The sequence below is a fragment of the Orcinus orca genome, chromosome 3, assembly GCF_937001465.1.
Source record: "Orcinus orca chromosome 3, mOrcOrc1.1, whole genome shotgun sequence".
Classification (NCBI taxonomy): domain Eukaryota; kingdom Metazoa; phylum Chordata; class Mammalia; order Artiodactyla; family Delphinidae; genus Orcinus; species Orcinus orca.
Window position 1 is genome coordinate 28,586,198 of NC_064561.1, and position 107,135 is coordinate 28,693,332.

Below are 107,135 nucleotides of genomic sequence, written 5' to 3' on the forward strand. Positions count from 1 at the left end.
TGGGAAGATCCCACATGCCGCGGAGCGGCTGGCCCCGTGAGCTATGGCCGCTGAGCCTGCGCGTCCGGAGCCTGTGCTCCGCAACGGGAGAGGCCACAACAGTGAGAGGCCCGCGTACCGCAAAAAAACCAAAAACAAATAAAAACATCATTTCTGGGTATGTCTGTGAGGGCGTTCCCAGAGGAGCTTGGACTGGGTATTTCACAAGTGTGAGTGGGTTTCATCCAACCCCTTAAGTACATGCATAGAACAAACAGGCGGAAGCAGGGTGAATTCGCTCTCTCTGCTTGAGCTGGGATATCTAACTTTTCCTGCCTTTGGACATTAGTGCACCTGGTTCTTGGACTTCCAGACTCAGACTGGAGCTAACACCATTAGCCCCTCAATTCCATCTAGGGCCTTAGAACTCAGGTTGAACCACACCACCAAGCTTTCCTGGTTCTCCAGCTTAAGTCATGGGACTTTTTGGCCTCCATAATCACGTGAGCCAATTCCTATAATAAATTTCCTCTTATATATGTCACTCTTTATATCCCATTTGTTCTTTTTCTCTGGAGAATCCTGACCAACGCAGTGGGAGGGCCTGGCTCCCTGTGCATCAGGTCTGGGGAGCCCAGTTTCAGCAGAGACTTGGTGCCCTGTGCACCCCAAATACCAGAGCCTTGGACTTTCAGGGCCCCTGGGGGTTTGGACAGTGTGATCTCAGCTGTGGATTGGAGCTCTTTTCCTGCTTTTCTAGCACCATCTAAAGTCTCCCAGACTCTTATGTAATGCCAGAGAAGGGGGAGCACAAATAACGAGAGAGGAGGTTTTGCACCTGCCCAGAGGCTGGGTCTTTCAAGAAAAAATAATAAGCAAATGAACGAATGGATGACAAGCAGATGGGTGGTCATTTCTCCCACTGTGGACTGCAGAGACTATGATTTGTCCACACTCCTCACTCCCTCCGCAAACAGCCGTGGAGTAAAAAATGGAGAAGCAGCAATGAGCAGCGAGGTCGGCTGGTTTCTGTCGAGCTTGTAAACTTTAATGCCCGCTTCGATTCACAACCCAATTGTCTGTAAAGTGAGGCCACTTTCAGCAGGTCCCTTAATTGGAATACGTTTCTCTAACTCAGGGGCTGAAACTACTTGGCCAGCATCTATTGATGGAGTGAGACTACGGGGAAATCTGTCCTGCAGGAGGGGAGGGTGGGACGCTCTTCCTCCCCTCTACCGGGGGGACAGGATCCTGCCTGGATGTTCTCAGTCATGGGAGGAAGAAGGTCAGTGAGCAAATTCTGGGAACCAGGAGGCAGCTGGCCGGTTAAAGGTCAGTTAAAGGAAGGGCTGTGATCCAATAGTAACACAACAACAGCAATAGTAACAATATCAGCTACAGCTACTATTTCTGGGCCACTTCTCACTAACCAGGAAACTGCACATCATGTCACAAATTCCCTACAACAACTCTTTTCAAGCTCCATCCTTGACAGGGTGCTGGGGCTCCCAAGGTGAGCCTTTGCTTTAGGCAAGCTTTTACTGAGTGCTTGATTTAGGTACAAGGCTACAAAGGCGCTTGCCTTATAGGATCTTCTGGTCCTCGGGTGAATATTTTTTGGAAAGCCATGAAGCACCAAATAATGCTAAGTGCTGTATTAACTGCACCAGGTATGATAGAAACCAAGGATGCAACTATGTAATCTTCAGGAGTAATAGTGCCAGGGAGGGGCCAAATGAACTGGGCTTTGAGGGGTGTGGAGGAGTTTGCCAACTGCAGAAGAGGGAAGAGAATACTGGGTAAATAGAACAACTTGAACAAAATCATAGATGCACTGGGGGAATAACAATCACTTCCATGTGTTCTTACCTAAGGTATAAGAACATATGTGTTGGACGGAGAAGAATAAGGAAGAGAGACCTGGCTGGAGTTGGACTGTGTTGAGCCTCTGATGCTATGCCATGAAGTTGGACTTTATCCTATAGTCCTCGGGGACTCTCTGAAGGGTTTTAGCCAGGAGAGTGACATATCCAATCCAGCCCTGTGTTTTAAAATGTTCCCTCTGGTGGCTAGTGTGGAATACGGCTGTTGAAGGAAGTTGTGGGTGGCAGGACCAGAACGAGGCGGAAGTTACCACGAAATCACCTTGGGCTCAATGGAAGGAAATTCCTAACACTTCAAGCTAACACAGGATAGGAAACAGTGGTGTCCAGAAGTAACAAACTCCCCGTCAGTGGAGGGATCCAGGCAGAGGGGAGCCCTCTTTCATCTCCTTCTCATCCTGAGACACCATAACTGAGTGGATGTGAGAAGGACCTTTGTGGCTTAAGTGCAGTAGAGAAGGGCCCTCCATGTCCCCTCCGAAACCACCCCTGCCCAGTCACCGGAGGATGCCTGACCCCCTCAGGCTGCCCTGCTGCCGGTTGCTCACGCAAAGGCCATCCCCTGCCCCCTTGCTGGCGGAATCTAGTTTCCACGATAGAGCTGGCAACCACCGGCCCACTGCCCCAAATCACTTTCCCACACTCCCAGCAGGGACATAGGACGAAAGTCTGATGAAAGGGTAACTAAGAAGAGGAAATATTTTCCTCCCCATATACAGGGGGGAAGTTGAGGGAGATACACACCTTTCTCCCTGTCTGGCTTTGGATGGAGTGGGTTGCGTGGGATGGGATGCCTGCAGCACACTCATCTGTCCTGTGACTGTTGGCAGCACAGCAGAGAGTGTCAGAGAAGCCACTCCAGAGCCTTGACATGATGGAGCTGCCCTAAAATTGTCTGCACCCAGACCTCTTCTCCACAGGACAGTAAATATCACGGCCTACGCCATTGTTAAGTCAGATATTATGTTCCTTGTTGCTAAATCTCAGTTGGGCGGGAACATTATTTTTATAAAAAACAGCAAGACGAAATTAAACACAGGTTCAGCTCCAAAAGCATTGGTGAGAAATATAGACTTTGATCTACGACATTATCACGGGGAGACTGAGGAGGGCATTACAACCTACATTTTGCACTTTGGAAAAAACCCTCAACTATTTCTGCCCTTTCTCTTGAGTTCAGGTGACTGCCACATCATCTTTCCCAGCCTGCTTCTATTTCTGGATTTCCTTTTCATTAAAAAATTTTTTTCTATACGAGCATTTCAGACTTCTCCACTGAGGAAAATTAAGGTTCTCCCCGGGACACACCCACATTAGAAGGTGGGTATGGGAGGAAATTGGTGGGAAGGGAACATCTGAGCATGGCTTTGAAGCATGAACAGGAGTTCATTAGGTGGAAGAGGGAGAAAGGCATTCTGGAAAGAGGGGACTGCCCTTGTAGATATAACAAAACTATCTCCTTTCTATCATGCACTGAAAATGCTAAATTTGAAGTCAACCCATAGACTGGAGAGGCTCTTGACAGTTTGCTAACTCCAGGGATGGGGATTGGGTCCAGATGCCGCCAGGAGATGCCACCGGGAAGGGAAGAGTTGTCCCTGGCCATCTGACCCCAGCAGCCTGGCAGCATGCTTTCCCCAGAAAGGAAGTGAGGGGTGGGAGTTGCTTCTCAGGAGGAAGACGGGGCGTGGGGTGAGGGGATGGCAGACCCCTTGGGCGCAGCCTAAGCAGCCTGGCGAGGTGGAAACGGAGGACCTGGCACAGAGGGAGTCACTTGCATCCCTGTCTGCACTGGCTGGGAACTTGGGGGCTTGGGTCAAGGGTCCTGAGCTGGGGAGGATTCCCTTCCAGACCCTACACGGTAGGCTGTGCTGAATAGGGGCCAGATCTTACCAGTTAGAGGCTGTGTGAGCCTGAGAAATCATTTCACCTTTGTGTCTTTCTTAAAACTGGGAAAATAGGAACGCCCAGCTCATAGGGCCAGTGGTGAGGATTCAGGGAGGAGGTTGTGGCGAAAGCACTCATGTTTGGGCTCAAGAAGAGGGTGACCATGAGCCACTAGCACCTGGCCTGGGGACTTAACCTGACGTCTTTCTTTCCCAGCCTTTGGAGTCTGCAGAAGTAGCTGAGAGTGGTGGGGCCCTGGCTGGCAGTCCTAATGCCCCAGAAGTACGTGCCTTGGATGTGTCCCCCAGGTGACTCTCAGCACCTCATTAAGGACATGGCCTTGGGGAGAAAGGTGTTTTGCCTCCATTTTGCAGGTGACCCCACGGAAATTCTAGGAGGCCCCTGCCTGTGTCCACCACCCTCACTGCAACAGGAGGCACGGAACGTGCTGTCCTGATTCAGCTCTCATCCTCTTCCTCTCACTGTGGAGATGGTCCCGCAGTCAGTACAAGGGCTGCAGATAGGATGGCTTCTTGCCAGCTTCCTCGTCCTGAGGCCAAATCATTGCTTTCTTTTATGCAAGGCTGGCTTGTGGGAGAGACGGGCTCTTGGCTCAGCCCTCTGCCAAGTCTCCCGGGAGCCTGAGAGACGATGCCTCCCCAGGAGCTCTCTCTTGGCTCCTGCAGTGGAAATTCAGGCCAAGTGTGAAATATTTCTTTGGGTAAATCAGGCGGTGCTGACCCGAACTGCCATTTACTGAGGGTGTGCGTGCGCGGGTGCTGTGTTAAAGACCGTGTGTGCACACTTCCCTCCGTGCTCACCAGGCTCCCTGTGCTGGATGCAGTTCATAGCTCCATTTCACAGATTAGTAAACTGAGCCTCAGAGCGGTAATTGACTTGACTTTGTGACTTAAGTCCATGCCCTTTGCTGTGTCCCAGTATCAGCTGCCAGCAAGAGGCAAAACAAGAGAAGATGGGACTTTCACCCTGAGCTGGAAAATCAAACGAATAGGACACGTGCGTTATTAACAGGGTTTGTCAGGGACACAGCAGCTGCCTCATTGGGCTGGTGTGTGTGTGTGTGTGTGTGTGTGTGTGTGTGTGTGTGTGGTGGTGGCTTTTCAATCACAAAGCATTAACAATCTCCTTATCAAGCACGCTAGGCCCTTTGAGGATACAAAGACCAGAAATGAATAAGAATAGTTCCTAGCACAGAAGAGCTCTGTGTCAGACTCAGTGCAAGAAAGAGCAACCACCTGGATGTTTTACGGAGGAAGCGACTTACTGAAAGGAATCAAGTGTCTATGAAATTACTAGAAGGGCTGGAGAAGTAGCCTCCAGGGATGACCTTCAGAACGCTGCAGAACTGACCTGCCAGGGGGCACCCTGAGACTGCCACTGATATCAGGAGCACGCTGCTGGAGCCGCAGTTCAGGAACAAGGAAGCTGCCACCACTGCTGCCAGCATAGCAACTTCCTCTGGTCACCTAGAAGCTCTAGGACAGACAGTGGCAGCAGCACAGGGCCGCAGCACACCTGTGTCTCCAGGACCTTACCTGCTGGCAGAAGGCTAACAAAAAAGAGTGGGAAGATGGCTTCTGCCTTCTAAATCTTGCTTGAGGATATCTGATTGACATCAAGAGCCCCAGCTCCAAGAGGTCTGGGCTTAGCTGTCCAGCCTCCATTGCAGAGGAAAGGACACTTGCAGCAGGGAGGGTAGAGTTTGAGCCAATTTGGGGGCCGTGGCCGAGTTTCTCTCCAGCCAAAATGGGGTGTCTGGGGCCTGGACAGTACCGGCAAGTCCTCATGTTCAATTTCCTATTTAGATTCAGCCTGCAGACCTGGGAAAGCAGGGATTTAGGGGACACTGTTTGTCCCTCCTCCCTGTGAATACAGGGAATCTCAAAAGATCTCCTGGATTTTCTTTACCAGCTCTCTGCCTCGCCCCATGTCTGACATCCCCTGCATGGCTGGGATACCTGCTGGGAGCCTGGGTCTGGAGGCGGCAAGTGGTTTTCAGAAACAAAGTCTCACTTTCTAGGGGCTAGGTTAAGGGTAGCCTAGTCTGGATGCAGGGGAAATGGATGTGCAAGTTAATTTATTTATTCAATTCATATTTATTGGATACCTGCTCTGTTCTAAACACTATTCTAGGACTGGGGAAACAGTGGTGAATAGCCCAGAGATTTTTTCATGGAGCTTACATTCTAGTGAAGCAGAAAATAATAAGCAAGTCAAGAAATTGAGAAAGGGATATGTATTTCAAAGTAAATGAAAGAGAGCTATGTGACAGAGAGTGTCTAGGGGAGAGCAGCTTTCATTGGAGGGCACAGTGAGGGCCTTTCTGGGGAGGTGACTTTGAGCTGAGGTCTGGATGATAGGCTGGAGTCAGCCATGGGAAGATGCCAGCATGTGCAAAGGTCCTGAGGCAGGCATGTGCTTAGATTGTCTGAGGATCAGACAGAAGCCAGGATGTCTGGACAAAGGAGAGTGGTAGAGAAGAACAAGCAAATGTCAGCAGGTGTCATTTCATTCAGGACCTTGAGGGACATGGGGGGAGGTTAGGCTTTATGCCAAGAGTGGTGGGACGCCATTGGAGGCTTTTAAACGGGAGAATGGCATGACCTGATTTACACTTATAAACGATGACTCAGGCTACTGGGTGAATGACGGATTGAGGTGGGCAAGAATGAGGGCAGGGAGGCCTGAAGGAGGCTGTTATAGTGAACAGGTGAAAGATGATGGAGATGTGGACTAAGGTGCGGGCCCAGGAAATGGAGTTCAGATCAGACTCTTTCCTTTCCCGCCCCCCAGCCCCAGCCCAAAGGATTCCCTGGGTCTCTGAGACCTGCTCTGGCCTTCTTTGGTCTCATCATTGCCCAAAGGCATGAGGTGTGTGGAGTTGAGGGGAGGAGTTGGAGTCCTTTGTTCTTAGACAGCCTGGTATGATGCGCCAAGGCTGAGACAGACCTGGGTTCAAAGACGGGCTCTATTACTTACCATGGGACCTCAGGTGAGTTATTTCCATTGGCCTCAGTATTCACATCTACAAAATGGGAACAATAATGCCTTCTTGTGAAAATGCCAGCCCAACAGTATACATGCAATGCAGGCCCTTCATTAATGCCTGCCTCTCATTGCATATCCTGTTACTGATGCTCCTCCTACCCTGCACGTGAGTACAGGGGGGAACCCAAACGGCTTGTCTGAAAAGTACCACTGTAATGGAAATGTCAGCAGCAGAAGAAAAGGACCCTGTGCTGCTCTGACGGCAGTGATGGCCATGAATGATTTATGTCCAGGGTAACGGTTACATAAGCAGCTGTTACATTTTAAAAGTGTCATGCAAACAATATGAAACATTTATTTAAGTGGTTCTACACTATGGGGAATTTGATTTAATCAGCTTTTATTTCTGTTCTCATTAGAATGAAGTCTGGCAACTCTAGTAGACATCCCTACCTCCGTTCGGTAGCTTCCAGCTACTGAAGGCAAATATTTTTACTGTGCCACAATTAAACATTTATACAACACCCGGCTCCCCATCTGGCCTGCAGGTAGGAGGGGAGGTGCCGTGAATTCACGTCATGAAAGTCTCGCATGGAATGAAGCAAGAAGCACCCCTATATCTAACAGAATTAATAAGCCATATGAAAAGCCGATTTGAGAATTAAAAAATACATTTCTCTGATACGGTGGGAGCTGTAGGTAGGTAATCCGAGGATTCTTGAGGCGCATTTTTAATCTTTGCTGTTCCAGGCTGAGGGGGATATTTCATTTTTGTTTTTAATTCTAAGACCATAAAAACTCACAAACCATGAAAGATGTAAGAGGATTCTCTGAATATGATGTGATTTATTTGAAATTCGACCACGATTTCCAAGAATGATGTCACCAAATTTAGGATAGGAGCTCTCCTGGGAGAGATTTGGGAAGCGTACATAAGGGGTTTTTACTGCATTGGCAATGTTTTATTTCTTAGGGTGGTGGCACGTGAATATCTTGTATAATTCTGTAGATCTTTTTGCATGTCTTAAACAGTGTATAATACAAATGGAAAAAGAAAAAAGAAAAAGAGATTCACTGGGTATTGGAGTCAAAAAACCAAAATCTCACTCTTGGCTCTACCATTATCTTCGTGAACCTTGAACTTGCCTCCTGTTTTTTCTGGGCCTCAGTTTTCCTATCTGTAAAAAAGCAGAGCTGGACTAGAGCAGTGTTTCTCAAAGTGTGCTCCCTGAAACACCTCCCAAGTTATGTCCCTTCAAAATAAACTGTTCCATAGTTAAATAAGTCTGGGAAATGCTCTCTGCCCTCTGGGAAAATCATAGAATGTTAAAGGTTCTGAAAAGTCCTGTGGCAAAGAAATCTGTTTCGTTAAATATCTATTAACATCACAAGGTACTAGCATTCTGTAAACTAGTCTTTGGGACCTGTTACTCTGGTAACAGGTCTCAAAGATCCCTTTCAATTCTAGATTCTATAAGTCAAAAATTTAGGCCAGTTTTCTGCCTCTGAACAGGAAAATCTGTAACCATTCCTGAAAACAGAGAAACTAGACATCCCAGCCCTTCACTTTCCTCTAGGTTTTCCAGGTAAGCATCCTTCCTTCCTGCTCCAAGTTCCCCTCTTTCTGTATCTTGGCTCATGCCTTCCCACAGCTTAGAAAGTCTTCCTGAGACAATCATTGGAATTCTTGGATGTCTGTCTTTCTTTTCTTTTTGGCTCCCCACCCTAGAAGTATAAATTGTCCAAACTGTCCATAGCTTAGTATGAAATGATAAAGCTGAGGACCAGAGAGGCTGTGTGACTGAGACATGGTCACACAGCCAGGGTTGTGGGGGTGGGGTGGAGGGCTGTGACTAGAACCTACTTCCCTTCTCATTCTTTTCACTCTCTCTCCTTTGCTTTACATCCAATTTGCACTCGGCCCCATGCTGCAATTTAAGCACATCTGTCCTTGTATGTTATCATGATGCTGTTTGTTTTTCTTGTTATTGTCTAAGATGGTTTTCATATCTCTCCTGGGAAGATTGTATCTCCTTAAATGTGGAAGCAACATTTCTGCACAAAATCCAACAGTATCCTGAGGACAGCGCAGTGCTGAAAACACTCAATGCCAAGTCAGAGAATGCCCCACTGGCTTCTTACTCTCCTTGCCAAGGCCATCTCAGCGCCAGACACTCCTCTCCTGAGTGACATAGTTACATCATTCTATTCAAACAGAGCCGTGTTTAAAGCTCCCCTTCAATTGCGGATAAGGCAGGAGTCTAGAATCACATTAGCCCACATCACAGATTCTTGATCAATTATTCATATTGGAAAAAAAGAAAACCCTTGGTTAACTAGAATCCTCAAATAACCACACCCAATTTGAGCAAGAAAGGTAACACTTGGAAGAAACCAAGATTTCACAGGAGATTAAAAGAGAAACTAGGGAGAAGCCCTTGACACAATCACCGTACAGGGAAATTGGGTGCGAAAGAAAGAAACTCTGACTTTTTGAAGGATTATTTTAAACATGCGTTCTGAAAAACCATCGTTCTCTGCTAATCTTTATGTGACTAGAAAGTGAGAATGAGACATGGCCAAGGTTTACTGACAGCATGGTGACTTGAGTTTCCTCCGTGGCTGTGTATCTGCCCTGGGACAAACTCAGCAACAACCCCTACCTCAGTAAATTCCTTCAGGGGAGCTAATCCCGAGGCTGACTCTACGGTTACACTGAATGCGGATTGTTTTGTTCCGGGTGCTTTTCCAGGCGAGAAGCACTTGTCCACTAGATGGCAGTGTGTCTGCAACCTGCTCTTGCCCGGCCTGCCCCTCAGATCCAGCTACTTGTGGTTACGAAGCCCTCCAAATTGAGATAGGCTGTAAGAGTAAGACGCCCCTGATTTCAAAGGCTTAATGGCAAAAAAGTAAGTAATATACGTCATGAATAATTATTTTCTATTGATTACAGTTGAATGATACTATTTGGGATATATTTGGTCAAATAAAACATACCGTTAAAACTGATTTCAACTGTTTCTGTTTATTTTTTAATGTAGCTACTAGAAAATTTAAAATGATGTATGTGGTCTCATTATATTTCTGTTGCCAGAGAAGAGAGAACAAAGTGGAGGGGAGGGTGGCGATAGAGCTGGGTAGAGCCAGCCTGAGATTCTATGCAAAATATGGGGTTTGGAAAAGGACCACTTGGCTTGAATTGGGGCTGCCTTGTTAATTCTGGACTCAAGATTTAATCATTTAAGCTTTGCAAATGGGCATACGAATGTCACCTTCTCATATGAATGTTGAGAGGGTTTGCTGTAGTATAAGCAGAAGTCATGGTTTGCTCAGACCTGAATCACTATGCAGCTATTAATAGCACCCCCTTCTATTTCAGAATTGTCCCAGTTAAAGCAATAAATTTTATGGTCTCTCTAGTTAAAAGAGATCATGCATAATTGGCCCCCGATACACTGTAAGGGCACGATTTTATATACAAAAAGATCACACAACTCAGATATGCAAGATGATCACTTTCTTTTCTGTAATTCCATGTACTTTCTGACTCGGAGCCAAAGTTCTGCTTGAAGAAAAAACTCAGGCTAGTCATTTTCAGGTAAATTCGGTTATTTCAGAATTATGTTCAAATCCAGCTCCTTCCTTCTTCCAAGTGTAGCATTTAAGTTGGGGAGGCCATGAAGGGATATTGGCCATTTACTTGATTTTCCACCCGACTTTATTCCTCTGCCTCTCTGGTTACTGCCTCTACGGCTGATGACATCATATCTACAGCTCCTCACTTACTGTGGAACCTCAATACCTCTCTGGGGCCTCTGCCTCCACACCCTCCTGGGGACTGGCCGTGATTTGCCTTTGCAGAGGTTGCAACCGGGGCGGTCTCTGCCATCCTGTCTCTGTGTTAGCTCCTTTTCTTCCATTTGCTCAGACAATGACTCTACACTGTAGAATGGGAAGATCCATTGTTTCCATAACTACATAGATTTTGTACTGGCTCTGACCCAGGCATTTGGCTGAGTTCATGGGATACAAAGACAAAAAAGAAAGGCCACTGGCCTCAAGGAGAGCACAGCCTCCACCAAGACACTTACCCAAAGGACCAGTGGAAGATGATGTCTTCCAGGAAAGATGTGCACATGAAGGGCTATGGGATGGGGAAGGAGGAACTGGTTCCTTGTGGGAAGGAAAACCAGGGTCGGGGACCGTGTGTGGACAAGCTAGTTTTGAACAGTCTTTGAGGGACACCTGGAAATGTGGAGGGCAGTGACCCAGGGGAGGACCCAGCATGAGCAAAGGCTTTGCCTTTTTGTGCAAAGGCTCAGTGATTGGTCCATCCACACAATGGAATACCGCTCAGAAATAAAAAGGACTGCACTATTTATACATGCAACAACTCGGATAAATCTCAAAGGCATTAGGCCAAGTGAAAAAGCCAGTTTCGAAACATTACTGTATCATTTCCTTTATATGACATTCTTTCTCTTTTTTTTTTGGCTGTGTTGGGTCTTCGCTGCTGCACGCGGGCTTTCTCTGGCTGCGGGGAGCAGGGAGGGGCTACTCTTCATTGCAATGCACAGGCTTCTTATTGCGGTGGCTTCTCTTGCTGTGGAACACGGGCTCTAGGCGCGTGGGCTTCAGTAGTTGCAGCACATGGGCTCAGCAGCTGCGGCACATAGGCCCCAAAGCGTGTGGGCTTCAGTAGCTGTGGCACGTGGGCTCAGGAGTTGAGGCATATGGGCTTAGTTGCTCCGTGGCATGTGGGATCTTCCCGGACCAGGGCTCGAACCCATGTCCCCTGTATTGGCAGACAGATTCTTAACTACTGCGCCGCCAAGGAAGTCCCTATATGACATTCTTGAAAAGACAGAACTATAGAGATGGAGAACAGATAAGTAGTTGTTAGAGGTTTAGGGTGGGGAGAGGGTGTGACAATGAAGCAATAGTGTGAAGGGTGTTATTGGGGTTATGGGATTGTTTTGTATCCTGACTGTGCAGATAGTTATGCAAAATTACACATCTACTAAAATTCACAGAACTGGATGCCAAAAAGTAAATTTTACTGTATAATATAAAATAAATATTGCATAAGATTTAAAAAAAGATTCAGTGGTTTGATCTCAGGAAAGATTGTTAATGAGGGTGTGCATGTGAGAGAGAGAGACATCTGGCTGAAAAGTGTTCTTGAAGGCTCTGGATGGAAGGTTGAGGTGTTTGGGTTTGGTCCCACTGGCACTGTTTTTTGAGTAGGGGAGTGGATAGGATCTGAGCTGTCTTTTAAGGACTCTTTGACAGAAGCCACACATAACACAGACCAAAGACCAAGGCAGGATGTGGAGAGGAGATAGCAGGCAAGGCAGCCCCGTCAGGAGGTCTGGAGGACGGAGGGGGCTGGAGAAATGGTGTGAAGCCTTGTTTGGAAAAGACAGAGCTGAAGTTGATTTCATAAGCTTTGGACACTGAAAGGATGTGAAGGAGTGACAGACAGAGATGCTTTTGAGGTTGGGAGTGGGTCGAGAGGTGCTCATGGAAAGGAAGAGAGAACTTAGTTTGGGAATAGATTAAAAAGTCCTGTTATGCAGGATGAATTTTCTGAGTTCCCACGTTGTCCAAATGAAGATGTCTGGTGGGCAAGACCAGATGACAGGAGACAAGGTCAAGATGAACAGATCAGATTGAGAGGACTAAGGACAGGAAGAAAGAGTGAAATAGGGTAAAAGGATCAGCCAGATTCTCAACAGGAAACATGCTGCACTAAATTTGAGTAATTTGAGGAGGGTTTATTCACAAAAGGACTCATGACAAAGGTGTCAGTGATGTGTAGAGAAAACACAAGGGAGAGTTCAGGACCTGGGCCAGAGCGGCAGAACTTTACCTCCTACACTGGGAAGGGGAGGTCACTGGAACCCAGAAAACAAGAGGGTGTGTGGAGCCAGACACCTTGAAAGCGACCACCTGTCCAGGCGACCTCATGCTCTCTCCTACTCTGATCACCTGCGTCATCTCCCCATTGGCTGAAAACAGACCCTGGGAAACAAATGAAGTTTCCAGAAAAGGAACCGCAGCCCTTATGGTCAGGGAAGATGTTCACTAATTCCTCAGGAGAGAATGCTTTCTGGCTGTTTATTCCTTTATTCAATAACTTTTACTGGGTTTCTTTCTTATTACAAATGTAGTACATGTTCATTGTAGGAAAATTAGAAACTATAGACCAGCAAAAAGAAGAAATTAAAAATCATTAGGAGTCCCACTGCACAGACAAAATCGCTGTTTACAAAAATGCAATTTTTCTGGACTTTCCTGTTAAAATATATAGTGTAGATGTCTTTATAGGTTGGCACATATGCATAGATGTCATTTTGAACCGTTTCGTTTATATAAAGGCACCACAGTTTACCTAAATAACCCCTTTAATAAAGATGTGGTTTGTGTCCTATATTCTAAACAACACTGCATCTCTGTAGCTAAATATTTATACCTCCTTAGGCTCAGTTCCTAGAAGTGGCATTGCTGAGGCAAAAGGTATATTCATTTAAAAAGATGTTGTGACATATTTTGGCATTAATTTAAAAAAGAGAATATAATTTAAGGGTTAGAATGTGGATTTTTGGGCCAAACCTGGTTTAGCCTCCTTAGTGAATCTGGGCAAATTACTTAATCTCTTTGGGCCTCAGTTTCCTCATCTGTAAAATGGGGGTGATGATGATAGTATGATCCTTACATGTTTGCTGTGAGGATTCAGTGAATTATTATGACTATTTTTTAAATTTTGTTTATTTTTGGCTGCGTTGGGTCTTCCTGCGCGCAGTCATCTTCTCTAGTTGTGGCGAGCGGGGGCTACTCTTCGTTCGGGTGCGCGGGCTTCTCATCACGGTGGCTTCTCTTGTCGCAGTGCACGGGGTCTAGGGCACGTGGGCTTCAGTAGTTGTGGCGCACGGGCTCAGGAGTTGTGGCCCACGGGCTCTAGAGCACAGGCTCAGTAGCTGTGGTACATGGGCTTAGGTGTTCTGAGGCATGTGGGATCTTCCCGGACCAGGGCTCGAACCCGTGTCCCCTGCATTGGGAGGCGGATTCTTAACCACTGAGCCACCAGGGAAGTCCTCAGTGATTATTGAGTGATGTATTTAGAATAGAGCCTGAGGCCTGGTAAGTATTCCTAACAAAGTTAGCTGTTATTATTATCGTCAGAAGTCTTCTTATGCAGGAGATATTGAGTGGCCCACTAAATGCAGAAATGCAGCTTTTTTCTTAAAGACCTTCAATACTAGCCCAGACACAGCATTGCAGCACAAAGCTGGGCAGGCAGCTCTGACAGGGCAGAATCAACATGACCCGAGAGCTCCAGGATGGCTTACCTGGGAATAATGAGTCTCTTCAATGCTCTTTCCTACATATCACTTCTTTAAGCTGATATTTGAGGAGCTGGAGCAGAGAATCCCTGGCCTTCCTTGCCAATTCCTGGATTTGTGATTTCTGCATAGCTGACTAAGGACAGGTCCATGCAGGTTCAAAGAGGGACCAGTTTCGGCTGAGAGCAGAGTGGCCCAAACATCTGAGCCTCTCGGACAGAAGGACTCTCTCCCATTGTGAGATATGGCTTGGAGCCCATGTCAGCTCTTACTTCAGTCTCAAGAGTTCAGACCAGATTTATGAATCCTCCCCAACCTGTCCATACTGAGGCTGGAGGACAGGTAGAGAGGAGAAGTTGCTAGTTGTCTGCCAGGGGCTGACTCTCGGGGCTCCCAGGGGGTCTCTGAGGGCTTGCTGTCACTTTAAAATAAAGTCGGCACTTCTCATCCTGGCCTCCCGGGCCCCGTAATCAGGCTGTTTCTTTTCTTTTCTTTTTTTTTTTTGTGGTACGCGGGCCTCTCACAGCTGTGGCCTCTCCCGTTGCAGAGCACAGGCTCCGGTCGCGCAGGCTCAGCGGCCATGGCTCACGGGCCTAGCTGCTCTGCGGCATGTGGGATCTTCCTGGACCGGGGCTCGAACCCGTGTCCCCTGCATCGGCAGGCGGACTCTCAACCACTGCGCCACCAGGGAAGCCCCAGGCTGTTTCTTGGTTCCTGGCCCAACTCCTCCTATCCCCCTCCACCTCTTCTCTCTAGCAACCTTCCACATGCCAAACCCATTCCGGCCTAAGAGCTTTGCAATGGCTGTTCCCTCTGTCTGGAATGCTGTTCCTCAAACTTCCCATGGATGACAACCTCGTGCCATAGAGATGTGACCTCCAAAGTGAGCCTTCCTTGATTACTTCCTCCTTGCCTTTATCCATCCAACACGATTATCAAGAGCCTACTAAGTGTTAGGTACTTCTGGGCCCTGGGATGGAGAGACGGTCAATAGAAAAGCCCCTGATGGAGCTCATATTCCAGTGGGGACAGGCAGACAACATCTATGCCAGGAAATTACAGGGAGACACAAGTGCTCTGCAGAGAAATGAGACCTGGTGGTAGGATGCTGAGCTCTGAGGCTGGGGTTGGACCAAGTGGTCAGAGGCTCTCTGAGAGGGTGACATTAATGCTGAAATTGCTCAAAAAAGAAGAAATTAGTCATGTTCCTGGAGAGGCTAAAACAGTAGTTCTTGATCTGGGAAATTTTGTCCCCCAGGGACCGTTTGGCAATGTCTGGGGACACTTTTGGTTGTCACAAATTGGGATGGTTGCTACTGGTACCTAGTAGGTAGGGGTGAGTGATACTGCTAAACATCACATAGGCACAGGATAGGCCCGCATGACAGAGAATTCTCTCGCCCCAAATGTCGTAGAGTTGAGGTTGAGAATCCTAGGCTATGGGATTAGGGATCCAAGAATGAGGAACCTCTGAGGGGAAATATGAGAAAGAGAGACACACAATGAACAAGCAAATACATAAGTGGAATAATTAACAGTAAAATCCCTCCTCTTTCCAGTCCATCCCCTCACTCAGAAAAACAACAAACCAATGTCCACATGCGTTATCCCAATTAACAACCTTCATGTCTGCTCACAGAGAAAAAATATGACAGTAGATAACATATTACACTGAAATTCAGCTCAAGTGACAACATTTATGAATCATGGAAAAATACACAGAGACTGAGTTCATCCTTCAAAATTCATGCTACAAGTATTTGCTGAGCACCTACTACGTGTCAGACATTAGAGACCTTACCAACACATCGGAGAAACTCCTCCCCACTTCCACCTCTTCCTGTTTTTGCTGCACACAGAAGCAAGAAACAGCCAGAGTGAGAAAGCACGGGTAGATTCAACATATTTATTTATACTCCAAAGAATGCTCATTGAATTTCTGGTTGAAATGCTCAAGCCAATTTTGGTACAGAAGGGATAGCAAATAATAATTTTCTTCTTTCAAACACACACACACATTTTGTGTTTATAAGTTTGAAACCTGGATCCATCCAATAACCAACATCTACACTTAATATTTAATATTGAATATGGACTCTTTTGGGAAAAACTGTCATTAGGTTGATTGCAGGTCTCACAGTAGATTGGGAGATATAAGGAGTGTCTATTATATATGACATATACACCTCAGTTCCCCCACCCATGCCTGGGGCAGACATTGCTAATTGATTGCAGCAGTCTTGACTGGATGTGCAGAATTCCGGACCCAGCCTCACAGTTCTTCCCAGTGCAGAGCTCTAGGCACTTGGAGCCAGCAGATCTTAGTTACCACGAGGATGAAACATCTTTGCCTTCTGGCTCTTCTTCGCCTTAGACCATTTATTCCGCATTCTCAACTTGTGCAACTGTCTTTATAAAACCTCAGCTCAAGAATGGTTGCGGATACATTAGACAAGATCAGGGGAACATTCCGGATGAGTAAATGTTGCAGTTTGTTGGTTTTCCCACAGGAGAGAGAGGTGACTGGCTCTGAATTTGTTGATGGGTTTTGACTCCTTCTTACTGTGAGGGCAGGTCCTAGGGGGAGGCTGGACCAGGGAGCTCAAGGGCACAGCCAGACCATTTTTATATATTTCTGTTTACAAAGTCACATCCAGAGAGCTGGGCAACGCAGGAATGGGAGCCCTGGAGCTGAGGACAGACCAGACATGAGGAATGAGCCAGGCCCTAGGACTAGACACTGAACGATGTGGAGACCCCCTCCCAATTTCCCCACCCCTTTTCAGGACCAGTTCCCAGTTCCTGCACAGGATGGTTCTCAACAGATGGTTCTCTCCCAAAGCCACCCAAGTAGGGCTAGAAACTTCCTTCCGTAGACCACTGCACTGCCTCTTCACCACCCTTTGTCCAGCTCAAACTGTCACCGTCCTTGTGCTTTAAATAAATTATTGCCTTGAAAGGGGCTCAGTCCCTCAGCCCCATCTCCTTCCTTCTATCTCTTTCTCATCGTTTCCCAGGCATAAGTACAAAGCAAAATAAAGGAAAACAAAACATCAAGAGGTTTTACTCCCCCAGGAAACTCTGAAACAGCTCAGATCTCTGCTTGCACTCAGACCCTGAAGACAAAGAAAATGAGGCTACAGAAAGACCACTCGCATTGGTAATTCTGGACTGAGGTTGAGTAGCGAAAGTCCAGGAAGCGTCCACTGTCTGTCCCGTACACCACTCTCGCCTCATCCTCACTGGCCTCAGACACACCCTCACTCATAAATTAATTATGGTCCAACCTGGCCTCATTCATATAATAATCACATAATGTCGGGTTATATTTGTGTGGTGCTTTCCAAATCTATACAAATCCCTCATTTCGGTTAATTCCTTGATCTTCATGACACCCCGCAAAATAGCTCCTATAGTGTTATTCCCCTTTCACAGAGGAGAAGACTGAGGTTCAGAGAAGGGAAGGACCTTGCCCAGGAGAGAGACATGGGCAGGTATTTGGGATATGAGTCCATCTCTTCTGACTTAGGGCCAGGAAGTCTTTTCTAGCACAACACAGCTGCAGTGTAAGTGCTGTCACATTTTCATTGCATGTGGCTATGTTTAGAAAGGTTTCATTATGACAGGAAAGGACCCATTGGGTGCCTGTCAGGCCTGATTAATTTCAAAGTGTCCGTCATAACTCTGCCTTCTGACCCTCCACCAGTAGGGCCCTGAGGTACCCGGGTCAGCCTCCCTCTGCTGTGACCCTGCAGCCCTGAAGTAGCAAGGTGCTGCCCTGGCCCCCTCCCTGGTGCCCAAGCTGAACTCATGTGTAAGCCGCACACTCACATGTCTACCTACCCATCATTCCTTCATTCCTTCAGAAATCTTTATTGAGCACTTACTATGTGCCAGGTGCTGTTCTGCACTGGGGGAGAGCAGTGGGCAAAAGAGATAACAATTCCACTTGGTGCATTTTACATGTTAGTGGGCATGTGAGTAGGGGATGGTGGCGACAGAAAATAAGTGAAATACAGAGTATGTCAGATGGCAATAGGTGATGGGAGGAAAACAAAGCAGGGGGCATGGGGTGGCAGGTATTATGGGTTGGAGGAAAACAGAATAGGTTGGTCAGGGATGGTGTCACTGAGAAGAGGGTGCTTGAGCAGAGATGGGAAGGAGGGAGTTACGTCACTAGATGTGGGAAAAGCATTCCAGGCAGAGGGAACAGCTGGTGCACAGGCCTTGAGGCGAGAGGGGAAGAGAAAAAACAAGGAGCCTGTTGCGGACGCCAGCTCGCCCACTGCACCCCTAGAGGGAGCTACATGCCAGTGTTCTCTGTCCTCCACAGCAAGGATCTCCGGAAATGGCTTTCTTCCATGCTTGTTCAGTGATCTTGGGACAAATGTCCAGAAATCAAATTTCTGGATCAAAGGGTTTGCAGAGTTTAAGTGGTAGCAGTCACTTTCTGAAGCCTTCTCTCACAGCATTTCCCCCTTTCCTTTCCACCACTCAGTGCATTTTGCTTAGAGCCAGATGAATCTTCCCCTGATGTTTTCCCTTCCGCTTCTTGAATGTTCAGAGACCTCGGTGGCTACCCCTTGCTCACAGGAAAGCCCCGGCATTCCAGGCTTCCTCCATCTGCCCCCACAGACTTCTGCCACATTTCCTGCTGCTGCTCCTGGCACAGAGCCTACTCACCTCTTCAGCGCACATTGCCTGAGGGCCTTATGTGTGTCTGGCCCTGGAAAAACTGAAAGATTGAAAACTGAAGGACGTTAATCTGATGGGTAGGGTCACAAGTCAGTTAAACTGCACTTGGTGGACAATTAGAGGCTCAGTGGCCTGCCGTCCCTGATAGAGTCACACCTTACCTGTCAGCCACATACCCTTTATTTTCAGTGGACACAACACTGATTCATTCAACAAGCACTTATCAGCACCTGCTAGAGGCAGACTGTCTCCTAAGCGCCCGGGACCCCAGAATGGGAAAAGCTGGGCCCTGGCTCTGGTGTCATTCCCATCTCTCCCTCTGAATTCCTCTAACCCCGCTGGGATTCCACCTACACGTGAAGGCACCTTAATCGGCCCAGAGCCCAGTCAGCTGCCCCCTCTGACCTCCCTCAGCACTTGATCTCTGTCTGCTGTTTGACACTTGTCATGAGTTTATCAAAACTGTCACTAATCCTTTTTTTTTTTTTTTGTAATATTTCAGTGTTTCATCTCTCCAGCTAGACTGAAGCTAAGAGAGGGCAGGGACTACATCTCATTTTAGATTTCTACAACCCTCTCTGTGTCTAATAGATTATCTGGCACATAGTACTTGCTAATTAAATATCGGTTTGTTGACGATATGATCATGCCTCACCTCTGCTCAAAAAACACTTGTTAAAATCTAAATCCCCTAGCCTGGCACTCAAGACCTTTCCTTTAGGACTCCAGTAGACCTCACCTCCTCCAGGAAGTCTCCCAGGAATGCTTATCTCAGGTAGACTCAGAACCATTGCCATACACACATGCACACGTGTACATAGACACACAGACACAGACAGACAGACAGGCATTCCTCCTCTGCTCTCTTCTATCAGAACAGCTGCCTGCAAGGTGGGTGAGAACTTAGTCTTCAAAGTCACAACACCCCTGGGTTCTAACCCTGGCTCTGCCACAACTGGCTGTGTGGCGGTTCCCTCACCTCTTTGTGCCTCAGCTGCCTCATCTGTAAAATAGGCATCATAATCACCTCGGTGGAGGGCGATGCTGGGAGAAGAAGTGAGTAAATGCTGCCCAGAGCCAGCACCGCTGCCCACGGAGGGCACAGGAAATCAGTCTCATCCTCTCACTGCCCACATGGTGAGTCTGAGTGCTCCCTGAGGGCGGCCCGGAGCTGGCTCTGCTCATCCCTGAGTCACCAGTGCCTATCGAGGTCAGGGACAGAGAAGATGCCTCATTAATATTTGCTGGGTGGGTGACCGTGTACATTGCCTTGAGAGAAAGTCTGATAAATACAACTATCTGTCATCCTTGGACCACAGCACTAAAAGCCCATGGATAGGACATCGGTAAGAAGAATGAGACCAAACTCAACAGTTGACTCTGTTTGGGGCGCTAGTTTACCACCTGCCAGACGTCTTTGTTCAGCAGTGCTGAGCTAACCTCAACATCCTGCCGACAGATTTCCTCAGATTCCTTTAGACTCCATTGGGTTCTTCCTTTCTATCCTCATTCGAATAACGTATATTTTCCCATTTTAATTTAATTTTCTCCCTTCCTCCCAAACCAGAGCACTTTGCCCACAGACATATGGGCCACTGTTGCATTTATAGCATCTTTATTAATCCCTCCCAGACCTCTGGGCTCAGACAGCAGCCTGGGGAAACAACGTCAGTTCCCTTTCCACAGGGCTATTAAAATGCCTTTCTTTTAATTGGTCCAAAACAGAAGATGAGCTTAAAAAAAAAAAAAAAAAAGCCAGCTTTCCGTTTCCATCTCAGGGTGTAGGAAGGACATGTAGGTGCACCTGTGTTGCCGGTGGTGCCCTGTGTGAAGGATTCGGCCGACCTGCGCAGGGCAGGCTGACGAGGCAGGCTGGCTGGTGGGCTCACGGGCCCGCTGATGGTTTCTCTGGGATTCTGATGGTTACCTTGGAGCTTAGAACAAAAAATGTAAAATTGGATAATACTGTGGGTTCAAAGTTGGCCACCAGCAAAACTATCCTTTAAAAATGCTGGTTAGGTACTATGGCTAATCCTTCAGATACTTACCACGCTCTTTGAGCATTTCCTACGCTTTGGACACTGTTCTAAATGCTTTCTGGGCAACCAGCCCTCGACGCCTCACAACAACACGTTTGAGAAATATATTATTTTTTCCGTTTTTCAGGTGAAGATATTGAGGCACAACGAGGGAACACAACTCAGCCAGATAACCTAGCTCCCAGCAGCAGATGGTCATGGCTGGTGCACGTGGGTCTTTTCTGGAACTGATGTAAGACCCCTTGTTCTTTGGGTAGAGGCCCGGGGACCCGGTGACAGGAGCACCGTGTGCCGGCACTCTCTTGGCCGGGAGCCCTTGCTCTGGGCATAACCTACCCAACACTGCATGGTGGCCCTGGTGGCAGAGAGGGGATCTGAACTCACACTGGCTCCGGATTCTGTGTGCACAACTCCTGTACAACCCTGCCTCGGCCGAGCTCGCTCGGGGCTCTTTTGCTCCTGCGTCACTGGAGCCGTGAGCAAACCGGGGGACGGAGACTGACTCATTCTTGTAGGTTTGCTAAGAGCAACGGGGCAGGCAAGTTCATGCACACCTCGAGAACCCAGGTTCTAAATCCTGAGGGCGACTCTTTGGGGTCTCAAGATCCTAAAGGCAGGTCCTCGGAGAGTCTCCACATGGATTTGTGTGGGCTAGGAGCCTGTTCCCTGCCGAGGAGGGCAGTGAATGATGCCGTCCAGGTTGAGATGTCAACTCCAGCAGACGACACGGTGGAAAAGGAAAGGCATGGTCTTAAGCACCAGATGGACCAGAGTTTCCGTCCTGCTTCCCAATGCCTGGGTGAGCTGGGTACGTTAGTAATACCGCTGAGTCTGAAATGAGCAGCTGTGATCGTTGGCTGCCTGGAACAGAGTCTACCCCTGCTCTGTTCCTCTACCTCTTCAGCTATGCGGGCAGCTCACACCTCCAAACCTACCTACCTCACCAGCCACCCCTTGTGCCCCCGCTCCCCAGGCCCGCAGGCCCTCACCTATGCGCCCAGGGCAGTGTGCGCTGTTAGTGAGGCCAGGCTCGCCCGCCTTCCAGAGCCCGGCTGCTCCAGGAGTGAAATGCTTCAGAGCAGTCAGACTCTCCCCCTAATGCCTTCATTTCTATTTAAATTTCTCACACACAGAGACCTACAGGCTGAACGAAGCTTCACTCTGCTTCTCTCTCTCTGTGTTCTCTTTTTTCTTTACAATGGAGACTTTTTGACAAGGGCTGCGGTGACAGCGGTGAATGCTTTCTTCAAGAAGCCATGGGGCATTGAAAATACAATTCTTCCTTTGCCCCAGTAAGAACTACCAAACCAGACCAAATCAAAATGAAACATTTGGAATTTTACCACCTTTTCCTTGACTGGTCCACATTGCAGTTCCTGGGGTCACCACTAGGGACAAATGTAGTTCTGACAGGGCCTCTTCTACTCTCGGAGTTTGGGCGCAGAATAATACTGCTCACACCCTCGCTCCTATTGTGTTACATGACAAAGAGCTCATTCGGTCAGCTTTGGTCAAGAGCAGATTACAGATGAGGGTCTGGCTGAGCCCTGCAGATGCCCTGAGGAATAATGAGTGAGCGCACAGCAAGTGACTCTCTCCCCGCAGTGGCCGCCTATTCAATGGAGGTCCCTCCAGCCGGTGACTCTTCCATAAGCAGCTGTCTGCCGGCCAATAATTCTAATCTCCTTCTGTTATCCAGTGACCCCCTTTCATCTAACAATTTCCTCCTCCAATTAATACCGTCCACCACTGACTACTGGGGGATTTCAAGATGACAATAACAACAAAATGACAGCAACAGCTAGCATCAGAGCTCTTATCTCTTGATAGGAGCTCTTATCTCTTGATAGGAGCTCTTATCTCTTGAGTGGTTCCAAGGGCTCTACCCATATTTATCTCCCCTAATCTACCCTGGAAGCTAGAAACTGTTATTCTTCCAGTTTACAGATGGGAAAACTGAGGCTCAGAATGATTAAGGAACTTGCCTTAAGTCAAGCAGCCAAACAAGATGTGATTCAACAAGGCCCTCACCTTTGAAGGTCTACTTCCTTCCTGGTGAAGGTCACTCTCACTACCCTGCGGAGGACGAGGCCGTATTCTGAGCAGCAGTGTATTTCTGGGGCATCACTTTTCTGATGTATCAGTGATTTCTATGAAGCTTGCCCTGCCCTCAGGAAGCATGTGGTCTAGGCAAGAAGGCAAGATTAGCAAATGTGAAACGATCAGAGAAACAACACAAGGTGGATCCTAAAATAGGCTCCATAGATGATAAATATTGTGGGGAATGCTTTCCAAAGTGCATTTTCTAGAAATGTAGTTCGTTGGAGTGTTATTATGTCTTTTAAAAAATATTCAGGAGTTAGAGTTCATTTGTGAAGCATTGGGCTCAGCACTGTTAATTTTGTTTCTGTGCTGCAGGACTTGTCAGGACCTTTACTCTCCTAACCTGCCTGACACCTTCCATACCGCATTTCCTTCATTACAAAATGCCATTGGTTGTAAGATGCCCCATTTATTTCATAATAACTTTCCCAGGAAATAAACATTTTCACATTTCATATGTATCAAATAAAACAGGTGCTGATTTCCAAAGCATTAATAGGTGGATATCAAAGAAATCAGTTAGGCAGGGTTTCCCAAAACTTTGGACCAAGGAACCATCTTATGCAGGACTGGTGCTCCTCAGAAAAATCTTTGTAAACCATTGGTTGGAGGAGAAAGCTGCTTCAGACCTGGGGAAGCCAAAGGGACATGGTTGGGGCAGGGGCAGCCTGGAATTGGGTCCCAAATTCTGGACAGGAGAGGCTGAGGGGAAGAGAGAAGGCAGAGGAGGATGGGTGCTGGAGACCATTAAAGGGCTGCATCCTGCCCTCAGGACCGGGTCCCACCTAGCACCCCATCATGAAGGGGGAAGAAGAGGACATTCTCAGGACAGGCTTCCCCACAGCATCTGGCTAAATGCTGAAGACAGTCCAGGGGGCAAGACTCCACACCTCACAGTCTGTTATGGAGACAGTGCAGCCAGCAGTTTCAGCCCAGGCCAGGTACTGTGGCAGGGGAAATGCGGCCTCTGTGAGAGCCCAGAGGAGGGTGCCCCTCCTGTCTGGGAAGTGGTCAGAGAAGGCTTCCTGGAAGAGGTAGCTTTTAAGCCACCTGAAGGATGGGGGGAGGTGCACGTTATTAGCAATAGTAGCCTAGATGTTTGGGTAGAGCACAGAGCACTGGGGGAACTGAGAGCAGTTCAGTTTAGTGGGAGAGGAGGGACCTCGTGGGAAGCAGGGAGCAATAAGGGAAAAGGTGAACAAAAGCCAGGTCCTGGAGGACCCCGAAGACCATGAGAGGACATATGGATCTCACCATGCAGGCAGACATGGTGGGCATAGGTTTAAGACCATGGGCTCTGGAGACAGGCCACTCCCTGTCCAAATCCCTGCTACAGATATCCTAACTGTGTGACCTTGGGCAAGTTACTTTCCAGCACTAAGCCTCAGTTTTATCATCTGTAAAATGGGAGTGATGACAGTACCCATTGCACAGTTGTTGTGAGGATTATATAGGAAAGTGAATGCCATGTACCTGGGCTGGAGCAGACTATTATTATTAAAGGGCATTGGCCCCGGCCCTGGAGTTGGACAGGTGAAGTCTGGCTCCTTCACATGTTAGCTGAGGGCCTCGCCGCCTCCCTGGACCTCCCTTTTTCACCTGTTCAAAGGAGAAGATGTTACCTGTCCAACCTCCCACACTGGGTGCAGAAAATCAGAGTGTGGGAAAGAGCTTTGAAAAAGATGCATTACAAGAGAAAAAAGTCCGGGCGGGAGGTGGGAAGCAACCTAGAAGAGAACTCACAAACCTAACGATAGTTGCTCTGATCGAGGAGTGGGATTGTGGATGATTTTTTTTAACCTCTTTCTTTCCATGGTATGTTTTAAAAAGAAATTTTTTTGGGTTACCCTCGTTAATAGGAGAAAAATTAAAGTGTCAGTCAGCACAGTTATTATCTTTATCTTTCTTTCTAAATTCCTGCCCTTCCTTAAATCTATAAATGTTCCTCTCATTTACATCAACTGCTCCCTCTTTAGTTGTGGGGAAACACCTGCAAACCCATCTCTCTCATCACACAATGTGTTAGAGAAAGAGATCCAGCCTGAGGTCCTTAACCACAGGGCCTGCTGGGCCCCGCTTAGCAACATGCCATCACATACAGGCTCTGCCTCTCTTAGCTGGTCTGTGGTGCGACCCTCAGACCACCAGGCGCACCCTCAGAACCCAGCAACTTCCCCCCACGGGAGGTGGGGGCACTTTGAGCCCCGAGACTCCATCTGGATGTGGGACCAACCTCAGTGTTGCTAAGCGTGTGGGGTTTCCATGAGGATCACTTGGAATCGTGGATGAGCAGGGGCCTCATACGCACGTGGGAGGGGTTGGCAGAGCCGGTTGGTATGGGAGGTCATTGGCAGTCCCACCTGCTCTCCCACTCAGGGTGTAAGTGGTTAATATCACGGGTCCAGGAGACACACTATCCTGACAGACAAGAGGTAAGAGATTGCAGGGCCCTGAGTCAGTTTGTGTCCACCACAAGGTTGACCCTCAGCCACCGACCACAGAGCTAACACTGTGGCCCAAGGAAGGGCCTGCCCAGCCGGTGCTTCATTCCAGCTCCCGGCCTGGCCAACCAGAAAGGAAATGGAGCCACGGGAAGCTGGGAGGCCCTGCAGGAAGGCTTGCATCCAGGTGGCTGCTGAAAATCTCACTCATCTTTGCCCTTGGAGGCAAAGCAGCACTCCTTTGCCATGCCTCTTGATGATAAGTACCTAGAATATTAAAAATCATTTATACTTTTTTGGCTCCACTTCTTGGAATCTATTCCAAGGAAACGATCAAAATTACAGAAATGGCTACCTGCATAAAGATGTTCTGTGCAGCCTTATTTATAACTTGGAGAAAGGGAAGTAATCTTTATGTTGAACAATTTGGACATAAAATTGAGATAGTGGAGTAAATTGTACTCTGCCTTCTAACTGTCATGCAGACAGTAAAAATATTGTCATGAAGACTTTGTATAGATAAGGGAAAATGATTATAGTACAATGTTAAACTAAAAATTAGAAGAGTATATGCAGAAATACAGAGGATCATGAGGGATTACTACAAGCAACTATATGCCAATAAAATGGACAACCTGGAAGAAATGGACAAGTTCTTAGAAATGCACAACCTTCCAAGACTGAACCAGGAAGAAATAGAAAATATGAACAGACCAATCATAAGCACTGAAATTGAAACTGTGATTAAAAATCTTCCAATAGGGCTTCCCTGGTGGCGCAGTGGTTGAGAGTCTGCCTGCCGATGCAGGGGACACAGGTTCGTGCCTTGGTCCGGGAAGATCCCACATGCCGTGGAGCGGCTGGGCCCGTGAGCCATGGCCACTGAGCCTGCGCGTCCGGAGCCTGTGCTCCGCAACGGGAGAGGCCACAGAAGTGAGAGGCCTGTGTACCACAAAAAAAAAAAAAAAAAAAAAAACTTCCAACAAACAAAAGCCCAGGACCAGATGGCTTCACAGGCAAATTCTATCAAACATTTAGAGAATAGTTAACACCTATCCTTCTCAAACTCTTCCAAAATATAGCAGAGAGAGGAACACTCCCAAACTCATTCTACGAGGCCACCATCACTCTGATACCAAAATCAGACAAAGATGTCACAGAGAAAGAAAACTACAGGCCAATATCACTGATGAACATAGATGCAAAAATCCTCAACAAAATACTAGCAAACAGAATCCAACAGCACATTAAAAGGATCATACACCATGATCAAGTGGGGTTTATCCCAGGAATGCAAGGATTCTTCAATATACACAAATCAATCAACGTGATACACCATATTAACAAATTGAAGGAGAAAAACCACATGATCATCTCAATAGATGCAGAGAAAGCTTTCGACAAAATTCAACATCCGTTTATGACAAAAACTCTCCAGAAAGTAGGCACAGAGTGAACTTTTCTCAACATAATAAAGGCCATATATGACAAACCCATAGCCAACATCATCCTCAATGGTGAAAAACTGAAAGCATTTCAACTAAGATCAGGAACAAGACAAGGTTGCCCACTCTCACCACTATTATTCAACATAGCTTTGGAAGTTTTAGCCACAGCAATCAGAGAAGAAAAAGAAATAAAAGGAATCCAAATTGGAAAAGAAGAAGTAAAGCTGTCACTGTTTGCAGATGGCATGATACTATACATAGAGAATCCTAAAGATGCTACCAGAAAACTACTAGAGCTAATCAATGAATTTGGTAAAGTAGCAGGATACAAAATTAATGCACAGAAATCTCTGGCATTCCTATACACTAATGATGAAAAATCTGAAAGTGAAATTAAGAAAACACTCCCATTTACTATTGCAACAAAAAGAATAAAATATCTAGGAATAAACCTACCTAAGGAGACAAAAGACCTGCATGCAGAAAATTATAAGACACTGATGAAAGAAATTAAAGATGATACAGATAGATGGAGAGATATACCATGTTCTTGGATTGGAAGAATCAACATTGTGAAAATGACTCTACTACCCAAAGCAATCTACAGATTCAATGCAATCCCTATCAAACTACCACTGGCATTTTTCACAGAACTAGAACAAAAAATTTCACAATTTGTATGGAAACACAAAAGACCCCGAATAGCCAAAGCAATTTTGAGAAAGAAAAACGGAGCTGGAGGAATCAGGCTCCTGGACTTCAGACTATACTACAAAGCTACAGTGATCAAGACAGTATGGTACTGGCACAAAACAGAAATATAGATCAATGGAACAGGATAGATAGCCCAGAGATAAACCCACACACATATGGTCACCTTATCTTTGATAAAGGAGGCAAGAACAAACAGTGGAGAAAAGACAGCCTCTTCAATAAGTGGTGCTGGGAAAACTGGACAGCTACATGTAAAAGAATGAAATTAGAACACTCCCTAACACCATACACAAAATAAACTCAAAATGGATTAAAGACCTAATTGTAAGACCAGACACTATAAAACTCTTAGAGGAAAACATAGGCAGAACACTCTATGACATAAATCACAGCAAGATCCTTTTTGACCCACCTCCTAGAGAAATGGAAATAAAAACAAAAATAAACAAATGGGACCTAATGAAACTTAAAAGCTTTTGCACAGCAAAGGAAACCATAAATAAGATGAAAAGACAACCCTCAGAATGGGAAAAAATATGTGCAAATGAAGCAACTGACAAAGGATTAATCTCCAAAACATACAAGCAACTCATGCAGCTCAATATCAAAAAAACTAACAACCCAATCCAAAAACGGGCAGAAGACCTAAAGAGACATTTCTCCAAAGAAGATATACAGATTGCCAACAAACACATGAAAGAATGCTCAACATCATTCATTATTAGAGAAATGCAAATCAAAACTACAATGAGATATCATCTCACACTGGTCGGAGTGGGCATCATCAAAAAATCTACAAACAATAAATGCTGGAAAGGGTGTGGAGAAAGGGAACCCTCTTGCACTGTTGGTGGGAATGTAAATTGATACAGCCACTATGGAGAACAGTATGGAGGTTTCTTAAAAAACTAAAAATAGAATTACCATATGACCCAGCAATCCCACTACTGGGCATATACCCTGAGAAAACCATAGTTCAAAATGAGTCATGTACCAAAATGTTCATTGCAGCTCTGTTTACTATAGCCAGGACATGGAAGCAACCTAAGTGTCCATCGACAGATGAATGGATAAAGAAGATGTGGCACATATATACAATGGAATATTACTCAGCCATAAAAAGGAACGAAACTGAGTTATTTGTAGTGAGGTGGATGGACCTAGAGACTGTCATACAGAGTGAAGTAAGTCAGAAAGAGAAAAACAAATACCGTATGCTAACACATATATATGGAATCTAAAAAAAAAAAAAGGTCTGAGGAACCTAGGGGTAAGACAGGAATAACGATGCAGACGTAGAGAATGGACTTGAGGACGTGGGGAGGGGGAAGGGTAAGCTGGGACAAAGTGAGAGAGGGGCATGGACATATATACACTACCAAATGTAAAATAGTTAGTAGGAAGCAGCCGCATAGCACAAGGAGATCAGCTTCGGTGCTTTGTGACCACCTAGAGGGCTGGGATAGGGAGGGTGGGAGGGAGGGAGATGCAAGAGGGAAGAGATAAGGGGACATATGTATATGTGTAAATGAGTCACTTTGTTATAAAGGAGAAACTAACACACAATTGTAAAGCAGTTATTCTCCAATAAAGATGTTAAAAAATAAATTAATTAAAATTAGAAGAGGATAAAACTCTATGCCATTGTGTTAGATTGTAAAATGGTCCACCATTTTGTACGAGGACCACAAAGCTAACAGTGTAGCCCAAAGAAGAATATTTTGTAGGTCCCCCAGTAGTCTTTCCTTTCTCCCTTGAATCTGGGCTGGCCTTTGATCTGCTTGGACTAATAGAAAATGGAATAAATGGCACAGCACAGGACATCAATCCTCGGCCCTGAGAATATTTGCAGCTTCTGCTTTTCCTACTGCTCTTGGAACCAGCACCATGAGAACAGGCTCATCTAATCTACTAAGAAACACATGGCATAGTCACCCACTGTCACCCCAGCTGATAGCCAGCCAACCATGCAACATAAGAGAGGCCTTACAGGGTCACTGACTGCAGGTAGCATGAGTGAGCCAGCTGAGATCAGCCAAGCCCAGACCAGACCAGAAGAAACATCGAGCAGAATCATGAGCCACTGCTGTTGCTAAATTTGGGGGTGGTTTGTTACACAGCAATGGATACCTGATACACCAGCCTATGCTTATTCCTATGTACAGAAAAACCATTTAGAAAGGAAAAACAATCCTGGATGGAAAGATTCCAAGGTGCAAAAATAATGGATTTATTAAATGGTAGGATTACAGGTAATTAAAAAAATTATTTGTTTCAAAATTACAAGAGTCTGCTTAAGCTATTTACAGTGAAAAACAAAGGCACATTTTAAAAAGTGAAAATAGGAGCTGAATTTTCCTCTCTGGAGAGTTCTAATTCAAACCTCTCTGGCATATTCCTGTTCAGAATTGGGACCTCATCATCAATTTCCTGCCTTTGGCAGATGTGGGAGGAAACTTGAGCTGCAGGGCCAGGATGGTGGGCTCTGGAGGGCTGCCCCCAGGCCCCCTCAGCCTCTCCCTTGTGGGTTTTGAAGTGAGAAGCTTGGGAACTGTTGTCTGTTTTTGGCAGCCACCTTTAGCTCCCCTCTCTGAATCCCTGTGGCATTCTCGGTCCATACAATGGAAGCAGCCCCAGGCCCCTGGTTACCTTGAATTGTTTCCCTGTGTTTGGAGAGCTCCAGAAGGAGAGCTGGCACAGCAGGATAAGCCTGGCATTTGGAGTATAAAGGCCTGGACCCCAACCCCAGCTCTGCCCTTCTTGGCTCCTGCATTCATTTCTTGGCACCTCTATGCTCCAGGGCCGGGGGTGTAGGCTGGACATTCAGAGATGAACTAGCCACAGCCTGTGCCCTAGGGAAGTACTTGGTCTTGTGGGTGAGACCTACACCCTCAAAAGCCAAAGTTAGGGTGACCACATCATTTATTGTTCAAACAGGGACATTTCGGGGAGTAAAAGGGGCTGACTACAGTCAACAGGGGCTGTCCAGGGCTAACAGGGACCTATGGTCACGCTATCCACAGCCCAGCTCCTTCATATGGAGTTGCAGTCAAGAGATGCTTTCCCCAAACAAAAGGAATTTAAACAAATTAAAAAGAAAATCACTGCTCTCCTTTAAACACGTAAAAGTGGATACCATTCATAATTCAGAGTTACACCTCTGCTTTTCCTTTGCTCCTGAGTTTTTCATAACTGCAGCTGCTCCAAACATCTGACATGTCAAACCAGAGAGAATTTTCTAGGACACCTGGCCCACATGGATTTTCTCTCTTTCTGCCACACCCTCCCTTTCCAGCTCTTAGCTCTGTGTTACCTCTCTGCCTCTCTAAAGCCAGCTCTCTCTCTCTCCCTTCTCCAGAGGGACAGGCAGGAGGAGGGGAGGAGAATCTGAGAGTCAAGGACAAAGGGCTGACTATTTGGGGGGTGGGGAAGGAACGGGAGGTCCGCGTAGATAAATGTTATCAATCTTATTCCTGGCATACACATAGATGCTCATCCAAGACTACATTTCCCAGGCTCCCTTGCAGCTGGGTTGGACCATGTGACTAGTCTCCACAAATGGAATGTAAGGATAAGTCTTGCATGTCACTTCCAGGCCAAGGTGGTTAAGTATCATATATTCAATCATCCACATTCTCTCTCTGTACCCACTCCCTCCCTGCAGTCTACCAGCTGGATAACTCCAAGGTGACCTCAAGGCCACAAGGCAGTGGAGCCACAAGATGTAAGGGGCCTGATTCCCCTGGCAGCCAGCTGTAGAAAAATAAAATAAAAATGGAGTCAGTATTGCTAAGAGAGCTCTCTAAAGTGGACTCAGGAGGCCATTAAGGAAGTGTGATTTATATACATAGCAGCCTGGATGGAATCTGACCTTTTGACCACTTATTGTCCTAATGAAGTCATCCAGAACATCTGCCAGAAACAAGATACTTTCCAAACTCTTACCCTAAAGTAACTTGTGAAAGTCCGTCTGCTTATTGGACTCATACCCTAAACTAACTCGTGATTCCTTAAAGACAAACATTTCCTGACTTGCATCAAAGTCAATCACAATTCTCACCAGGCAACTTTTAGCAACCTTGTGGCTTTTCGTCTTTATAAGCCTTTGACTCTTTCTCTTCCCTGGAACATTCCTTCGGTTTCACCAGAATCTGTGTCTCCCGAATTACAATTCTTTTTTTTTTTTTTAAATTTATTTAATTTTTGGCTGCATTGGGTCTTTGTTGCTGTGCACGGGCTTCCTCTAGTTGCGGCGAGCGGGGGCTACTCTTCGTTGCGGCGTGCGGGTTTCTCATTGCGGTGGCTTCTCTTTCTTTCGGAGCACGGGCTCTAGGCGCGCGGGCTTCAGTCGTTGTGGAGTGTGGCCTTCAGTAGTCGTGGCGTGCGGGCTTCAGTAGTTGTGATGCGCGGGCTCAGTAGTTGTGGCGCATGGGCTTAGTTGCTCCGCGGCATGTGGGATCTTCCCGGACCAGGGCTCGAATCTGTGTCCCCTGCATTGGCAGGCGGATTCTTAACCACTGCGCCGCCAGGGAAGCCCCCCGAATTGCAATTCTTAAGACTCCAAATAAACTCTTTTCTTATTTTCAGCCTCCTGCATTGTTTTTTGGTCGACTTACCTAGAAAAGGAACTATACAACCAGTAGCATACATATTGGGCTTTCCAAAGGTGAGAAATGTTATTGGCGAGAGCCATTAAAATCTTGAGGTTGTTGCAGCAGTTAGTCTATCCTGGCTACTTCACCTCCCTCTCAGGGCTGTTACATAGATTAAATAAAATGAATATAATGGCTTAAATGGTGCTCCCGCCCCACAATGATATATCCATGTCCAAATCCCCGAATCCTGTGAATGTGGCTTTATGAGGTGAAAGGGTCTTTGCCCATGTAAATTAAATTAAGAATCTTGAGGTCATCCTGGTTTACCTGTTACCTGTGTGGGCTCTAAGTCCATTGATGACAGCCTTTATAAAACAGGAGAGTAGAAGACACAGACAGAAGAGGAGAAGGTCATGTGGAGACAGAGGCAGAGATTGGAGTGATGCAGCCACAAGCCAAGGAATGCCTGGAGCCACCAGCAGCTGGAAGAGGCAAGGAATGGATTCTCCCCTAGAGCCTTCCTAGGGAACATGGTCCTGCTGACCCCTTGATTTTGGATTTCTAGCCTCCAGAACTGTGTGACAATAAATTTCTGTTGCTTTAAGCCACGCACCCAGTTTGTGGTCATGTGTTATAACAACCCTAGGAAATGAATACAGTGAGGTATGCACAGGGGCTAGCACAGGGCCCAGCACAAAGTAAATGATGACAGTAAAGGGTGACAAAAAAAAAATCATCCCTTGAATGCCTCCACAGTTCCCTCCTTAGAGACAGGTCTTCTGGGAGATGGTGTCCGCAGAGAGCAGGAACAATTGAAATCTGTATTGTTAATTCCCAGAGAAGTTTCTAACGAAGCTCATAATAGTATTTGCACTGAGAGTAAATGTAGACCTTGAGCTTTGTGGGAGCAATTTAAAGATGACAGACATACATTTTCATTAGTGTGTGACCAAAATGATTAAAGAGCCTCTCTCTGCAGCATCTCTTTTTAAATGCCTGCGGAAGCAGCTACTGGGACCGTCTGCCTGGGGCAGACTAAAAACCAGCCTCAGGCAAAGGGATGTGAGTCCCTGGACCTTCGGGAAGGCCATTCCGAGTCCCTCTCGAGGCTGGGGTCCAGAAGGGGTTGGGAGACGCTTCACAGGACCTTCCTGAAAGCAGATGTGACATAGCAAAGAAAAGGCCATGCAGGGGCAGTGGAGTGGCCAGCTGCTTACGACTCTGGAGATGTTTGTTCAGTAAGGTAGCACCAGTCACATGTGGCTATTTAAATTTAAATTCATTACAATGAAATAAAATTAAAAATTTAGTTCCCCACTCACGTGAGCCACTTTTCAAGGGCACAATAGCCATATGTCACTAGAGGCTACCACATTGTATGGCTCAAATTTATAGAACTTTTCCATCATCACAGAAAGTTCTATTGGACCACCCTGCTTAACCAGGAGGCTCTGTGAGTTACCAGCACTGTGACCTCAGACAAGTAGGTCTCTGCTTATCTCGGACACTGTCTCTGCCTCAGTGTCCCCATCTACAAAATGAGGATAATGACAGTATTTACATCATAGGATCAGGATCAAATGAGATACTAGATTGCAGTGCTCAGCTCAGTGCTTGACACGTGTTAGTGCTCAGTAATTGAGAGTGTTCCTTATGGGTAGAGACATAACCTACAGCAGAGAAGTAAGGCAAGCACATAGCCCGGGAGTCAGGAGTTATGGGCTCCAGGCTAGGTTCTGATATTTACCAGAGGCTGTAGAGAAAGACCTTAGTTCCAATTCCTGCTCCATCAAAGCTGTGTGGCTTTGGGTAAGTCACTTCCCCTCTCTGAGTTCATATGGCTTACCAATAGAAGGGAAGTTCGTATCTTATAGGATCCTACACTTCCAGGAAAAGAGAAGGGCTTTCAAAGCATAATATTCTTTGACCCCGATCCCTGCTTTTAGAAATTTTTTGGAAGAATCAGAGACGTGAGCAAAGATTAAAGTTCAAAGATCATCATTAGAGAATAGCTAATAACAACAAAAACTTGAAAGTAGCCTAGATTTCTCCTAATAAGAAAATCAACACTTTATGGCATATCTGTATGATGAACTATTATAGACATGCCACATCATTTTGTAAAATATTACCTAAAAGGGAAAGTGTTTCTATTTAAAAAAAGAACTTATTTAAAATTATACAGTGTATTCCTAAATTGACTTTTAGAAAGCATTCGCATCTATCTGTAGAATAGAATCCACCAATATTTTGAAAGTATTTTCTTCAAGATGCTGGGCCTTCATTGCTTCTCCTTTTCACCTTTCTGTATTTATCAGATTCTCTAAAACTTGCCTCTATTAATTTGTAAATGGAAAACCTTACACATGCAAATAGCTGATGACCTAGATGGTCTCTGAGGGCCCTTGGAGGGCTGACATTCTATGACTCAGCAAACGGGTGGGAATAATCTGTTTACAGTTCAAAGCCCCCCACCATGCAGGGAGGTGGAAGGCAGTGGGTGAGGGCATGTCATTCAGTCTTTGGACTCCATCCTGACAGGTGTCACTGAAAGCAGCTGATGCAGATTGAGGCCCTGAATCTTGCCAGAAAAAAGGAGAGTCCAGACATCCTGTTCACCCCTGACCACACACGGTAGACAAGTCATGAATGTGACGTCAATGACTGTGGGAAGGAGTGAACTGTAAACCAACAGGGACAGGAGTTCGCTATGTGCTGGTGCTGTGCTAATTGCTTTCATAGGTTCTTTTCTTTTAAATCTTTAAAAAAGGAAATTTGGGACAAATAAAATTATCTTTTCCAATAAAAATATGAAGAACTGTTTAACTTTGCTAGTAATTTAACCAAAGCAAATTAAAACTGGAACTAAAGATTTTTCACCTAGCCAAGAGGCAACTCTTTCTATGTTTTTTTTTTCCGCTGCACCATGTGGCTTGCAGGATCTTAGTTCCCTGACTAGGGACTGAACCCAGGCCACAGCAGTGAAAGCGCTGAGTCCTAACCACGGGACTACCAGGGAATTCTCAAAAGGTGACTATTTCTAAATTTAATAGTGTCAAGTACTGGTGAAGATGTGTGGAATCAACCACTCTCATGTGCTGGCTGTGTACACACATTTATCAATTGGTATGAATGTTCTGGAAAAAAATATACCATAAGTATCAAAATCTTAAAAATGTAGAAATCCATTGCTCTAGAATTGTTGCTTGGAGGCCTGGTCTTTTTTCTAGGGAAATAGTCAGAAATGGGCAAAAATTATATGCAAAGAATATTGAGTGCGGCTCTCATCAGCTGGAGGTTACAAATGAGCCGCATTTATCGTGATTTACTAATGCTTCAGCTCAGAGGTCCCACCTGACTCCCACAGGTATTCTTAGGGGGTTGCAGGGACTCCCCCATGTACTTAGGCACCCTTTGCTCCCACCTGCTTGTTGGTTCTCCCGCCCAAAAGTCACCTAGGGGAGATGGACTCATATCCTCCTGTGTGACCCCCAGACCCACTCCCACTCTTCTCCAGACTGTTCTCTGCCCTGGAGGTTGACCATAGGACTACATCGAATCTACCAACTACATTCAGTCAGTGGGGCTGTGAAGATCAGAAGACAGGTCTCCGGACAGTGAGGTCAGCTCTTCATTACCCAGCTGCCCCCTGAGGGTCTCAGGCTGGAGGTACCCCTCTCAAGGAGACTCTATTTCTGATGCTGACACAGCCCCCTTCCCTCCTCCCCCAGCCCATCGTGACCAGCCCCCAGGGTACTGCACTAGTCCCTGTGCTTCCCTACACCCTGCCCACACTTTTGCAATAGTTCCTAAGACCTCCTTGAATCTCCCAATTTGTGTGCCCTCTGAAGTGGTGTGCTGGAAAACCGGTTCTCCAAAAAACAGACGTCCTGATTTGCAGCGCTTGTAGGTTTCCGTGGTAAAAATACTCGCACCGTGGCTGATGACCAGCTCCCAGTGTTTTAACAACTGGGTGACAACGGCTCAGCACACCAGCGGGCCTGCCTTTTCTGGGGACTCTGACTGGTGCAGTAGTGTCCGGACACTGCCTCTGCTGCAGCTATCGTCAGCAGTGATGCAGATTCTCTTTCTAGGGGGACACTGCCCAGGGCCACAGTGTCACTCTGAGCCCTCTGTTCTTATCACCCTAGAGTCTGAGTCCCACAAACTATGGCATGAAAAGAGCTCCATCTGCCTACATCTACCTACCTCTCTCTCTCTCTCTCTCTCTCTCTCTTTCTCCCCTTCCCCTCCCCCTCAGTCTTAAATCAGGCTGGGGCAGGGCTAGGAAACTGACAACCTGCTGCCATCTTCCACTTCTATGGCTCTCTCGTCTCTATCCCCAGGTTCTGATTCCTAAACTGTGTCCTTATAGATCCAACCTCCTGTGTACCTGTCAACTCAGGGAAAATGACTTCGGTTGCCAGTGAGGGTGAGGGTCGGGGTGGAATAGGTCTGATAACCAGCAGAGGGCAACTCTGAGTTCCAACAAACAAGCACCATTCTTAAATATCGCACAATGGCATGATCAAATATATTATGGTTTACCCATAAAGTGGAATATTATACAACCTTAAAAATATCTTATGAGGGCTTCCCTGGTGGCGCAGTGGTTGAGAGTCCGCCTGCCGATGCAGTGGACGGGTTCGTGCCCCGGTCCGAGAGGATCCCACATGCCGCGGAGCGGCTGGGCCCATGAGCCATGGCCACTGAGCCTGCGCGTCCGGAGCCTGTGCTCCGCAACGGGAGAGGCCACAACAGTGAGAGGTCCGCGTACCGCAAATGTCTTATGGGATGGGAAAATGATTATAATATTGTGTTATAGTAAAAAGCAAGATTTTTTTTTTCCTGGGCAAATGCTCCAGTATGGAAGAAACTTGAGGACATTATGCTAAATGAAATAAGCCAGACACAGAAGGACAATGACCGTATGATTCTATTTATATGAGGTATCTAAAGGAGTCAGACTCACAGAAGCAGAAAGTAGAATGATGTTTGCCAGGGCCTGGGGGGAGCCGAAAGTCGGCAGTTGTTTAATGGGTACCGCGTTTCAACTCTGCAAGATGAAAACTTCTAGAGATCAGTTGCACAACCATGAGAATATAGTTCCTCCACTGAACCGTACACTAAAAACACGGTTAAGAGGGTAAACAAAATTTTTCAAGTAAGAGATTTTTTTTTTTTCCAAGCCAAACAACAACAAAATCCCAAGATTCTCTATTTATTCCTTTGGGTGTTAGAGATGTGGCAGTGAACAGGAACGGCTCTTGCTCCGGATCTCAGGAAGCTTCCATCCCCATGGGTGATCTGTTAATGGAGAATGCACGCGAATAAATGTAAAATTACAGAAGGGAAGCGCCGTGGAGGCGGTGCACGCAGTGCTCTGAGCAGGTTAAATCAGAGCACTGACCCGGCCCAGTAGCTGAGGGGGGTGGCTAAGGGCACAGGAGGTGAGGTGAGGACCCCAGGAGTGAGTCCCGCTGGAAAGGAAGAGCTCACTAGCAGCTGGGGCCAGAGGGGGCATGCTCTCTGGAGAGAGAGCACCTGCACCCTTTTATGAGTGTCTGGAAGGATGCATGCCCCGTCCCCTCACCAGCAATTCCCTCCGAATGGCGTGGCGAGGTTATCACTGAGCCTTCATCTTCCTCCTGTCCTTTTCTGTTGCCCACCTTTTCCACAGTGAGCTTAGATGATTTTGCAGAAAGGAAAAGGCATAAAAAAAAAAAATCTCACCTTACTTCACAGATGGACTGCAGGGCTCTTGACCTATGTTCCTCCTTGTTTCAAAGAGGACTTCAAGCTGCTTACAATTATGTTTACAATACAGCAGGCTAAAATGCCTTGTCGTTAAGTAAGAAAAATGCAGCGAGGGGAAAAAGTGGCTAGAAGAGTCAGGAAAAAGGAGCGAGGTAGCCCTTCGCTCACAGGGAGAGAGCCTGTCCTGCTCCCCGGCGGCAGGGCTCGCCTTGTCATTTGATTCGAATATTGGCATTTCATTGTCTGTTTTTGTATTGATACTTTGTCTTCTCAACTCTATTGAAAAATCTTTTGTTGTGATTTATTCTGCTCCTCATTACTCTCTCTCCCTTAAAACATGTTATTTTATCTTTTCTGTTGTGACTTTTCGCAGTGTTAAAAATCCATCCTCGCTCCTCTGCAAGGAAGGAGACACATCTGACCCACAGGTCAGCACAGTGACAGATTCACAGCCTCTGCACAGCAGGCCCTCAAATGTCTGTGAGCGAATGGCTTATCTAGGGCTGAGAGCTACTCACACCCTCCCCCCGGCAGCACTCAGCCAGTGACACACCCTCAGCAGGGGCTCAGGACACGGGTTGCCAGTTTGATTTATGGGACTTCTCATCCCAAGTGGCCACACAGAATAGATGTTGATTCAAAAGGTTTACATAAGTAAGTGGGTACACAATCCAGAAAGGGCTATAGACCGAGTAGAAGGGGTGTGTGAAGCAGCTGAAGCAGACGTCATAAAGAAATGCTGGTCCTCTTGAAAACAGCATCTGGGGGAGTCATGGAGGGACAAGGATGGGCTGCGGAGCCAGCAAGCACAGGTGCACATCCGGCTCCATCACATCACATGCCAGGGGAGTGACCTTGGGCAAATAACTGAAACAAGAAGACCTCTTGTGAGGACTGCCCAGAGGAACGTATGTGTGCATGTATTTGTGTATGTGTATGCATACATGTGTATATGTGTATGCATATGTACGTGTGAGTGTGTCTATGTCTATCTGCATATGCACGTGTTTGTATATGCATATGTGTGTATGCATGTGTACATATGTATTGCATAGTATATGCACATGTGTATGCGCACACATGCATATATACGTACATGGATATATGTACATGTATATGTGCGTACACACATGGATGCGTTCGCATTATGCGTATGCATACGCGTGTATATGTGCATGCGTGTGAATGCACACATGTAAGTACATGTGTACACACGTACCGGTGTATATGTGCACACACATGTATGTATGCATATGTGTGTTTGTGTGTATATGTATGCACACACATGCATGTATATGTATATTTGCATATGTATATGAACCACGCCCTGGCACAAGTAGATGCTTGATAAATGAAAATGCCCTCCTATATCACTGCCCTTCTATTCCTTTTGTGCAGCAGTGAACAACCTGATAGAAGACTATACAGAGCATTTCTAAAGCTCCCCCATCACATGTCATACAGCAATCTCAGGCTTTTTAATCCTGGTTCTGTACTACCACTGTCACCAGCAACAATAACAGTTCCCCTTCCAAATCACTTACAACATGTTCCCGTTACTATGGCTGCATAATAAATCCCCCCCAGAACATAAGGGCATAAAACAACCACTTAATTTGCTCATATGTTTTGTGGATGGGGAATTCATCGAGGGTGCAGAATGGTGGCTGATGTCTGAGGCCTCAGCTGGGGGACTTGAAGGCTGGGGCCTGGAGTCATCTGCAGGCTCCTTCACTTACATACCCGGGAGGTGCTGTTTGCTGACTGAGAACTGAGCTGGGGCTGTCAGGTGGAACACCTACATGGGGCCTCTTGGCTTCTTCACAATACGGACAGTGTCCGGCGAGAGGGTGCCCAGTGAAAGCTGTACCACGGTTTACGACTTAGCCTTGGGTATCACAGTGTCACTTCCGCCACATTCTATCCGCAAGACACTTACAACGCTCTGCCAGGCTGAGGGGGAGGGGACAAAGATGCCCCCTCTTGATGGAGGAATGTCGATGTCACAATGAAAGAAGAGCACATGGGATGGGATGTGTGTTGGTGTAGCCATCCTGGGAAAATGCAATCTGCCACATTATGTGTCAGGTAGCTCAGATGATCTCTTATTCCTCAAAAAACACTGAGGGGCTGCCTATACGTATCTCCACTCTAGAGATGGACAAACTGAAGCGCAGAGAGGCAAAGTAACCTGCCTTGGGCAGTGTATTTAACGTCTCTGAACCTCAGTGAGCCCCCTCTATAAAATAGGTAGAAAATTCTCTACCTGAATGGATTACTGTGAGCCTGCAGTGCTTATTACCTTATGAGGTTGTTGGAAGGTTGAAGTTGGGGAAGTGATTTTGTGATCTCTTATCCTTTGTGCCAGTGCAAAGTACCAGTCTTCACTGCTGTAGCATCATTATTTCCTTGCCTTCCACGTACAATCATCTGTCCCACACAAACCCCACAGCCAACCAGGGACCAGGGTTTCCACCCACATACCGTGAAGAGCGAGTATGTCAAAGCCTTCTGGCAGGGGTTAGCTTTGATGCAGCAGAAGGATCGCACCCTCCTTCCCTGCCTGTTCCTATCTTCCAGGGGAGAAAGTACCTTGGGAAGAATGCTAGTGTTTGTTTATAGATTCCAAATGTATAACCCTTAATACCTCATTTAGTTGGTTAAATGTAACCCTTTAGTCATATGAAAGGCCATCTGTTGTACTGTGTGTCTCTCCCCCAGGGGAGCAGAAGGAAGGACCGGCATTTTTGCATGAGTTCATGGGCGGGAATCTTCTGGCTCCCGGGGGTGGGGGTGGGGGTGGGGGTGGTGGGCCAAGGACCTTCTTGGAAAATCATTCCTCTGGGGATGCGTTCCAGGCCCTATGTCCTTCGTTGACAATGCAGTATCTGTAAGGTCTGAGGCCTTAAGAGACCGCCTTTGCTATGATGTCTGTTATATAGACGATTTACTCTACTGTTCATAGGATTCCACTAGGAAAGGGGCAGTGGAAGGGAGCTAAGTGCTGGAGAGTATGTAGCGGCCTGAACATCGCTCTCATTTCATGGCCTGCCAGGCTGGCTGCCTCACAGCAGCTGAGGCAGGAGTGAGGGAAGGGCTAGAACACATTCAGCAGGCATGGCTGGGCTGTGCTCACCTTCCCAGGAGCTGGGGGTACTCAGGTGACCGCCAGAACCTCAGGTGGCAGGTGTCTGTATAACCGAGGCGAGCTTTTATATTTTAGAGAAACACCAGTCTCAGCAGAGAGAGCCCCGGCTCTGCAATCTGGAAGGGCCAGCTTTGAATCTGGCTCCTGCCCTGAGAGCAGGGGAACTGTGGACCAGTAACTTAAGGCCTCTGAGCCTCAGATTCAGTTTCTTCGAGTAAAGTGTGGGGCAGAGGCATGCTAACGACCCGCATCATGCCTGATACTTAGGGGAGGCCCAATACGTGGGGTTTGCTTTTGTCGCTGCTTTTTAATCCTTACAGGAAGCGGAGGGAAGCATGGTTTTGCCTGCAGACGCTGCTGCTTGTCTTTCCTATCGATGGGAACACGTCTCTGCCCATGAGCCCAAAATGTACAGTTTGACAGTCTCTGGGAGGCCATAGGGCCAAGAAGGCTATTCCTGGACATGGCTGGCTGGAAGCAGCGGTCCCTCTCTCACTGCTCCCAGCTTCTGCTTGGCTGGTCTTTAAAAGGTGAGTTTCTTTTCCCCTGCCCCAAATCTCCACCATCTCTAACCCTCATCACTACCCTGAACAAAGTAAGATTTAAAAATCCCAAGAGCACAGATGGGAAAATTGAGGTTCAGAGAGGTGCTGTGACCTGCCCAGGGTCACACAGCACACAAACGCCAAAGGCTAAGGGTTTTTGGTTGCTCTAGTGGGGAAATGCCAGCCCCTCAGCGGCTGACAAGCCCAACCCCTCAGAGCTTCAACTCCTCCTCCCTCCCCCATGTCAACAAAAAGAAACTCATTTTCTATTCCTGGCTTCTCTGCCAGCTCAGAGAAGGGACCGAGTGAAGAAGAAATGTCTCCAAATATACCCAGATGGTCTTTCCTGACTTCTCAGTTTTGCTGTCTGTTTTGTGAAATCTGTTTTCCACTAGACTCTGGGAACTGCAGGTGCAGGGGCCTGGGTAACAGCTGCCCTCCTCTGGGCTGGGTACCTGCTCTCCCGAGTTTGTGTCCTGGGGCTGTGTGCTCAGACTTGACCATGTTTGGGCATGGAGGCTCGTCTCAGATGGGAACCAAAGGCCACTTCCCCAGAGACGGACTGGGAGCCCAAACTTCCTGCTGGAGCTCAGGCGGCCTCTTTTGGGGTGGGGGCTGGGGGCCAGGCAGAAAAGTGTCTGCCGAAGACTCACAGGGCACCAGGGAGACTGTGAGTACCAAGTTCAAGGGCACTGGGGAAGTGGTTTCTCCAGAGACTGGGGCTGGAGGGGAGATCTTCGTGGAGGGAGGCTGGCAGTGGGAGCTCCCTCCCTCGACGGGCTGTCCATCAGGATTCTGGGCTCCAGAGGAGTTGATGTTGTGTCACTCGGGACTAGAACTGCTGGACCCATGGTCTGGTGGCCTTCGGGGGGCCAAGGGTAAGGGTGGGTGCTCCATGGCCCAGTCACTGTAGTAACTCAGTGCTCTGGCCCTCAGGTCTCAGCTCCCAGAGCAACCAGAGGGCAGCAGCCTGGAGATCAAGACCAGTCCTGGCACTTGTCACCAGGGGAGGGGGTAGGACAGAAACAGGCCCAGCAGGAGCACTGGGGACTTCTGATCCAAACCTTCAGGGTTTTCTTTGTTAATAGTAAGAGTTAATATTTATCGAGGGCTTGCGTTGGGCCAGGCGCTGTGATAAATATGATGTTCGATACATCCTTTGCTCTTTGTCAGAACTCTCGGAAGCAGGTACTATCATACTCGTTTTACAGTCACAAGGTTGCTAAGTAGCAAAGCCAGGATTTGATTCCATGTCTGATGACCTCAAAACACCCCCTGTCCCTCACTCCACCAGACCCTTAAACACTGTCCTCTATGCCCTGTCCTCTTCAGGAAAAGGAGGTCAACCCAAATACCAGGTCACACAGGACCCTCCAAAATCCTGTCTTGCTTGGCCTTTCTTCATCCTTCCTAAATCCACCCCAGACCTCTAGTGACTTTTCTAAATGGGAAGCTATATCCCCAAAGTCCAGAGATATTTAGCAATTCTCAAAACTGAGATAGTCTTCTTAGAGTCTAACTGAAATCCTTCCTTTTACAGCTGCAACCCATTTCTTCTTGTCCAGACCTCAGGGGATGTCAGCAGCTCCGAACCTTCCTCCTGTCTAAAGGCTCTCACTGTGGTGGTTGTATCCTATGACCATATCCGTATCCATATCATCTCCCCCTTCTTTTATCCTGCGTGGTCTTACGAGGATTTATCGAAACTCTGAAGCCTACTCCTTCAGTGTGGGCCACAGTCTCACCAGAGCATTGCAGACAGGTGGGATCTGAACGAATGGCAGATTCCAGACTGTTCTCTGACAGGAAGCCTCCCATCTCTTTTCCTCCTGAGTTCTCAGACCCGGTAGCACAGGGTCCTGCCTTCCCCAGCCTCGGGAGTGCCCAGGGGCTGGGAGGATATAAGAAGCTGTGCAGCAGAAGGGCCAGTGCCCCTGGGGGCTGATTAGCCAGGAAGGCAGGGCAGGCCTCCCCCATTCAAGGATGCGCCGACTCTCCCAGGAAAAGACTGGTTTTGTTGTGAGCACTCGGCCTAGGTCCTCCCTCCAAGGCAAGATTCCTTCTTGGCCCCAGAGACTTGTGTTCCACAGTCCTGGGGCTGGGACCAGGCACCAGTGACCATAGACAGTCCTGGGGAAGCAGGCCACGTGGGCTTTTAGCCCATCCTCAGGTGGCTGTGTTCCTTTACCTGCAAAAACGTGGACGGGCTTGTTAAACTGGCCCCAGGTAAACGATGATGTGGACTGTCCCACTCCCACAAGATGAAGAGACAGAAGGACAGAGTAATAGGACGGAAGAGAATTGAACAGAACATCTTTCTTTGTCAAGGGAACATTTTTTCCCTTGTGAGTTCGTAATGTCTGTTAGAATGTAGGGAAACCCCACTTCTCAGTGCCCCAAATGTGGAAGGAAAAGTCATCATTGGGTGAGGGAGTCAATCATCTTGGAGGGAGTGACAGGGCTGTAACCTTGGTATCTGACGCTGGAATCCCCTCTTTAGGACACTAGGGGAGGGGGAACAGCTGGAGTGGGGAGGAAAGGGGGTCAAGCATCTCTGATTGGACACTTGAAACAGTCCAATAGTTAGGAGAGAAGCCTGAGTAGAAAATGAAGCACTTTGCTGAAAATTCCTTTGGACTAATAATGCCTATCTCCTGGATACTCACTAATTCATAAAAATATTAGGTTTATTACTTTAGGGACCTGGTGGGGAAAATAAATTCCTTCCTGATATCTGGCTAAAATTTCCCCTACAACAGGGATTACAGAGAAAGGCCCCACGGCCCCTGCATCCTTGGTAGAACTGCTACCTTCAACAACAGACAAAACCCCAGCAAAGGAATTTACCACAGGCTGTGAGGCAATGCACAGAGGGATGGGAAATCCATACAAGGACAGAAGCCAGGCACCTCTGGCTCCAGGCGGCACACGGGTGGCAAGAGTGACACTGCTGGAGGGTGTTCAGTGCGCCCAGCAGGGGAGGGAGGGGCCCCGCTTGCCCTGGGGAGAAGCAGATTCCCAGAAGAAAAACAAGGGGCTTCTGGCCCAAGAAGGGGGAAGGGAGGAAGATGCCTGTCACTCCCGTGCAATCTGCTTTGGCCCAGGGTGGCTCAAGTCCCCGTATAAGAGAGCAGTTGCTGAGGCCACATAATGCCTCCTGCCCTTGCTTGGAGCAAGGAGGAGGCTCTTACAGGATCCCAGTAGTGGAGACACCTCCTGCCACCCCAATGCCTGTGGCTGCCCTCTGGGGGCCCTGCTACCCCTTCTCTGCGTGCTGCCCACGCCCAGCCGGCCCTGCTGTGGGACTGTTTTGGTAGAACTGTGAAATGCTCCAAGCTGTTCTGAGACAAGTATCCTAGGAGAAAGAGCACAGATGGTCCACTTCTGCAGGGAGGATATTAGTTTATCTCCAGTATTAGCTTCCTATCAGTGCTGTAACAAAGTACCACAAACTTGGTGGCCCCAAACAACAGAAATTTACTTACACACAGTTCTGGGAGCCAGAAGTTTAAAATCAGCAAGATGTTGGCCAGGCTAAGTCAAGGTATCAGCAGGGCTGTACTTCCTTCAGAGGCTGTAGGGGACAATACGTAATTCCTTGCCTCTTCCAGCTTCTGGTGGCTGCCCGCACTCCCCGGCACGTGGCCACATCACTCCAATCTCAGCCGCCCTGGTCATAGCGCCCTCTCCTCTTTTGTGTCTAATCTCCCTCCACCTCCTTCCTATAAGGATTCTTGCAATTACATTTAGGTCTACATGGATAGTCTAGGATAATCTCCCCATCTCAAGATCCTTAATTTAAAATCTTTGCCATGTAAAGTAACGGTCACAGATCCTGGGGCTGAGAACATGTGTACCTTGGGGGCCACTACTGAGCCTGTCACATACTATGTGACCTTGGGCCAGTCACTTTACCTCTCTGAGCCACAGGTCCTTCATCTGTAGAATGGGGATGATAGTACTTGCCTCTCAGAGCTGGGGGGAGGCTTACATGGGGTCCAAAGAACTCTCTGAGGTTGCCAAGCTCCATATAAAAGTAAAGATGATGTTGATATTTGAGCACCTTCTTCTCTCACCTGTCCTCCCTTCTGTGGTTTACCTATCACCTGTGCTGATCTCACATCTGTTTGCCTCTGTGGTCCTAGAAATGACTGCTGTCCCTTGCGGACATGGGGAAGAAGCTGGTGATGGCTCAGAAGCGGGGAGAGACCCGAGCCCTTTGCCTGGGTGTGGCCATGGTGCTGTGCGCCGTCATCACCTACTACATCCTTGGCACGACGATGCTGCCCCTCTACCAGAAAAGGTACGGAACCCTCCCTGCCTGGCCCCATCCTCCGGCCTCTCCCCTAAGGGTCTGGTCTGCAAGGAACCCCAGGCTTCTTCTTACCCTTCCCCTTGACCCTCACACCAGGCAGGAAGGTCTGGACAATCCTCATTCTTAGGGTCAAGGGTTCAAGTGCATGGAGGGTAGGCCGGACTGGGCCCTGCACGTCTGGAATTCTGGAACTTGGGTGTAAAAGATGCAGGAGGCCCTTCTCACAAGAAACAGCCAAGGAGGCCAACACCTCTTCCCTGGTGGTCCAATGGTTAAAATCTGCCTTCCAATACAGGGTCGTGAGTTTGATCCCTGGTCGGGGAACTGAGATCCCACATACGGCAGGGCAACTAAGCCCGCGCGCCGCAACTACTGAGCCCACATGCCTCAACTGGTGAGCCTGCGTGCCGCAAACTACAGAGCCCATGCGCCCTGGAGCCTGCATGCCACAACTAGAGAGAGAAAACCCGCACGCCACAACTAGAGAAAAGCCCACGCACCACAACTAGAGGGAATGCCACGTGTCTCAACTAGAGAGAAGCCCGCATGCCACAACTATGACCTGACGCAGCCAAAAATAAAAATAAAAAAATAAAAAGAAAGAAAGAAAGAGCCAAGGATCAGAGCAAACGCCCCAGTGTGAGTCTGATCCCAGGAGGAATCAGAGAGTCACAGAATTTTGTAGCTCATCTGCATTTTGGTTCTCTTTCACAAACCTCTGAGTCAAGTGGGCATCTATCTTCCTGTTGAATATCCAAGTGATGGGGAGCTCACTACCTCAATTGTATACACCATTTCATTTGGGGGCCTTTCTGATAAGTAGGGAGTGTCTACACCGAGCCAAAAACTGTTCCCCTGGAGCTCTGCTCTGGAATCTCAGAGAATGTCCCATGCCTTTGCTGCCTGACATGTCAACCACTTGAGCTTTTAAAGGAAAGGCTGTGAAGTCCCTGATCCATGTTCTAATGGGAACAAATATGCTCCGTTCTCTCAGCCTGATTTTAGGATAAGTCTCAGACCCTTGCCTCTGGCCGCGTTCCAGCGGCCGACAGCCCCCTCGGTCTGGCAATGTGTCTCCTGCCTGGTAAATGGGAAATGAGTCACAATTGATTCACTGGTGTGTTGATGAGCCTGTTATGCTCTTCCGGGCCTGCTCCTGCCCCACTTTTTACAGCCCTGGAGCCATTCCAGGCTGGAATCTTACCGAGTAAGGCACCGCTCAGAGCAGCCATGTGCCTCCAACACGTTTTCTCCGGGTTAAGCATCTTCTCCTCTCGGGAAACAAATCAAGGCCCTCCTTCATCTACTCTTTTTAAAGAAAAGGGCACAGATTCTGAAGCCATCCATACCTGGCTGCATGTCCTGTGTGGCCTTGGAAGAATCACTCGACCTCTCTGAACTTCTCTGCCACCCTCTTCAAGACGAAGATGGATGCGGCTAAGGTGTCTGAGGTCGGGCTGCCCATCAGAATCACGGAGAGGAGTTTTAAAAACACACCAGGGGGCTTCCCTGGTGGCACAGTGGTTGGGAGTCCGCCTGCCGATGCGGGGGACGCGGGTTCGTGCCCCGGTCCGGGAGGATCCCACATGCTGCGGAGCGGCTGGGCCCGTGAGCCACGGCCGCTGAGCCTGCGCCTCCGGAGCCTGTGCTCCGCAACGGGAAGGGCCACAACAGTGAGAGGTCCGCATACCGCAGAAAAACCCAAAACAAACAAACAAACAAACAAAAACACACCAGGGCCTGGAGCCCACCTACCTTAGAAATTCTGATTCACTTGTTCTGGGGTGTGTTTGGCCACGACAGTCTTTACAAGCTCCCCAGGGTATTGGGTGAGCAGCCAGGGCTGGAACCACTTACGCAGATGTTGTCCAAAGGCCCCAAAGCATTGATATTTAGATTCTACGATTCCTCCTCTGGGCCCAGGGACTCTGGGGTCACGCTCCTTTAGTGCCAGATGCTGAGGGTCTCGGCCCTGGGTCTCTCTAAAGGGGTTCACACTGGGCAGTCTGTGTCATCCAGGTTCTGAGATGTGTGTGTGTGTGTGTGTATCGTCTCCCCAGCGTGTGGACCCAGGAATCCATGTGTCACCTGATTGAGACCAACATCAGGGACCAGGAGCAACTGGAGGGCAAGAAAGTGCCCCAGTACCCGTGCCTGTGGGTCAACGTGTCATCCGTGGGCCGGTGGGCCGTGCTGTACCACACGGAGGACACTCGGGACCGGAACCAGCAGGTACTGACGGGGGGAGGGGGGGCGAGGTACGCATCCCCTTACCCCGGCAGGCGTGTGCGCCTGTCCCTAGCTGGTTCCCTATCCCCGCTCTGGAGAGCGGAGGCCGGGAAAGATAAACCCACTTGACCAGGGGCCACAGCTGGTATGAGGTCCAGACAGCCTTAGCTCTTCTGCACTGGAGTCAGACAGACCTGCCACCAACCAGCTGTGTGGTGGGAGCAGCCGGCGCGGCCCCCCTAAGCCTCAGTTTCTACATCTGTTGAAGAGCTGTTATGAAGTCAGGGACTGTATACGATGTACCAAGCTCGATGCTGGGTGGATAGCAGGCACAACAAAGAAGCTGTTAATGGTCTCGCTTCATCCTGTAAAGTGAGTCACATGAGAGGCCGGACCCAGAGCTGACCCCACAGAGAGGAACCCCTGTGACTCCCCCCTGCAACTCTAGGAAACCAGAGGCCCAGGTTTGGAGCAACCTTTGGAGGCCAACGCTTGGGAGATGTACCCATCACTGCCTCTCAACAGCCCCCCACCCCAAATCCACCATTGTAGCCCTTTCTATAGGAAACACAAGTTGGCCCATTTTCATTCACTCGTTCCCTTGCTCTTTCATTCAGCCATCGCTGAGCACTTCCTGTGTTAGGGGCTTTGGGTTCAAGAGGAGAGAGCTCATATGTGACATAACACCTAGTAGAGAGGGATCAGTGCCATAGGGAGAAACCAAAAAAATTATGGGCATTAAAGGAGGAAGTGACATTTCCTAGCACATTGAGGTGAGGGTATCAGAAAGGCATTTGGGTTAAAAATCAGGCAGGTACAGTTTACACAGAAATACGGGGCGGGGGACATAGATATCAAGGGGAGGCAGAGAACAGGCATGAGGAGGGAAGGCCGGGTAAGAGAGAGGTTCCAACACCGGCACAGACAGTGCCACAGGATGGGGTGTAGCGGGAAAATGTTTCAGAGGTAGCCTAGGGTCTGTTCTCAGAAGCCCCCCACACTACCAAAGTGGACAATTAAACTGGGGTGGGTTTTTTTGTAGTTTTTTCTTTGTTTTTTGAGAGAAGAAGAACTTTAATGAAGAATGTTACATGTTATAGAAGGTAATTAGCCCCCATATTAAAAGAATATTACAGAAAACACTTTCCTGAATTTTTTTTTTTTTTTCTAAAAGGACAGTCTTCAAGGGTGTCTGAGAGTGATAGCAAACACAACACAGTAGGAGAGAAGGAGGGGAGGTTGAATTCCAGCATTCCCTGACACAGCACAGTTAGGGAAGCACGTGAAGGAACCATTTTACAGAGAATGGGATTAGGCATTCATATTCAATCAGGATTTTTTTTTTTTTTTTTTTGAGCTTTAACAGTTCAGCATAAGGAAGGAAACTGGGAAGGAAAGATGGAGGAAGGGTTAAGCTTATCCACAATTGCCATTTTACAGAAAAACACACTGGTTCAACCATATGAGATGCGCAGGTTAGTCTTCCCCGTGTAGCCCTGCAAATACGTAGAGCAAATGCCAAGGCAGCCATCTGGGCTCGGGGTTAACGTACTGGGTACACAGTTTGAAAGAGACTCTGATTCCACCAGGGCTGGTCTCTCATCAACCTGGGCTGGGAACACATGAAGTTCCTTTGCATTTGCATCAAAAGGCCAGAGCTTTGCCTGGAAAAACCTCAGACCAAATAATGCTCGTGGTGCTGGCTGTAACAGGGAGTAAAGCCATTTGCAACTCCTAATAGACTCCACCATTTCCTGGGGGAAGGTTCTACTGATTACCAGGGATTTAAATTCAAGCAAACCGTAAAGAAGGGAAAGACTAATGATATTCTGGCGCTGTATAAGCTGTGTGCCTGACTTCCCTGCCAAGGACTACCAAACTGTGGAATTAAAATGTGATCAGGGAAGCTGGGGTTCCTCACCTCTGTCTGTGGGTTAGATCCATCTGGGGGACTTAGAACCAGGGTCCCACACCAGACCCACGGATGCAGAATCTCTGGGCTCTTCAGGTGATTCCAAGATTCCTTGGGAATTACTGCTGTGAGCAGCTGGGAGTCTTTAAAGGATTTGGGGTCCTGGCAGCATGATCAGAGTGATACAGAGGGCTGTGGGGTTCAGGTACTGGAGAGGGAGGTGAGGGCCACAGAGAACACCTGGGACAGCTCGGGCAGGGATGGATGCTGACAGAAGTTGGCAGCTGATGGGATGGGAAGGGGAAGGGTGCCTGGGGGGACAATGGGATCGTTGACAGTGCTAGGGGGTCATGGAGACGTGGGTCCGGGCAGTGCCAGGTGGCCTGACTTGTTCTGTCATCACTAGCATGACTCGGCCATGCCAGATGGAGCTAGAGCCTCCAAACCCACCTGAATCAGCTCCTCCCATGACCCCTGCCTCTTCTTTGGCATCCAGGGGCCCCTGATTTATTCAAGGATCAAGAAGCACATTTTCAAAGACAAGCAGAAGTGATCACTGGTGCAACGGGGGCTGGGAACAGGCTGGTTTGCAGGCTGCCACCCCGGTCCTGAGGCTGCCAGAGGAGCGAAAGGCCAGATCTTCTCCCTAATGGGCTGTCAGCAGCCTCTCAGACATGCCTCTGTCTGGCCTTGGAAGGACAGCACTGGCAGCCGCTGGATATTCTATCTGTTATCCCATAGCATCCAGGCACCACCAGGAGTGTGCCAATGGCAGGTTGCCACTCTGGCGTGACAGCGGAAGTGGCCTTCACGGTTTTGCCAAACAGCTGTGTTGGTGCACCAGCTGTTCCTCCCACCTTTGTTCAGCTCCTTGCCGTGCAAGGAGCCAGTGTTCCAGGCCAGCTGGGTGTCTTCTGGAATCACATGTGAAAGGCCTGGCAAGGCTGTCTCCCCCAACCCCTACTATGAGGAAGGGTGTCGCCAGCCCACTCTTGGATTCTTCCATGAGACTTAGCCTGGGGGGGATTCTAAGCCCCTCCCCACGGTCTATGCTGAGAACAGTGACACTGCAGGGCTTGGGGGGAGAGGCTAGATCATTTAAGATCCTTTAGACAACTCATGGTTAGCTGGACCCAAGGCAGGGGAGAGAGGATGCAAGTGGGCCCCAGGCCTCTGAGGTTGGCTCTGCAGAGTAAACTCCTGTCCAGTGTCTAGAGAACATTAAGGATCTAGAGTAATCCCAAACTGGCAAAGAATACAGTGGGACCCCAGGATGGGCACAAGTTCCCACTTCGGAGCTTGTCCATAGGCCCCTCCTTAAGGGAAAGAAGGAGTATTGTTTCAATTTCATAGTTAAGTCACAATACTATTATTAACAGCATCTTCCATTTATTGAGCACGTAATATGTCCTGGGCTCTGCGCTAAGCGCTTAACATGCATCATCTTGGTTAACCGCCATGACAATTCTGCTAGGCAGGCACCCTCACAAACCCAATCTACAAGGCTCAGCGAGGTTGAGACATTTGCCAAGGTCACACAACTTGGAACTTGTAGTTGAACTCAGGCCCGTCTGGTTCCATCGCCACACCTTTGTTCCGTGAGCTAGGTAACCCAAGGTCACAGTCAGAGACTTTGGGGAGATAGGACTAGGCCCTCTGAGCTCATGATTCTGGATCCACCTGCTACTGGGACCCTATCGTACCCAAGAAATCTGAATGCCAGATTCCTCAGGAGCCGGCTTCTCCCCAGCCTCGGCTGCTCCCTGACTGGCGGGGGACGTGAATCTGCCTCTGGATGCAGCTCTCCCACTTCCCAGGCTGTCAGAGCTGTGATGCAACCATTCTCTGTAGTGCTGGACTGAACGCTGTCAGGGCAGGCAGCTTTGGGGCAGGACCTCATTTAAATACAGGGAGCAACCCAGGCCCGGGGAGAAGCTGGCGCAACACTGTCACTCGTTTTGATCTGGGACGTGATTGGACGAGGACAGTGGTCCTCGAACTTTAGTGCATGGAGGAATCACCCGACGGCTGAGCCCCTCCCTCAGCCGTTCAGAGTGAGGAGGGAGCCTGTGCTTATGACCAGCCTTCCAGGTAGTCTGCTGCGGAGCCCGTGCGGGGGACCACCCTCGCAGAACATCTGCCAGAGGCTCACGTAAGCAACATGCAGACCTCCTAGCGCAGAAGAGGGATAAAACCAGGGTCTCCACTTTGTGCCTTCTCTGCGGAGCTTTCCATCTGGACCTCATCTGCCCAGGCCGGAAGCTTCCTAATCACAAGGATCAGTGTCAGAATTAAACGTGTCCCAGGCTCTGCCTGCACAAATCTCTTTTAAATGCATGCTCTCTTTCCTTTGAATCTCGGTGTCAGATACCAGCTGGCCGACATCTTTTGCTCGGCTCACGCAGGGTTAGACCTCAAAGGGTTTTCAATTCAAATTTTCGCCAATATTTTAAAATTGTGAGAGTCCACATTAAAATCTGGTTTTCTGGCTTCTCTACAGATATTGGAGGTCTGGCTACAGTAGGTCTTCTGGATGGCATGGCATCAGTTGTCCAGATGGAGTGATGCCTGCCAGTCTAGACGCAGCTGGCTCTCTCCATCTCACCAGGACCACCCATCCCCTGACACCGAGTGTCAGCTGGCACCTGTCATCCTATTCCCTCACCTACTTCACCTGTGGACGTTACCTGCCTGCGCTTTGTAGGCAATTGAGCGTATGACTTCTGCCCTGAATCGAAATATAGAGCATACTCAGCCTGTGTCCCCCATTGGTCTCCTTAGACAGATAAGTTTGAAGTTCTTTAATAAACTCCTTTGAAAAAGGTATTGCTATTAACCCATTTAAGTGATGAAGACATCAAGGCTCAGAATGGTAAGCAATTTGCCTAAGGTTCTGAAGCCAATGGGAGCAGAGCCAGGGCTCCAGCTGGGGCCCCTATCTCCAGGTGTGCAGCGTGTACCCTGAGCAGCTCCAAGGCCACCACCCTCCCAGATGACACTGTGTACACACCTTCTAGAAGCACGCAATGTGCAGCCTGCCAAGCTTTGGACAGTCTTAACTCCCACCCAGGGACCTGACTCCAAAGCTGACGCTTTTCTTTATTCCATGCCAGGCCCTAAGAAAGAGGGATTTCCAATCCCATGGGTGCTCTCGCTTCTCCCTACAGTGCTCCTACATCCCAGGCAGCCTGGACAACTACCAGATGGCCCGGGCCGATGTGGAGAAGGTTAGAGCCAAACTCCACGAGCGCCAGGTTTTCGACTGCTTCTCCACGACTCGGGAGAATGAGACGAGTGTCCTGTATCAGCGCCTCTACGGTCCCCAGACCCTCCTCTTCTCCCTCTTCTGGCCCACCTTCCTGCTGACCGGTGGCCTCCTCGTTATCGCCATGGTGAAGATCAACCAGTCCCTCTCCATCCTGGCAGCCCAGAAGTAGCCCCATCCACACCACATCACTGCTCGGGCCACCAGGGGCTGGATGGGTCCCCGGGCTGTTCCTCACTTGTGTCCCCATGCCTCCTCCCCCTGCCTTCCCACTCTCCCCCCTCCAATACATTCTGTCTTCTGCTGCCTGGATGGTCTTTGGGAAATCTCTTTGTTAAGTCATTTCCTGCTCAAGAATGTTACAGTGGCTTCCCCGGACCCAGGAGAATGCAAGGCCAACCAGTGATAGGTCTCCTATCCCTGTCCCCGCTCAACTGACTCAAACTTCTTTCCTGCTGTGCCACTGTCCACTGCACCGAGGACAGTGATTCTGTGCCTGTGTCCTGGCAGTTGGATCAAAGACCTGCTGGTCCCACCCAGGAAGCCATCCCTGGGAAACCTCTGTTCCTTCTTTGAATTCCACTCTGAAAACAACAGCAGCCCTCATGGGCAGAGCACACTTAGAACATCGTTTGTTTTCAGGATTCTCAGAGCTATATACATTTTTATACCAATATTATCAGATATAGGTACAAACTTCTGGTCTTAAAGCCATGGGGATATAACGTACAGCGTGGTGACCATAGTTACTAATACTTTATTGTGTATTTGAAAGTTGCTAAGAGAGTAGATCTTAAAAGCTCTCATCACAGGAGAAAAAATTGTCACTGTGGGGAGATGGATATTAGCTAGGTGTGGTGATGATTTTGCAATACATACTACAGATATCGAATCATTACGTTACACACTTGAAAACGAATATAACCTTATATATCAATTATACCTCAACTTAAAAAAACCAAATATATAAAAAATAACAAGAGGCTACAAGGAAAAAAGTACTAAAATACATCAAAGTAGTAACAGTGGGATGGTGGTTAACTGTAACTTTCTTCCCTCTTTTTTTTTCTTCCCTCTTTTTATTTTTTTTTAATTTTTAATTTTATTTTATTTATTTATTTTTGGGGGGGGGTACACGGACCTCTCACTGTCGTGGCCTCTCCCGTTGCGGAGCACAGGCTCCGGACGCGCAGGCTCAGCGGCCACGGCTCACGGGCCCAGCCGCTCCGCGGCATGTGGGACCTTCCCAGACCGGGGCACGAACCCGTGTCCCCTGCATCGGCAGGCGGACTCTCAACCACTGCGCCACCGGGGAAGCCCTCCTCTTTTTATTTTTGATACTTTTCTAAATTTTCAACACTAAGAAGGTTTGGTTTCATTGTGTTTGTTTTTTATCAGAAAAGTAACAGTAGATGTTACTTTCGAAGGAAGTTTGAAAGGGTGAGCTCCCCATCACCAAGCAGATGCAAGTGGCCTAGGGAAGGGGTTCAGCTCCAATCAGAGACAGGTTCTTGAGAACACACAAGTTTAAGAACCCTGTATGGAGGGAAGGTAACCGCCGAGGTGGGGAATTATGATTTACAATGCAGATAAATACAATACTGGCCCTGCAGGGGAAGTCCATCTCAGTCTCAGAAAGGGGATAATGGGGGGAAGCTGTCATCTCTACCATTACCACTCCAAACACTTGGCCTAGAGCAGTCATTCTCAAAGTGTGGTCCCCGCACCAGCAATATTGGCATTCTATGGAGGCGTGTGAGAAATGCACATTCTCAGGCCCTCAGCCCAGCCCTACTGAACCAGAAACCCCAAGGCGGTGTGGTGGGGAGTGGTTTCGTGGGGTCCCGAGGAGATGGACAGCACTTTGTGTTTTAACAGTGGCTGCAGGGGACCTGTGCTGGAGCATGAGAACCACTGGTGTACAGAACCAGGGTCCTGTCACTGGGCTTTTTGGAATGAATCAATGACTTTTTGTCAGCTCCAGTCCTGAGCTGGACATGAAGTTAGGCTGGTGTCCCTGAAGCTCCTCCCGGAGCTGTGATTCCAGGTGCAGACCCTGGGGGTGAATCCTATCTCCACTTCCGCCAGATTGCACCCCCCTGATTCTCACTTGTTTCATCTATAAAAGAGAGACTCCCCATTTTGGGTAGTTGGGAGGGCTAATGAAGGTTTGACACATAGTAGGTGGTCAAAATGGAAGCTGTTGTTATAACAGTAACAAGTAATGAATACTCAGAAACTTCCAGAAGAAATTATACCGACAATAATGTTAACTAGCATTTATTGGTGCTTATTTATTCCATGCCAGGCACAGTGCTAAGCAGTGTGTCTTGTAAAAATTCAGTGAGGCACTACTGAACCCAGCTCACAGATAAGGAGAAGCAAAATAAGACAGTGGTTTATATATGTGGACTTGTGATGCATACGGCCTGGCTTCAAATACCCAAACCTGTTATTCTCTAGCTGGGTGACTTTGGGCAAATAACCTCTCTGTGCCTCAATTTCCTCACTTGCAAAATAGGAACTAATAATAATATTTCCCTTTTGGGGGCTGTTGGTATTAAATGAGTTATTGTATAATGTTCCTAGAATAACGACTGACACATGGTAAGTGCTATATAAGATATTATGAGAAACTGAGGCTCTAAGAGATCATTGGCCAAGGTCAACCACATAGTAAGTGAGGAACTGGGAATCAAGCCTTGGGCTGGGTGATTCCAGAGCCTGACCTGTCAACCACAGTATTTGAGTTGATTCAGCTGAAGGGCTGAGGGACCCATCCACCCAAAGACCCGGGGGCCAGGTAAGGAAGAGTTTTGCATCCTGGGAACCCCATGGTGTCCTCATGTAAGTCAGAGATCTGAGGGAGCACCTGGGATCTGCACCAACTTCTGTCACTTGCAGCCAGGGATCCCTGATGCAGCTTCACATCCTCCAGGTTCTTACTGAAGACAATCCTTCCAAGGGGAGGTAGCACACTATTCCCTGGAGTTTCTTCCTTCTGAGGTCAGGGACTTCTCAAGGGCCTTGTGAGTCTAGAAAGTCCCAGTTGTGATACTGTCCTCTAGTTCTTTGGGGGAAATTAGGTAAAGGGTACATGGGACCTGTCTGTGTTACTTCTTACAACTGCATGGGAATCTACAAGAAGAAAAAAGTCCCCATCGTGAGTCTCATTTACAGGGCTTCCTTTGCATATGCTTTCCATGCACCTGCATTTGGGGCTGAAATACAGAGAAGCTCAGATTATCCAAACCGCCCCTGCAGGGGAAACGGCCATGACTTTCTAGCAAAAAGTACCTGGGGATGCCCAGCCCCACTGATCCATGCATTATTAACAATGATCTTCATTTGCTTGAGACAATGCCGTCCTCCTGTCAACGAATTTGGCCCACTTCTATCAAATCCCATACCTGCCTGTTGCTCACAGAACTTCATGGTCAAGACAAGAGTGACATAATGGGCATTTAAGCATGATGGAGTTAGACACGGAGGAAAATGGTTTTGGAATAATGGCTGCCTGGGAGCAGAGAGCCCTCAACAGTTCTTAAAAAAATCACTCTGCTAATGAAGTCTAGTGCTTCCATTGGTTTTGCTTTTTCTCTCCTGAGCCAGTGACTCACACCTGAAGAGGTGCACGTGGATCACTCCCTGCAACCCCCCCCAACTCAGATCGCCTGGTGGAGGTCAGCGGCAAGGAGAGGAGGAGGGGCAGAGAGTGCCCGTCTTCAAGGAGCTGATCATCTTCTTGACACTCCGTCTCCCTCCTCCCCTACCATTATCAAGGGCTTCCTTCTCCACAGCGAAGAACGTAATTTATGCAAATTCAAAATAATGCAATGTAAAAATATTAGTAAAATCTCAATTTTTGTGACTTCCTGAAATGATGCCAGCCTCCCCGACCGCCATCAACAATTCATCTAAAATTCCTCCTAATTTCAAAACTCCTCGGGTGTGTGGATTGTAGACTGCATTCGCTCTATTACTAATTGACAGTACAGGCTGGTGCATAAGAATAGCCAATGTCTTTTGCGTTTGGGGGAATTTGAATTATATGTAATATTTGCAAAGATACTGTTTGAACAAAGTGCAGCTGTCTTATACCTCACCAGCCACTGCCCTTTCACATGTAGGGAAAAGAGTAAGACCAAAGGAAAATCAGGAAGACATGAAGAAATTCACTAGAGACTAGGGTAGTGGTTCTCAAAGCAGAGGACTGCAAGGTGAAAACTCTTTTTATAATACTATTTAGATACTATTTGCTTTTTTTGCTCTCATTCTCTCACCAGTGGAATTTTTCAGAGCTTATGCGGCATGTGATATCACAAAAGACTGAATGCAGACATGAGAATCCGGCAGTCTTCTACTGAACCAGACATTAAAGAGATTTGCAAAAAGGGAAAATAGTGCTACTTTTCTTAATAATGTTTTTGAAAATATAATTATTTCTCATAAAAATATGGTCTTTTTGTTAACATGTAATGGGTATATCATTGTTATTTTAAAATAAATTCATTTAAATGAAACATTCTGAGCTTTCATTTCTAAATGGTAAACATTAGTTAATATAACCCATATAAACCAAATCTCTTTGGAGTCCCAACATATTTTAAGATTGGAGAAGGATTCTGAGACCAGATAGTTTCAGAACTGCTGGCCTGGTGAGTCCAGAGACAGACAGGGTCCCCCTGCTCTTCCCAGCCATGCCCTGTGCACATCCAAAACCCTCCTCTAAGTTTCATCAGATTCCCACTGAGGGCCAGGAGGAGAGCGTCCATTTTCCCCATCTCTCCTGGTTCCGGGTTGTCTCTTCTACAGGTGGGTCAGTTTATGGACTATCTTCCTCTCCACAGGTGCTTTCCTGGAACTTCGTCATGTCAATTCAAATACAGAATTCAGCACCTTCCTAGATTTCCACAACTCTCCCTTCCCACTCATATCATGCCTGTGCTCATCAGCCAACTTCCTTAAGTGCTAAGGAGGTCGGGGAAGAGATGTCTATAAATGCAAAGCAATCAACTCCGACTGAATGTTGGACCAAGGTGGTGATTCATCCCAAAGCTTGCACCTTCTGCCTCCATTAGAGAGACTTCAATCTCCCATAATCTCCCGCATCTCACACCAACCTCCCTCGATATACATAAAAGAAAAACAGGGGTTTACTTAGCATCTGCAGCTTTAAGACCCATCTTCTCTCTCCACTCCCAGTGACACTGTTGCCCTGAGCCCTCGTCTGTCAATTCTGCAGCCTCCACTTTTCGACACGCCTTTGATTTCTTATATTCAAATGAAAACTCATCTTCTCTGAGGGTCAGTAGTTCTTTAAAGATCACCTAGTGCTTCTTCACTTTCTGATCTGGTGCTTGAACCCTCCCTATAACATTCCCCTTTAGCAACAACCTACGTCAACATCTCTTTTGACAAATAACTCACTGTACTGGGAGGTAGTTACTTCCATTTGGGGATGTATTTAGCAAATTACATCCGGAACAAGAATCTATCATCTGTAATAATAATAAGACTTAACATCTGTCGAGCACTGTAGGCCAGGATCCGGGCTAAACCCTTACATGTAAGGTCCATTTAACCCTAACAATATCCTTTAGGCTATTATTACTATCTCCACTTCATAGATGAGGCAACGAAGGCACAGAGATTTAACTTGCCGCAGGTCGGAAGTCAGTAAGTAGCAGTTAGCGAATAGCAGAGCTGGGATTCAAACCTGAACAGTACGGCTCCAGGCTCTACTCTCTAACCACTGTGCGTCCTGCCCGTTAATCTCTGCCCCGTATCAAAAGTGGAAAATTCCCAGCAGGGCAAGTTCAGTACTGAGAGCTTTTTAAGGGCCTCTATATACATTCCCATGGAGCCGAGGCTCTCGAACGGTTCCCTGGAGCCACACCTCTGAAGAGTCCACAGCTGTGGAGTGAGGCCCCACCATATGCATCCGAAAAAGCTCTGCGAAGATTCTGATGGCGAAAGTGCCAAGATGGACAGGCAGATGAGGTTGGCTAGAGTCTGCCTGATGCGGTGATCACCCAGCCCATGGCACCAACCAGGCAGGCTATGGCCACAGAAATCCCTGACCTGATGTCTCTACTAAAAAGCAGGATGGAAGAGAGGCTGGGCTGACTTGTCCCTTTCTCAGGGATCCCACACTTTTCTCAGTCAACCCTGCTTTTTTTCCCCAAGTGTTCCCAAATCCCTGGTTCACTAGTCCATTCTAGGATGTGTCCAGGAGCTGACAGCATGCTTATTTATACATAGCTTTAGAATTTTCTTTTGCAATCATTAATAAAAATTGAGCTATGTGACACTTTCTTGGTCTCTAACTAATTTTTCTGTGACTCTGTTGGCCATGCAAGTGGTAGTCTTGGAAACATCTCATATATATATATGTGTGTCTTTAAACACCGTTTTATATGCCCTCCGTTGGTTCTTTCCAACTCCGGGAACTGAAATTTTCTGAGCCCCAAGCCAGAACCTCATTGGTTTGGAGTAGCCTGAGCCCTCTGCGCACCTGTGAGCCTCTTAGCCACACTGGACCATCACGTCCAGTCTTTCACCTTGTGGGGCAGATGGGAAACCCAAGTAGAAATAGGTGTCGTTTGCCCCTCCATCAGATCACGTGCCCCAAGCAAACTCGGTTATTTTTACTGAGTCAGTTGTTTTTACTCTCTGTCTCAGAACACGTTTTCAAAGCCTTTTTCTTATTCTTAAATTTTGCGGGAGGTAAGTTTCAGCTTAGTGTAACCTTATTCTTCTGGTTCTAAACTACATGTTTCATTTGTGTTTGGAGAGGGAGCCTGCAGGGAGGAAAGCTCAGAAAAATGAAAGTTCGAATCTGGCTTTTCTATGACCCTGGGCAGTTTGTTCAATCTCCCTGAGACTCCGTTTCCTCAACTGGAAAATGAGCATAACATCTTTTGTTTTATAGGGTGCTTGTGATGACTCAGTGCAATACTGAATGTGAAGCGCTCAGCACTGTGTCGGGTGTATAAAAGATGCTCTGCAAATGTTCACTCTCCATTTGAGCAAACGTATCTCCTTCCTCTGATTATACAGATTCTTCTCTGTTTGAGCTCAGAGAACTTCCCAGCACCCCTCTTTTCTCATGCACAACTTCTCACTTCTCTTTCTTGTGAGCATCATTGAGGACCATCTTGCATCTCTCTCCCTTTCAATCTGTTTCTAGCTGTGTTCTGTCTTAAGAATTTCTGCCACAGAGAGACTGTCTTTGCTTTGAACTTTCTTGAATCTACTTGTTATAAACTCAGTTCTGGAGGAAAAGCAGAACCTGGTTGAACCATCCAAGGGCCAAAGGACCAGTTTCCACGATAGTCCCCTTCATGGGAGAACCACCAACATTGACAACAATAGGTCTGGCTGGAACGATTCTCTCAGTGTGAGGCAGGCAAATCCCTCGGCCCAGAAATCAGGCTTAATTGGAAATTAAATTGCATTTCCATGCCAACTGCAGGGTGCTTATATCCACAGCTAATTTATCAAGGTGATGCCTCATCTATGGGAATAGAGTGGCTGCATCAGCAAGGTTACAAGCTTGTGTCTGATGAGATGAACTTTCTTTAAAGCGCAACTTGAACCCTTCAAGCTCCTCATTTTGCGGTTTTTGCACTTACTGGCTGCCTCCTCTGTGCCAGGCACTCTGCCAGGGCCTGGAGATGTGGATGCTGGCGGGAAACGGCACTGCATTCTCCCTGCTCTGTGCCAGTGGCAGAAAGAGAATCCCATAAGCAAAAGATTCCCAAACCACAGCACTTTACTTAGTTATCCAGGGTTGAGTTGTTGAGGAAGGTAGAGAGCATTATGGATAACTTCATGGTTAAGAATCTGATCTCTATATTGAACACTGACACTAGTCGTTCACAACGAACAAGGGTGGCCAGACTCTTCACCAAGCCCTTTACACTCATGTATTCCATTCTCCAGGCAATGGTGGGAAATAAATACATGATGATTTTCATTATCCCCATTTCACTGATGAAGAAATTGAGACCTAGGAAGTACGTAACTTGCCTGAGGTCATTGTCACCCAACTAATAGGTGGTAGAGCTGGGATTTAAACTAAGGTCATTTCATAGCAGAGCCAATGCCTTTAAATGCCAGATTATACTGCTCCTTTATTTCCCCCGACTTTAATTCTAAAAATGTCCAACTATAGAAGAGTTGCAAAATTAGTATATAGGAGACGCATACCCTTCACCTTGGTTCACAAATTATTATCAATATTTTGCCATATTTGTACTCCTTCTGTGTGTGTGTGTGTGTGTGTGTGTGTGTGTGCATTTGGTTTTCTGAATCATTTGAGGCTAGGTTCAGGGACATAAAACACAAGTCTGGTTTGGAAACCACATGGGGACGAGTTTGGCTGGAGAATGTGTTTGCAGTTGGGGAGACACGAGCTGGAAGCAGGCTGAGACCATGAGATGCCAGCTATGACAGCCAGGTCTGGAAGTTTCGGGTGTGCTCTAACATGGTGAGGACAGGCAGTGACACAGTGCAGTGAAAGCATAAATTTTATTGAAGGTATTAAAAAATTAAAGATGTGTATTCAGGGAATGGTATTTTTATGGTCTGATTAAATATACATGCTTATTGAAGGTAAGGCAGACAATACAGTTCCTCTATCAAGAAGAACTTTAAAATATAACCATTGATCTTAACTAAAACCCAGGATATTTCACTTTATTTCTTTTCTGTTTTACTTTTTCTACCCACCTATCTATTCACAGATTGGAACCTCATTGTACTTATAGTTTTGTATCCTGATTTTTCACCTAATATTACGTCAGTAGCATTTCTGCTTGCTATTAAGTAGTCCTCAAAATAATTTTTCAAAGGTTTAATATTATTGCATCAGATGGATGAACCAAAATTCAGTTAACCCACTATTTTTTGACTGAAGTTGAGATTGTCTTCAATTTTTCACTATTATAATGTAGTACCATGGTGAACCCTGCTGAATAGAAGTCTTGGTGTACATCTCTGATGATCTGCTTAGAACAGACTTCTAGAAGTAGGGCTCTCTGGTCAAAGGGTTGTATGGACTATCTCTTTGTTTTGCCCTGGTGTGGAAGAGACAAGAGGGGAGAAGTGGAAAGAAATGCAGTCTGCCGGCTGCAGCAAAGCAGTGAGACGTGATGAGAGTTTGGACTTTGGGGACAGCACTGAGAATGGAAAGAGTGACAGACAAGAGAAACACCAGGGAGAAATAATCAATAGAACTCAGCGAGCAAAGATAACAGAAGGTGCAAACTGGGAACACATACAGAGAAACAGTGAAGTCAGGAGAGAGAGGTCTGCTTTGCTTTTACGAGGGTTGAGTAGAGGGCACAGGAAGACATTCAAATCGAAGGACTTATGATCCATCCTCCCTCCCTCCCTTTCTTCCTTTCTCCATTCATCCCTCCATTGAGTCAGGATCATCGACACTTTGCTAAGGGGGTAAGTGTGGTTGGAAAGATGGACTTGGGAAGGCAGAATACAGAACCGGGGCCTTTAATGGGCACGCAGTGCAGAGACTTTCAGGAAGGGAAAGTGGATTCAGAGGCCCAGGTTCAAGGGCCAGCTTTGCCACCCACCAGGTGGTCTCCTCCTGGGCTTCTCGTCTGCCTGGTGGACCTCTCAGCTTCCCCTGAGGACTTACTATGTGCTGGGCCCTGTGCCAGGTGCTGGGGAAGCGGCAACGGCCAGGACAGTCCCTGCCCTTGTGAAGCTGGACTCTCCGGGCACAAGCCAGACCAGAAACAAATGAGTAAATGTGTGATGTAATTGCAGGAGGGTTATGTGGGAAAATGAGGCAGCGTTAGGTGGGAGGAAATGCCACTGTGCACAGCGGGGGCGACTGTAGACAGGAGGGGATCTGAATGAAGTGCGGGAGAGAGCCAGAGGAGAGCTGGCAGAGGGTGTCCAGACGGAGAGACAGTAACCGTCAGGACCCAGAGGCTGGAGGAGCTGGGGTTCCAGCAAAAACAACATGGCCTGCTGGCTGGGGTGCACTCCTGGAGGAGAATGCCACCAGAGCAGGAGGCCAGAAATGCAGGGACAGATCACGCAAAGGCTGCAGACCAGAGACGAAAGTCTACATTTGACTCTGAATGTGGCAAGAAACCACTGGAGACAGAGTTGTGAGCAAGGGGATTATGTCTTTTAAAAATATGGGAGTGGATGAATAGCAACGGTTGAATGGATTAAAAAAAAATGATGGTATATCCCTACTCTGGGGCATTATTCAGCCTTAGAAAGGAATGAAATTCTGACACGTGCTACAACATGGATAAACCTTGAAAACATTATGCTAAGTGAAGTAAGTCAGACACAAAAGAGCAAATACGGTGTGGATCCTACTTACAGGAGGTACCTAGAATAGTCACGTTCATAGAGACAGAAAGTAGAATGCTGGACAGGGACTGGGAGCGTGAGGGTGGAGGGAATGGGGGATTCTTGTTTAATGGGGACAGAGTTTCAGTTTGGGAAGAAGAAAAGTTCTGTAGGTGGACGGTGGTGATGAGGGTTGCACAACAAGGTGAAATGTAATCAATGCCGCTGAATCGTACACCTCAAAATGGTTAAAATGGTAAGCTTTATGCTATGTATATTTATGACAATAGAAAGATATGCGAAAGGATGCTGTGCAAAGAATTGTCTCGGGTGCATTACTTTCCTAGGGCTGCCTTAACAAAATACACAGACTGGGCAACTTAAACAGCAGAAATTTATTTTTTTCGTGGTTCTGGAGGCTGGAAGTCCAAGGTCAAGGTGCTGGCTTCTGGTGAGGCCTCTCTCCTCTGCTTGTAGACGGCCACTCTGTCCTTCTTGCTGTGTCCTCACATGGCCTTTTCTCTCTGTGTGCGTCTCTCTCTCTTCTTATAAGGACATCGGTCCTATTGGATCGGGCCTCCACCCTTAAGACCTTATTGAACCTTAATTTCCTTTTAAAAATCTTACCTCCAAATACAGTTACGTCGAAGTTAGCACTTCAACTTATGAATCTGGGGGGACACAATTCAGTCCATCCCAGGGGTGATGCTGCTGAGGGATTTGACACAGAGTGTTCCTTTGGTACCGTATGGGATCTTCAGAGTCACAGCTCTGGCTTTGTGACCTTGGGCAAGTTATTCAACCTCTCCCAGCTCCAGGATGGGAATAACGAAAGTAGGTAACTCACAGGGCCAGGGCTGGATGGACTGCAGTCCAATATGCCTGGTGTCTTAGGCGTATCCCAGGCTCCAAGGCACAGCGGGTTCCCAGCTGATGTTTACAGAGAGCGAGCTGCGAGCCTGGGCTTGGCTCTGCTTGTCAAGCACAGACGGTTTGAAAAATGACACCCAAACTGGCTCAGGGTTAATCAAAAGATTACAGAAAGAAAATTGGGGTGGGCTAACCCCAGCCTCTCAGACACAAGCCTCAGAATCACATCTCCCTCCCTGATTCCTGCCCGATTACCTGCCTCTGCTTCTAAACCTGCTCATGCCAGCAAAAAGTGAAAATTGGCTGGACTGGAATTACAATAGCAATGCTTGCTGGGTGGTATTTCATTTCTTTCCCCTCTGTGCAGTCTCAGCTGTCAGGCTAGTTCTCCCATATTTTTTTGTGGTTTGACTGGAGAAGGGGTGTATGTGGATGATGGTCTGGGATGTAATCTTGGGGGCACAGGTCTCAGCAGAATCTTCCAAGCTGTGCTGCTTCCGTCAGAATAGAGGCCTTGAAACCTTGATTGCTCAAATAAGAGCATGTGTCGCCTCTTGGTCAAGCTGCGGAAGAACCCGTTTTGTCTTTATTACTTTCCTATGCCGGATCTGAGTTTTAGAAATGAAGGGAGCGTCATATAGGAAGTAGAACTGGAACTTGGAGACAGACAGCCTGACTTCCAATCCTGGCTCTGTCCCGAGCTGGCTGTGTGACCCAGAGCCAGGCCCTTCCCGTCCTGAAGCTCAGAACTTCTTATCTATAAATTGGGTTAACGAGAGCTCTCCACCTTCTAGGGTTCTTGTGTGTATTAAATAAAATTGTGTGTGCGGTGCTTAGAGCAAGGTCGGGCACAGAGCAGGTGCCATGCGTAGTGTTGCAATGATCGCTATAGAGTCTTAAAATTCCAAAACTGGGAGGGACGCTTGAAGCCAGAAACTCCCTCATTTTAGGGATGAAGAAACGGAGGCCCAGAGAAGGGGAGGATCTGGAATCGAAGGCCCAGCTCCCAATCTGCTGCTCTTTGTGGTTCTAAGACCACAAGAATGAACACAATGGCTTCAAGAAGAGAGGACCATGGTTGGCTTTAAGTTCATGGTCCTCCTGCCGTCATCCCAACAGGAGGAAGGCTTCCTTCCGCCTCCAGACTCAGGAGTACAGGGATTGGAATCACTGGCAGTGGTAAACGTTCTCCCTCATGTCTCTTCCTGGGGTCCTGGCTTCCACTGCCTCCAGATGGCCTGGGGTGCCTGTACAAGTTTCTCATCTCTGCTTCTTCTGCACAACTCCCTGCCCTCCTGTGGGGCTCTCAGAGCCTGGGTCCTCCCTCCTGCCCTTCCAGTTGGGGAGCAGATGGACACTGAGGGGGAAGCCGACCTCCCCTCTGTGCATCTGGCCAGCTGTAGTGGACGGGCAGCGAGGGCCATCCCACAGAACACCGGAGAACTGGGGTGGAAGAATGGCCAGGCCCCTGGTCTTGCTTGCACTGATCCCTTATCTCATCAAGGTCACTGTGGCTGGTGGCTTCTGTCAAACTCCTGCACAGAAACTCAGAACAGGGAGATGGGGCGTGGAGGCCTCTGAATCAGCCTGACAAAGCCCAGGCCTCAAAAAGGGACTCCAGTCTCACAGCCTGATGTTGCTGGGCAGGAAAAGTGATTCGTCATCATTTATTCAACATGCATCTCGTGCTCAAGGCATCACCAATAAGCCCCATGCAGTGAGCGCTCATGTTCTCACAGGGGCGAAGGGATGGCCAATGAAAACGAAAACCACTAAATTTCGGCTGTTGACAAGTTCCCGATTACGGAAGATGTAATTGAGAGTGACTGGGCGTGGAGGGGGCAACGTTGGAGGAGCTGTACGTCTAGAGAAGAGCCGGAAGAAGACTTGACTCATAGTCTTGTTTCGTTCGGCTCCGCCTCCTTTCTGTTGGCTATGAGTCCGAGGTTTAATTGCATGAAAAGAAGAGAAGGTGGGAAGCTGACTTTTCCTGGGCTGCCGTTATGTGCTGGGTGCTGGGTATGCCACGTGCACCATCTCCTCGTAGCCCCATAAGGAGGGAATTACTGGCCCCATTTCCCAGGGGAGGACACAGACTCAAGGTGGGACATGGCTTGTCCCTGGCTATCCTGCCAGAAAGTGGCAGGATTTGAACCCAGGACTGTCTGGCTCCAGAGCTGTGCCCTTGCTTGCCCTGCATCTTCCTGCCATCCGTGGCTGCCTCACATGACCACGTCCGCTCTCATGAATCAACAGCTGTCTGGGACTTGGGACTTGTGGTCCGATGAGAAAGGTGGTCTGGGGAAGATTCTGTGGCCTGGAAGATTCTGGAATCCTAAGAAGAATGGGGAAGGTGAGGGTCATACTGGCAGGGCCAGGGACCTCTGGGCCTCCAAAGGCTGATTAAGACCTGATTTGATCCACTCCACCCTGTGTCTTTGTACTTCAGCCCTCCCGCCTGCCAGAGGGGCCCATTTCCAGCTACTTTTAATTTGGAACAAACCAGCCGGTCCCCCGTGGTCCTAGAGTTAATAGGATGTCTGTGCAGCAGGGCTAGGATAAGCAGCTGAACAAATTATTCCTGTCTGGTATTGGTGTCATTTGGAAGAAAGGACCAGTGGTCCCAGAGAGGGACAGCCTTGGCAGGTGACGGAGGTCCCACCTTCCTCTCTCTCCTCTGCTATGGGACTACAGGGACCCCAGAGAGCTCCTGGTCAGCAAAATGAATCAGGGGGTGATGGGTCTGCTACAGAGAGACAAGGACAAGAGACCTGTAGGCTGGGATGAGGGCTACTGGACGTGGGAGAGCCAAAGCAAGCACACTGCCCACCCTGGCAGGTTCTGGCTTGGGACTGGAGAGGCAGGAATGGACCAGAATATTGGAACTTTCTGCCTATGACAAGGCACAAGCACTCAGAGGTTCCCAGTTGCAACCAGGGATGGGGCTGAGCTAACATGAGCCCGGTGCTCGCCTGAGTGGCCAGGAGAGCAAGCCAGCTGGGACCCGGGTTGGTGGGGACTCTAACCTCCCCAGCGAAGGGAAGTGCACACAAGCTGAGCTTCTCAGGAGGCAGGAGGTGCCCTCCTTCTGGCAGAGGGCACTGTCACATCTCACAGGTTCCAAGATCCCCAGAGTCAAGGTCATTGCTTTTTTTAGACAATTCTAGTAATTCCAGACTGCCTGGTGCCCTGAAACTTGTGTATTTCTCCACTGGCAAGACAACTTCTCACACTTGCCCTGTAAGGATGCAGAGCAGTGAGGGAGGGTCCCACATGGGCGAGGAGCTTGAGACAGCAGGTGTCTGGGCCCCAGCGCACCTGTCCCAGAGGTGACAGTGCTGCCAGGAGAGCACGCATGGGTCTGTCTTGCTGACCTTGGCCTGTGGGGTGTTCCCTTTCCCCATCAAGCTTATTCCTTAACCCAGGTCATGCCACATAACGGAATTTGTCCCAACCCCTTGCAAGATAGGTGGCTGCCCTGAAGCACCCCAGCAGGTACAACCATTTCTGACAAACCCACCTACAAAATTAGTGGGGAGCTGGTGGCACTCTGCCGGTGACAAGGTGGGGAGCAAAGCCCGCAGGGGCATCCTCTCCAGCCCCGTGGAGAGGCAAGCACCTGGTCTTGACCTCAGTAGAACTCAGGTTCTTCTCCAGCCCTGCCACTCATTGCCAGCTGGGCGACCTGGCTAAGCTGAAGGTCCGTTTCCTTAAAACAGTTAAAATGGAGATTGCAGTGCCTACTTCCAGGGTCAGGATGGGGCAAGGCAAGAGAGGTGCCTAGGGCATGCCGTTTAAGGAGCTCAGCTCCCTGCAAGTGCGGGGTCCCCTCTCGACGCTTGCTGCCAGCCTGTGACTTGTATTATCCTTGTTAAATTAGAAAACAGCCTTGCGTGGTTGATATTGTTATTATCGCCAATTATCAAGGAAGAACCTTGGTTTTGGGAGGTTGTGCAACTCACCCGAGCTCACACAGCTGGTGGACCACAGGGCTGGGACTCCAGCCCAGTCTGCCTGAGGGCAGAGCCCTCCCCACGTTCAAGGTCATTTTCTTGAGGCTCCTGAACAGCAGTCGGGGGGAGGCAAGAGGAACGGCTTGTCTCCGTTGGGTCTGAAGCTGAGGTCTTGCCTAGCACACAGAGAACCGACCTGGGCCGGGAGGGAGGGAGAGCTGGGGCTCCAGCGCAAGGTTCTTGAGACAAATCTTACACGGTCAGCACCGCCCCCCTGCCGACCCCGCCTTCCGACCCCGCAGCTACGCGGGTGGCCAGGACAACTAGAAGCTCTCCTGGATTGGATTTCTCCCTCCTGCTTTGCGTTGGCTTTGCCATCTGTGCCTGGGGTAATGGATGGGTCCCCAAAATGCAAAAGGAAATGGGCTTAAACCTCACCAGCCAGAGTGGAGCCTGCACAACTTCTGGCTCCCGCCGCCAGCCCCGGGGTCTCTGCCAGGGCTGGGGAGCTAGCTGCGCAGGAAGAGGCACGTTCCTCAGAGCCCGGTGTAACTGGGCATCCAAGGCAGGAGCTGAGCATCTGGTAAGCTCTTCGTTAGAGCAGGGGAGGGCCTGGCTCTGGGAGTCACACTCCTAACTCCTAATCAGGGAATCAGGTGTGGGAAGTGGCTCGTGTGTCAGTCTCTGCACTGGGTGGAGCCGTAGGAAAGCAAGTTCAGCGGAGGGGAAACAGCAAAAGTGCTAGAGACGAGAAGCTGCTCTCAGAGTCTGCGTCAGGGGCTCAAGGAACAAGCAGTGAGTGAGAAGTCTCTGCCTTAAGATGCTCACAGCCCCGAGAGTACCAGCTAATCACTGTAGCAGCCCCATGGAGCATTGCCTCAGGACTTATTATGCGGATATCTTTTTTTTTTTTTAATTTTTATTGGAGTATAGTTGACTTACAATGTTGTGTGACTTTCCGCTGTACAACAAAGTGAATCAGTTGTACAAATACATATATCCACTCTATTTTAGATGCCTTTCCCATATGGGCCATCACAGAGTATGGAGTAGAGTTCCCTGTGCTACACTGTAGGTCCTCATTAGCACAGGAAGCTTTACATGCACAATCTCATGAAGTCCCGTAAGGAGGCCATTTACGATTCCATTTTATAGATTAGGTACCTGAGGCCAGAGAGAGGTAAGGGACCTGGCGCGAGGCTCCCCAGCCAGTATGCAGAGAACCCAAGATGTCCTAGTCTGGCAACCAGTTGCCTTTGCCACTGCATAATTTGTTTGCAAACTTTTTTTAAGCTTTCTTTTTTTTTGTTTTTTAACCTTTTAAAAACTCGTTTGTTAAATTTCAGAGAAGTCCAGTATGTGAAACAAATCAAAGTAGAGCTGAAGGGGCAGGAGTGAGGGTGCTAGGACACTCCCCCATCCCCAAAACACACACAACCTCCCCTCTTCTGACAATTTAAATGCCCTTCCCACGACCCTAAGAAGCTCAGGCACGGTTCTGAATGATTTGTCTGGCTGGAGGCTCACCCTCTGACCATAGACTGAGCACCTCTGGGACAGGTGTGTGCACGGTGCTTCCTAGAAGCTCAGGCTACTACAAGCATCATCTCAGGGTGTCACGTAGCGCTGCTTCATTCATTTAATGCTATTGGTGGAGTACTCACTCTGGGCTGGGCACTGGAGGCGTAGCTCCGGCTACAGTGGTGAGTAAAATGCGCGTGGGCCCTGCCCTCACAGAGCTTAAGTCAAGTGGGGAAGACGGCCTTAAGCAAACATGTTCCTAAAAGAGACACGGATCCCATATTGTGATCAGAGCTATGAAGGAAAAGGTCAAAGTCGAGGGGGAGGACCTGATCTCTGAAAAGGACCTCCATGAGAAATCTGGGCCACTGGCAGCTGAGAGCAGTGGAACGGGGGATTGCTGGCATCAGGGAGAGGTGGCCAGGACAGGAGCAGGCAGGACACAGAGGGCGTGGTCATGGGCCCTCCCTGTTCCCCAGTTATTCCCAAGGCAGGTTAAGAAAGAACACATTGCCCCCAGGACCAGCAGGAGGTACCTGGTCCTATAGAATCTTTACATTCCTCAATCCTGAAAGGAGCAAAGAGAAATACTTCTTCTAAAGGTTGGATTATTGCAAATCTAGGACTCAGTGTGATGAATAATGAATAAGTGAAATCACAACGGAAACCAGAAATCGTTAGGCAAATGTCACGTGTCCACGTAGGGTGTAATCTAAATTCACCTAGGGCCGGTCTATACATTAGAAAGACTGTTCTCCACTCTCCTGCTCAAGGCTTGACTCTGCTCTCTTGGTCATTTATTTTAAAAATATTTACTGAACACCTGGGTTGGGCAGCACACTGGCTTCCCAGCCTGTGCCTGGCACAGAGCCAGGGCTGTGTAAACTCTCGGTGCTCTCTGTGGAGCCAGGAGGCAGGACCGTGCCCTGATGCCTGCCGTGGCTCGCCTCTCACACGAGTCTGAGAAAACTCAGTGGTGAAGCAGGTCAGAAGGAGTCCAGGCGGCCACTCGGTCCCCGCTACCGGTCCCCGTGGAGCCCTTTCTGTGTCACACGGATCTTAGTCTTCCGGGATTCTGAGCAGAGAGGGGGGGCCGTCCTGACCCACTGGCTGGTTTCTCTGCAAAGGCTGACGCTCCAGTGCTGCTCCCTCTGGAGCACCAAGCTCCTTCCACCGCCCAGCCCTGGCCCTTCTGCTCGGCTCCGTTTAGTTGCCACTTTTGGAGGAGCTTCTTCACCTGCTCAGGCTCCTTTTCTCTGTGCCCTTTGGCCCCCACGCCTCCCTCCTTCTCAGCACTCAGAGTGATGTCCCCATGGGGTCTGTGTCTTTGGTCTGTGCTCCCACCGGAATGCACGTTTCTTGACGGAGGGCTCGAGTCCTATTCATCCATATGTCCAGCGTCTAATGAGTGTGGCGCAGAGCAGGTGCTCAGTAAATAAATGTCAAGGGGATGGTTGTGGGCAAATGTGCAGGCGAAAATATCCTCCTCCTCATTTATTCAAATAGCCATCCACCCTTTCTCTGAACCTCTCTGTCTCTCTCTTACACACACACACACCCTTTTGCATACACTCTCTCCCTGACTGACCTCACCTACTCACACTCACCCACTCTTGAGGCATTATGTCCTTCTGTGATCTCTCTTCCCCTCTGATGCTGCCTGGAGTGTACAGACCTGCCTGCAGTCGGCTACATTACAGAGATTTTGACCCTGGGCAGGCAGAGGGGATGGCCTGGGTCACCCTCTCCAGACCCGTGCCCATCTCAGTCCCTGACCTCTTCTTCGTGTGGGGTCACTGCAACACACTCCGTAAAGGGATCCTGTGTCTCAGCTTCCCTGGATCCTTGAAACGGGGCTGGGAGGTAGATAGGTTTGCTTCATTTTACAGATGAGGAAACAGAGGCTCAGCGAGGCTGTGACTTGCACAGGGAGCGAAGCTGGAGTTGAGACCTAGGTTTCCTAAGTTCAGGCCAAAGTTTTTTCCATTGCATTTCTGGGAAGCAGAGACTGGGATAGGATGCTGTCCCTCACCCATCACCCCCTGAGATCTCGGGATCCTTGATGAGAGGATTGAATGGGGGAACCCTGCACCATCCCCTAAGCCCTCTGCTCTCTCCGCCTCACCTCAGTCTGTCCCACTTGGAGCCCCTAATAATTCTGCCTGGCAGCCCGACCCTTAGCATTGGGCCTTCAACCCACCTGAGCTTCCTGGAGGGGCAGCGCCCTATTTCAGAAGTGCAATGGGGACAGAACAGGAGCTATGAAAGGGCCAGAGAAAGGAGATGAGCCAAATCTCACCATTCCTTCTCCCATACCCACCTTACGATTTCACCATGCTGGACTTGCCGGGCAGCCGGGGACCTGAACCAGGTCATTAGAGATGGCCATACACAGTCCTTATCTTCTCTCATTGTCATTTAAAATAATCCCCAATCAAGAGTATGTGGGCCTCCCTCCTTCCCCAAATACCCTGCCTGCCTCTTCCAGTGCATCTCCCCCAAAGACTCTTTCCTCCTGAACGAAGGGCATGAATATTTAAAGACACTTTTTCAGCCAGTGCAGCCACATCACGCCGCTGCTCCCTCTTTAAATTTTATCTCCAGAAAGTTTGCCAGAGTGTCTCTGAGTCCCTCACACTCCTTGGTACAGAGTGTAACATGGGGCCCCAGAGGCAGGGACGTCCCTGAGAAGTTAGCCTCCCCTCTGCATCCTGGGGCTGAAATGCACACATGCAGTCCTAGTTCCGGTCCACAACCATCCCTTCTGGGCTACCCAGGCAGTCAGACCTGAAAACTCCCTGCCACGCCTGCTCCTGGGGAATGGGCATAGGTAGGAGATGCAGAGAGACAGGGGTCCAAAAAAAGCAAAGAAACGATGAACAAAGACCCAGAAACGCAAGACCCTGGAACCCCGTGAGAGGAAGCTCTTGGCTCCTGACATCAGACCCAGAGATGATATAGATCCTGTATTCACCAGTGCACGGTGGCTTCCAGCCCCGAGCCACCTCCTGCTGGCGCCCCCTCCAGCCTCTCTGTTCTGCAGAATTACTCACAGCCCACTGCATCAAATCTCTCTTTTATCACAAGGCACAACACTCTGTGGATAACTTCTTGAAACTCTAGTCATGCTAAGCTGCTTCTAGTGCTCTGGGAAGGGTTCTGTCCCTCTGCCCGCCTGTAACCAATCAGCCACACACCGCCAAACCCATTTCCAAAGTTCAAGGCAATTACAGCCGGCTGAACTCCCTGGCCTGGTGCCCGCCTGCTTGCAGCCAGGACCCAGGTTGTCAGCAACCCTGAAATCCAGCCCCCGATTTCTCCCCAGCTTCCTCTGAGACCCAGGCGCATGGGAATGGCCACACTTAACCACACCGAGGCACTCTGACCAGCCAGACCGCACCAATACAGAAAACGAGGGTCAAGGCCAGGCTCCCTACCTTTGCTGAGGGTCCCAGTGATGAGCTTAAAGATGGTCCGAGCAAATTTCACGAACCCAAGCTTGCATCTTTTGGAGCAGCCGCTCATGGTGGCAGAGGGAAGGCAGGCTCTGTTGTCGGCACCCAGAAGGAAAGGCACCCACCTTGCGTGCCCCTGGAACTTGGAGCCTGCCTGGGCGAACCCTGAGAGAAGGACGCACCCCAGAAGCTACGGGAACAGCACAGCTGCCTCTGCAGTGAGTCCGGCTTCTGCATCCAGAGAGCCTGCAGGGCACGATATCTGCTCCCTTCCTTCCTCCCTCCCTCCACTCCCTCCCGCCGTCCACCCAAGTCCTCGCCACAGGAGGATCTCAGGATGTCAGGGCTGGGGCAGCACTGCCAGGGCACAGGGCGCTCTGAGGGGACGGAGGAGGAGGGTGAAGCTGAGCAGCGTGGGGAGGGAGAAGCTGGAGCTTTCCCAGGCTTTGCTGACTGTCTTTCTTACATGGCAGTGGTAATGTAGCAATTAATACTCGAGTCAGAAGGGAGGGGACTGCTACGCAAAAACACTCCACTCCACAGCCTCCCGGTTCACTCTCCCGCTCTTTCCTTCCTGGTTAATCTAATAGATCAATTTTCTGTGCCGTGCCTTGATCGGGATCTGGGAGGACTTCCCTCCAGAGTAGGAGACCACTGCTTTGTGCTCAGTGGAAAGTTTGCAGGTAGCTTCTGAGCGGCCTGGTTTGCATCACGGAGAAGTTGGGCTGAGTGGGGAGCCCTGGGGGAGCTGGCTTGTGCAGCTCTCTGGCACCAGCAGCAGAGGCTGTCTGCCTCCGTTTATTTGGAAAGTCAATGACTCTGCTGCTTCCCGGCTCCAGGTGCCCCGCCCTCCACCCCAACACACACCCACTCAAAGTCAGGGGTTCAACTCCAGCTCCCACCCCTACAGAGCAGCTAAGAGTCTGTGCTCTCTCATCAGGATAGCAGAGGAGTGCAATTAGGGCTTTTCTTGATGAAGAAAGTACTCCTCGGAGATGCCATAAAGGAATGACCGAAATTCAAACAATCTGACTACAGTACAATACTCTTAGAAGTAAAACTGCATGGTAGTATGCAAATATGAACCCCAACTATTGCTTAATAAAAAGTCTGGCTGCTGTTCAGTAGCATAGACCATGTGGGTTGCCTGGAACATCAGGGGGACATCTCATCCCACCCTCTAAACAGGGCCGTGAACCTCCCCCATGACATCCCCACTTTACTTTCCCTGGTGATTTAAAGGGTCCCCATGGGCCATCACCATGGGTACCACCCACCAATGCACCGTGGTTCCATTTGAACAGCAGATATGAAATCCACCTGGCATTGAACTAAGCCATGCCCTGGGAATGTCTTTCTCTTTCTCTCCATCGGCTTGTCTATTATCTGTTTCTCTGGGATGTTTGAGAGCACTAGATTGCTTAAGAGCCAGAGAAGGGACACCACCTGTTGATAAAATGCCACATATGCCAGAACTCATGCTTCGTGTCTAGTTTCTTCCCCACCTTCTGCGAGTCATGTGGAAATGAATCTTGAAATGAACCTCAGCCCTCAGGTCACCAACAAATTTCAATTCCACGAACAGACCCCGGAGACAGCCCACTAGCACAGAGCCTTTCTCCAAGCCCTAAAGTGGCCTGCGCTCCCTGACTCACCGGCATGGTATGAGTCACCACACATACAACAGAAAGGAGCCCCGCAGGAAAATACCCCATTGCGTTTGATGTCTTAAGGTTTGAAACCGCCATGTTATTCACTCTTTGTCTTAAGGTATTGAAGGTCCCAGTTAAAATGCATGGGGTATCTGGGAATATTAATGGCTCTTGTTCTTTTGTACACTTGCTCATATATCCAGTACTTACTGAGCTCACAGTCTGTAGAAAAGGGCTGAGCAGCCTGGGTGCAGGAAGCACTGAGGGCCCCGGATGTAGAAAATGCTGAGCCGGGCACACTAGATAGACACGGTCGGTGCCCTCCTGGACCTAACGGTGGAGTGGACTCATCATCAGATGTGAAGCCCTTGTCAAGAATCGTTTATCCAATGAACTTTGCTCACTTTGCAGAATCTTAGTGGGATGGAGACGCAGGGCAGGTAGAGGTGGAGAGGAAAGAGGAAAGAACTGGGGTGTGAAACATCACTGGGTAGGCAAGCAGCCGGCCAAGGGCAGCACTACCTGGGCACCAGGGAGGAGGAGAAAGATTAGAGAAAGATTAAAAGAGCATGTGGTACCCACCTGACCGTTTTGCCAGGAAGAGTACCGCCCTCTGAATGGAGAATTCACTTCGTAGGACATGGAACTCTCAGCTACACCCAGTTGCTTCTCTCTTCCATCCCACACAAGGGAAGGACACTGAAAATTGAGAAGCCAAAAAAACAAAGGCTGTGACTTTAGTGACGTTAGCTGACCCTGAACTTGGTCTTTCGGCTGGAAACCTGGCCAGGAACATTGCTGGTGGAGGTACTTCTGGAAGGCTGTTAGCAGCGTCTGTTTGGGAATGATGAGAGATGTCCGGAGGGGATTCGTATTTGGACTCCAGCTCAGGAATCTGGAATCCCAACATTTGAACACACAGGGGTAACGAAACAACGGCACCTACTGTTGGAAGGATCAGGCCAATCTTATAAACAAGTATCTCATAACTCCTCCAAGCAAGACAGATAGATAATGGTTAAGACCATGGATCTTTGCACCTGGTATTTAATCACTCGTTCATTCTACACCCATATATGTTGAAAACACTGTTACCATGACCTCTGCTCCAGCCATTGAATATACAGTGATGGACAAAACAGAAAAAGTCCTGTGCTTGTCAGGGTCACGTTCACATGGTGGAAGGACAGACGCAGTCAACCAATATGTGCATATATCGATTGTGCTTTGAAGAAAAAGAAAGGTAAGTGGATAAGAGTGACAGGAGCTCCTATTTTATACGGTCATCGAGGAAGTCTTCTCTCTATTAAAATGACACTTAAGCAGAGATTCCAAACCAGCCATACAGCTCCCTGAGGTAATGACTGTTAGGGCTGAGGAACAGCAAGTACAAAAGCCAACAACAGACCTGAGATCCTAAGGTCTGCAATTTAGCAATTGTTGGAGCAAGCCAGAGAGCCTCAGTTTTTTCATCTGTAAAATGGGAAGAACAATTCTTCCCTCCTAAAGTTTGGGGGAGATTTAAATGAAACCGATGTGATTAATTTAGCTTCTGGCATAGTAAACCACTTTGTCAGGGGCAAAGGTCATTCCTGCTGCTCCTACTACTGCCACTGTTGTTAGTGCCACCACTCCTGCCCCGTCCCCTAAAAGAATTCATGCTGTGTAGGTGAAGCTTCATGGTCACTGGAAATCGTGGAGCCAGGCTCCAAGGTTTAATCTCCCCTAGTAGTAACCCAAACACTAAGCATTTCAGATCCTCCTCTGAACACAGCAAGGCAATAAGTATCTGAACCCTCAATCTTAAATAAATGACTCAGGCCCAGAGAGGGTCGACAGCATCCAAAATATCACACAGCAAACCCCCCAGGAATGTGAGCAAGGTGTTTAGTGTGCCAAGAAAATTCCCAGCGAAGGAAGGCAGGTTGTGCCTATATTACATTCATGATAGGAGAGTATAGGAGAGGATCCTTCTCTGCTCAAGAAACACGGTATTCTGAAAACCAAGAACAGAAGAGGCCACATGTTATTCAGGTGGCTCCAGGGAAATTAAACCATCAGCAGGCTTATAATTAGTCAGCCTCCTTGTACCAGTGTGCGTTAGCCAAAGGAACTTGGGAAGACAGTTATCTCTCCACTTGAAACTGTTTATGGGAATCTTCACAAACTAGTTCCAGGGGGAAGGAGGAGAGGCAGATGGGGGCTCCAGATGGCGTCTGGGCCCAGGAAAGTGCACTGACCTCTCCGAGTGCAAGGTTAAGACAGGACAAACATGCTATTCCTTAGAGGGTGGAGAGGCTGTCCTCACAATGATAACGATGACAGCAGGATTCATTGAACGCCTTCTACATGCAGGTGACTGCTCTAAATACTCACTTTGCCCAGATCTAATCCTTATGACTCTGTGAGGCAGGTACTATTATGTTACCGACTCTACAGGTGAGGAAAGACTCAGAGAGAGAAAGTAACTTGTTGATGGTCACACAGCCATCTTGAGTCAAGACCATTTAACATTTGACTCAAAAATTCACGGAAACTTATTTAGTATCTCATCAGGGTTCAAAATTAAAGCCACTGGCAGTGTGAGAGAGATGCGTTTTGCCTCGCTATTAAAAGCAAAAAGCAGCTGTCCCTTAAAATCATAAACTCCCATCCCTAAAACATCGTGGAGAGAGAATGGAGACATTCATCCTGGAGGGAATTCCCTCCACGGCCATAGCTGTGGGGATGGGAGGGAGGTGGAGAGTAGGCACAGATTCAGTCACAGAGCAGCCAGGAGACACAAGCCACACCAGCTATTTTAACAGAGAGAATTTCATATAAGGACGTGTTAAGCAGGTATTGGAGGACCGGAAAGGCAAAGGGGGACAGTGAGGCCTCACAGAGGTGGTAACTGCGGGAAGCAGCTGCCTGCTCTAGTGCTGGGGCTGGGGGTAGGGGTGACGACATAAAGAACTGGGACCCTCAGGACCTAGAAGCCTGGAGGAGGGACTCTGTGACAGTGAGACTCAGACCTTTGAGGAAGGGGTGCTGGCTGGCTGGTGCTAGCATCTCTGAGGCAGAGCTATGAGGTTGATTCTGGAAGTTCAAAAAAGTATATATCAGAAACCGGAAGCTGCCGCCACTGCTAGGCTAAAGCACTGTGGCCGTGGGGACACGGGCAGGAGCAGGAAGCTGCCTGGAAGGGACAAGGCCCCCTCTCCAGCCTGCAGCCTCCCTCTCCGCCATGGCACAGCCTGTCCTGGCACTGCTGGCAAAGCAGAGAGGTGGCTGGCAGGGTCCCAGCCCAGCATCACGGAGCAGGGCAGGGAAAGGAGCCCTTGAAGCTGAGGGTCAGTAGCTTAATAACAGGCACAGTCTAGGTGTCTTCCCTTCTAAAATTCTAGAATCCCACTGTGTGCCAGGCACTGGGGATGCACCAGCCAAAAAGACAAAATCCCTTCCCTTGAGGAAATTGCATTTTCTAGGTGGAGTTGGGGGGGGGGGTGCTCAGACCATAAACACACACATTTATAAGGTAGAGAATTTCAGAGCATGAAAATACTCTGAAGCCAATAGTGACCAGTGTCTGTTTTTCTGATCAGAAGGACTGAGTCATCTCAGAGCTCACTAAACAGCTCATAATAGAACAACCGCCAAGAGGAAAAGGGCAGATTCCACGGGGGTCGGGATCATTATAATCATCGTGACTTGTTACTCTGTGCTGGGGGTTGTATTTGGATTATCTGGGTTTTGTCACAAACTCATGAGGTTGGTATTATGATTTAATGTTACCTATTTTACAGATGGGGAAGTGGAGGCTCTCAGGCAGACTTGGTGATTCACTCCAGGGGAGGAAGTGGAGTCAATGGGACTGGTGACTGATCAGAGGAAAGTCTCAGGGATGGGAGGGAGTCAAAAGCCACCAGCGTTCCTAGAAACAGAAACAGGAAGGATACAAAGAGGATCAGGTCTGGGGAGTGAAATGGTTACAGATTCCATTTGTCTTAGGGAGAGAAAAGTCTAGCTCGTCGATGGAAATGAAAGTATGAACTCAGGAGAGAGTGTAGGAGCTAGAATTCTCATAAATAAATGATTTTTTGTTTCTGCTTAGGAGAAAATAAATGTGGCATCCCAGCAGGCCCAAAATATTAGCATTTAAATACAGGCTTACACAGGTGGGTAAAAAAGGCAATTTCCTCAGAATTAAATCAGTTTTTGTTTTCCTTTTCCTCTGAGTCTCAGAAAAATCCGTTCTGTGCAAGTGTGGTCCTCAGAGAGGGATTCACCTTGCTCTAGGCCTCCATGTTCCCAGTGGGGCTCCGTGTCCTTCTCCATTATCATTATGAGAAATGATGCCTAAGAGCTGATGGAGATTCATGAGTGCTGTTGGCTGGCGTTGCTCAGGCCCATTTGTGTTGAGGGCGGGGCACCTCGTGTTGGGGTCTTGACGCCCTTTGCCCTCAACTGTGTCAGCACGTCTGCAGGGCCTGGCTCGGAGCTGGAGGAACCACGGTTTTGCTATGCAACTGGTGAGAAGGGAGATGGTGCAGCTGCAGAGACTTCCAGGGAAAAGATGGGGAGAGACCAAGGGGGTCCTTGAAACCTCCCCTTCTCCGTCTGGTGGCCCCAGATGTTACCCCATTGCTACCCATCGACACGTCCGGCCCAGTGCTGCCTTCTCCTGACCCCCACCCTTGCGTACTACGCTCAGAACTAGACTCGGACCCCCTGTGTTATGTAAGCATGGAAAGAGAAGAGCCAGCTTCAGCTGGATACCAAAGGCCACAGGTGTGGTCTGGCTGCCCCAGGCTGACCAACAGGGAGCCCTAGAAGTCAGCCTCCCTGTGTCTCACCACTGCGTCCCGGAGGCCCTGAAAGCAGGACACAGCTTCACAAAATGCACATTTTAGGGCTGGGGTCCCAATTCCTAGATACAAGTGATTCTGGATGCTTCTTTAATTCTTATGTTCCCATCAAAATATACCTGTCCTGTTTCTGCGTCTGCAGGGCCCTGCTCTTTGCAAATAGCCCAGATGGCTTTTCCCGTGTTCTTTAGCTCAGCAAACCACATCATAGCCTCCCAGGATACCCAGGTCACAAAACTGGGGGTCATTCTTGATTTCTCCCTCACCCTCTTTCCCCTCGGTATTAGTTTGCTGTGGCTGCTGTAACAAATTACCTCCTACGGGGTGGCTTAAAACAACAGAAATTTAGTCACTCACTAAAGTTTAGTTCTGGAGCCCAGAAGTTGGATATCAAGGTGTTGGTAGGGTTGGTTCCTTCTGGAGGCTCAGGGGGGAATCCGTTCCCTGCCTCTCTCCTAGCTTCCAGTGATTGCCGACAGTCCTGGGCATTCCTTGGCTTGTAGCTACATCCCTCTCAACTTGCTTTGATCTTCACGTGGACTTCTTCCTGTGTGTCTGCTTTCTCTTTTTATAAGCACAATAGTCATTGGACAATGGTCCCAATCCAGTATGACCTCAACTTAATTTAACTAATTGCAACTGCAAAGACCCTCTTTCCAAATAAGGTCACATTCTGAGGCTCCTGGTGGACATCCATTCTGGGGAAAAACTACCCAAGTTTCCCGTCTTTCCATGCCATCATTAGTTCCATCCAAGCTATTCCCCGTTCTCGTCACTTCTGCTTCCTTAGTACCTCTCTGATTGGCCCATTTCTCACAGTGAATCTGCTTAGTCAGCACCTCATTTACATTCCATCAATGACTTCCCATTGCCTTCAAAATCACACCCACGCTGCTTGGCAGTGTTTTCAAGGCCCTTGTGATTCCACCACTGTTTATCTCTCCAACTTCATCTCACCTAGGATACACAATTGTATTCATTCGCATATAAATGTGGACCCCTTTGTGTGTCTGTTGGTTTAATGACAGCCTCTCTCCCTGCACGTAAGCTGCCCGGAGAACAGGGAGAGTGTGTCTCTTTTGTTCACATTTCTATCCCAGGCCTGACACGTACTCCATGCTCCCTCAGATCCCAGCACAGTGCTGGGCACGGAGAGCGTCTTGAGAACTTTGATGCCTGGACAAAGGATTCTGACCCTGGAGTGATGCTGAGACAAGGACGAAGGTAGACTAAGGGAGCTGAGCCACTTGACCAGGGACACAGGGGAAGGTACTCCTCATCACCCCACCCTCATCTCCCACTTCGGTGGCCCTGACCCTGAGCCCCCTGGCCAGAGGAGACCCCAGCCCTGGGGCCCATGGAGACATGGCTGCTGTGGCTGAGACTGCAGTGGGGGGCAGGGGCTGATCTCTGTCACCTCCAGTTCACAGTCCTGTCTTTCTCCTGCCCTGAACCCTCCAGCAGCCTCCCTGCAAGGCTCTGGGTTAAGGTCCTCGCTCACTCCCTTCCAGCCTCACGGGCCCCCTGACTGTTCCTCACACAGGCCAAGCATGTTCTGGACTCAGAGACTGCACTGCGCTTCTTCGGCCTGGAACGCTATTCACACAAAGTTGTTCTCACCTTACTCAGGTTTTTGCTCACATGTCACCTCCGCAGAGTGGTCCCTCCAACAACTCCATCGGGAAAGCGCCCCTCTGACCGCCGATTCCCTTACCCAGCGGGGGCAGGTGTGTGTGCATGTATCTTTCTTCAGGGCGCTTGGCCTTCCCTGACTATTTTATATACGTGTCTGCCTGATATCTGTCCCCCGAGTCTGCAAGCTCCCAGACAGTGGGACCAGGTCTGTTTTCTCTCCATCCCCAGTGCCAAAGGCAGCCCAAGGAAGAATGCCCACCTCCCCACTGTTCATGGAGACAAGCTGGGTTCCTCCAGCCACCAAGCTCTTTTGAATAAATCCACCAAAACAGGCTTGAAATTTTGCTCTGGTTGGGATCTTGCCTGGTTTAGAGCACCATGGATAACGTGGGTTTTGGAGCCCATGAGACTTCAACTTAAGTTGCCACCGTAACCACTCATTAGGTGTGTGCTCATAAGCCAGGTATTCCAGCTTCCTAAGCCTCTATTTCCTTATCTTTAAAATGGGGATAAGACCTCCCAACTGTCAGAATTGATTCTGGTGTTAAACGGGCAGGGTGACCAACTGTCCTGGTTTCCCCAGGACCGAGGAGCTTCCGGGGAAGCAGCTACTTTCAGTTGCTAAAATCACAACAGTCCTGGGTCACTCTAGGGGCCCCAGCACAGACAGAGAGGCGGGCTCTCCCACAACAATGACAATGAGAGTGGAGAGCCTGCGTTTTTAACCCAAATTCTACACTGCCTTCAGATTTTGGGTCACTTGCATTTTATATTTTATTACATATATTGTCACAAATGACCCAAATCCCTTGTGGCAACAAGGCTGGTGTCAGAAATAGTAAAGAGGTAATTCGTCATGGGTGGCCAGTCCCCTCTGCTTCTATGGTTGTCTCCCTGTCTCTGTACCAGTCACAGTCCTGTTTCCCCAGATCCCGTCATGGAGAATAGAGGGGCTGACCCTGACATTCACAGCCAGGCCAGACTGACTAGTCCCTTCTACCTTTAAGGCCACCCACCAAGAAAGCCGGGAGAACGGTCACATGACCAAGGCCAAACCACAGGCAGCTCCGGGTCTAAGTCAGAACAATCGTTCTAGAAATCCATCTAGAGGCAATGATGGAGGGAACTTGGAGAGGAGGCACTTACCGGTTAAATAAAAGTCCCTTTAAATATGCATCCTCATACTGGTAATTACATCAGCCCCCAGTGGGGCCGGCAGAGTCCTGGGTGGCTAGTGGGCAGGAGGGAGACCCTGGGGCATTTGCATCGGTGCAGTGCTGAGTAGGGGCTATTTCCCAAACTCTGGTGTAATGCTCACTGCAGATCCGAGAAAACCCGCCCTTGTCACTGTGCCCAGAGCCTCAAATAGTGAAACCAACTCAACTCTTAGAGGAATTGAAGCTCAGTGCCAAGCTGGCGTGTTCCCAGAAGGGCAGGAGGCAATGGCATACCAAAGGGGATGTGAAAGCTTTTTGGGTGGTTCATGTTGTTTTTCTCCACCTAGTCCGTAAGCTTGCTCATGCTGGGGAGGGAGATGCTCACCCCTTTAATATACACTCCCCCCGCCCCAGGTTATCTTTCCACTGCAGAATGTCAATACCTTTTACGTTGGCATTGACCTCGAATTCCAGTGAGCAAAGGAGAGGCGGATGAACCCTGTCATTTGTCCAAGCCTCGTTTCCTTGTCTGTGACGTGGTTGTAACATAGCTTCCAGGTTGGGTATATCGAGGTGAGGGGTAAATAAAATAATACCTGAGAAGTTCATTTCTAAGTTGAGAATTGATACGTGTTAAATGGTATACTGGTTAGGAGGCAGGGCCATGTGATGGTTAAAAGCCCAGTTCCTACACCTCCAAGCTATGTCACCTCTAGACCAACGAAACCTCTTAAGCCTCGGTTCTTCCATTCCTCACTCTGTAAAATGAGGGTAGTTACATCATATGATTACCGTACTCAATGAAAACTGTGTGTAAGGACGTGGCACATAATAAGCGCTCAAATAAGGACAGCTATTATCATTTGTGGTTGCTGCTGTTGTTATTGTTATGATGTTGGCCACTATACAGATGAAGAGACCCGCGGCTGCCTCTCCAGGGTGTGCTGACCCCACATGGAATTATCTGGAGTCTGCAATGACTGTGCGTCTCTCCTCCTTACTCCCAAGCTTCAGTCACATCTCCTGTCTCTGTCTCTGGCCACGAGTCTGAGAGCTGGGTGTCCTTGGGCTTCAGAGGTCCCAGAGCAGTAGGACAAAGGACCAGACACAATGGGCCTGGAGGCGTTTCCAGGGCCCTTTTGCTTCTGTGGCTTCAGCTTCGGTTGGAAAGAGTATGGGTCCTGCCTTCCTTAATATGTGAGTGAACTAGGTCAGCTCAGGACAAATCTTTATTAAGACTCTGCCGTGTAGAGGAGACAATGCTTGAGTTTGATTCTCTGACTTGAGGGGCTAAGACCCCCTCCAAAATAACTATGGGGCAGAACTCTGTGCAGCCTTGGAGCTCCTCTCTGCGACATCCTCACTCTCTGCCCCTGCAGTAGCATCCCATCAGCCCTCATTCTTTCCTATCTCTTACCCACATGAATGGGGAGTCCAGAGACAAAGTGTAGTGGAGAGAAAGAAGTTATTATCCCCTCAACTGACACCTAAGCTCCTCTCAGGGAAGGGATTGCCTTTGTAGATAGAGGTGTGGGTCCTTGAAGAAAGAAAGACCTAAACTTCTCTGTGGTAGGAATTTGGGATGGGAGAGAGCTGAAGAGGGCTTAGGAAAGTGGAGATGGAGGCTGGCCTCCAGGTATTGGGAATAACCAAGGGATGTTTAGGGAGATGTCGAAACTCACCTTTAAGTTGTCTGTGTGGCTGTGAGGTAAGCTCCGTCTGTCTCCCCAGACTTCCCGTGACGTTGGCTACATACAAAGGATTTGTCAGATTTTTATAGTGAAAATTAGGAGAAGGGATTGAATTACAAATTCAGATGGATTTGATGCGGAATAGAATCAGGGTACCTATGAAACCAAGCAGGTCCCTAAGCTGGCCTAATTCAGTGTTAGCAGGTGCTCAGAAGTCCAGGTGACTGGGAATACCCTGACCTCCGTACACCTCTCCCCACATCTACATAATAGCAGAGAGACTGAGAGCAGAAGGGGCCCACTACATGGTCGTGGTGGGGGACATCCAAGAAAAGCCATTGGAATCCTAAAGGATAAGGCATCTCAGCTGATTTCCCGGTTTCAAACATAATAGAAATACTAACAGTGGCTTGTGCATTATACTTTCCAAAGTGCTTTCCCATATTTTGTCCCTTTTAACCTCAGCCTTTTGTTTCAGTTTTCAGACAAGGAGACTGCAGCCCTGAGAGGTCACGAGACTCATTCGAAGTGACACTGCCCACGGTCTGTTCTCCACTGTTGTTGGGACATCTGCTGACTCAGCAGAGCCCAGGCATCTGGTTGCAAGAGTTTGCTAATCATTAGGGTGTTAAGTGACTCCAAAAATACTATGGGGTGGCTTCCAGGAGGAAAAGCTGAGCACGGAAATGGGGCTCAGGGCCAATCTCTGTCATGGCCCACCCCCAGTCGGTAGGGAGCAGCGGGGTGAGCAGGAAGGGGCCAGGGGCAAGCCCAGCCCAACGGGCCCAGCAGGGAAAGCAGTGCTGTTTGGTGTGGCAAAGAGTATGGTGCAGAGGCTGAGGGAGCTACATGGGGCCAGAACCCAGGGATCTGTGTGTGCACAGCTGGAGGAAGTTTTGGTGCAGAGGCTGAGGGAGCTACATGGGTCCAGAACCCAGGGATCTGTGTGTGCACAGCTGGGGGAAGTTTAGGTGCAGAGGCAAGGACCTCAGAAGAGCGAGCTTTCCTGACAGCTCTGCTGGGGAGTTGTTGCCGTTCTTGGCAGCCACAGGAGGGGCTATTTTTGACCAGGACTCTCTCAACCCCACCATCTTCTTGACAGGGAGGAAGTCCTACAGAGAGGCTGCTCTGCGCCTAGAACGCAGGTCCCCCACTGTCTCACTAGAGGGAGCCCAAGTTCCTACTCCCTGATCTGCAGCCCACATGGCTAGGGGTGACCACCCTTCTGATCCTGAGAAGATGTAGGTCAGGGGACTTGGGGGAGGAGCAGGTATCCTTCCTAGTGATGGGGAGATGTCAATGCGCTTTGGACAACGATTTCAGGAATCACAAGCAGCAAAGTCTAGATCTGACTGTAAAATGAGTACTGTTTCTACTCACAGTTTTTGAGACCCTCCAACCCTCACTCTGAACCTGGTGGTCTGTATTCTACCCTCAACCTGCTTCCCCATGCCAGGATCAGAGCTCTTCTCAGCAAGTCCCACTCTGTTCCAAGTACAGAGTCCCAGGACCCAGACGCAGCGACAGGAGATGGGAGAGGCTTGGCCGTGTGCTTGACAATGATCATAAGACCCATCGCCTATGAAGAAGGCAGTACGAGTGGTGGGCAGACATCTGGGCTCTGGAGTCAGACAATTTAGAGTCAGTCTCCAAATCTCCCCCAAACAGACGTGATTGCCAAGGGACCAGGAACCTTGTCTTTCTTGTTTTCCACAAAATCCCCAATGCCTTGAATAGAGCCTGGCACACACAGAGCCATCAATATTTTATGAATAAACCAATGGCTCCAACCTCACTGCTTCTTTAACCTAGCACCACGTACTTCATCTCTTTGAGTCTCAGTTCCCTCCTCTGTAAAATGGGACAAAAACCTACTTACCAGGTGGTGAGGATTTGATGAGAAAATCCAGCTATGGCACTCAGCACTGTGCTTAGAGTGTAGTAAGCCTCCGGCAACAGCAGTCAATTCGCAGTTCGCAGGTGCCCGGCACTTTGCGAGGTACCGTGTGTTCATGCACACATGTTTGTGTGTGTGCATGCATGGGCGTACATGTGCATTGGTGTGCATGTGTCCCGTGTAATCGTAAGTTATCCTCCCAGGAAGATGGTTCTGTTATTGTCTTATTTTTACGGTTGAGGAAGGTGAAGTACAGAGAGGTTCTGCAACACGTCCAAAGTTGTCCTGCTGGTAAGTGATGGTGGAACCAGATTTTGAAGCCCAGTCATCTTTGTTCTCACGCTCAGAAATTGCTTGCTTGGAGTCCTTCTGGATCTGACACTCTGCAAACGACAATGTACTGGCTTGGGTCACTCTATGCAGAGGACAAGGCAAGCCTTCAGCCATCCTTTTCTGCGTCTGACACTTCCAAAGTTGGTGACCCCAGGCATCCAAGAGGTGATGAGCTGAGTTGCCCAAGGATGCAATGACGGATCGCCGGGTGTCAGACACTGGGCCCAGCCTTGCATCTTGCTGCCATGTGGAAACGGGATGGGCTCAAGGAGTTTATAGCCCACCGTGGGGGGCTTTCGGCCTTCAGCATCTGTGAGCATCTCCCAGGCCACTAGCCACGTGCAGATGTCAGTGCCCACACCCCAGGCGGCAGAGGCTGATTCTGTAGGTCTGAGGTGAGACTTTGGGGCCTGAATCTCTGACAAGCACCCTGGATAATTCTATGCAAGTGTTCTTTCTACTTTTGGAAATTATGAAAGAAAAAGAAAGATCTGTCAAAGAGGTATGTGCCCTACAGTTATCTGTTAACCAGGAAGGAAGGGGAGAACAGGCTCTGTTTCAGCTTTGCAAGAAAGGGGGATGTCAAAGAGATGTCACTTTATGGGTAAGTCACCCACCAGCTCCCCCTCCCCCGTTGCCCCCCAAGCACCATCCCCTGCAAAGAAGCGCTGAGTCAGCTCCCAGGCAGCCGCCCATCTGAGCTCCCTGTGTCGTGCTCCTACACCTCCCTTCGCTTCCACTGGAAAAAAGAAAATTGCCAAGTAATTGCTCTTCGACAGCCCCTGCTGGTCTCGGTCCTTTCCTTCTTGCTGAGATTATAATTAGGGAATCAGTAAATTTAAACAGAAAATCCATGAGCTGCACAGAGCCTTCATCTTTCAAACGCCATTTTACGCACCCTGCAACTGGCACTCGTACCCGGTATGGACAGCGGTGGCAGGACGAGGTCCTGAGTCAGGTGGGGATGGGAAGCCCGGGAGCACAGCCCCTCGGCTCTCAGCACGGGTACAGGGGCAGCAGCGTGGATGAGCATTTGCTGTGCCCTGGAGGCTGGGCCAGGTGCTTTCTAAGCCTTGCTTTATTACATCTACCCTTGGAGGTAGCACTAGTTTTGTTCCCATTATGTAGATGAGGAAACTAAGGCTCAGAGAGACAGTGACTTGCTCAAGGTCACACAGCTAGGAAGAGACTCTTAAGATGGACTTGAAGCCCCACATGTCTGATCTCTCAACCTATGTGTTTTATCCTGAAATTTGACTGCTCTCAATGGACTGGGGGCCTAAACCCCAGGTCAGAGTAAGTTTCAGGTTGTGTGGTCCTCCTTTTTCCCCTTCTAAAGTCTGGGTGCAGCCACAGCCTGGCCTACGCCCCGAGGGTCTATAGGTCTAACAGAGGCTCTTGGTGGGGCTGAGAGAGAGGAAGAGAATTCTGCCCTTCCTGTGAGCTGTGGCTTTTCTCTGTACTGATAACACCGCCTCCCTACCCTGGGTCCTCGAAATAACTTGTCTGGGCAGGAAGACCCTTAGCATCACCTCTACTTCCATTCCTCTGATGAGGAATCAGAGGCCTCAGAGAGAGAAAATGATTTTGCCCCGGGTGCCTCCGCCAGCTATTGGCTGATGGATTTGGGACGAGGTGCTTCCCGACGCCCTCCAAGGCTGGACTGCTTCTCCAGGGTTCTGCAGCTCTGCAGGACTGGACTCCAGCTGCAGGGAATGGGCCTGTCCAAACAGAAAGCCAAACCATTGGTAGGTGGAGAAGGAAAGGAAGCTCACGTATCTTGTTCGCCTATGATGTGTTGGCTGTGAAAGGGAAGGGTGTTGGAGCCACCCTGTCAGCGGGAACTTTTGGTTTTGCCTTTCTCAGTGTCATGTAAAAAGTGAGAATGTTGGGCTTCCCTGGTGGCGCAGTGGTTGAGAGTCCGCCTGCCGATGCAGGGGACACGAGTTCGTGCCCCGGTCCGGGAAGATCCCACATGCAGCGGAGCGGCTGGGCCCGTGAGCCATGGCCACTGAGTCTGCACGTCCGGAGCCTGTGCTCCGCAACAGGAGAGGCTGCAACAGTGAGAGGCCCGCGTACAGCAAAAAAAAAAAAAAAAAAAAAGTGAGAATGTTTGTGGTCCATACCTGGTGGAGGTGATGTGAGGACGACTTGGGATCATGAATGTATGACACACACCTACAGTGTGGTGTTCAGTATGTGTTGGTTAAGAGCCAAGACCATTACTTGTTTCCTTGTTTAATAGTGTACTACTATTATTAATAATTCTTATAATAACACTGTGGGATATTAATACCTCCATTTTCCAGATGGGAAAACCAAGGCTCGCAGAGATTAGGGAATTTGGTTCAAACACATAGCTAGTAAGTGGCAGGTCCTGGGTTCCAGCTGGGATATGTATGATCCTGGGCCTGCACTCCCTGCTTTAACACGTCATCTACAGCTTGAGGGGGAGAGGTGTTAGTAGGACAGGGATATCTAATGGGATGGGAGACATGAGACACCCCAGACACATCAACCCATGACCTGCCTCTTCAGGACAAGCTTCAGTGCCTGGTCTACCGTACTTTTCAACCACCCAGCACCACAGAAAAATGCAGAAGGTACAAGTTGCCCTGTAGGCCAGGAACAAAGGCTCGGGGACCTTGCCACTTAACTGGTCCTGGTTCTTATGGAACTTCCCCTGGTCGCCAGTCACCTGCTGCAGGGCTTCTTTCATTTAGTAGTAAATAAGGGGAAAAATCCCTTTTAAACCCTTTCCCCTCTGTTCAAATCTTATTTGTGATTTTTAAACATATTCAAGACTGCCACACCTCTTTCTTTCTCTTTACCCTTTGGACTTTTTGTCTCTCCCCTCTCTGGTCTCTCTTTGTCTCTCTGGCTCTCTCTGTGTCTTGCTCTGTCTCCCTCTTTCCCTCTGTGCTTCTGTCTCTGTCTCTTGGCTTGGGAACACGGAGAAAGTTAACCATGATTCCAAGGGGGAACCTTAGCCCCCCTCCTTTCCGACACCCCCCCTCCACAAGCCCCTCTGTTCAGAGCTCAGTGGCCGCTTGGGCACACAGCACCAGCTCAGCACCTTGGTGAGGGCATCACTTTTAAGTATCACTGTAATTTTCCCAGGCCTCAGAAACTCCCAGCTAAACCTCTCTCCTCAGGTTGCTAAATGTAAATAAACAAGTCCCTAGATGGGAAGGGCAGGATCGTAAATTGGCTGTGTTTCTGCAAAGCAAAACTTCTTAACCAGAATGTGGCACGCTCTTCATCTTGCTGCCTGGAGGGGGCAAAGAGATGACAGAGGACAGAGGACCTCGAGAGTAGGAGGAAAGAGAAACAACAAGCAGAAGCCAGGGGAGAAAGAGAAAGGGTGATTGAGGGGGAGGAGAAGATATGGAAAGGCCCATGGGAGTCACACCCACCTCTCATACCATAGGTGATGAGTTTAAAATGAGGTTTTCCATTTCACTGCCAGATAAACTGAGGCTGCTGGAAGCTCAATGTCGATGCTAAGAGAGGGCAGAGTTTCCTCCACAATTAACAATGGTGCAGCAAGGACAGAGAGAGAGAAGGAGTTTCTGAGCTCCCTAAACCCCAGGAACGAGAAAACCACATTCTGCATTGTTTTTCTTCCCACTGGCGGAACTGAACTGGCCTCCAAGTCCAAGCCCACTGTTCTGCTGATCTAGCTCTGTCTGGCAAATGCATCTGGGGCTTCTGCCGTTTTCCTGAGAAACAGCACATTTCCTAGGGAGTAAACACCATCCTTGATTCTTGTTCTCTTCAGTTTTGGGGGCCAACCCTTGAACACCACCTGGACCCCGCTTTGCTAAAGAGGAAACGTCGTGCAGTGATGTCACAACCTTAGCAGGAGACAGACGCCAGACAGGATTTAAATGGGGGCAAGGGTGTTGATTAAGGCCTCGGGAGAAGCCGCACGCTTTCTTTCCAGCCTCACCATGGAAGGGATGGAGGCGAACCCAGGGTGAAAGAGGCTTCAGCCCCCACGCACACACCCACACTCCTGGCACAGTCCACAGCGCTGATGCTCGAAGCAGTAACATCAGCCTCTTTGTAGCACCTAGGCCAGCCGAAGGCCCGGAAGCAAGTCAGGCTTTCAACCTTTCCACCCAAGGAAAACAAGCCACATTTTTGCTAATGCTCACCTCCTCTGGCCTTGGACCTGGCGCTGGGGTGGGGAGAGAAGAGAGCAATGTTGCCCTGCCCTCTGCTGGGGTAAGCACAGCAAAACAGCACTTAATCCAGGGGCTGAGGAGCTTAACCCGTTTGCTGGGTTTCAGGTTATCTGAGTGGAAACCCTCTTTAGCTCCACATCTTGAGAGTGGAAGGATCTTTCTGAGACCGCAGCCTGGATGGCAGAGCAGAGGCCATCGTGGACTCTTGGCACTGAACTTGGAGAAGCCAGTGACCTGGACTCTGGACTCAGTGACCCGAAGTGTACCCACACCAGGACACATGATGTGAAACACTTTCTTTGCTGAAGAAGCTTTGCTAAGAATACATTTTTCATGTTCCCCTTTCTTCTAAAAGTCAGACACATAGGCATTTACCTCATTTGGGTTCAGTGAAGTGTCTTCTGTTTACTGAATTTCTCTTCTTCCTGTGGTTTGGCTGGGCAGGGTGCCGTCTTGCATCAACTTGCTGTCTGGGATTGGTACCCTCCCACCTGCCCACGCTGGGCGTCAGTGGCCAACAGAAGCCCTCTGTGTCCTGAGACAGGCACAGGCCCCTCTGGTCAGCAAATGGCCCCATAGCAGCCTTCCAGTGACCTGGGCTCAAAGGGCTTCAGGCAGGGCTGGCCCCTGGGGCAGCGCCGGCAATCGGAGCTAAGGCTGCTTTCGAAGCCCACTGGCTTTGCTTGGTTTGTCTCTCTCCTCTCTGTCCCTTTCAAGGGTGGTGGGCAGCCTGCAGGTGGATCACAAAGACAGGGATGCATCATTTCCACCTGAGAAAGGAAAAGAAACAGAAGATGCCTGGTATGAGTCTTCCTGAAGACTCATCTTGACCATCCCCAGGGAGCCGTCGGGACAACGCTCATGGATTCAGGGAGAGTCTTGTCCCCCCAAGTAGGGCCCTTCCTCTCCTGCCACCATGATGCGTTTTGGGGGAGGACCACCACCCTGTTTCTTTGCTTAGTCTGAGCTGATTTGAGGAAAAGGAGAACATTGTGTGAGCAATGGACCTGACCACCCTTCCTCATGGATCCACCAAGGTGGAGGGAGAGGGGAGAGGGACTTTTCCTTTATTCCCTCCGCAAAGGCAGCAGCTCCTGGAGGAAAGTTTGAAAGCCTCAGTAACCAGCTGCACATAAGTGTGTGTACACACACACACGTACATACACACTCCCCATCATCATGCGACCCTGGGCAGCCTCTGCTGAGGAGCCCACAGTTCATATTAGCCCTCCTTTCCTGCACCCTCTCCCTAGCATCCGCACACCACGTTGCACCAACGCCTGCAGACATCAGTCCTTTACCAGGAACGAGGGCATCCTTGACCCTCGAGGTGGCTGAGAAAAGAAACTGTGTTCTTCCCCAGCCACGGTACAGACATGGGAATTTCCTTCAAGGTCAGGACCACATCTCCTTCTCAGCAACCCCTCGTGGCCCCAAGAGCTAGAGGGAAGTCTTATGCCCCCCAAAGAAAACGGAATTGCCTGTGACTCATACCCGGCCCTGCTGGTTGAGAAATCTACTTCCTGCGGTTGAGGGTAGGGGAGTGGTGTGGAACTGGGGCAAGGGGAGGGGTGTGCGCGCGCGCGTGTGTGTGTGTGTATGTACATGTTCCACATTGGCCCCCCTAGTGAAATGTGGCGACTTGCTAAGCTTTCCTGAGACCAGGGCTTTCAGAAAACCAGCTCCCAAAACACTGAACCCTAGATGATCCGGTGTGGCCCACAGTCTGTTTGGACATTGTTTTAAAGAGCAAGACAAAAAGAGCTAAATGAGAGAGAAAAATAATTCGGCCACATGAATTGCTGCTCCCACAATAATCTGAACGATCTGCTCCCACGCGACGTGGGGAAAGGGGAGGGTATTGTACAAGCCAAGCTCACGGAGGCCCTCGGGGGCTTGGTCTAATGCCGGCGCCCGCCGGCTTCCCAGCTCTTGTCCTCGATTTCTAAGCCTTGGAGTGATGCCCCCTTGCCTTCTGAAGACTCTGCTGCTTCTTTTGATTTGCAGCTCTGCCTCTGGAGGGATTGTCATGCTGGATCTTGAGGGAAGGGGAAGTGAAGCCGTTTCGAGTTTTCTTTTCCTTTTTTATTTCTATTGTGGCAAAAGGGAAATATCAACTTGGATATAAACGAAATGGGGAACTGAGACTCACCACATGGTTTTTGGTGTTTTCTCGGTTTGATAGAGCAGGAGCAAAGAAGAAAGGTGCTTTCTGACGGTACAGTTTAACTTCTAGGCAACGGGGTCATTATTTGTTTAAAGAAAGGAAGAGCAAATAATGTTTGTCTAAACCTACTATTTTACTAAACGGTCTTATTTACCCTTTCCCCCAAACCCAATGACTTGTGTCCCCATGTCACGGTGGGGAAACTGAGCCTGAGAGGTGAAGAGGCCTGTCCAAGGTCATTCATGTAGCGATGAATGCTCAAGAAAGGATCCAAAATCTTTTTAAAAAAATTTTTATTGACGTATAGTCGATTTACAATGTTGTGTTAGTTTCAGGTATACAACAAAGTGATTCAGTTATACATATATATATATACTCTTTTTCAGATTCTTTTTCCATGTAGGTTATTACGAGATGCTGAGTATAGTTCCCTGTGCTCTACAGCAGGTTGAAAAGATCCAAAATCTGCTCTGTTGCCAAACTTCCTGGGTTTTCCCAGTTCTTGCCCTGTCCCTGGCCCTTGCGGCCACCCTAGTCTATGACCTCGCTCTTCACCCAGGAGTCCTGAGGGATTGCAAGGACATCAGCCCTGGACCAGGAGGTAAGGGCTAGCCCCGGGCTGTTTCCAGTCAAGGGTGATAACTGTCCTTTCTGAGATGGGACCTGGGGCATCTCAGTTTGTCCAACAGCAACGTGCCTGGCGTTCAGGACAAAGGTTGTCTTACCTGACACCAACCAGGTGGTCAGAAGAGGGTCCAGGTAAAGGTGGCGCCGAGGGCTCAAGGCAGAGACACACCAGAGACAAACTACATTTGAAACAGTGCACATGCATCATGTTTATGTGTTCATTCACTCCTTCACCCACTCAACAATTACGTATGCCCCTGACTCACTTCCAATGAAGTACAGACTCCTTTCCATGGCCTGCAAGATGCTGCATGGTCTTGTCCCTGCAGACTTCTCCACCCTCACGTCCCGGCCCTCTCCCTGTTTACTCTTCCTACCCTTTCCTGATCGTCGAACATGCTCAAGTCGTTCACATCAGGACTTTCTATTCCTCTTTGCTTGGCTGTTCACACAAAAGTCACCTTCTCGTAAAGTGACTTGACCATTTCTTCTAAAGTAGCACCCTCAGTGACGTGATTTTGGTTAATTTATAGTACTCTCCTCACTCACCCATCTTGCTTATTTGTTTCTTCCATCTGGCTGTTCCTGGTTATATCTTTTTATCATAAACTGATGATCTAGTAAGTAAAATGTTTCTGTGAGCCACTCTAGCAAGTTAATAGAACCTAAGGAGAAGGCTGTGGATATCTCTGATCCACAGCCGGTAGGTCAGAAGCACAGGGGACAACCTGGACTTGAGATTGGCCTCTGAAGCTGGGGACAGGGGGCAGTCTTGTGAGACTGAGCCCTTAACTTATGGGATCTGATGCTAACTTCAGGAATATAGCATCAGAATTTGAATTGGGTTATAGGACACCTTGATGATGCCCTGAGCATTGCTTCGTGGTGTGGGAAAACCTCCCCACCACACACACACACACACACACACACACACACACACACACACACACACACACATTGGAACTGGGTCCAGAACCCTTAGTACTCAAGAATTATTTCTTGAAAAAAGGAACAAAAGGAGAGCACAGTGAAAAGTAAGCCTGGCAAGGCTGACCAGAGTTGGGAAATGCTAGGCGAAGGCATTTAGACTTTAGCCAGAGGAAAATAGGGAGTCATAGCAGGGTTGATGCGATGTGTGTTTCTGACGGTCACCCTGCTGCGGCACCGGAAATGTGTTGGGGAAAGTCCAGGCTGAAGCTTCAGGACTCTGAACCTGATTTTGTAGTCACTATTTTCTTTTTCTTTTCTTTTTCTTAAAGAGTTCCTCCCTGTCCAATTGTAGAAGGAAGTATAGAGCCTCCTCTAAAAATACAAGGTGGGGAAAGAATATGAGTTCCATCTGGGGCATGTTGAGCTTGAGGCAAATGAAGAAACTCCAGATGGAGATGTTCTGCAAGGAGAGTAGTGTGGTGGTTACAGCATGGGTCAGCGTTCAAATCCTGACTTCAGGCTGTGTGAACTTGGGCAAATGGGATGACAATCATAGTACCACCCTCCTAGGCTTGTTGTAAAGATCAGATGAGACAATGTATGGAAAGTCCTTAAACGGTGCCCAGCGTGTAGTAGGTCCTCAAAACAAGTTACATGTCAGCCCTTTGTATTGTGTGGGGAAGTGCAGATCTGGGCGTCATCAGAACGATGGAAACCTTGAGAGGAGTGGGGTCATGCAGGAAGAGTGTGTTAAGGCATGATAAGAAAGTCAAGGACAGAGCTCTAATACCTATCAGGGTGACCAGAGAAAGAGGAACCAGCAAGAGAGGCTGACAAGGATCAGACAAAGTGGTGGTGGGAGGAGAGCGAGTCCTAGAAACCAGGGGAGGCGAGAATGCCCAGCAGGCACTGGATCCTGAGGGTCCCCTGCTGCTGACAGTACAGGCTGCTATTGTGGGCCTTGGGGAAGCCAACAGTGAGATGGGCAGAGGCTTCGGTGCAGAGCTAGGCACTGGGGAATGAACGTGTGTGCAGACGGCAAGTGTAGACCGTGTCCTCCTGAGAACCCTGGCTATGAGAAAAAGAGGGGAACGGAGGCAGAGGGAAAAGACTTTTTATGGTTGGTTTGCTTTGCTTCTGGAGGACTCAGTTCGTTGTTTAAAAGATGAAATTCACAGGCTTGGGGGGGGGGCTGTGAAGAGAGTTGGTAGAGAAGATATGAAGATTTGGAAGAGAGATAAAATAATGGATGGAAGATATGACTGTCTTGGAAGAATTAGAAAGGGGAGGATGGAGGACAGAGGGAGGAGTCAACTCGAAATAGCTCTCTGAGTCTGGAAGGAAGGGGCGAGTGTGGGAAGGTTATAAATACGTTTGTAGGTAGGAGGACAGGAAGTGGGGGAGTTAGGCCTGGTAGCCTCAGTTTTTTGTCTGTGAAGTAGGATACTAGGTCATCTGCGGAAATATGTAAATATGTAGCATCTCTCCAACTGTGGGGCATTCAGGAGAAATTGTGATTAAGAATCTTAAAATCTCAAGAGGGGGTCCAGGGTTGGGGAAACCAAAGTTGATGGGAAAGTTATTAATATCCTTATAAATGACTTTACATTGAGTAATATAAAGCAAGGAACATAGCACACCAAGTGAGGACGAGACCTCAGAGGCAATTTGCACATCTTTATTAGGGCCATGCGGTTCATTTTGATTTACAATCTTTTGTTTGCTTGCTAGGTGCTTGAAGCATTTCAGGATTTTCCTACCCTGCAGTTTAAACAAAATGCTCACACATTCATTTTTTAAATAATTTTTAAAATTATGAATAATTTCAAACACACAACAAAGTCGGAAGAATTGTACAGTGCACACCAATATTATCCACCACTTCGGTTCTACCATGAGCATTTTACTAAGCTTGTTTATTTAAACAAACTTTGAATCGTTTTAGATTTAGAGAAAGACTGTGAAGATAGTGCAGAGGTCCCTTGTACTCAATATCCTCTGCTTATTAACATCATACATTAGTATAGTACATTTGTCATAATTAATGACCTAATTTTTTTTCCCTTTGGCCACTCCACGAGGCTTGAGGGATATTAGCTCCCCACCAGGGATTGAACCCAGGCCCTTGGCAGTGAAAGCAAGGAGTCCTAACCATTGGACCTCCAGGGAATTCCCATTAAAGAGCTAATATTGATGTATTATTATTAGCTGAAGTCCACACAGTTTTCAGGTTTCCTTACTTTTCTGCCTAATGTCCTTTTTCTGTTCTAGGCTCCCATTCAGGACACCACATTACATCTTACTGTCCTCTCTCCTTAAGTTCCTCTCGGCTGTGATGATTTCTTAGACTCCCCCTGTTTTTGATCTCCTTGACAGTTTGAGGAATAATGATCTGGTACTTTGTGGAGTGTCCCTCAATCGGGAATTATCTGACGATTTTCTTTCTTTTTTTAAAAAAAAATAATTTATTTTTCCAGCTTTATTGAGATATAATTGACATATAAGAGTGTATTAAGTTTAAGGTGCACAATGTGATGATCTGATACACTTATACATAGAAAAGAGCAGGGTGAGTTGTAGGAAAATTATAAAAGTTCATATCCTTGACCAGCAAGTCTACATCTAACAACTTATCCTAGACATAATCATGGATAAAAGAAGGCTCATTTCTGAGTTGTTTACAGTAGTGAAACTTGGAACCCACCGAAATATCCAACCGTAGGGCGTTTTTGAAATAAATTCGAGTACCTGCCTACTACAGGGTGCCCTATAGTCATCTAAAAAGCTGCTCCAGAATGACATTCAGCCACGTGGAAAACTGTTCACAATATGTTGCATATATTTTAAAAAAAGAGGTTGTGAAGAATTGTAGGAAGAATGTGATCCTATTTTGACAGTGCAAAAGGAAAAAATTTTTTTAAATTTCCTTTTTAAAAAGGAAACAGTAAATTTGAAGTGTTTACTTTTTATTATTCTTGTTTCTTACTTATATTTTATTAAAGTTTCCATAATGCCTGTTTTTCCTTTGTAGGAAGAAAAAAATCAAAACTTTGTTCAAACAGTATAAAATATGAGGGTAGCAGACAACTTGAAGGGATTTGGGGGCTGCAAGGGCGTGACGCCATTTTCCCCATCCCCACCCCCGCCCCCTCTGGGTATCTTCCAGATCTCTGCCGTCTGACCAGCTCAGCACCCTAGACAGCGCCGGGGAGTCACTGCATTCTTTTTTAACATCTTTATTGGAGTATAATTGCTTTACAATCGTGTGTTAGTTTCTGCTTTATAACAAAGTGAATCAGTTATACATATACACATGTTCCCATATCTCTTCCCTCTTGCGTCTGCCTCCCTCCCACCCTCCCTATCCCACCCCTCTAGGTGGCCACAAAGCACCGAGCTGATCTCCCTGTGCTATGCGGCTGCTTCCCACTAGCTATCTATTTTATATTTGGTAGTGTACATATGTCCATGCCACTCTCTCGCTTTGTCCCAGCTTACCCTTCCCCCTCCCCGTATCCTCTAGTCTATTCTCTAGTAGGTCTGTGTCTTTATTCCCGTCTTAACCCTAGGTTCTTCATGACCTTTTTTTTTTTTTCTTAGATTCCATATATATGTTGGATGAGTGGATAAAGAAGATGTGGCACATATATACAATGGAATATTACTCAGCCATAGAAAGAAACGAAATTGAGATATTTGTAGTGAGGTGGATGGACCTAGAGTCTGTCATACAGAGTGAAGTAAGTCAGAAAGAGAAAAACAAATACCGTATGCTAACACATATGTATGGAATCTAAGGAGTCACTGCATTCTAAACAGGGGTGTCTCGGAGTCTTCCTGGAGATACAAAAATCCCCATATGCCCTTTCAGTTGTGTCATAGAAAGTCTCATCTCCCTGCTTGTGATCAGAGGGTGCTCTCGACTTATGTGCTTCTGACCTTCCAACCCTGGCTGAGCCTACACATCCCCCAGCTGTACTTTTTAAGAGAAACCAAAGAGGAAGCTGAAGTGGCACTACCGTCTGGAAGGATTCCCACATCCTGGACAGTTAGAAACGGAAACAATCGCATGCTCTGGTTTCCCAGGGTCCGGACAGCAGGGCTGCAGCAGCCTCAGACTTGGGCCAGTTGGGCCTCATAAGGCTCACCTGTGCCAAGAACCCTGCCACTCCTAGAGATATTGTGTTGACCTGCCCTCAAGGAGACCCCCTTCCAGTGGGAGAGATGAGGGGTCGGGTGGCCACTCCTGGGTGGGGCTACATGAGGGGTAGGTGCGGCACCCGCTGGAAGCACTGCAGAGGGACCCTGACCCACATTTGGAGGCTCAGGGAAGTTTTCCCAAGGAGGTGATGCTCAGCATCGATAGGGAAGGGAATTAGGGAGCGGGTCCTTTACACATTCTCCTAGAAGGGACAGGATAATGTTCTCGATCTGCATCGAGTCATCTGAAGTGATACTGCAGTCACTTTCCGGGTAAGTGGGGTCTGGGGGCTCTGAGTCTAATCATGGGGCTCTAGACGCCTTGTCAGGTGACCAGACAAGAGCTAAGAAGAGCCAGGAGGGGTGATAAGCATGGGGGTGTTGGGGGAGGGCGCCTGGCATCAGGTCTGACCAAGTCTCCGGTAAAGGGGTCTGGACCGAGAGGGCAGGGAGCCAGCGGCTCAAGGAGCCGCGGAGCGCTAGGGATATGCAGCTTGCAGAAAGGCCACCAGGGGGAGCTCGAGGTAGCTGTTGCTGCTGCAGCTTCTTCCCTTGTGATGGTGGCTTTAAGGTTCCTCAGCCTTTGGTGTCAGGAGGAGAAAAACCCATTAGGGGACCCAGCCGGGCATGAAGAGGAGAGAGGGACCAGGACAGAGGAAGAGATGTTTGACATTAAACCTAACAGGGGAAATGGTATACACCACTTAATCAACACGGCTGGAGGTGAAGAACAAAGATGCCCCTACGTGGTTAGTGGTTAAATAGAGACACACCACCCCATGAATTTCCCCAAGGTCAGCCATGCACCCCCCACAACCTCCTGACACCTTGCCTCAATCCATGGCCCCCTCCCGAGGTGGACCACGGCCTTCTGGTAAAGTGTCTCCTTCCTGCTGTCTTTGGCATCCATCAGCATGAAGGAACCTCCCCCAACCACCAAACCGAGAAGCCCCTGTCCTGTGCTTGTTCTCTCACACGGGCTAGTTTCAATGTGTCCATGGCCAATACATCTATTGAACGTGACCTCTGGGTTCATTGTTTACTTCTTGTTCATTGTTTTCTCTCCCACTTGTTCTTCCAGGGCTGGACCTTGTCTTGTTGATCATCATAACCTGATGCTTAGAACAGTGCCTGGCACATAGCATGGCTTGATAAAAAATTGCTGAATGAGTGAAAGGCGATTGCGTCTCAGGGATGAAAACAAGCTCTAGATTCAGACACAGACAGACCCGAGGACTGAGCCCAACTCCGCCACTTACCCACGGGGTAACGTTTGAGTCTTCGTTTGTAAGATGGGCTATGCAAGGATTGTGGATTTGCAAAGTGCCTAATATAGAATAAGGGTTCTAAAGTGTAACTTTTAATATTATGATAAATAATAAAACAGAGAATTTTGCTGTTTTACCAGAGGTGGGATAGAACAAGAGTTCAGAATTGCCATCAGATGAGCTGGAGAATTACCTCCCTACTGCATGGGTCAGGAAGGGGAAGCGGGAAAGGACATGATGGAGCGACCAGCTCTGAGGACCTCTCTGCCATCACACAGAGGGAAGGGAAGAGAAGGCTGAGCTGTCGGGACTCTGCCCGTGAGGGCAAATTGAATGAGGTTTCTCGGGGCGATCCCTGGGCTCGTTGTACCAGAGCAAACGGCAAGACCTCCGTTTTTGCTCAGCAGCTGTATGTCTGGGGGGAGGATATGCTCAGCTCAGCTCAGCACCTCCACCCCCTGCCATGGGGCAGTGTCTCTGCATCTTCCTGGGCAGACTGCCCTGGCAGGGAAACCAGATTGGGCATCATGGCTTCCTGTTTCGTCTCTTTCATGTGATGCAGATGACGATCTGGGTATTGCAGTAGGATCAGGCTTGCAGAAAAAGTGAAAGTTCAGAAAAATATATTCCGGAAAATATGGAGAAAGGGAGTCAAGACACAGCTGGTTCAAGAGAAAAGTGACAACTAAACATGGAGAGAAAAATGTTTATTGAGAGCTCCAAGAATAAAGGAAAAACTTACATGAGGTGGTGTGGGAGCAGGGACAGGACAGGACCAGGGTTGGGAGGCCTGGGTTCCAGTATCAGCTCTGCCCTCGACTGCTCTGTGGATTTAGGCCAGTGACTTTCCCTCTCTGGGCTTCAGTTTTCTCAGTTATCACCTACACTCCTCCTTCTCTCTATAATTCATACACCGGTTCAGTCATTCAATGATATTTCTCAAGCACTTAGTTTGTGCTGGGTACTGCTTAGGTGCTGGGGATTGAGTAATGAGCAAAGCTGATAAAAATCCCCACCGTCGTGTTTTCTTTCCATAGTGAACAAAACCAAGAAAATATGCTGTATCTTAGATCAGGATAAGTGGGAAGGAGTAAAAGGGGTGGGGGAAAGGGGACAAGAAGGCTCTTCTGAGTCAAGACCTGAGGAGGTGAGGGAGCGAGCCAGGAGAACATCAGGGCAAAGGTTCAGACAGAGGGGACAGCGGTGTGAAGGGCTGCTCTGAATATGAAACCTTCTCATCTTCACTCTTTTCCGTGCCACCAGCTGCCTGCCTCTACTCCTGCCCCCTTGGCCCTCCATACATGGCTAGGGTGACTTTTTAAAATAAAAGTCAGATCCCATCACTTCCCTGCTCCAAACCCACCAGGTGCCCCTACCACTCTCAGAACAAGTGCCAAAGTTCTCCCCATGGTCCTTCGGTATCTCCTGAGCCCTGCTCTCTCTCCTCTCTCGCTGGCTCGCTCCTTCCCAGCTTCTCTGCCATGATGCTGTTTCTGGACCACACCAAGCAAGTTGCAGCCTCACAGTCTTCATCCACAGCCTCTACCTGGGTGTCCTTCCTGGTTACCCAAGTCTGGCTTCCTGACTTCACGCAGATGCCACCTTCTCAGGAGGACCTCCTTGACTGACCTGTCCAAGCAAGTGCCCCTCATCTTCTGTCCCCTGTCTCTGCTTTATTTGTCTTCATAATATTTATGACTCCCTCCCATCATTTTATATATTTATAATAATAGCTATAATGGATCAGATGTTTACTATGTGCTGAACGGTGTTCTAAACAGTCAAGAAATAATTCATATTCCCCCAAACTCCTTGAGAATGGTGTTATTACTAACTACATTTTATAGATCAATAGCCTGAGATTCAGAGAGCTTAAGACATTTGTTCAAGGTCTCCCAACTGGTGAGTGTCAGAGAAGATTCAGTCCCTGGAGCTTCCATTACTGATGACAATACTCTAGACTAGCACTGCAAAAGAGCTTGGCAATGATGGAAAATGCTCTGTGTCCAAAATGGTAGCCACTGGCCACAGGTGACTATTGAGTGCTTGAAATGCATGTAGCTGAGGAACTGAAATTTTAATTTTATTTCGTTTCATGTTAATTACTTTTAATTTAAACAGCCAGATGTGGCTAGCGGCTACCATATTGGAGAGTAGAAACCTAGAGTCTCTTATTTGTTCCTTGTTAATGTTTATCTCCCACATACGCAGGGAATTTCTCTGTGCCTCAGTTTCCTTATCTTATAGTGAGGGAAATAGTTTATAGGGCTGTTGTGAGGAGGAAATAAACATATATATATATATATATATATATATATATGTACACATGCACTGAGCAAATATATATATATATATGGCTTAGAACATAGCCTGGCACAAAGTAAATACTCAGTGCTTGTTAATTACCATCATCATCATCATCATCACCTTCTTGCCATTGCTATTTTCATTATAAGGCCCCATAAGACTAAAGACTTTGTTCTCTGGTGAATCCCCATTACCTAGAACATTTTGGCATGTAGTAGGTGCTCAATAAATATTTCTTGGATGAATAAATAAGTGAATTGAATTGAATGTGGGACTTGGATAAGCATCAACTGTCCCAAACTCAAACTCTTTTGGGGGCTTGGCAGGGAATGTGAATGAGTGAAGGGTGATGGTATAAGATAAAGGGGGAGGATTGGGGGCTACAGCAGACTGAAGAGAACATGTCCCAGGTAAAAGTATTCAAAGTCCTTTTCTGGGAGTGGGGCAGTGGGGAGAAGCACTGTGGTCCAAGCAGATTACCCACATAGCTAAAAGACACCCATGGGCGGCCACTTTGGGGGACTTCATTGCTCTAGAATTACCAGTCTCTGGTTCCATTTTCCAGAGGTTCAACTTTAGACATTCCACAGCCCTGATAGGTGTCCTCTGAGTGTAAAGCATCACAGGACCCAGAGCTTAGAAAACCAGTGCCATAGATGCTGCTGCTGCTGAATGAACACACGGTCATTCATGCTGCCACTCAGTGCAGATCCTTCCGGGGAAATGGAATGGTGCCTCCGAAATTACATGCACACACACACACAAAGAATAAAATGTGACTGGCTTGAGACACAGGAACATTACTCTGGGAAGTCGTAGCCACGTTGACAGCAGTGACAGGGAAAGGGCCCCTCACAATGCCCTGTGTCTAGAAGGAAGTCTTTTCTTAGACAGGAGTCGTGTTCTGAAGACAGAGACTGTAGTCAGACTTTGTGAGCTCACCCTGGTCCATTCATTTGTTTTCTTAAAGAGATCAGTAGGCCAAGTGACCCACACCATTGAAACTGTTATTTCTTGCTCTCTTCCCAGCCACGTACAGGTGTATTTACGTAAGGCACGGCGCACATGATGTGAATGTCACGACGGCCGGGACTTCGCAGACATAAGCTCACCTCCGTTTGCTTTCCGCCAATGCCCCGGGTAGTGATATGAGTCTGCCCTAAGAATCAGCATCCCTAGTGTGAGTCACAGCTGTGTGATCTGGGGCACCTCTGGGCAATGATTAGGCCAGTGAGTTATTCCAATGAATTCTATGTCATTCAGTGATTCTAAATCAGAAGTGGCTCACAGGAACAGATGCCAGGTGTGATTTGCTGGGCCCACATGTTTTGTTTTCTTTTTTAAGTTAGTTGATGTATTCGTTTTCTACTGCCGCGATAACAAATTACCACAAATGTAGTGACTCAAAACAACATAAATTCATTATCTTACAGTCTTGAGGTTGAAAGTCTGACATAGGTCTCACTGGGCTAAACTTTGGGGTTTTGTTCCTTCTTGAAGGGTCTAGGAGAGAATTCTTTTCCTCACCTTTCCCTGTAGCTAGAGGCCACTCACATTCCTTGGTTTGTGGTTACCTCCTCCATTTTCAAAACTAGTAGTGTCTCATCTCTCTGTGTCTTTCTCCTATAATCACATGTCCCACTGATTCTTTCCTCTTCTGCCTCCCTCTTCCACTTGTAAGGACCCCTGTGGGCCCACCCAAGTTTTCAGGGTAATCTCACTGTCTTAAGGGTAGTTGATTATATTCTGCCTAGCACAGTAGATTGCATTTCCTTTTTCTTTTTGTAACATGTTTCTAGATTTTCTTAATCAAGAATCTGGCAACACTGGGCCCCATTCTTACACCAGCAGGCTCTCCTTACAATACAGCAAGCAATGGGCTTGGACTGAGCTGCTCCTTGTTTGCCCTAGTCCCCACCCCTCCTTATTATCTTCCTGACTAATGCCCAGATTAAGTTTCCATTTGTCATTGCATTGGGTTATCATTTTTCCTACCAAGCTTACTTCTCTCACCTGCATTTCCCCCTGGCCTCATCGGCCTTTGAGCTTGCAGCATCTTTTCTTAATTCTTAGGAAATCTCAACTCTACCACTCTTGCTATCTGTCTACATCAGAAGAATCACACAGTAGTGTATGTAATGGACCCTACCCACATATGACACAGGAAAGGGGAGCTCAGTGTTGTATGCAGCCCAGGAACCCACAGAAATATAGAGCTAACTGCCGGTCTCTGGGGAAGGACGAATGAATCAGATATGTTCACTGCAGTGAACAATGCCAGCAAGAACCACCAGCTATGGTGTGCCAGGGGCTGTAGTCATTGCCTGAAATTTTATTTCATTGAATCCTCACAACCACTTAATGAGGTCGATGCTATTATTTAGCTTTTCCCATCCCCCTCTGGAAATTGTGGCACAGAGAAGTTAAGTAAGTTGGCCAAGGTCACACAGCTGGTGTATAACAAAGCTGGAATTCAAACATGTTATTCTGACTCCAGAGTCTGAATCTCAATTCCTATAGATTCTGCCTTTAGAGAGAGAGAGAGTTAATGGATTTTTTTGTTGTACTATGGTCTGAATGTTTGTGTCCCCCCAAAGTTGATGTATTCAATTCCTAACCCCCAGTGTTATGGTATTAGGAGGTGGGGCCTTTAGGAGAGGCTTAGATCATGGGATGGAGCCCTTGTGAATGGGATTAGTGCCCTGATAAAGGAGACTTCAGAAAGCTCCCTCGCCCCTTCTACCACATGAGGACACAGTGAGAAGGTGCTGGCTATGAGCCGGGAAGGTTCTGTTCACCAGAACACAACCATGCTGACACCTTGATCTTGGACTTCCAGCCTCCAGAACTGTGAGAGAAAATTTCTGTTGCTTTAAGCCACTCAGTCTGCAGTGTTTTGTTTTAGCAGCCTGAACTAAGACAGATTACAAGCAACAGAGCCCAACCTTGTGCTACCTGAGCAACAGAGTACAGGGGAACTTACATTATTCAAAAGGATGGTTTAAGAACAAGACTTGAACGCGAAGATGCCAGACAACTCCAGGGGTCTCCGCAGCAGAGCGATGCAGACTTCTTCAGGGTCCCAGGATGAAATGAATGAGGGCCGGTCATTTCCCTCCCTTACTTTACTCTTCTCCTTGGCCACCCCCCTCTCCCATCCCCACACAGCCTGAGACGGCCAAGCCTGTCACCCCAAGTAAATGTCTCCTTACCTGCTGGGTACAGTCAGGGGATTCGATGAGCCTGCACCACACATTCACATTCTTAGCATTCACATTGCTAAGCCTGTTTTTTTTTTAATTAGAGAAAAATGTAGGCAAACCAAGCATCGTTATTTTAGAAGAACTCAAAGACAAAATACCCTTTCTTTCATCGCCTAATAAATATGGTTGGTACAAACTGTTCTAGGTAAATATTGGTTATTCACCTAGTAAATTTCCATCTATGGAAACGACATCTCTCAGTGGAAACAGTCTTAGCATCAGACAGGTTTGGTTTCAAATCCCTCCAGTTATCTGTGAGGCCTTGGACAAACATTTGTTCTTTCTCTGCAATCTGTAAAATGGGTGTATATGCCCCTATCTCCCTTTCACAAAAAGCAGTCATAAGGATCACATGATATTATACATATAAGATTCTAGCATTTCTTTTCTCCAAACACTTGAGGTCTCACAGAAGGGCTAGATAGACACACTACCAGTTTTCTAGATGCATCCTCTTTTCCCCAAACCCCTAACCCCCTCTTTCTAAGGGATCCATCCTCTGTTCCAGGAACATGCTCACAGGAAAGCTCTGACACTCACCCCCAGGAAGGTGTCAAGGACTGAATAAGCCAAACAAGGTGACTCTCCCAGGACAGAGTATTGGAAGGTGCACTCTGTCTGCGTCAAAAATCTGGAAGGTCATATATAAACTGGTGGTCAGGGCACTGATATTGTTAAGACAGGTAATGCAGCCAACATCAGGGGCTCCAGAAGTAGTGTGGCAGCCACAAGCACCAGGGCTACAGTTGAGGCAGGAATGTCCAGACTCAAAGTCAACAGCTAAGTGACTTGCCAAGACTGAGGGAAAAGTGGTGAAAGCAGAACAGATGGAAACCCACCTGGCCCTGAGTTGGCATTCCTGCTCCATACTGACTCGCCATGGGAACCTGGGCAAGTGAATTCTGGTCTCTCAGCTTCCATAAAATTGCCATCTACTTACTCATACGTGTCTTGTGAGGGTGAAATGAGCTGAGAGCTATAATGGATTGAGCCATGCTGGGCTGCTGGCCTTGTTGATTGCAAATTTTCTCTTCCTCTTAGGGGCAGGTATGGGCTTCCTGGGCCCACAGCTCTCCCTGGGAGAGTGCAGCCAGAGTAGGCCACGGTCACCTTTGCTGGGCTATGGGTAAAATTGCTTTTGCCTTTCTGGCACCCACTCTGCCCACTCCTCCACTGCCTTTCTCCAGCTTGCCCAAGGAAGAGGGGGAGGGGAAGGGGGAGGGGGAGGGGGAGGGGGGGCAAGGTTTTTTCTCCTCTATCAAGCAGAGAAGCTTGTCTTCCCCCCTCTGGTCCCCTGCCCACAACCCACTCACCCTTGCGGGCACCTGGGGAGTGTCTCTTCGCAGCAGAGCTATCTGGGGATAGGCTGCCCGAGTGAAAAATAGGGCAGACAAGGAAGAGAGGCTTGACAGGAAGTCCAAATAAGCAGTTCCTCCCACCCACCTTCGAACTTCTGACGCACCTCAGCCCAAACGGCAGAGAAAGAGAGACACAGAGAGAGGATGAAAAAATTATATATATATT

At 48.4% G+C, this 107,135-nt stretch overlaps 1 protein-coding gene and 1 long non-coding RNA gene across 4 annotated transcripts; one reads left to right on the forward strand and one right to left on the reverse strand.

The window, feature by feature from the left end:
- Positions 1 to 37,074: 37,074 nt before the first annotated feature.
- On the reverse strand, positions 37,075 to 86,152 carry LOC117202214 (uncharacterized). Of its 3 annotated transcripts, XR_007476304.1 has the most exons (5): positions 84,421 to 86,152; positions 80,304 to 80,510; positions 78,874 to 79,012; positions 75,682 to 75,798; positions 62,750 to 65,081 (listed from the first exon to the last, which is right to left on the reverse strand). It is a non-coding gene; the product is annotated as an uncharacterized LOC117202214 (long non-coding RNA). The 3 variants fall into 3 exon arrangements; XR_007476303.1 differs by lacking the exons at positions 62,750 to 65,081; positions 84,421 to 86,152 and adding an exon at positions 37,075 to 37,446 and having other exon boundaries at positions 80,304 to 80,600; XR_007476302.1 differs by lacking the exon at positions 84,421 to 86,152 and having other exon boundaries at positions 80,304 to 80,600.
- On the forward strand, positions 41,868 to 53,617 carry KCNMB1 (potassium calcium-activated channel subfamily M regulatory beta subunit 1). The gene is made up of 4 exons (XM_004271991.3): positions 41,868 to 42,259; positions 45,735 to 45,892; positions 47,965 to 48,136; positions 53,213 to 53,617. The coding sequence occupies exons 2-4, from the start codon at positions 45,759 to 45,761 to the stop codon at positions 53,480 to 53,482; spliced, it is 576 nt and encodes a 191-aa protein (XP_004272039.1). The 5' UTR covers positions 41,868 to 42,259; positions 45,735 to 45,758; the 3' UTR covers positions 53,483 to 53,617.
- Positions 86,153 to 107,135: the final 20,983 nt, after the last annotated feature.

Bases quoted from the DNA above. Each gene is read 5' to 3' on its own strand.
- KCNMB1 (XM_004271991.3), top strand. From the start codon at position 45,759: ATGGGGAAGAAGCTGGTGATGGCTCAGAAGCGGGGAGAGACCCGAGCC. The intron at 45,893-47,964 runs GTACGGAACCCT...TCGTCTCCCCAG, and splicing joins CTGCCCCTCTACCAGAAAAG to CGTGTGGACCCAGGAATCCA. The intron at 48,137-53,212 runs GTACTGACGGGG...TTCTCCCTACAG, and splicing joins CTCGGGACCGGAACCAGCAG to TGCTCCTACATCCCAGGCAG.